Below are 144,179 nucleotides of genomic sequence, written 5' to 3' on the forward strand. Positions count from 1 at the left end.
GTTGCGAAAAATGGAAAACTCGAAAAAGCATGATGAGAGGTTGGGTGTAAACGAAATAAGGAAGAACAAAAGAAAGATTTATTTTCAAGAAACTATTGATGTTGGTAACAATAGTACAACTAGTCAGTCAAACTTTTACGAGGTTCACAAAGATGAATTCAAGAGTTTGATTAAGCATATTACAGGAAATGAATCAAATGCATCAAGGCCACCAGTTCCGGTTCAGATTTTGCCTCCAGTACCAAGACATCATGTGCATCCTGTTACTGGTCCTCTTCTTGTTGACAATTCACAAAGTAATCTTTCTAAATTTCCAGTATCTACTTCCATGAGAAACTTTCAAGACTCAATGTCATTGAACATTGGTAATTCAAGAGGTAACCAGTTCAAACCTTACCCTCCTCAATCACAAGTCTTCAACAATTCAAATGTTCAATATCATCCAATAATTCAATCTCAAGAACATTATTATCCTATGAATCATAGTAGCCAACTTGTGAATGGTATTCATTCCTCACAAACAAATTACAGTAACCAACTTGTGAATGGTTTCACTTCAACACAAACAAATGTGCCCAATCCTTCAACGTCTTTTCATGCTACCAATCCAACTTTTAATGTTAACACCAATAACCAACTTGTGAATTGTTTCCCTTCCTCAACAAAATATCAGGAAAATGTCACAAGGTTGCAAAAGATTCGGCCTCCACCATTGTCCATTGAGAGGACACCAATTCCGGTTAAGGTTCCAGCACCAGTACCTCCTTCACAAGCTCCATACAATGCACTGCTGGGACATCATGTGAAACCTATTACTTGTCCTTCTCTTGTTTACAATTCACAGAATAATCTTGTTGAGTCTCCAGTTTCTTCTTTCATGAGAAACTTTCAAGATCCAACATTGAACTTGGGTAATTCAAAAGGTAACCAGTTTCAACTCTACCCTCCTCAACCACAAGTATTCAACAATATAAATGTTCAATATCAGCCAATAATTCAATCTCAGGAACATTTTTATCCTATGAATGGTAGTAACCAAGTTGTTAATGGTTTCCATTCTTCACAAACAAATGGTAGTAACCAACTTGTGAATGATTTTCCTTCAACACAAACAAATGTGTCTAATCCTTCGGTGTTTCTGAATGCTACGAGTTCAACTTTGCCTATGAATATAAGCAACCAACTTGAGAATGGATATTCTTCCTCACAAACAAAGGAACCTCTATCACAAACTTCTGAATTTATGTTGACTTCACCAAAAAGTAACATGAATTTTATATCCCCTCAGTCACCTTATAGGCCTTTACTGTCACCAAGCCTTTTTTTTTCACCTTCATCACCTGAATACCCTTTCTATTCACATTTAATACCTGATCCTCCATCCCCACTTTCTTCAAACCTTTTTCCTTATACTACAAGTCCCAAGAGGCCGGATTATCCATAGCATTATCATGCTTCATTAAGGCTACTCCATTCTAGTCAAGTTTATCTTAATTCACAACATCATAAGAGATTTTTTTAATTTAGGGATACTCTTTTGTAATATAAATTACTATATACAAGGGGATTTCTGGTTAAAATTTCTTATTCTATTTTATATTGCTTTACTATGTATGGAATATATTTTTAAATATTGATCTTATTTGGCAAGTGATTTTGCAATAAAAGATATTATGGACTTGTTCAGCATTTATATTCCTTTTTCTTCGAAGGTTGTTTTAGATGATTTTATTTGTTAACATGAATTGAGGAAAATAAGAAGAAAAGTTACAACTTTTTTACCAAATTTGAGTGAATTGACTAGCCTTCATTTGGTCTATGTATTTTCAATAAATGGAATGAACATATTAGGAATTATTTATGTTTTCAGGATATATCAGACAAAAGAGTGTGTACGTATTAAAAGAGTGTGTACGCATTAAAATTTAATTTATGAAATCAGAAATAATACTCCTTTCAAAGGATTCCTTTATAAATATTGCACACTATTAGAAAGTCTTATATTAAATTAGACTAGATTGCAAAATGAATTTAATGACATATTTATAGATTTTGAAAATACATATGCATTGGTAGGGGTGTAACGGTTCGGTTTGGATTGGTTTTCAGTCAAAAAAATGTCCGAACCGATGAAATCTTCATCGGTTCGGATTGGTTCGGTTTTCACTGTTTTTCAAAAAAGAAACCGAACCAAACTAATCGGTTTGGTTCGGTTTGGATTGGTTCGGTTGATCGGTTTGTTTAATAATACAATTAAAAAAAATCATATTCTCACAAAAATACTTCATAGAACTTTGTATAATTGTATTTCATATTTTGTTTTTTCAGGTTCTCTATTTTTCAAACAACTTTTCATAACTAACCTTACTCAATATTTCATACATATGATCCAAAATTCATTCATCCATTATTCTTTAAAAACAACTTCATCAAACTTAAATATTTCAATCATCCATGATACATTCATCAACAAACACAAAAATTCCAAAAAGCACATCCTAAAATTAAAACATAGTCAAAATAACAAATCAATGGCATAAACATGATAAAACTAACCAAGTGATAAACGATCGCAGCGGTGGCCGGGGGTGATGAACAATTGGTTTGGTGTGGTTGATGGCTAGGGTTTATTTTTTAGTAGAAATGAAAGAGTCTGACTGATGAGATGAGATGAAGATAATGATGAGAGAAAGTGAATGGATTAAAAAGTATTTTATATATGTTAGACTTTAATTTTGGGATTAACCATAAGTTTGTGTGAGGTAGGATAATATTAGTGAAATAAGGAGTGGGGTTATCATCGGATTGGTTCATCGGTTTCACGGATCTCGAAATGAAAAACCATGAACCAAACCAAACTAGATCGGTTTTGATTGGTTTGGATCGGTTTCAAACCGAACCAAACAATGTCGGATATTTTTTCGGTTTGGTTCGGTTTGGATTTTCGGTTTCGTTGGTTTAGTCCGAACCGCTTACACCCCTATGCATTGGCCTCTAATATTATTGGTTCAACATCGAGATATCAATTAAATTTGCTTATTTTTTTATATCAATATTACATTTCTGAGTCTAGTTTTGGTTTCATTTATATTCTACGTTTGAAACCAGTAAAACATGACTTGTGATAATATAGCTCCCTGAACTCTCATCTCAATTTTATTTTTAATATGTCTCCCTCACTAAAGCATGTATTTATAATTCACTTTATCATCATTTTGATTTTGATTTATTAAAATGATAATCACACTCTTTTCATTTAAAAAATATTATAAATTCCTTTTTTATTTTCTTTTTTATGTATCTTACAATTTTATTTTGGTACTTAGAGGTATATTGACAAGGTTCTTTTAAAATGCACTTAAAAAAAATTGAAAGGTAGATCCATATGCTAAGAATTACGGAATGATGTGCCAAATATTCTTAGAGTGGAGTACATTAGAAATAGGTTGAGATAATGTTTCCACGCAGAAGAAAAGTTTTTTTTTTTTTTTTTTTTTAAAAAAAATGTTATATTCTTTGACCTTTAACAAACAAATAGTAAGCCTCCAAAGGCTCTTGTTTTTTACCTTTGCTTGACATTTTGACTATTTAGAAATAGGTTGAGATAATGTTTCCACGCAGAAGAAAAGTTTTTTTTTTTTTAAAAAAAATGTTATATTCTTTGACCTTTAACAAACAAATAGTAAGCCTCCAAAGGCTCTTGTTTTTTACCTTTGCTTGACATTTTGACTATATATGAAGATTAATTGGCGTGCAATAAAATTGACAAACTTCATCTAAATGCTATAAAGATCATTGAACTATATCATTTTTTTGACTATGTATGAAGATTAATTGCTTTACATTTTTAACTATATATGACGATACTATAAAGAATATTTCACCACTTTTTTTAGAGGAAAAAACTTATAGCATTTCATTACTTAAAATGTGTTCAATACAATTTGGTATGTTAACCAAATCTGAAAACTAGTTGATAATGTGGCCGCCTTAACTAACTCATGGGTAACCTCATTTGCTTGTTGCCTCCGAACAAACTCCACACTAAAGTTTTCATAATATAAACCGAAAAGAGTTCTACAATTATGGATAATGCTTCCAAATTCTGTAGCATCATGCTGAGTGGATAAGAAGTTTTCAATAACTCTTTTTGCATCAAGCTCAAAATCAATAGGTCCAAGCTGAAGCTCGTGAACCCATTCTAAGGCCGATAATAAATTGTGAGCTTCCCCCATGTGAACATCACAAAGAGGGTTCATCCATTCAGTTTTAACCAACACAAAAGAACTTGAGTCATCTCTTATACACATACCGATGTCAATCCTATTTAGATGTCTGGAGAAGGATGCATCAATGTTGCATTTGAATATCTCTTCTAAAGGTCATGCTTTGCCAAAGGTTTAGGAACGACCTGTCAAAGAACCATTATGCTTTTTCAAATGATGTTGTGTCGGTTTATGATTCCCATCTATTCGGAAAGCATGACCAAAATTGGGCTCTATCTAATTTTTAGGCCATAGAGAATTATTCCTCCACAGGTAGCAGGGAGAAGTGCTTTGTCATTTTTAGGGTTGTGTCTTAGGTAGAGCGAAGAGGGCGACCGTCCTAGGCTCCAAAAACTAAGTCTAAAATATAGGTCCCAAATTTTTTTTTTTTTTTAAAAAAGTGTAAGGTATAATATTACCCTTTGAAAAATATAGAAATAAAACCTAGTATGATTGTTGCCAAAAACCTTCCATTTGATATGAGTACGGAGCCGATACTTTCGACAAAGTGTTGTAACTTTAGAAAAAGACAATATGATGAGAATGATAATGATGAGCAAATACAATCATCCAAGGAGTCTTTTAGAGTCATTCATTTTTTTGTGGTTGTTGATATGACAATAACTTCGTTGAAAGTATTTGAAAGTACTGTTGAATTTTTATTTGATGCAAGAACCTTAAAATTATTGGATAATGATAAATTAAAAAAATCTTAAACAAATTTTTGAGGCTGCGTTTTCTCACAAGGATTTGTCGAATGTTGACGCATATGAACTTTTTTATGTATTGAAAGTATTACAAATATCTTTGTTAAATGTGTTGATGTCAACATTTGAAATTCATGAGTTTGTCAAATGTTTCAATTTCTTATCAAATTCTCTTAACTATGTCGATGATTGTTTCATGCGTGAAAAGAAGTTTTACGAAGTTAAAATTATTGAAAAATTTCACATCTAGAAAGATATGATAGAACATATTACTGCATACACAATTATTATTGTCTTTACATCTATAAATATTCATAGGGTCTAAATTGTGGATTCGCTCCAGGCCACCAACATCTTAGAAATAGGCCTGGTCATTTCTATTGATCTAATTTTTTTTCAATTTTGCAATTTCTTTTCTAGATATTTTATCAGATGCAAATATTGAATATCTTTCTGCTTGATGCTGGTGTTTTGCTACAGTTAAATTGGAATTATTGTTATTTATGCTTGAGGTGCATTGGATAAGTTGTTAGTCGAGAGGGATGTCATATTGGTTGTCCACGAGACGAGGCCCACTTATGCAAGGCTTAAACCTGTATGAAGATACTAGCAGATGAAAAGATAAACAGTAATGCGATAAGTAACAGATTATTCCCCTATTGTAGGACAGAGAATGAGAACCTCCTAAGAATTGAAGAAAAGAGGAATATACTTAATTTCATTGATAATTGTAATAGAGAAAATACAAGATATTATACAGACAAAGTTATTCTAGATCCTTCCTAAGAACTAGCGAGTCACCAATCTTCAAGAACCAATGAGTTATTACTAAACATCTAAAATAATCTTCAATCTCAGTTCATTGCAGCCCATATCCTTGCTCGTATCAATACCAACCCATCAAGACCAACCTTGTCCTCAAGGTTGTACAAGTTGCACGAGTGAGTAAATTTACCCGGATCCCATTACTTGAATTGAGAGGATCAACACATCCAAATGACCACCGGGGTCCCATTGCTCAAAGAGGGCATAAGTAACATCATGTTTGAACTTGTGCCACTAACATCATGTTCACTAGCTTGTTGTACACTCACAGTTGGAGTTAATATAGTAGCCAAAAGTTGAATAGACAAGGAGACACAATCCATGATTCTAACTTCAACAGTCTTGATATCTTGTATAGTTCCCTGATTATGAAACATCCATGCTAATAAGCTTTGGATCCAAACAAACAAGAATGATATCACTTAACGTCGCAAGTATGTTTATCGCGGAAAACTCACGAATGGCGTTTTTCAATCACTAGATACAACAAAGTCTAGACAAAAAGTGTCAAAATGGACTTGTAATTTTTCAAGCTTCTTGACTATGTGGATAGTGAACGTTACACAGGATTTGATAAAGTCTAAACAAAAAGTGTCAAAATTGGTTGTGTCTAAACATGGTTACTGTAAGCTGCATTTTCATGTTCCACTAATTTAATCTTGCAGACCTTTCGTTGGACTAATCGACCTTGCTTTGCACGTTTGGCCACACAATCACTGAAATTGCGATTTCACAGTTTTTTCTATATAGATTTTAACATATATTAAGGAAATCAATTTGTAATTTCAACAATACCAATTTTTTTTTTTTTTTTACATCTGGTTCATTTGATTGAACATGGGCTGTATTTAACCTGATATGTGATGAAAAAGGATGAAAACCTCATGTCAAAGATTGAGAAGAATTTTGGCACCAATATAATAGAGGTATATGTTACTTGATAATGTATTTGCCATTTGGATTATGACTATGATTATGATGATCCTTGCAGCATGATGCAAAACATTGAATCTTCATGTGGATGTGCAAAAAATTCTTTAAGACTTTAAGCATGTCTAAAGGGTTATGAACTGTTGAAATGTTCTTTAAAATCTCATGTGGATGTGCAAAAAATTTAGGCTTCGCTTCTGTTTTCTGCGTGAACACGGCTCGCTACACAACGCACATCATTTGAAGTTTCCAGATGGCGCAGGTTCTACCATCTGTGCGATGCGCAGATCTTGGCTGCGCGATGTGCATGTCTAAAGTACAGTCTGTTTTGTACTCCAGTCCATTTTTCTGTCCATTGTCAGCTATATAAAAGACCCGTCTTGTTCTTTTTGGTATTGCTTGCGGTTTTGCTATGCTTAGTTACTAAGTTTATTGTTGTCGTTGCTGCTTGAAGCTACTTTGATTTGGTTACTACCAACTCTTTTTCAACATATCTATGTTTATTTATTAGTGTGATTTGATTTCCGAATTCACAACATGAACATATGTACCTTACACAAATCATTTTGTCAATTTCATTGTGAATGTAGGTACGAGAAAAAGGTGTTGAATACTATAAAGATGCTCATTAAAAAGCTGGTTTACTTTACTGATGTGAATCTCCAAAAGTTGGAGATTGTTGATGTTGTGTTTGACTCCGGAGATTGACTATATTCATGGTTTTTTGGGGACGGAGAGTTCTTCTTCAGATCTACCAGAACCGCTTCCGCGAGAGAGACTGAATCATATCCACTAGAAGCTCAACCACAATTGGGTTACCCGCAAAAACAAGATCATTACAAGCCTTCCAGATGGTTCACACAATCGAATGCCAGATCTAAATAAAACTGAATCTAGTCCTAGCACTCTCACCTAAAGATACAAACACTTGAAACAAACCTAAGACAGTAACACACTGTCTGGTAAGATCCACCATGTGTAGTAATAATACTTTAGTAGACAAGTCCGACATAACATGTATGTGTTTTGGAAGAAGATGAAAGTTTGACATAACATTAAATAGATGAGAGCAGGAAATTGAATAATTTGAATATGCACTACTAGAAACTCTCATTTTCTCTGCGTAATTACCTGCGGATTTGAGTGAAACCTGTTTCCTGCGGATTTTGCCAATGACTTAGGTTCCTAGGTAATACCTTCATGGGTAATTATTTCCTTAGGATTTTAGGATCCGCAGGAAAAACCTGTCGTTAGCATAGACTTGTCAATAGCATATACTTTTAATTTCTGCGGATTTTCCTGCATCGTTGCTCCATGTCTTGACAAGTAGTATAAATTCATGAATAGTAACAAATGTTGCAATTAAAATTATATGCTATTTACGAAAGAGACACGGCTGTATAAGCAAAACTATCATAGAAGGTCAAAGCCGACAGGAAACCAAATCACATAACTTGGTAGTTTTCGGATAACAACTGTGTTCTCTGAGCATATTTGGGAGAACTCGACCCTTAAGTGGTATGATATTCGTAACCTGCAAATAGAAGCAGGGTATTTTTGGTTAAGATCCTGTTATATCATCAAACTTGGTGATTTTTCTCATCGACGTAGACGCAGACCTATCACAAAAATTGGAAAATTAACCATAAACTCGGATCTATCACAAAGTAAGAATGACAGTGATTAAATATATATACCTTCAACTCCTTCCCACTTAGCTTAACTTGATCTTAAGACACCTCTATTTTACTATAATGTTCTCTGTCAAAAAGTGACCAATTTGTTGTCAAAAAGTGACCAATTTGTTGTATTTGCTTACATAATTAGCCTGATTCAATTAGGTAGAAACAAAATTTCAGATTGCAATTCAACATCCACAATAAAATCTGGAAACTTACATAAAACATTAGCCTGATGATGAAGGCACCAATGTGTTATAAAAATGATGATGTGGAATTTAAAGATGATTTTTGAGTTGCGACATGATATAATTTGAGCTGCACGGTTGCACGAAATTAAGAATGCAATAATTCTAACATTGAAAATAAAAAACTGCTATAGAATTGAACAGAGCCTTGTGCTCTCTAAGCTTTACTATCCTTCTTGTGCCTAGTAGCAATAAATGCACAATCTTCTCGGTCTAAATTGTAAAAATACTTATAACCAAGCACATTCATAACATAACACAAATGAAATTTTAGCTAGAAAAGTAACACGAAAAGCTTAACTTAGAACTGAAGGACATAGAAATCAATTTGTGTCTTAAATTGGACTCAATACCTATGAGCTTCTTCTATGAGCAACTGATCAGACTTTGCTGTATATGAACATTGAAATGAAATAGAGAACAAACCTGACAATAACTCCGATGCCTTACATTTTCAGACAATGGTCAAAGAATCAAATGTAAAACCTAATGCATAAATTTTATCCTCAATTAGAATTATTTCTTGCAATGAATTAGCGTAAATATTTAGACTAAGAAACCATATCAGAAACATATAGCAAAATGAAACACTAATACCTGAAATTTATGATGGATATAGACAAAATAAGACCTAGATTGATCCAAATATGCTTTCGATTATGTAATTTTGCTCTAAATTTCAATCGATCTAGCATCTAAGAATGAAACGGAGTAATTTCGAAACCCTAATTAGGGAAATTAATCTCTAACAGAAATATAAGGTTTGTAACAAAATTTAAATCTGGTTTGTACAATCACACAATGTGGCACTACTTCTAACTTGTTTAATCAAATTTAGAGTTACCTGAACTAACTACTTCTAACTTGACCATGTATGTGATTAATGGCCAATAGTAGTTATTACCTTTTCATCAAGGTTGTCCATCTAATGCAGAAGTTTCATGCAACAATTTGGCAACGTGAAACCAACCTATTCACTTGGCCATCACAAGATCGACCAGTTCGACCAGTTCTTCCACTACGTTGTTTCGCCTACAAGATCATATCGAATGAAACTAAGGAAAAAGTCAGAACAAAACAAAATATGGAAATAAGATCATTTGTACATGAGGCTTTGAAACCCATCCTTTTTTCTGGGACTTTCCCCAATAGACTTATGGATCATGAGTGTTTCAAATGTTCATATGTTTGGAATCCAAAATAATTCTGAATGTGAAGTATAAATTTAAGACGAATCAATATTATACACTTAGGATTGTGCCACTATTTAATTAAAAAGAATAAAACTCTAAAAGTACATATGCATGTCTGGTCAACGTATGAAACACTTGTCCTTGTGAGTTTAGTTTAGTTGACATGGACAATGTATAAAATATGCAAGGTCCGGGATTCAAACCCAAGCCACCACAAAAAAAACATGAAACACTTAGTATAGTTTTATGAAAGATTGTATATTTTATTATTATTTTGTACTTCTCAAATAATAAAACTCTAAAAGTATATATGCATGTCTCGTCAACATATGAAACACTTAGTATAGTTTTCTCAAAGATTGTATATTTTATTATTATTTTGTACTTCTCAATTCATGAACCATATCCCAAGAATATTTTAAAATATTGACCAACATTTAATAGAATTTATTAAAAACTTTTCATTTATATGATACTTTTGTTCATTAAACTGAATTCAACCACTACTCCTGCCTTGGTCAAATAGTCGCTTACTAGAACTTAATTGAAGGAGTTTACCAATAAACAATAAGAATTTAATAGAAGTAAAAAGTTAAATAATTTGGTCAAAAATTGTTTGTTCACAAATACTAAAATTAATACAACAAATAGAACTATGGGCTTTGACCCTCTTTTTCTACCAAAAAAAACAAACAAACAAAACTGTAAAATTTAAATAAAATAAAAAAATAAAAAATGTAATATATATATATATATATATATATATATATATATATATATATATATATATATATATATATGTTTATTAAACAAAACCAAACAAAACGTGTGTGCGCGTGTGTTTTTACAAATAAAAAAATATATCAAATGTTTTTTTTTTTGAGGGAAAATATCAAATGTTTTTGACTCGTTTAATAGTTTTAGCAAGCTACACCTTAAGGTGTATTTAACTATTTTTTAGGTTATCATTTGTTAAAATACTCCTTCTAAACCACATTAAATATTTTTTGACTATATATGACAATATATTTTTAACATAGCATTTTAACAGAAAAAATATTTATCATATCAAAAAGAAAAAAAATTGTTTGTCAATCTTTTTTTATTTACAATGATTATTGACATTTTTCGTCTGAAAACCTTGGTAAAAATGAAACTCTTTTTACCTAAAATACGCTCTCAATTCATTTCCCATTGACATTGCTGACTCATCAAAAACATTCTATAAAGTGTTATCGGATTTTCTACATCTTCACTCATCTCACTTTTCTGAGTTTTTTCGTTCTATCCTTCAAAGTCTCATCAATAGAATCTTGTGTCAAGTTTCAATCTTTTTCTCATTTATCTTTTTTGTTTGTTTTTTCTTTGCTTTAAACAATACATAAACACATTTTATTTTTAATTTTAAGAGGTTCTTTGATTAGTGAGTTGGGTGAACATAATGCTCAAAAATGATATGTTTTTCTTCTCACTTTTTTTCTCTTTTTAGGCATGGTTAATGTTATCAACAACCACAATTTTAGAATTTGAATTTGGGGTTGAGTTTTTTAGTTGAGTTTATTTGTTAAATTGTTTGTGTTTTTGTGTTTTTCGAGTGTTATTATTAATTTGTTAAGTGGAGGATTTTGAATCTGTAACTTTTTTGGATTTACAAAAAATGGAAAATTCAAAAAACCATAATGATAATTTGGGTTTAAACAAAGTAGGGAAGAACATAAGAAAGAGTTCTTTTCAACAAACAATTAGTTTTTGCAATGATATCATAAGTAGCAGTAGACATCTTTATCCTGACTCAGATTTTTATGAGGTTCGCCAAGAAGATTTCAAGAGTTTTGTTCAGAATGTTACTGGAAAACAATCCAATCAACCAAAATCTCAGGCTAAGGTTACAAGGTTACAGAAGAATCGACCTCCACCATTGTCCATTGTGAGGCCGTCAATCTCAGTTCAGGTTTCAGTGCCTGCACCTCCTCCAATGGGTGCATACAATTCACTGTCGGGACATCCTGTGCAACCAATTACTGGTCCTCCGTTTGTTTACAATTCAGAAAATAATCTTGTCGAGTCTCCAATTTCCGCTTTCATGAGAAAATTTCAAGATTCAATGATGAACTATGAAAATTCAAGAGGTAACCAGTTTCAACCTTTCCCTCATCAACCACAAGTAGTCAACAATTTAGATGTCCAATATCAACCAATAATTCCATACCAGGAACATCATTATCCTATGAATGGTAGTAACCAACTTGCGAATGGTTTCCATGCCTCACAAACAAATGACAATAACCAAGTTGGGAATGGTTTCCCTTCAACACAAGAAAACGTGTCTAATCCTTCAATGTCTCTGATTGCTACCAATTCGAATTTCCTTATGAACAATAGTAACCAACTTATGAATGATTTCCTTTCCTCACAAACAAATGGCCCTCGATCACCAACTTCTGAATTTTTATTGTCTTCACCTAATGCTAACATGAATTTTCTATCTCCTTCGCCATCATCTCCTGAATACCCTTTTTATCCACATCTACAAAATGAGATTTTAAGCCCGGATCCTCCGTCTCCACTTTCTTCAAGCATGTTTCCTTCTTTTACAAGTCCTAAGAGGTCAGGTTTTCAATAGACTTCCTCATGCTTCATTGAGGGTGCTCCATTCCAACAAATTTTATCTTAATTCACAGTCTCAAGCTTTTTCTTTTATGTAGTGATACTATTTTGTAATATAAATAACTATACAGAGGATTGCTTGTTGAAATTCCTTATTTAGTGTTATATGTGTTTAATATTGTATGTAATATATTTTTAAGTAATAATCTTATTTGCCAAGTAATTTTGAAATTAATGATATTATGTACTTCTTCATCATTTAGATTCCTATTTCATTGATGGTTGTTTTGGAAGAATTTATTTACTTACAAGAATCAAGAAAAATAAGAAGAAAAATTACAACTTTTTTAGCAAATTTTAGTGAATTGACAAGCCTTGGTTTAGGTATTCTCAGTAAATGGAATGAACATATCAAGAAATATTAAAGTTTTCCTCATATATTAGACAAAAGAGTGATTACATATTAAAGTTCATTTTATGAAATCATGAATATTACTCTTTTCATAGGATTCCTTTATATATATTGCACTCTTAGAAAGTCTTAAATATTTAGACTAGATTTTTCAAATTAAATTTACTAACATATTTATAGATTTTCAAAGTATGTGTAGCGTCTCACATTATTTGTTCAATATCTTAATATCAATTAAATTTGCTTATTTTCTATACCAATATTACAATACTAAGTTTAGCAAGAAGTTTGTCAAATTTAGTATTGATTTGATTTTTATTCTCTGTGTCAAACAAGTAACATGATTTGTCATAATGTAATGCTTTGAACTCTCGTCTTACTTTTACTTTTAATACCTCGACCTCCCTAAAACATATATTTAAATTAGCTTTACCATTTGCATATTGATTAATTCAAATTATGATGAGACCATTTTCATTCATAAATTAAAGTATTATAAATTCTTTTTTTGTTTTCTTTTCAAGTATCTTACTATTTCTTGTTGTATTTTAGTTTGATATATTGACAAGGGTTCTTTTAACATGCACATAGACAAGTACAAGTTCCAAATGTAAATCCTTATTTTTCTTAGCAAAGTTGTATATTTTAACTCACTATTTTTAAAAAATATTGCACTCCTTCTCCTTTTTGGAGGTCAAATGAAAAGATTTCATATTAACAATGCTTCACATTTTTGTCAAAAATAAATGCATCTTTACAACAATCCAATTTGGATAACATGCAAGCAACAAATAATTTCTTTTAACACTTATTGACTTGTTTTTGCAAGTAATCAAGTATAGAAAACCCCCAATTATATGTAAATGTAGCTTACATTATAAATTATGCCAGGAATCTATTATGTTATATTTCCCTCACCGTTTTGTAGGTTTTTGACATGATTACATTAGAAAGGAACAATGTGATGCTAGTACACTCATTAGAAGTCCGGCCAGAGCATCTCAAAGGCATTAGGGCAAATCCTAATTCACTAGAAAACCTGCAACGAGGTGAAAATCATCGAAAACATAGAGTTCTATGGAGAATTGCTAATGCCCTTTCGCTAGGCGAGCAACAGCTCGCTAGGCGAACTAAGCCAATTTCAGAAAATATTAAAGGACAATTGATTTTTTCCTCCAAAGATGAAAGTTCGATTCGCTAGATGAGCACAACTACTCCTAGCGAATGGCCACTTGCAGAAACTCTATATATAGAAGTTTTAATTTTTGGGTTTTCACTTGTGCTATAATATTTTTGAGGGAGATATATAGAGAGAGGAAGGTTTGAGCAACACCATAGGAGGGTTAGGAGCTTGGATTCAAACTTGTTCATGATTCTCCAATGACATAAAGAACACCTCATATTTTTAGAAGTTATTGCTATAGATACTGAATTTTATTAGTGTTGCTTAACATAGTGATCAATGTTTGCATCATCAGAATTTCTACGATACACTTTAAAATTCGAGTGTAGCTGTACACTTTATCTTTAAATTAAAAGTTACATGTGTTGATTTTTGAAGAAATTTTTTTCTATCATTTATAATTACAATAATTAAATCTTATTTATCAAAAGTGTTGATGAAATAAAATTGAATTTTCATTATTCATAATAGTGAATATTGATTATTTTTTATGATAAATGTAAAAAACTTAGTATGGTTCTTATAAACAATAAAATGATATTTTTTTTTGTTATGAAATGATATTCCTAAAACGTAACAGTCGACAAATAGCTTTTTATTTTGTAAAAATGATCATTATTTATTAATTTAGGAAACATGTGTATTATTCATTTCAATTTGTGAGTGTACCGTAGAAGCTCTCATCATCATAAACTTTTAGGTAATTAGGTGTCTATACTTTTTCTTTACAACAATAAACGATATCCATTCTTTCAAATTGATAGAGTGCATTGATACAATACAAATTCAAAGTCTCAGAAAACAGAAAAGATGAATATGCGAACAAACTCACGACATCCATGTTAATTGCATAAAATGGCAGCGTGGATATGCCTATAAATATGACTATATATTCAAGTCTCTGTAATACTCATGTCTCCAAATATGATAGATTGACGACGCCGAAATCATTGATTGGATCTACATTTTATCAAAACTAATATTTCAACTTGAATCAAATAAGCACCGCAAAAAGACGATAAAAAACAAATAGAGTCGTGCTAAGACATATGACTCGACAATGCATATGTTCACACAACAAATCATCATCCTTAACATCGTCACTTTTCATACATGCATTCATCATCAATATCATCGTCACTTTGCATGTAAGAATTCATCATCATTAATAAATCATCATCATAATCATCATCAAACAAGTATCACCTCAAGGAAACAATAACACTTCACAATCAAGTTTTGCATAAAAGACAGACAATTAACCACTTCATGACATTCATCATAGTAAACACTCAATCATCATTGATTCATTCTTATTTAATCCTATTGTCATAAACACGGCCGATTGCAAGTTATCCAGTCATAAAACCTCATTTTAACAAAGTTCGTCTATTTTCTCAAAAACCATTATTTTCCAAATAATTCACCGAAAACAAGGCAACCATGTTTAAACACATCAACAAAGCATATCCACATATCACATATGATCACAGTAGATCATACATATCCACATCATAACTCAATTCTGATTATTTAGAAAAACTCCCTAAATTCGTCTCATTTTCCCCTTTTTCAAAAGAAAGACATTTTTCAAAGTAAGACCAAGTTTAAACTCATATACACCTCTCATAATCATTTTAAAATCATTGTTACAGAAAACAAACCTTAACCCTATCATTTCATTTGAGAAAAACGAGTTTCGAAAATTTTATGTTCTTGAACTTTTTTCAACTAAGTTTCAATTCGACTCACAAAATCAATCTTAATCCAATCCATTTGGTGTTCCAGTAGGTTTAGAAGTGAAAACAACAATCAAACACATCAACAATTAGGAAAGTCCGGAACGACCCCCAACTGCCCGGGAAGTCCAAAATCATGGGTTCAGTCCTGGGCAACTCGCCATAGCGTGCCGCAGGCTCGCCCAGCAAGTTGCACCCGACAGGTGCACCTAGATTTTGGGTTTCCTCTCGGGAACCCATCCAATTTTTCACCCAAAACCCTGATTTTGATCTCCTTTGACCCAAATTCGTCCCCCAAATTTGTTATTAGTTAACATACATCAAAATGCAATCAAAACACTTACAAACATGGAATCATAACCTCATTTCACATCAAAATCATTATCAAATTCATTTTTCACCAAAAAAAAATCATATTTTCTCATTTTCATTCAAACTTCATAAACAACAACAACAATTCAAACCCCAACAACATACAAACATATAATCGTTTATCAAGTGAATTTAGATATGTTTCAACAATAATCACTTACAAATTCATGGTTTACACTTAATTGAGCAAAAATCATCAAAACAACTTATCACAAACATCAATTATGAACTTGAACACATTAACACATCAATTCTATGAAATTTAACTACCTATCTTGGAGTTACTTCTAGGAAAAGATGATGACCTTAGAATAGGGTTCATCAGCTCTTCTAAACCTTAGTCAAAATTTGGACTTCCTCCTCAGTATGATCTCCTCCACCCTAGGAGGCTCTTAAGAAAACCGAATAAGCTGAACTAACCAAATAAATCTCTTTGGCATCAAGACCAAGCCCGAAAATCCTCTACAAATGAGAGAGTGGCCTTGTTGATAACCGTGACGAAGTTAGCCCCAGCCTAGCTTTTAAACAAAGTTAATTAGTTTTTATTTTTATTTCCATAAGTTTATTAAGTTTGATTCATTTTATTCATAAATCAACAAGTTCAATAAGAATATTTTGAACTAATTAGATTTAAATTAGTTCGATTCATTATGGGTCATTGTATATGGTTTGGACTGAGCCAAGAGTCATTTCTTCATGTACACATTTTTATACCCTAAAAATCTCGCATATTCAACTCATTCTTATTTGATCTTCGAATTGTTTAGAGGTACACTACCCCCTCTAAAGAAAAAGGAAGGTATTGGTCGAAGTTCGCCGACTCAAAGCCATCACCATCACCACAATGTCGTTGATCTCTGGTCTTGGATCAATATACGATAGATTGTGAATGTATTAAAATATCAATATTTATTATTCTCTTTTTATTTTGTACTTACTTTACATAAGCTAAATTCTATAGATTTGATAGTCACAATATTAAAAAGAAATTGTGACCAAGCAAACAACACTCTATTTTTTTTCTTTCCTCAAAAAAAAAAAAAACTCTATTTTTTTTCTTTAAATATTGCCTCACCACCGTATACACGTGCATACAAAAAATTTCTTATCACCTTAGCTAAGATCAATGGCCAACCCAAACTCTCTTCCACTCTATGAAAAATATTGGTACAAACACAATTACAAAAGGGTAATAGATAGCTTGATTTTAATCCTCCTTTTGTTGTTGCTTGGTTACCGTGTTATGTATGTGAACAACTACTCTATTCCTTGGTTTATTGCTTTGAGTTGCGAAACATGGTTCACCTTATCTTGGATTTTCACCATCTCCACTCAATGGAGTCCAGCCTTTATCAAAACCAACCCTGACCGTCTCCTCCAAAGGTATTTGACTATTGATTTCTCTTTACTAACTGCAAATATACCTTCATAACAATTAATTTATCATCATCAACCTAATTAATAATTTATTTTCTTAGAAGTTTTGGTACTTATTCCCTCCGATAACTATTATAACAGAAAAAATAAAAAATTTATGTTTATTGAAAAGCGGATGTATTTAGTCTATAATATTGATCAGATACATCGGTTATTCAACGAATCTAAAAAGTAATTTTTAATTTATATTAGTGATCGGATGGAGTAATTAATTACAAGTACATACATATATAATTTTTACATTATGTTTTCATTCAAAAATGTTTTCAAATATTTACTCAAATGGCATATATTTGTCTTCGTGAGCTTACCTCAGTTGGTAGGTACAATGCATAACATATGCAAGGTTCGGGATTCGAACCCCGAACACAGGCTTTAAGTGTTATAATATAAAAACTAGACTTGAATGTACTTTTGATCCTCCTATTTTAGATGAAATAAAAACTAGACTTGAATGTACTTTTGATCCTCCTATTTTAGATGAAACATAATTTTAGTCTCTATTTTTAAATTCGAGTTTATGGTCCCTCAATTTCTCATATTTTTCCTATATTTTGTTCCCTATTTGGTCTTTTCACCCAAAAAGTAATTATTTTTTATCCCAAAAGTGGTATTTTTGCTCTAATTTTGATATTGAAGATAAAACACACAGAATTATAACCGTTGGGACCAAAAATTCCCACTTTAGGGTTTAAAAATCACAATTTTTTGGGTCAAAACACAGGTTAGGATCACAATTACAATAATGTGTGATAAAAATATATTTAAACCTAAAAACTATTAAGAACCAAACTATTATGGAATTTGAATTTTTTTTTTTTTTGCAAGAAATTGAAGTCATTGGGATATACACAAACATAATTGATGAGTGTGGTGTGCGTATGTGTTTATTTTTTTTATTTGTGTGGTGTGCGTATGTGTTTATTTTTTTGAGGGAGCGTATGTGTTTATATATATTCATGAACTAGATATATTTACTCAAAAAATAAAATGTACAATCAAAATCATATACCTAAAAATAAAAAATAAATTTAAATTCTGATTTACTTATTGATGAAATAATTTATAAACGAAAGTTTTTCTTTAAACTCATAGATAACTTTTTTAATAGTGATAGAAATATGGTGTTTTTTTTTTTTTTTTGTCAATTCAAGCAGTGTGCAAGAACTTCCAGCAGTGGATATATTTGTGACAACAGCAGATGATGAGCTAGAACCACCAATCATCACAATAAACACTGTTTTATCACTATTAGCACTTGATTACCCATCTCACAAGCTAGCTTGTTACGTTTCTGATGATGGTTGTTCTCCTCTAATCTTCTATGCTCTTCACAAAGCTTCAAAATTTGCAAAACAGTGGGTACCATTTTGTAAAAAGTACAAGGTACAAATTAGGGCACCGTTTAGATACTTTTGTGATGACAACGAGTGCACGACCAATGACCAAGAATTCAGACAAGAATGGTTACAGATGAAGGTACGTAAGAAGTTTTATTTTTTTATATAAGAAAGGTAAGTAACATGTTGTTACCAGTGATACTAATAATAATGCAATATTGATTCTGTTGACAAATTAAAGATTTGTCTGACCACAAAATGTCAAACGGTTTTTGTTTCTCCCTTGTTGACAGGATATGTATGAAAATCTTAGCCGTAAAATAGATGTGGACCCAAAATCTATCCCAAGCTTACTTGAAGGAGAGTTTGCAGTTTTCTCAAATACTAACCGGACAAATCATCCAGCCATAATCAAGGTACTGTTTGTGGTCCGGCTGTTAGGAACCACACACATTCGCGCATTTGAATTATCCGTAGTCGTTCGATCAAAATTAAATGATTTAGATTCAAGTTTGATATTTTAAATTATTAAATGAAAATAAAATTATATTTTCTTTATCTATTTGATTTTGATCGAACTTTCGCCAACGTTCCGAATTCATGAATATTTGATTCTATTAACAAGAGTGAATCCAATTTTTCCTAAAAAAAAAAAAAAAAAAGAGTGAATCCAATTTTGTTCACCAATATTGAAACAAACCCTTCGTTTTAAAATATCTTTTAGCTTTATGTTGTTACATTCAAATTAGAAATGTAATGATTTATGAAATTAATCTTGTTAACAATCGATATCTTTCATACAGTCGTAAACGCAAAAAGAAATATAATGATTTAAAAGTAGCTTACATGATGCTAATTAGATGGCATGGCACAATATCAAGATCTAATTAATTCCACATTGAAAAGTGAAAATAACGCATTAACGTTTGAAACATAAATATTATTTGCTAAAGTAACATTCATCATCAAAGTCTCCGTGAGTTTAGCTCAATTGACAAAGAAATTGTATAATATATGCAGAGGTTGTGATTCGACCCTTGGACACCCAACTTATTCTCCTTAAAAAGGAGAATTTCGAGCCACTTGGCTATATAACCAAAAAAAACATTCATCATGAAATTACTTTTATCAAGCAATATTATGATTTAACATACAATCTGAAAATAAGATTACTTGCAAAAATAACACTGGCGCTACTTGCAAAAACTTTGCACAGGAAAAATATTATTTTTGTTTCAAAATAGTTTACCTTAATTACCTGTCAAAAGAAAACATGTCTAACAAAACATATTAATGCTCACTTCCTGAATTTATAAGGTTATATGGGAGAACAAAGAAATGGCTGAAGATGGATTACCACATTTGATTTACATATCTAGAGAGAAGAGGCCAAAGCAACCACATCATTTCAAAGCCGGTGCCATGAATGTGTTGGTAAATTCTTTGAACTATGCTCACAATTACCAAAAACCCTAACATATTTTCAATTTGTATTTGAACTATGCTCTCATTAATTATGTTATTCAGACAAGAGTCTCTGGGTTGATTACCAATGCACCCTTCATGTTGAACGTGGATTGTGACATGTTTGTAAATAATCCAAATATTGTTATGCATGCCTTGTGCATTTTGCTTGACTCCAAGGGGCAAAAAGAAGTAGCTTTTGCTCAATGTCCCCAACAATTCTATGCTACACTCAAAGACGATCCTTTTGGAAATCAAATGGCAATTTTGTATAAGGTAAGTGTAATTTAATAATACGATACGAAGTCATAAAATAGTATTTAAACTTTGTCAATTACTATCTTAATTTGCATGTTTTATGAATAAGTTAGATCATTCATTACTTCATTAATTTTATGAATTCAATTTTTAACTAATGTAAACTACAGTACCTTGGAGCAGGATTAGCAGGACTCCAAGGAATGTTCTACGGAGGAACAAACTGCTTTCATAGAAGAAAAGTTATTTATGGTCTCTCTCCGGATGACGTAGAAAAGGGTACGTACATATATGTTACTAATTTAATTAGGGTTTTTCTATCATAACATGACTCTTTTTTGGTTACCCTAAACTCTCAAACGAATGTTGCAGGAAACAACTTATCTAAAGTGGAGTTAAAACAAAAATTTGGAGCTTCAAAGGAACTTATGAAATCAGTTAGTCATGCTTTGGAAGATAGGACTTATTCAGCTAGTGATATTGATGTTAACAAAGCTGTTGAGGAAGCTATCGAAGTTGCTTCTTATGGATATGAATACGGCACTGGCTGGGGTAAACAGGTTTGTCATACAAACTTGTATGAACGTGATAAACGCCTGTGTTTTGTTTTGTTTTGTTTGCTTGCTCGGTGCGACTTGCAGATGTAGCGGTTAATAAATTTTGGTTGTTTAAAAAAAAAAAAAAAAAAACTATCACAGGAAATTGAATTGATCTTGTTGGAATTTTAGGTGGGTTGGATGTATGGAACAATGACAGAAGATATACTAACTGGGCTGACGATACACAAAAAAGGTTGGAGATCAGAATTATGTACACCAGAACCAATAGCCTTCACAGGTTGTGCTCCAATTGATGGCCCCACCTGTATGGCTCAACATAAGAGATGGGCCACAGGAATGCTTGAGATCTTCTTTAGCAAACATTGTCCTATTTTTGCCGCCGTTTTTGGTAAACTTTCTTTTAGGCAATTCTTAGCTTATATGTGGATCATGAACTGGGGATTTGGTCCAGTTGCTCAAGTATGCTATGCTTGTCTCCTTTCATATTGCATCATTACCAACTCCTATTTCCTGCCAAAGGTGAGCATTGAAAAACACACATATACCATTTTTCCTTCGCTAACAGCAATATTATTAAAAACATTGAAAAATCAGTACTTCTATGTAGCACCGACACTTCATATTAAAAGTGTGTTCGACGTCACTAACACCAACATCACATTTAAACATGTGATTACATTCGATCATGTTTGTTTATTAAAGTAATATTGATGTCTATGTGTTGTTTGCATCATTATTGTGTTTAGTGTTCATGTATGTATGTCGGTTGCTTATAGCATCATTTTGTTAGAAATATTACATTAGAGCTTCCTATTGAAGAATCAAACATAGTTTCTATAATTCATTCATGTAAGTGTTATTTACACAAAAATCCTATGAAAATAATAAATGCAATGGGCTATGTGTAACTTTAAGATGATTATGTATATCAGTATAATGTTTCCTTTTATTATTATTGAATTTGTGGAAAATGTAGGGCTATATATAGATTTATGTTGACATAATAACACATAATTATGTTTTTTACTTTTTATTAATTCCAACTCTGCAGATCAATTTTACGTTAACATGTATTCAAATATACAAACATAGATTAACTTTTGTAATTTGTTCAATACAGGATTGGGGCATATATATTCCTACTGCAATAGTTGGGATTTACAAAGTATATACTCTATATGAATATTTGGCCTCAGGACTGTCAATTAAAGCATGGTGGAACAATCAAAGGATGTCGAGAATAACATCTATGAATGCTGGATTCTGTGGATTTATTACTGTTCTACTCAAATTGTTAGGAATATCTAACACTGTTTTTGACATAACATAGAAAGATCTTCCTCCCTCTAGGGATGATCGACATGATAAGAATGCCGGTAGATACACTTTCAACGAGTCGATAGTTTTCTTGCCAGGAACTACCATCTTATTGTTGCAATTGACAGCAATATTTATCAAGTTGTTTGGATCTCAGCCACCAAGTTTAAGTGGAAATTATGAGTGTGGATTGGCTGAAATGTTCATCAGTGTGTATCTGATCATATGTTACTGGTCATTTTTGAGAGGACTATTTGAAACGGGTAAATTTGGGATTCCTTTGTCTACAATATGCAAAGGAGCAACTTTGACATGTATTTATGTATGTCTAAGTAGAAGGACAATTTCTGGTTGATATATCTTGTCTAGAATATAGATGTCGTGATCATATGTGTCATAATATTTGTTTAGACATTTCCTTACAAATTGTAAATTATTTCATGCTAGTAAATTATTCAACAAGTGTTTTCTTACCAAAGTGTAGCACTTGTCCAAGACTGCAAGCACTGCACTTGTGGATTCTTGTTTGGGATGGGTTTCATTAAAAAAAATGCAGGTTATTCTTTTTTCAATCATGTTTAAATAAAAGGCTTATTAGGTTTAAGTGTTTCCTACTTATGCTTGATCAAGTGGGATAAATCCATTCTAATAGATCGTAATTAATCATTGATATGGATTGAGACGAGATAGATTTTGTTAAGCTGAAATCATTGACTCTTCATAAACAGCATCTAGTAATTGAAAGAATTAATCGATTAGATTACTATTTAATCAATTAAATCAAATGCCTAGTCGGTTAGTTTGAAAAGAAAAAAAATTAATTTTAATATTGTTCAATCAGAAACAGAAATAAGTTATTTGATTGGATTTGTGAATTTGCTTAGAAGTAGAATTTATTTGCATAATGGGGTGATACATCTTCAACAATATTTTAAATCTTTTGATGATTGCTTGGAGACATATTGTGGTGATCCTAACCTGTGTTACCTGAATTCTCAATGGTTTAAAAGGTTCCCTCGTCTATTGAATCTTAGAAGTTCATCTTACATAATCTTCATCTCGGTAGTTCTACAAACGGGTAGCCCTATCTCGTCTATCTTACCAAAGATGAAAGAAGAATAAAGTTACTATGATGATTTAAGCCCCCAACTTTACTACAGTTTCCCTAATTACCGTAATCGTTATCTTAGTTACTTCCTGATTTGGGTAGGTTTTCACCAATATTAGGTATGTCACTTCCTCAAGGACCGTTATCTCAAGAGCGGTTCACATTCAGAAGAAATAATTCACATAATAAAAATAAATTAAATAATCCAACAAATAAAATAGAGGTTCATCTTAGTTACTCATGTAACTAAAGACAAATCACAAAAGAAATAAAACATAGGAGAGACTCCTCCCTTGAAGATCTTAGTGATTGCTTTCCTCTTGAATCGATTCATACTGAATGAAAAATTATGAATGAGAGTTGTATTTATAGGCTTAAGAGCAAAAACCCATGACCATGGTGCATGGTGAATGCTCTGGGCGCATCGGTGCTATTTTTCTGCGCGTAAACGCTCGTTTCTTCGTCTTTTGGGTGTTTCCTTCCTTATAGGATGTCTTGGGACTTGGGAAAAGAATTCCTCCCCTAGTAATGTCTTCCGAGGTCTCTTAAATCTTCATTCATGGTCGTCCCAAGATATTCACAAGTCTTCAAGATGTTTTGCTATCCCGATTTGCATGATTTCTTCTTGAATTACTCACAACACCCTAGAATTGCTATGTTTTGGAACAAAAAAAAACTAGAATTACATGACTCAAATGAAAAACATTACGAAAAGTCCAAAAAACCCATAGACAATTGTTCTAATACTCCTTTATTTTGGATTAAAACTAAATAAAAATGACTGAAAATATGCTAAGAATAACGTAAGAAGACCTATCATCAGATACTAAAGAAGAATTTATAATACTTTAATTTATGAATGAAAACGGTATGATCATCATTTGATATGATCAATTTGCAAATGATAAAGTGAATGAATTCTAAATATATGTTTTAAGGAGGTTGAGGTATTAAAAGTAAAACTAAGAGGGGAGTTCTAAGAATTACATTATCACAAGTCATGTTACTTGTTTGACACATAGAACAGAAATCAAATCAAAACTAAATTTGAGAAACTTCTAGCTAAACTCAGTATTGTAATATTGGTATAGAAAATAAGTAAATTTAATTGATATCAAGATATTGAATAAACTAGATTGTCTACCCGTGCTATCACACGGGTCATATACATTAAAAAAAATGTATTTATATGTAATATTATTATCTATCTATTATATACAGCTACAAACTTGGACAATAAGTAACAAAGATGATTTGATCTATTTCATATTGTAAACATATGGGGTGCAAAATTAAATACAAACAAAACGATAATATACATTAAAAAAGTGATTTGGATCAATTAGTGGCATTTCATGAATCTCGTGAAAATATTAATATTCATAAGCAGAAGAGTGTAACCTGAAAATTGAAATAATGAAGATATTAATTAGACAATGACCATTAAAAATATTCACAAAAATGTCCATTAAACATGCCTTACGGTTCGATAAAAAAACACAAAAGAGCACTTCCTCGAAGATTACAGACAAATTATCTAGTACTTAGAAACAACTCCAATGGAGCTACACCCGTATACTGAGGTCCACCAGTCACATTGACTTCACTTTATAATACATGACACATACACTCAAGAGAGGCTAAAAATCTATTTTGGCAAGAGCTTTTCTATACTAAAAGTAAAAGCTTCAATACATCAGAATCACACCATCAATCTCTTTAGGATATCAAGCATCTACATCAGTGATGAAATAAATAGTAGCTTGCTAGAGTTGAATAATTTTCTATTCCATGAACTCCAAGTTTCTTGCCTATCTTTTTCATGATGCTTAAGTAGTACAACTCCAAGATACAACTTCATTCAATCACCAACACATACATTTGTCCACAGCCAAGTCAATTCAAAATTCCTACATAGTTCTGAACTAATGCAATAAACAACAGAGTTGCATCTCATGAATACTGCAAAACACACTTTGTGCAGAAAAATTACAGCAGGAATCAATAGGGTCAACAACACTTTAAATCCTTAACACCAAAGATTAAAGAATAACCACCATCACCATATCACTCCAAGTTGCATCAAAATTAATTGACAACAACTCTAGTATATTTTTCGTAACATAAAACAAAATAATATGTGAACACAAATGGAATCAACTCCACATTAGTACAATAGATTAAACTCATATTCATTATGTCTTAGTCAACAAATGTGTTACTCGCGTATCAAATGTGCATCATGCTTTCTGTAGTAATTATTAAGCTTGCCTAAAAGAAGAAACATCAAATTCAAAGTACAATAACACACCAATATACAAGCTAGAATCAGGGAATAGATAGGGCTTTCAATTTCAAGTTGTTGATGCAATGTAAATAATAAATAATACCATGAATATGAATGAATAATAAGCATGTAAATGGTACCTCAAATAGAAGTTAATTTCTTGAATGCAAGATTGTTCTGCAACAAAGAAAGAAGTATCACATACAAACTTTTATTTGAATGCAAATAGTAGAGATACATGATGCTTACTTCATATAAGTTGAAAGTTAAACTTGTCGATGCTTGTAAACAAATGTTATAACTATGAGATTTGGAATGATTATCAATATTGAGCAACTGAATTTGGCCTTTTAAAACCAAATGATTCTCGTATAAATATTTAAAGCATATAAAGAGTTAGCAACATTATTCTCAATAGTGTAAAAGATTACCTTCTAATGTTTACCCCATCATTTAATGAGTTAGCAATATTATTCTCTATAGCATAAAAGACTTGCTATCAACACCAAGCTATGTAGCCACTTGTTAGATTTATCGTAAACAAAGGTTCATATATCAAAAAAGATCTAACTCTCATTTATTTAAAGTGCCCGTACTATAAATAAATGAAAGCAAGCATAAAGGACAAGAAACCCAATTCAATAAAATTATAGATAATCCATGAAGAGAATGAATATAAAAATTTGATGTAAATCATTCTAGTTGATATATTAACAATATCTCAAATACAAATTTAAAATACCAAATCATTCCTTTGAAGCAACTAACATAGAGTAATAATTTCTTCTCTTATACACTCAACACCAAGCAGCAACCAAAAGAAACCTACAAAACAAACACAACAAAAAAACCCTTACAATGTTAATAACATAAAGCAAAATTGTGTTAAAGTTGGAGGGTAATATAGAAGGTTGATTTAGAATATCTCAAAAGAAAAAATTTGTAGATAGTAAATATGTGTAAAAAGTTAAAGAGGGAAAGAGGAGTAATGTTATAATCTAGTCTAGTCATTTTTGCAATTAAAAAGTCAGGACCAATAACTTCAACTAATATAATATACATGAACAAATAAGTAGATAAAACTACACTAAAAGGTATAGTGATCAAGTGTCATCTGAGTTGATCAAGTTACCATCAATTTAGGATCCAACATCAATATCCTAACACATAGCAAGATCTCTTGAAATCCACACATCCAACATAGTCCACTCCTATTGCTGCAAGGATGGAAGGAAGTAAAGCAGAATTGTATGATTAGCAATAACCAATGCATAAGATAGGCTTAGAATATAGCTCATATAGACATAAAAATAGCCATTTCAACTACAAACACAATAGTAATATTATATATATATATATATATATATATATATATATATATATATTTAATTGGTCCTCCACCTTAATAAACTAATTAAGTGAAACGCGTCTATTCTCATTCGGTTGTTGCATCAAGAAAAAATCATCACATGTGGCAGCAACAAAATCAGTGCAAAAAAGTATATCAACTCCCACAATAATCATGTACTTGCTGCAAGGATGGAAGGAAATAAATAGATTATGAATAACAAAAATTGTAATTGTTTAATATTCTCCCAAGGCCGGTCCCAAGCCCGGGTAAAATGGAGAGGGTTGTGTTAGGCCTCGACAGCCAACGTAAAACTTTGTCGAATCTCTATGACATGGACCAAATACGAAATAGTGTGAATGCTAGGTCGTTGCCCGGAAGCAACGCGCTGTATGGCTCGAGTACAGTGTCAAATGAGCAAGGGCCGCTGCATCGCCGCCTGGATGTAGTGAAAAATAAGCAAGGGTTCCCACATCTTCGTGAACGGGTGCGGGTAAAGAAGCTAGTTCATGAGAGTATGATTCGTTTTGGAACTTGGAATATAGGTACTCTTACGGGTAAATCTATGGAAGTAGTAGACACTATGACTAGGAGGAGGATTAACTTTATGTGCCTACAAGAAACTAAGTGGGTGGGGAAAAAGGCGAGAGAATTAGATAGTTCAGGATTTAAGCTTTGGTACACGGGTGAAGTTAGATCGAGAAATGGGGTAGGCATCATTGTGGATAAGGAGTGGAAGAAAGATATTGTGGATGTTAAAAGGATAGGAGATCGGATTATAGCCTTAAAGTGTGTAGTGGAACAAGACACCTTTAACGTAATTAGCGCTTATGCACCTCAGGTAGGACTAGAAGAACACCTTAAAGTAAAGTTTTTGGAGGAGCTAGAAGGATTAATTCAGGATATTCCATTAGGAGAAAAGATTTTTCTAGGAGGGGATTTGAATGGGCATGTAGGGAGGGTTTCGAGAGGTTTCGAGGGCGTGCATGGGGGGTATGGTCTCGGGGAGGTAAATGCGGAGGGAAATTCCATCTTAGATTTTTCATCGGCTTTTGATCTTACAATAGCAAATACGTGTTTTAGGAAAAGAGAGGAGCATCTCATCACTTACAAGAGTGGGGCCTCTTGTTCTCAGACCGATTTCTTTCTCATTAGGAAAACAGACAGGAAGATCTGTTTAGACTGTAAAGTCATACCGGGAGAGGGCTTAACTACCCAACATAGAGTAATGGTGATGGATGTAAGGGTTAAGAGGAGGGCAAAGAGAAGAGCCCGTAGCGGGGCTCCGCGAATCAAGTGGTGGCATTTAAAGGGTGACAAACAAAGGATATTCCAACACAAGATATTAGAGGGAGGTTTCAGGCAACCACATGGAAGCGCTAATGATATGTGGGAGAGGATGGCTCATGAGATTAAGAAGGTGGCAAAAGAGACATTGGGAGAATCTAGAGGTTTTGGACCTAGGGGTAAAGAATCTTGGTGGTGGAATGACAGTGTTCAGAGTAAAGTTCGGATCAAGAGAGATTGTTTTAGAGATTGGTCTAAGTGTAAAAATGCCGAAACTTGGGATAAATATAAGATAGCTAGGAAAGAGGCTAAGAAGGCGGTGAGCGAAGCGAGAACTCAAGCATTTGAAGGATTATACCAATCTTTAGGTACCAAGGAGGGGGAGAAATCTATATACAAGCTTGCGAAGGGACGAGAACGAAAGACAAGAGACCTGGACCAAGTGAAGTGTATTAAGGATGAAGAGGGTATAGTTTTGGTGCAAGAGAGAGATATTAAGGATAGATGGAAGAAGTATTTCCACAACTTATTTAATGAAGGATATGAGATCTTACCAGACTCTAACAGGTTAGACATCAGAGAGGAGGACCGAAACTATAACTATTATCGCCGGATTCAGGAGCACGAGGTGAAAGAAGCGTTGAAAAGGATGAGTAATGGCAAGGCAGTTGGGCCGGACAACATACCTATTGAAGTGTGGAAAAGTCTTGGCGATAGAGGAATTGGGTGGCTCACAAAACTTTTCAACGAGATTATGAGGACGAAGAAAATGCCGGACGAGTGGAGAAGAAGTACCTTAATTCCAATCTATAAGAACAAGGGGGATATACAAGATTGCGCGAATTATAGGGGAATTAAGCTAATGAGTCATACCATGAAGTTATGGGAAAGGGTAATTGAGCGAAGACTAAGAAAAGAGACTCACGTTACGGATAACCAATTTGGTTTTATGCCTGGGAGGTCGACTATGGAAGCGATCTACTTACTTCGACGCGTGATGGAGCGATATCGGACGGATAAAAAAGACTTGCACTTAGTTTTCATTGATTTGGAGAAGGCGTATGATAGAGTACCTAGAGAGATTTTGTGGAAAGCCCTGGAGAAGAAAGGGGTGAGGATTGCCTATATTAGAGCTATCCAGGATATGTATGAGGGGGCTTCGACTAGTGTGAGGACGCAGGATGGGGATACCGGAGATTTTCCCATAACAATAGGACTGCACCAAGGGTCAACCCTAAGTCCTTATCTTTTTACTTTAGTTTTGGATGTACTGACGGAACACATCCAAGAGTTAGCACCGAGATGTATGCTTTTTGCAGATGATGTAGTCTTGCTTGGTGAGTTGAGGGAGGAGTTAAACGGGAGGCTAGAGACTTGGAGGCAAGCCTTAGAAGCGTACGGTTTCCGCCTGAGTAGAAACAAGACGGAATATATGGAATGTAACTTCAGTAAAAGGAGAAGTGGGTCTACCTTAGAGGTGAAAGTTGGAGATCATATCATACCCCAAGTTACACGGTTTAGATATCTTGGGTCCGTAGTACAAAATGACGGAGAAATAGAAGCTGATGTACATCATCGTATTCAAGCTGGGTGGTTGAAATGGAGAAGAGCCTCAGGTGTTTTGTGCGATAAGAAAGTACCACTTAAGCTGAAAGGAAAGTTCTATCGGACAGCAGTCAGACCGGCAATGTTGTATGGTACGGAGTGTTGGGCGATTAAGAGCCAACACGAGAGTAAAGTAAGCGTAGCGGAGATGAGGATGTTGCGTTGGATGAGTGGTAAGACTAGACATGATAGGATTAGGAATGACATCATTAGAGAGAGAGTGGGGGTAGCACCTATAGTAGAAAAGTTGGTAGAAAATAGGCTTAGATGGTTTGGACATGTAGAGAGAAGGCCCGTAGACGCCGTGGTAAGAAGAGTAGATCAAATGGCGGAGAGTCAGGTTAAAAGAGGTAGAGGAAAACCTAAGAAAACTATTAGAGAAACCATTAGAAAAGATTTAGAGGTCAATGAGTTGGATCCAAATATGGTCTTTGATAGAACATTATGGCGGCATTTGATCCATGTAGCCGACCCCACTTAGTGGGATAAGGCGTTGTTGTTGTTGTTGTTGTTGTTGTTTAATATTCTCCCTGATAGGGAAGGAATTCATGTTAGTGGCTCCAAAATCAAATTTCCTTCAGTGAGGTTACACTATCGAATTCTAGATACTACTAAAAAAAACACAGATGAGGTAGCAGTAGAGTGATAAAATGTACACTATCAAATTTCACTATGGATAAAATCGTGGAATGAAGTCACACATGTATAGCTCTGCACCCAATTATGACATTTTAGTTTGCAGCAACAAAGAGGAATCTATCAAGAATAGAAATAAATCTACAACCAAGATCAAATAAGTATAAATCAACAAAAAAAAATGACAAAATCTCCAAACAAAAAGGGAAGAATGAAGTCACGCACCGATGTGGAGAGAAGAAAGAGTTGAACAGAGAAATTGAAATTATGACCCAAAATTCATTAAATTTCTAAATTATGACCCATCACAGATTATCAAAATATAATAATCTAAATAAAAAAAAATCAATTTTGTCATTTCCAAGCTAAAACAATAAAACCCAATAGACAAAATAAGCCATAAATTAAAAGCCTAAATAGAGAAGAAAAGTGCAGAGAAAAGAACAATACCGGGAAAAGCTTAGGAGCCATGTGGCTAATACGGAATAGGAGGAGGAGTAGGGGGGAGGGGTCGAATGTAGGAGTTTGGTTCATGGAGGAGTTTGGTTCTTGAGAGGGAAATCAGGAGTGAGAGAGAAGAAGGACTGGAATTGGAATGATGTTAGAGAGAGAAAATATGGAATATGAGTATGAGAATAAGTCATGTACAGTTCATTGGAAATATAACAAAGTTAAATGTTACCCATCAAAAAGTCAACATTGAGCGGTGTGTTATTAATAAGGCTTTGGAAACCAACAACTCACTTTAGTTGAGAAATGTTCATAGGAAATGATAGCAATTAAATAAGTGTGAGTTGTTGTATGCCACAAATTGTGTGGGGATTAGTTTTGATCCATCTAACGTCCAGAATGAATTGGCGCCTAAAACATTAGGGTTATGAGTGGTAGTTGCAATGTTAACAAGGGTTAGAAATTAAAGATAATGTGAGAGGCCAATACATGTACTTTGAAAATCTATAAATATGTTAGTAAATTTAATTTGTAAAATCTAGTCTAATTTAATTTAAGACTTTCTAAGAGTGCAGCAGTTTGCAATATATATAAAGGAATCCTATGAAAAGAGTAATATTTGTGATTTCATAAAATAAACTTTCATATGTAATCACTCTTTGGTATAATATATGAGGAAAACATAAATATTTCTTGATATCCTCATTCCATTTACTGAGAATATATAAACCAAATGAAAACTAGTCAATTCACTAAAATTTGCTAAAAATGTTGTATAAACAAACTCTTCCAAAACAGCCATTGATGAAATAGGAATCTAAATGAAGAAGAAGTACATAATATCGTTTATTTAAAAACTACTTGCCAAAGAAGATTATTACTTAAAAATATATTACACAATGGTAAACACATATAACAATAAAATAAGGAATTTCAACAAGCAATCCTCTGTATAGTTATTTATATTACAAAAGAGTATCACTACATAAAATTAAAATAAAAACTAGCTTGAGACTGTGAATTAAGATAAAATTGGCTGGAATGGAGCACCCTCAATGAAGCATGAGGAAGTCTATTGAAAACCTGTCCTCTTAGGACTTGTAAAAGAAGGAAAAATGCCTGAAGAAAGTGGAGACGGAGGATCCGGGCTTAAAATCTCATTTTGTAGATGTTGATAAAAAGAGTATTCGGGAGATGATGGCGAAGGAGGTAGTAAATTCATGTTACTACTCGGTGAAGACAATAAAAATTCAGAAGTTGGTGATCGAGGGCCATTTGTTTGTGAGGAAGGGAAACCATTGACAAGTTGGTTACTATTGTTCACAAGGAAATTCGGATTGGTAGCAATCAAAGACATTGAAGGATTAGACACTTTTTCTTGTGTTGAAGGGAAACCATTCACAAGTTGGTTATTGTAATTTGTTTGTGAGGTATGGAAACCATTCACAAGTTGGTTACTACCATTCATATGATAATGATGTTCCTGGTATGGAATTATTGGCTGATATTGGACATCTAAATTGTTGAATACTTGTGGTTGATGAGGGTAAGGTTGAATCTGGTTACCTATTGAATTATCATAGTTCATCATTGAATCTTGAAATTTTCTCATGAAAGCAGAAATTGGAGACTCAACAAGATTATTTTCTGAATTGTAAACAAAAGGATGACCAGTAATAGGTTGCAGAGGATGTTCCGACATTGAATTGTATGTACCAATTGGAGGAGGTACAGGCTCCAAAACCTGAACAGGAATTGGTTGCCTCACAATTGACAAAGGTGGAGGTCGATTTTTCTGTAACCTTGTAATCTTGGCTTGAGATTTTTCTGAATTGTAAAGAAAATGAGGTCCAGTAATAGGTTGCAGAGGATGTTCCGACAGTGAATTGTATGCACCCATTGGAGGAGGTGCAGGCTCTGTAACCTGAACTGGAATTGGCGGCCTCACAATAGACAATGGTGGAGGTCGATTCTTCTGTAACCTTGTAACCTTAGCCTGAGATTTTAGTTGATTGGATTGATTTCCAGTAACATTCTGAATAAAACTCTTGAATTCTTCTTGTCGAACCACATAAAAATCTGAGTTCGGATAAAGATGTCTACTGCTACTTATGATATCATTGCCAAAACTAATGCTTTGTTGAAAAGAACTCTTTGTAATGTTCTTCCCTATTTTGTTTAAACCCAAATTATCAGTATGTTGTTTTGAATTTTCCATTTTTTTGTAAACCTAAAAAAGTTACAGATTCAAAATCCTCCACTTAACAAATTAATAATAACACCTGAAAAACACAAAAACACAAACAATTCAATAAATAAACTCAACTAAAAAACTCAACCCCAAATTCAAATTCTAAATTTGTTGTTGTTGATCACATTAACAATACCTCATAAGAGGAAGACAAAAAAAACATATCATTCTTGAGCATTACATTCACTCAACTCACTAATCAAAGAACCTCTAAAAAATGTGTTTATGTATGTTTAAAGCAAAGAAAAAACGAACCTGACAGAGAAATGAGAAAAAGATTGAAACATGACACAAGGGTCTATTGATGAGACTTTGAAGGATATAACGGAAAAACACAGAAAAGTGAGAGGAGTGAAGAAGTAGAAAACTCGATAACACTTTATAGAATATGATGAGACTTTGAAGGATATAACGGAAAAACACAGAAAAGTGAGAGGAGTGAAGAAGTAGAAAACTCGATAACACTTTATAGAATATTTTTGCTGAGTCAGCAATGTCAATGGAAAATGAATTGAAAGGGTATTTTAGGTCAAACTAATTTTGATTTTACCAAAGAACCTCTCAGTTGTAAAATGTTAATACTCATTGTAAATAAAAAATAGGTTGACAAACAATTTTTTTTCTTCTGATAATATGGTTGACAAATATTTTTCTGTTAAAATATTAGGTTAAAAATATTTTGTTATATATAGTCAAAAAATATTTAATGTGGTTTATAAAATTTCATGATTACTAATTTTTTATGAGAATATGATTAATATATATATATATATATATATATATATATATATATATATATATATTGACTACAACACGATTACTATATTAATAAATTATTAAACGAGTCAAAAAGGTCTATTTTTTATTTGTAAAAACACACGCGCACACACGTTTTGTTTCGTCTTTTTAATAAACATATGTATTACATTTTTTATTTTATTTAGAATTTACAATTTTGTTTGTTTGTTTTGGTAGAAAAAGAGGGTCAAATCCCATAGATTTATTTGTTGTATTAATTTTACTTGTGAACAAAAAATTTGACCAAATCATTTAACTTTTTACTTCTATTAAATTCTTATTGTTTATTGGCAAACTCCTTCAATTAAGTTCTAGTGAGTGACTATTTGACCAAGACAGAAGTAGTGGTTGAATTCAATGCAATGAACAAAAGTATGGAGTAAATAAAAAGTAATTAATAAATTCTATTAAATGTTGGTCAATATTTTAAAATATTTTTAGGATATGGTTCATGAATTGAGAAGTACAAAAATAATAATAAAATATAAAATCCTTCAAAAAAAAATATATACAATGTTTAATATAGTGATATTTTATGCATAAAAATTAATAATGATATGAAGAAAAAAAAACTACAACCGCGACCACCATTTTCCCTCTTCTCACCCCCAACATCCAAAGCTTTCACTCACGATGTAGACATACAAGCATTGGTGCTCAGTTTTGGAGATTTTCTCTCTACTGAAGCACCATTCTCAAACCTAGATGGGGTGGTTGCAAATCGCCGTCATCGTCGGTTTGAGTTTCGTGTGTCGTCGTCGTTCTGTTTGGTTCGCATAAACGACCTTTTCTCTTGCAGATTTTGAGATGTGGGTTGTTCTAGTTTGCTATCTTTGTCTGGGTTCTCACGAATCTGGCCAAAACTGTTTTTATCCCCTTGTTGTTGTTATCTGCATTAACTGGAGGGCTCGGTTCGCTTTTGAGATCGTTCTTGTCTTCTTCAGAGGTGGTAGCAGATTTAGGCTAAAGATGGATGTGTTTTCCTTTCTGTCTCGGTGGCGAAGGCGTGGTGGTGGGGTTATGCCGATGTGACTCTACGGTTCGACGTTCTTCTCTGCTTCTGAACACGTGAATTAGATCTTTTTCGGTCTTAGATTCGCGTCTGGATTCACGATGTTTTCCTCGCTTATGACTGGTGATGTGTTCATCTTGATTTTGATTCTTGATTCTTTTCAGATTTGTTGAGATCTGCAGGTTTCAAAGTCTATGATATGCATCCACTATGTTGGTGATATGGAGAAGGATATGAAGCTCCAAATTTCGAAGTGTGTTGATTCTGTTTGGATTGCGATGTCGTGTTCTTCTGGTTCTAGTTTGGCTCGAAAGGCCATTATGAATTGTCGCTTTTTTCCAGGGAGTAGATGGATCTTGAATCGCTTCTGTGTTGTCGGACGATTCATACACCAATTTAAATCTTTGCAAAGTTTGGTACTCTAAATTTGGGGAGGTTTCAAAATCCTCATCAATCTTCCTGTTTTGATGTTGGACTGATTGACTCGAAAAAGACGTCATGCTTGTTGCTGTTGCAAGGAGTTGTTGTGTAACGCCCATTTTGAAAGTGTCTAGAATATTCAAAAGTGCGCTATAACTGATATTGGATACATTAATTATACAATACTGAAACGACATCAACTTGAGAATTCAGATACAAAACATCCAAATTCTTATGTTACATAGTGATCACTAGATATCCAAGTGAAACTTGATTACAATAAATCAATACAACACGTCTTATAATTAAACATAGGCATCCATAAGTTCAACTCCAAATATATTTCCACGATCACACGGTCAATCCAAAGCTTTTTCCTTACCTTTTCCTCGAGTAACCTCTGAACCTGAACAAATAATGAGAGGGGTGAGACATAATGCCTCAGTGAGTTCTTTCTAACCCTAGGCTAGTGATAACCTTGGGGAAAACCTACGGTTATCAAGTGTCTAAAATACAACCTGCCGGTTGATTATACGTGTGTGGTCTTGCTTGACTAGACGGTAGTGCTTACTAAATCCGTCATAGGTTCTTCGTAACTTACTAAAGGTCTTGCTTTATCTATACGTGTCATGGTGGTTAAGGGGAAAGTCTAAAACCGCTTCTTCAAGATACGCTCTACGTATCGAGATCTATACATCATAATCATGACACGTTTCTAAGTCGGACGATTAGGAAAACCTAAGTCGTCATCGACATAACTTTCTTTACTTGCTCTACTTCTTAAACTTGAACGTATTTAACATCAATACATAATCAATTCATTATTAAGTTAGAAGTTAGCGTCGAACAAACAAATAATAAATCTGAGTTCATTTTACGGATTAATTATGGGTGGAGTAATCCCGAAAGTTAATCCCTTACTACCGGTAAAATACCTAGCTAAGGCGCACCGGACTCCCTCAGTGGCGTGCGAGTCCCTTACGGCTTATCATGTTCCCCTTGGAGAACCTCTTGTATCCGTCCTAGGAAGGAATACGAAAGACACGGCACCTACTCTTACTTAATGGTCTTGACCACATAAATTCTTGCTTTAACTTTAAGTGAATAGATTGTGCTAAGGTTCACACTTTATCATAAATAAGTTCATGCATCTCATTCTAGTTCTCGACTTTCTATGTCGAGGCTCTATGCTTCTCCCACACTTAGTGTGAATTCCTACCCGTATCAAGGGTCGTATCATAACCTCTCATGTGCCATTCTTCATTGAAATTACTTAATGTTGTTCATGCGTTTCATTACCAATATCTTTAGGTGTAATGCATAATGAATACTTAACTTTGAGGGGGTTTTTAAAAGTTATAAGAATCTGCAAGAAAAGGTCTCGTCGGCACCACTGCATCACAGAAAATTTTCAAAAAAAGTGTGATGTGCTGTGTATTTCGCTTGAGCAAAATTCCAAGCGAGATTTCTCGCTTGAGCGAGATTCCAAGCGAAATGCCAAGCGAGATTTTAATTTGATTCGGCATTGATTTCGATTGAGCGAGATTTTCTCGCTTAAGCGAAGTTCTTCGGTACCAGACCTGCAGAATTCGTATTTTTGTCCTCTAAACCTCAAAATTGAGTTTCCAATGCACACAAAACACCCAGAACACATAGAAAACAGTTTAGAACAGTTACATGGCAACAAACAACAAAATTTCAATGATTATATAAGTTCACAATTTCTAACTTAACATTTTCATCATCTCACATAACACACATAACCCATAGGTAGGAGGATCTATCTAAAGAACTCACCTTAAAAGAGTTTGAAGTTGTTCCCAAGCTTCTACACAACCAAAACCCTAACAAGAAAACTAGTTCGAGAATGTCGCGGCATTTTTCGGACGGTCGAATGCCATTTGATTGGCTTTCGACCCACTATTTTGGTTTCACGACTGAACATTTAATTCTTTTCAAGAGAAAGTGGAAAAAGGTTCAAATACCACATTTTTAGGGATTAAGGGTTCGGGGGTTGGTTATATTTAGGGAAGGTGTTAAGCACCCTAAATATTCGTAGTACTCTACGAGAACCTCTTGATTTTATTTAACTTTTGTGCTATAAACTTGCTTGCTTAAAAAATGGAATTTGAAATGATAAAAGAAAAGAAAGACCTAATTTATCTACATTTTTATTGATTTGGAAGGACACATGTCCTTTGCCTACGTACCCGTGAGGGATCAAAACCTCGTACTTCGGGGTTGAAATTGACGTTTGATTTGTTTTTGTGTTTTTTAATATGCATATGATAATAGTAGACAATAGAATTTAATGCAGAAAATAAAATAAAAATGCATGAAAGACGTGGAAAATAAAGAAGAAGGGGGTGCATGCAGCAGTATGGAGGGTGCAGAGAGTAAAAAGAAAGACAGTCTAGGCTTAAGGCTGAAGGAGCACGTGGGCTTAGCCTTATTCGATCTGGGCCGTCTGATTGATCAGACAAACCTGATCTGATCATCATGAGAGGCAACAGGGGTCATAGGATCTAGATCAGATGGTTAAGAAAGGTGAGGGTGCACGTTAGTGTGTATGTCAACGCGCATGGGATTAGGACAGCCTATAAATAGGCTTAACCTTCTATTTTCTCTCATTTCCTCTTTTTTCTTCTCTCTCTTCTTTCCCTCCTCACTCGGTTCTCTCTCTTCTCTCTCTATTTTCTTCTTCTTCTCCGACGAGGGAAGGAAGAGCACCAGCGGCCGTTTCAGTTTCGGCGCGGTGGTTGGCCGGCCCAAATGGGCGGCGCCACCGTGCTGGAATAAAAAATTCCTTTTTTAACCAAAAAACTCTTTTTTAAGGCCCGTTCTTCTTCCTTTTCTCGTTTCCTTACCTGAAATGCACAAATACGCACATGTGAGTCCAAGATCTAAAAAAACAAATTTCTACCTTTTTTTATTTTTTGAATCAAAAGTGTTAGGATTGGATTTTGGTTTGGAAACGTGCTGGATTTTTGAGGATTGAATCTGTACGGTTTTAGGTTTGGATCGGTTTGATGATATGGGTTACTGGTCTTTGTGAAGCTGTTATGTGTGTGTGTTGATTGCAGTTGGGATCGGTTTTATGTGAACCGATTTGGGGTTATAGGTTTGTGATGGCTGTGTTGGATTTGTAACAGGTTTTTTGTGTCTGTCTGTGTTGTTCTTTGCTGGAAATTTTGTGTTTGATTGCAGGTTTATGCCTCTGTTTGTGTTGTTCTTTGCTGGAAAAATCCTCCCTTTGAAACTGTGTTGCAAGTTGCATTTTATAGAGCTGGATTGAGACATTGGGTCTGTGACGGTAGCAACACAAACTGCCCTTGTGTGGATTAAGGGAACAAAGACAGGCTGTTTTGAGCTGTGCCTTGGATATTTTCGGACAACATTTTGGACTTTTGATATAAAAAAATAAATAATAATAATAATAATAATAATAATAATAATAATAATAAATAAAACTAAGTAATTAACTTATGGATATTAATTAACTAAAAAAAAAAGAAGATAAAAAAAACTAAAAGTAATAATAAATAAAAATTGAGAGAAGAGGGCCCGACTCGGAATCAAATATGAGGTATTTTAAAATACCTCTCTGCCGAATTTTTTACTGAAAAGGCTGGGATCGGTCGGGGTTAAAGGACACGTGTTTGTGCTATCTTAGGTCAAAAATTGGGGTATGACAAATGCCCCTATTTAAGTTTTCTTCGTCCGGAGGTTTTGAAGATGAAATCTTTGATTCGATCGGACTGAAGAGACTTAAATACCAAAAGTGCACCAATTTTGACCTATGATGTTATGAATGCAATGCTCATGAATATAATGGTATGCATGCAAGCAAATGTAATTATGAATGCAACGACGACAAATATAATTCGACTGAGACGAGAAACAACAACGGGATGTCCAAATTCGTTGAAGAAAGGGATCCGACCCCGTCTGGGGAATGTATTTTCACTGGGGAAGAAGATTGTATACTATGATAGTTTTAATGGGGACAAAATTTGATTAGTGACACTTACTTAAACAGCTAAGCTGGGGATGACACTATTGAAATTGATTGATTTGACTCGAGATGTCCTTTTGTCGGAACTAGCCACTTGAAATTGATAAAAGTTTTCCAGAATCCACTGGGCTTCATAAGAGTTTTGCGAGAATCCACTCGGCTTTTGATAAAGATTTGCGAGAATTCACTCGGCTTTTGATAAACATTTGCGAGAATCCACTAGGCTTTTGATAAACATTTGCGAGAATCCACTCGGCTTTCGATAAACATTTGCGAGAATCCACTCGGCTTTTGATAAACATTTGCGAGAATCCACTCGGCTTTGAATAAAAGTTGGCCAGAATCCACTGGGCTTCATAAGAGTTTTGCGAGAATCCACTAGGTTTTGCAAGGGTGTGCCGGAATCCACCGAGCTTTGTAAAAGATTTGCGAAAATCCACTCGGCTTTTGATAAACAATTGCAAGAATCCACTTGGCTTTTGATAAATGGTTTGCGAGAATCCACTCGGCTTTTGATAAATATTTGCAAGAATCCACTCGGCTTTTCATAAAATTTGGCCAGAATCCACTGGTCTTTGTAAAGGTTTGCCGGAATCCATCGGGCTTACATCGAGTGACATCTCTGGACCAGACACACTGGGGATGACACTTTTGATGATAAGAAGGTAAATGCCATTTGTAGGAACTTGCGACTTTTTGCTATGATAAGTAAAGACCGGACTGAAGAGACACGACCGAAACAAGATTCTGGGTGACTAATGCAATCATGTGTGGATGATGTCGTGTATATGTTGTGTATGCATGAGTGTATGAATATACGAAAGTATGAATGTATAAATGAATGCATGAATATATGAATGTATGAATGTAACTTGTACGACTGTATAAACTGTATGTGACAGAGGAACTCGATGAGACGAGACAAGACGTATAAGCTGGGGAGTGGCCCAACATCACAGTACCAACACTCGGCAATCTTCCTTGGAGATGATATCATTGTGAACAAATCGAGCCATTGACAGGATGAAGTCCATCACAAGGTAGCAACTGATGCCTCCTGGGGATAAAGCTCATTGTTAACCAAAAGTCTGGAAGAAGTCGCCATTTTGTAAACTGGCGCAGAGTGTTCCTTCATTGGCATGCTTCAACAGTCTTTTTTTTTGTATACATTTTGAAAATCCCTAATTTTTGCCTGGACCGCCCTTTCAGGTTTTCAGTCCACCGGGAATATATTCTTTTTTTGTGCCCCTAATTTTTGCCTAGACTGCCCTTTCGGGTTTTCAGTCCACCAGGACGCTCTCTATTGCCTAAGTTGCCTTTTCAGGTTTTAAATTTAGCGAGCTTTGATTTTATTTATTTATTTATGAATTATGACTGCATCTTGCTCGAAGCAGAGATCCCCTCCATAGTACTTAGCCATGTTTCTCTTTCGGAGTGTAACCGTTCTCAAGACGCATGCTGATGTACACTTCAACCAACTCACGAGTTCAAAGAGAGTGTGTTTGTTGTTCACACTTTTCAAAAGAGGTAAAAAAAAAGTTTTGTATTTTGAAAATTCTCGCCTCAAGTATTGCCATCAAGAATAGAAGAAATTTTGCAAATAGAATAAGTGAGAGTTCCAAATAAATGGGCACAGGTTCAAATTTGATTAATTGAGTGGTGACCTGCCAAAGGGGTGGCTCCACGGATCTTTGAAAAATTTGGAAAATGGTAAATATATGGGAAGGTACATTGAACACAATAACCGTTATACTCCCTAACAACTTTGAATGCCCCTGTTTTGAGTCTTTGAATGCCCCTGTTTCGAGTCTTTGAATTCCCCTGTTTCGAGTCTTCGATCTGCAGATGCTTCAAATCGGAGATCTTTTGATAGCTGGATGCCCCAAGTGGACTGTGCTGACTGATGCAGTTACTTGTTATGATCCTTAACTTTTGCATAGATCGCCCTTTCGGGTTTCGACCTATCAGGATAATCATTTTTGTTCATGTCTCTAATTTTTGCCTGGATCGCCCTTTATTCGTGGGAAGGGAAAAGATGAATTAAAACCCTTTTTCAAAGACTTTGGATCCGGGGGTTGGTTTCGATAGAGGAAGGTGTTAAGCACCTCTAAAGACCACGGTACTCCGCGGGAACCTCTTTCCTAACTTTATCTTGTGCTAGATTATTTTTTACTTGAAAATTCTTGCTTAAAAACTAAGTGAAAGAATGGAGGGAGAAGAAGGATGATTTTGTTGTTTTTTATTTGGTTTGGAAGGATAAATCCTTTGCCTACATACCCTTAAAGAAAAGGGATCAAAACCCAATGTAGTTCACTCTCAAAAATATTTTTGTGGGTTAGGTTGATTTTAATTTGTTTTGAAAATGATTTTGAGAAGGGTTGCAAGACCTCAAGGTATAGAAGAATAAAATGGTGTGAAGTTGGTCAATTTTAATTAAGAATTTAGTCTAAGTTCAATTAAGATTCATTAGAAATTTGATTAAGAAAAGAAAAAGAAAAAAACAGCTTGGATTTGGATCCAAGGTTTATTAAGAAAATATTTGACTTTTTGCTTATTTGATTTTTTTGAGATAAAAAGATTTTTCTAATCTAACGGTAAACTAGCGTAACGATGCGAAAAATAAAGCGAGCGTAAAGCAATAAATAAAGTGGTGTAATGTCGGTGCTCGTGTCGGTGTGTGCAATTACTACGCTATTACATACCCTCCTAGATACAATCTAAGGGAAATAAAAACACAAAATAAATTACATCAATGCCTAAGTACACACTAAGAATTTGGCGAGAATGAAATAAATTGCAAGGATAAAAAATGCATGAAACTATACTAGAATTGAAGCAAACAAAATATAACAAGATAAAATGAGACTTAGCATGAATGATGTCAAAATTTTAAAACAATGCACAAAATAGAAATTGAAAGATTTAAAGCATAATTGACAAGAGATATCATGGAGTGAAAAATTAGAATTGCATGGAACTAGAGTTGAATTTTAAAGCTAGGTTGTAAGAATGTTTGATATCAAAAATCAAAATGAAACAACAACCAGTAGATGCATAAAATGATTTTAAAGCCAACATATAAATGAACAATAATGCATGATGTTTGAAATGTCAAGGAAATGCATGAAGTAAATATTGAAATACTAAAGCAAAAATTAACAAAGAAAATTATGGAGTAAAATATTTAAAATGCATGAAGTCATTTTTTAAGAAGGAATGCCATGAGGATTAAAGTGTTTGAAAATGCGGGAATTGCAGTCCAAAAATGAGTATAAAAGTCCATGAGTTTTTTATAAGAGTTATTAAAAAAATGGGTAAAAACACATGTAGGAAGGGGGTGCAACATGCAAACAGGGGGTGCATGCAGTAGTAAATAAGCAAACATAACACAAAGCAGAGAGTTGGGCTGAGAGGGAGAGCAGGACTGGGCTTTGAATTGAACCAGTGGGTTGATTTGAATTAAAAGGGTTAGGGTCATGGATAAACCGGTTCGGTTTGGTATCATATAAAAACGGTTTGTTTGTTGGTTTTTTCATAAGAACATAAACAAATCACTCTCTCAAGTTAAAAAAACCAGTAGACCAGAGAAGAAAAGGGAGAGATGACCGGAGTTCCTCCGGTACGGTGGTTGGCCGGAGCGCCGCCGCACCGGAGTATTTTTTCAATTTTTTGAAATTTTTTTAACTCAAACGGCTCATCTTCTTCTCCTCTGTTCAAATACGAGAGTAATTTTAGAAAACAAAAAGCCAAGGATTCTAGATCTAAGAAACAGAGAAGAAAAGAAAATACCTCTTACTATCTTTGATGATTCAGTTCCGATGAGATGTTGTTGCTGCGACGTTGAAACTCCTTTTCATCTCAAACCAGTTCTGCTATGTTCTCCATGGCTTGGGCTTGCACTCGACCTTCTTCCTTTCCTTGCTGCTGTTCCGATTCGCTATTGTGTGTTGATCTGGATTCAGAATTTGCTGTTGTTTATGTGTGTAAGAAACGAACAAAACTGGTACGTGTTAGTGTTGGATTTCGGTGATGGCTTTGTGAGAGTGAACGGCTGATTTGGTTTAGATCGGTGCATGAACGTGTCGGATCCGAGTTCCCTTTCTTCTTCTTCTTTGATTCGTGTTTGAGTTTCCTACTTGATTTCGGTTTTGTGTGGATCGATCCGTTTTTGGCTTGGTGTATGTGATTCGGTTTAGTGATGCTACTATTTGTGAATGACTGAATTTTGTTGTGTATTTGCAAAAATGAAGGTTGAGGAACCGAAAATGGATTTGTGAGTGTTGGAAGTTTACGATTGTGATGTTTATGAGTTTGTATGTATGAAATCTGGAGATTTGTTTTTGAGATGTTCTTGAAAAAAAATTATAAGAAAAAGTGGTGTTTGATCTTGTTTTTGGGCACTGCCGCTTTTGGACTGTGTTAGTGTAAAATCCAGTGCCGCCCCCAAATGATTGGACCTGATGCTAGCTTAAATAGTGACACATTAATAAATAAAATACTAATAAATAAGATAAAAATGCAAGATATAATAAAAGTGATAATAAAATCTAAAATTGTCCCTCTCGGGACCAAATGAGGTATTTAAAATACCTCTCTGCTAAAATTTCGTCTGAGATGACGAAATGTCTCAGTGTTAAAAGTACGCATAAAAATGGGTAAAAACAGAAAAAGGTGGTCAAAATTTGGGGTATGACAGGCACAAAGTCTCCTTCTTGAATTTCACGGGGACGAACCTTCTTGTTGGAAGCTTGTTTCAAGCTCTTTTGATATAGTTGTACAAGGTCGTCATGCATTTAAAGTTCAAGCTGGGATTCCAGCAGTACTCCTATTGACGAGACTTCGACCTCCACGGGATGCATGGCCTCCATGTTGTATACTGAGGGAAGGAGGGGGGATTGCCCCTGTTGAAATTTGTACTGAAGCACGATACTCCTGTGAGGCAACGGTAACATCTCATGCTAGTCTTTGTAAGTGACTGCCATCTTCTGACAATCTTCTTGATATTTTGTTTTACAGCTTCGACGGTGAGATGCCCCAGTATGCAAGAGATCTCGTCGGGAATCTCTTCATTCCTCTTTTCTTCATCTTTAGACAAAGGAACTCAAAGTCGAGAGAGAGTATTGGGTTAATGTGTTCAACGGGTTTATTAATGCATGATTTGATTATTGATTTTGACAAGTAAGTATGCAGATATTTGAAGATGATCGGATTTTTTTTTTTTTGGTTTTTTTTTGTACTACCATTTTTTTTCCAGAAACAAGCAAAAAATAAAAAACAAAGTCAGGATCAAAACGACCTTTTTATTAACGATGAAAATACTTAAAAGCAAAAAGCCCTACACAAGTTCACTTTCGTCTCGGGCAGAACGAAAGGATATTTTTGAAAAGAGAAAAGCAATATGAAGGTGAGAAAAACACAAGAAGGGGGGGTTGAATTGTGTTTTGGAAAATTCTTCGTTTCTCCTAAAAACTGAACACACTGGTCAGAAGCTAAGTGAAATAGCTTCTGAAATGGTTATCAGAATCTAAATGCAGCGGAATAAAACAGAGAGAGAGAGAAGAAGAACGACACAAAGCAATTATACTGGTTCCTTCCACAAACCGGAAGTAGTCCAGTCCCCCTTGCACTTCCAAGGAGATTTCACTAAGAGTAATATCTGATTACAATTGCTCAAGCCCACAAGCAAGAGACTTCCTTTGCTCAAGCACACAAGCAAGAGACTTCCTGTGCTCAAGAACACAATCAAGAGACTTCCCTGTTCAAGCACAACTGCAAGAGACTTCTAGCTAAACAAAATTACACAAAAAATTGTTTAAGGTTGAACACTTGATATACAATCAGAGGTGCTCACAATACAAATCAGATACAGACTCAATGACTTAAGAATTTCTAAGATATGAATATGAGACACAGAAATTCTAAGTGAATGCAGAACAATTTCAGCAGAGGTTTGGCACTTGTAGAAATGTTGTGAGTCTTTCGTTCAGCATTACCAATTCTCTAAGTCTTCACTCCTTTATATAGAGGTGTGAAAGAGACGTTGTGAAATTGCCAGCACATCAAAGAGTCGTTGTTGAAGCTTGATCTTTCACCAATGATCTTTTGCCTGATTTGGTTATTTTCCTATGAAGAACCAATTTGAAATCCATTCCTTATCCAAAGGAACATCTATGCAGGCGAAGCCGTATTCTGGAGCTATTTTCTTGTCTTGTAGCGTGGACACAAAACAGAGTAGTGGAGAAGGTGGTTGTACAGTTCGTTGATAGAGCCAAACCGCAAGCGCACGGCCTATCGAAGTAATAGTAGTAAGTAGAGTATCGTTCCGCTAGGGAGTTGGTCAATTTAATTAACTTTTAATGAATGATTAGAGGAGAGAAAGTTGATTAGAAAGGGTTTGATTACTGAAGGTAAAAACAATAATAATAAAGGGGCCTTAGGATCATTGGTTCATCTTAATAACTAATCCTTCACTAGACAAAACCTAAACTTCTAATTTCATGGTTTACACACTAATTTCTAAAGACCGGTTTCCCTTAGCCCCTCACCTTTCCGATGAAAGTCCGGTGAGAGTTTACTTCTAGCAACCAAGCCTATTTCACTGACATGATTACTAGAAGATGCATAGAGGATTGAAACTACTCTTTGTCTCAATAGTTGCAAAGACTATTTCACTGTTTTGCAACTATTGTCTAGATTCACTTGTTCCAACATCAAGACTCCGCTCTCGCTTTATGAATTGATGTTTGGGATGATGGATTAACGATTATCAAACCCTCCGCTTTCGCTTCCACAGTTTGATAATTGTTAATCCACGTTAAGACGGTGAATCTAGATTAGAAATTAGGGTTACATAGAAATTAGGGTTTAGACATGTTTTGTTTAGGATTGAGTCATTAGACTCCCCAATAATCCTAAGACTAAGAAGTCTACTCACTCATGTTCATCGTAGACATGGAGGAAGAAGAGAGAAATACGGTAAAATAAATTGCAAGGAAAGTAAAAGGAAAATAAAGACTTTTATTAAAATAATACTTGAAATAAACAAAGTAAAGGATCATTGTTTATGGTGGAGAGCTACTCTATTTATAGCTTTACATTCGACTTAGAAACTAAGCAACTAAAAGGATAAAACGGTAAAGCTGCAACAGGGTAACTTGGCCTTGAAGAAAAAGCAGCAAAAGTGGTTCTGGGGACGGGCACGGCCGTGCCACATGTTGGCACGGGCCGTGCCAAGCTTCTGGTAAGGGGAAATGTATTTTTGCCCCGTATCTTCGTATTCTTGCGCTGTATTTTGCTCCAGTCCTCTTTCTTTTGCTCCAAGGCACCTTCCACCATATATTTATTCCTAAAATAAAATAAAACACAATTTGAAGTAAAATATTCTAAACTAAAATAAAATGCAATAAAATAAAATCAAATCTAAAATAAAACTAAACTAAATAAGGCAATAAATAATACTATCTATGACTCATCAAACTCCCCCACACTTGAATCTTTGCTTGTCCTCAAGCAAAAGGCAGCAAACATAGCAGCAACGAAGATTGATTTATGGCAATATTAAGAACATAAGTCTCAAAGAAAGGTTTTGCCTCAAGTACACTAATTTCAATTTCAAACACTTCTCATGAACCTATTCTACCCAACATCAAGTCTCAAGTGAGTGTGTGTGTGCAGTCCAACCCTTTTCTTGCTCCTGTATAAGACAGATATTATGAGGAATAGGTTCTATCCTTAGTGCTAAAGTAACCGAGAAAAGTCCTTTCTTCATTTCATATAAGAGTGATGGGAATTTGAGTTAAAATTAAATTAGATATAACAATTAAGCACAAAGGGGCTGCAGATGCTTAGGGGCTATCTATCCTCGTAGGAAGTCTTCTCGGATGTAATTGTCCTTTCCCCCTAGATTCAAAATCACCCTAAGCAGTGCTGCAAAATTATTTATTTGTTTCATCTCCGCGTAGGAAGTCTTTTTGGATGTAATTGTCCTTTCCCCCTAGCATTGATGAATTTGTTTCACTTTAAGTTCAAATTAAGGAGTCACCACCACAATTAGGAAGTCAGGATGTAATTGTCCTTTCCCCCATATGTTGGTGCCATTCTCCCGCCCCATTTAACATTAACAAATTAATAAGAATATAACAATTAAGAACAATTTGATTAATTTTCCCACACAAACTTATACTACTTTTACTCTTAAGACTTTAAAGGGTCTAAGTTAACACTAAAGATAGAACGTGTTCCTTAAAATACCTATTCATACATTTACTCAAGGATTGCAACCGGGTGCTTTTCTCATTGGAGATTTTCACAATAAAACATGATATGGGTATAGCAAGAACATAAGAAACACAAGAAACTATTTTCATGTACAAGAAGCAACCTTTAGAGAAGAGACAAAACAAAAATTTTCATGCCATATTTATATTAAAAACAAGCTACTTAGTCATGCCTCTTGCTATAAAAACAAAACAAAAGAATAAAGTTCAAGGGAGTTTGGACACTACGACTCTAGACACTTTATTAGCCCCCCCCCCCCCCCCCCCCCACACTTAGGGGAAGCATTGTCCTCAATGATTCAAAAGAAAAAGAAATTAAAAGAAGAAGAAGAAATAAGAAGAAGATGGAGTAGAAGAGGATGAAAGAAGGAGATGAGTAGAATAATGAGAGATATAGGGAGAAGAAGAAGGGAAGAGAGGAAGAGGAAAGCTCACATTTGTTTATTGAGGTCCGTAAGGAGGACCTTGAAGTTGGAGGTGTTGCATCATCCGACGGAGCATCTCATTATTTTCATCATTGACACGGTTGCCCCTTTGAACTTCATTGCGAAGGCCGGAGATCTCAACACCTTGCCTTTGTTGCTCGGTGCTCATCCTCTCGATTTCATTGTGAATCCATGTCCATCTTTGATTTTCATTAAGCTCATCGGCTTCATGGCCATGGTGCCCCTCTTGGTGCAAGTTAGCACCTTCTCCTTCATCATGGTGCAAGCTAGCACCCTCTCCTTCATCATCTTGTTGTTCTAGAACCTGCACATCATCAACATACAACCAATTTTCTTCCACCTCGGTGGTAGTCCGAGATGGGTTAGGCAATAAAAACACGATTGGCACATTTAGCTTAAGTTGGTAATGTAGTGGTGGACGATGTTTAATGAAATTCATAGCAATGAGGGTTTCCCGGTTAAGCTTATTGTTTCCCTCAATTGGTTTGATCCCCTCATCCTCACTCACACCAAAACATCGAGCTATGTATGTAATGATGCCACCCACCACTATGTCTCCCCTACCGGCTGGTCTAGTAGCTACAAAGTCTAGGTAATCAATCAAATAAAAGCCAGTGTTGACGGGGTGGTTATAGAGCATTGCCCATAACATGAACAACTCATCGGTTCTAGTGTTTCCTAGCTCGGTTCTACCCCAAATAGTGCAAGCCATGACCCTCTGAAGGTACCTAAGTACGGGGTTGTGAATGTTGCTAGCTTTGTTGGCTCTAGGGACATAGTTATCAAGGCCGGTGATACGGTTCCAAAAGGCAGCTGGGTCATAGTTATCCGGTTTCAGACTATCATCCCAATGATCATGAATATACCCCTCATTGACAAAACCTAAGGCTTCACAAAAGTGCTGAAGAGACATATTATAATCAATGTTCATTAACCGGAAAACAACTCTATGGTTAGGGTTATCAAAATTCAACTTATCTTTAGTGAAAACAAGTGAGCTTAAAAATTCATAAGTAAAATTCTCATAACCCCTCAAAGGTGTTAGCATATCAGTCCAACCTAGCCTACCTATCAACCTAAAAACATCATCTCTAAGCCCTAGCACTTGCAAATCATAGGAATCAGGATATCTAGAGGGATGTAAGGTTTTAGAAGTAAGAATTTTGTACCTGTCCCTTTGTTTGTTGTCTTTGAACTGAATTCCATGATTCTTGACTTGTGTTTGCTTCTTTGGGGGAGGACCGGAAGAACTTGCTGGTTCCTTTCCACTTCTTCTTCTTGAAGCCATTTGACCTTGGTTATGGTTGGTATGAAAGTTTGGGGTTTGGGAAGATTTTTGGTGGAAAGGATTGGTTTAGGGTTGGGGTGGATGTTTAAGTAAGGTTTATGGGTTTAGTTATGGAGATTGGTTGAGGTTTTGTGGTGATTGGGTTAGGTTTTGAAGGATTAGGGTTTTGGTGAATTATGGGTTTGGGTGGATGAAAGTTGTTTTTGATTGGTGATTTTTGTTTTGGATGAAGTTTGTGATTGATTGGTGAAAGAATGGAGTAGATTGATGAAGATTTGAGTGAGATATGGAGGTTTGAAGGTTTGAAGGTTATGGAGGTTTAGAGAGAAGTTTGAAGGTAGAGAGAGGTTTGTGGTTTGAGAATGAATGGAGAAGAAGAAGAAAAATTTGGTTTAAAAAGGCCAGAACACGGGCACGGCCGTGCCAACCTTGGCACGGGCCGTGCCAACTTTCTGTGGCTCCCAACCTTCTTTTCTTCAAAAACACTGGCACGGCCGTGCCAGATCCAGCACGGGCCGTGCCAACACTCTGGTCAGAGGGACTTCAAAATTTTTCATTTTCTTGATTTTTCTCGAATCATACTTGGACAATTACCTACAAAACAAATTAAAACAAAGAAAAACAAAACAAAAACAATTAAATGCGTGGGTTGCCTCCCACGAAGCGCTCTTTTAATGTCATTAGCTTGACGGTTAGAAAGAGTCCTTAGAATGGATCAAAGATATCATGTTGTGTAGATGGCGCTATAAAACGTTCTTTCACAACATGATCGTTAAGCATGCAACAAGAGTAAAGAGCGGGACCTTTCATAACGTTTTCCAACTCAAATCCTACCATTTTATCACTCACTTGAAAGACTATCCTACCAAGTTTAACATCAATGAGGGCTCCTGCAGTTGCGAGGAACGGTCTACCTAGGATTATAGGGACGTCATCGTCTTCTTCAATGTCAACGACTACAAAGTCAGTGGGGATGTATATCCCCTCTATCTTAACAGGTATGTCCTCGACAAATCCTACAAGTTTCATGGTAGAACGATCAGCTATTTTTAATTCCATCTCGGTAGGTTTCAACTCTCCTATCCCTATCCTTTTAAGCAGAGACAAAGGCAGCAAACTAACACTAGCTCCTAAGTCACATAAGGCTTTGTTTATGGATTCATTCCCAATTTCACATGGTATGGCAAAGCTACCTGGATCTCTAAGCTTAGGGGGTGCTTCTTGGATGATTGCACTAGTTTCCTTAGCCAAGGCTATTGTCTCATTATGCTCTATAGCCCTTTTCCTTGAAAAAATTTCCTTTAAAAACTTGGCATATAGTGGCATCCTAGACAAAGCTTCAGCAAAGGGAAGTTTAATGCAAATCTTCCTAAGTATGTTAACAAATTTTTCAAACTTACCCTCTAAATTAAGCTTTTCGGGATTTAAGGGGGATGGAGTTTTGTTTTCTTCAAGTGGTTTAGCTTCTTCTATCACAACTTTATCACCTAAGGGCTTGACATTCTCTTTCCCAATGTTTTTAACCTTAGCAAAAGTTTCACCTAACTTACTACCCCTAGAAGATATGACATTAACTTGGGCTTTGGGGTTGGCTTCGGTTTGACCAGGAAAGACTCCCGGTGTTTGGGAAGATGTAGCCACTTGTTGGGCTATTTGGGCGATTTGTGTTTCAAGCATTTTAGAGTGAGTAGCAATAGAATCAACCTTGGTATTGAGCTTGGAAAGAGAATCATTCAGAAATCCAGTTTGGTTTTTGAGTTCTTGAAGTTGTTTGTTTTGGTTGGCAATAGAGTTTTCTAACAAAATTTCCAAATTGGATTTTTGAGTGAATCTTTGGTTGTTTGCATAACCGGGTGGTGCTACTTGTTGTCCATAGGGATTTTGATTTTTATAAAAATTTTGATTTTGTCTCATCCCTTGGTTGTATTGAGCATAATTCATTTGCTCAACACCATTAGTAGCACTACCTAGTTGGCAATCAACACCAGCATGACCAGCTATACCACATATTTCACAAGAAGGAGTAGATGCAGAATTGATAGCACTAACATTGAATTTTTCAAGTTTTTCAGTTAGTGTATCAATTTTAGAGGCAAGGTGATCATAGTTAGAGACTTCGTGTATACCTGCCTCCTTTTTGGAGGATGAAGAACTAGAGATGGCTCTCTCGTCGGTCCATTTGTAATGATTTTGAGCCATGTCTTCAATTAGGGCATACGCCTCCGTGTAGTTTTTGTTCATAAGTGCTCCACCTGCAGCTGCATCAACAGACATCTTAGTGGTATAAGACAAGCCATTATAAAAAGTGTGGACTATAAGCCACTTCTCTAGGCCATGGTGGGGACAAAGTCTTAGCATTTCTTTGAAACGCTCCCACGCCTCATAGAGAGATTCCCCATCTTTTTGATTGAACCGTGTGATTTGGTCTCTAAGTTTAGCGGTTTTAGATGGTGGAAAGAAACGGGCAAGGAATGCTTGCCTCATCTGATCCCATGAAGTAATGGAACCGACTTCGAGGGAATGGAACCAAGCGCTAGCTCTATCCCTTAAGGAAAAGGGAAAGAGATGAAGTCTTACGGCCTCTTGGTTCTCCTTCATGGTTCCACTAATTCGTAGGAAAACAGAGATGTGAAGATTGGGATCCTCTGTGGGGGATCCCGAGAATTGGTTTTGCTGCACCAAGTTAAGTAGGGCAGGCTTGATTTCAAAGTTGTCATCCTCAACCGTTGGGTACACAATAACAGCTTGTGGCTCAGCCGTAGACGGCGTTGCATACTCTTTGAGAGTGCGATTGGCCATGGCGGTGTTATTTTGTGCTGCTCTCCTCCTTCTATGTAAGAACCTTTCGATCTCGGGTATGAATACCGCTTGATTTCTAGTTCTTCGCATACAAGGTTGAGAACCCAAGAAGTTAACGATAACAGAAAAATAAAAAGGTAAAAATAAAAATAAAAAGAAAAGAGAAAGAAGAAGAGAGAATTCTAATCACTAAGAAAAAGCTAATCAAATTAGTTAACTCCCCGGCAACGGCGCCAAAAACTTGATAGAGCCAAACCGCAAGCGCACGGCCTATCGAAGTAATAGTAGTAAGTAGAGTATCGTTCCGCTAGGGAGTTGGTCAATTTAATTAACTTTTAATGAATGATTAGAGGAGAGAAAGTTGATTAGAAAGGGTTTGATTACTGAAGGTAAAAACAATAATAATAAAGGGGCCTTAGGATCATTGGTTCATCTTAATAACTAATCCTTCACTAGACAAAACCTAAACTTCTAATTTCATGGTTTACACACTAATTTCTAAAGACCGGTTTCCCTTAGCCCCTCACCTTTCCGATGAAAGTCCGGTGAGAGTTTACTTCTAGCAACCAAGCCTATTTCACTGACATGATTACTAGAAGATGCATAGAGGATTGAAACTACTCTTTGTCTCAATAGTTGCAAAGACTATTTCACTGTTTTGCAACTATTGTCTAGATTCACTTGTTCCAACATCAAGACTCCGCTCTCGCTTTATGAATTGATGTTTGGGATGATGGATTAACGATTATCAAACCCTCCGCTTTCGCTTCCACAGTTTGATAATTGTTAATCCACGTTAAGACGGTGAATCTAGATTAGAAATTAGGGTTACATAGAAATTAGGGTTTAGACATGTTTTGTTTAGGATTGAGTCATTAGACTCCCCAATAATCCTAAGACTAAGAAGTCTACTCACTCATGTTCATCGTAGACATGGAGGAAGAAGAGAGAAATACGGTAAAATAAATTGCAAGGAAAGTAAAAGGAAAATAAAGACTTTTATTAAAATAATACTTGAAATAAACAAAGTAAAGGATCATTGTTTATGGTGGAGAGCTACTCTATTTATAGCTTTACATTCGACTTAGAAACTAAGCAACTAAAAGGATAAAACGGTAAAGCTGCAACAGGGTAACTTGGCCTTGAAGAAAAAGCAGCAAAAGTGGTTCTGGGGACGGGCACGGCCGTGCCACATGTTGGCACGGGCCGTGCCAAGCTTCTGGTAAGGGGAAATGTATTTTTGCCCCGTATCTTCGTATTCTTGCGCTGTATTTTGCTCCAGTCCTCTTTCTTTTGCTCCAAGGCACCTTCCACCATATATTTATTCCTAAAATAAAATAAAACACAATTTGAAGTAAAATATTCTAAACTAAAATAAAATGCAATAAAATAAAATCAAATCTAAAATAAAACTAAACTAAATAAGGCAATAAATAATACTATCTATGACTCATCATTCGTACAAAGTACAATGTCAACGCTTTCGTCCAAATTGCAAGCACATGCCTTCAAACACCTTTGAAATGACCGTTGCAAAATTCCACTAATCTTTTGTTGTGTTATCGAATCCAATAGACAGCTTTTGCAGTGATGATTCTTCAATCCTTGAATCTTTTGCAAATCCAGTTGATCTTCAGCTTCTGGTGAAATGACTTCTGATGAGGCAGCTTCTGATGATGCAACTTCTGATGATGCAGCTTCTGATTGATACAGCTTCTGATAACGCAGCTTCTGATGATGTGGCTTCTGGACCTCTTGTCTTCAGAAGCACTATTCTTCAGGAGCACTATTCTTCAGAAGTACTTTACTAACTTCAGGAGCGGCTTTACTTCAGGAGCGCTTTTTCTCTTCAGGAGCGAGTTGCCTTCAGAATCACTAAGCTTCAATTTTGTTGCTTCCTTTTGCTCTTTAGTTGCTCACTCAGAACCAATAAATGATGTAACTTTTTAATTAAGGTCATGTACACTTGAACAAATATTAGCTAGTCCAATTTACAATTTTTGATACCTTGTTATCATCAAAACTCTTTAAGGTTCATTGTTAAACGCATTTTGTTCCAACACAACAAACAAACATCATTTGAACAAAAAACAGCGAAAGGAACGTCAACAGCGACCCAATTACAGCTACCCACTCCATGCGTTAAGTCTTAGAAGGTCAGGCGGTTGGTCCGGATCAAATTCGGAACTGCATTCTTCATTGCATTACAATGTTCAATATCATGGCCTGGTGCCCCTTGATGGAAGGTACAGAAAAGGTCAGGTCTATACCATGCTGGCAATCTTGCTGGTACCGGAGGAGGCGCCATGGTCTGGACTAGATTCCTTTTGAACAACTGGGGAAGCAAATCCTCATATTTCACGGGAATTGGGGTAAATTGTGCCCTCGAGGCCTGTTGTCGAAGCTGCTGTTGCTGATACGGTTGCTGAGGATATTGTGATTGATAATCCGGTTGTTGAATGGCAGTGGTAGCGGGTGTGATGGCAGCAACTTGTTGACGGGCTGGATAACGTTGCTGGGCTCTTTCGTTGGTTACCATACCGACTTCATGTTCCTTCCTCCGTGGAATGTTGTTACCATACTTTTTCGTACCACTAGTAGATGCATCGTCTTTCACTATTCGTCCTTCTCGGACACCTTTCTCTCCACTTACACCCACGCCGACCATCTCTGCGAAGCTCCTGGACGCGCTCCATACCATTTTTTCATAGTATAATGGACTGAGAGTTCTCAAGAACAACTTGGTCATCTCCTTTCCTTCCACCCGTGGGCTAACCTGGGCAGCAATATTTCTCCACCGATGAGCATACTCCTTAAATGTTTCTCTGTCCCTTTGAGTTTCAGCCTGCAGGTCTCCCCGGTCTGGAGCCATGTCTACATTGTAGTCATATTGTTGTACAAAGGCATCACACAAATCCTGGAAATTTCGGATGCTTGTTTTGTCCAAATTCATGTACCACTTCGAAGCGGGGTTAGCCAAGCTTTCTTGAAAAAAGTAGATGAGGACCTTATCATCTTTAGCATATGCACACATTTTCCTCACATACATTGTCAGGTGGTCTTCAGGGCATGAGCTTCCTTTATATTTTTCAAAGTCTGGGACTTTGAATTTATGGGGTATCTGGACGTCTGGTACCAAGCAGAGGTCGTAAGCAGACTTCCCAAAAACTTCTTTTCCCTGCAGAGCTTTCATCTCCTGTTGCATCTCTTCATACTTTTCTTGTAAGTCGTCAACCCTGTCATGGGCCCCCACACTCCCAAAATGGAAGATGGGTTCTTCTTCTTGCGGTATAGTATGAACAGCAGGTGTGAAGTAAGTCACAACAGTTGGAGGAAACATCGTAACTTGCTGAGGAATAGGAGTTGTATGTTGAAAAGTAGGCATTTGCGCTTCATAGGCAATGGGACGGAGTATCTCGCCAGCAGTCAGAGGAGGAAACCATGGTGTGGAACGTTGTGGAGCAGAGTATGTCGGAGTTTCGGCACATACCATCCAATCTGGGATAGCAGAGGTAGTAGCTTCGGCTTGGACTCTGATAGGAGGAGGAGGTGGTGGAGTCTGTGCAACTGCCAATAACCTTACCAGATTGGTTAGTTCTTCCATCTTCGCTTTCATCTCGGCCAGCTCATCCAATTTGGTGTTCATGGCTGTCACCTCTTCACGAAGTGCCAAATTATCTTGCTCGATACGTTCCATTTTCTTCTTAAAGTTTGCTTGAGTGCCGTACAAAATAGTTAACCGGTAGTGAGTGCGTCGGGCCACAGTTGAGATAGCTTAACCTTTTATGGAGAAGAAGATTTTAGTGAGACTTGAGTTTGGAAATTATGAAATGCAGGATGATGCATGATATGTTTATGCAAAAATGGACACATTTTTTTTTATGAAGGGCTTATCGAAGTGAATTGTAAGCATTGCAGAGGAACATGGTTTTATTTGTGATGATATTGCAATTTGTTCCTTTTTCAATAGTAAGAACGAAACCAAGGAAAGAGTTCTTAAGGAAAGCTAAAGCTTAGTTAAGATTTTTTTTTGAAGTTGTATTTCTTGGTGTTCTTTCTTACAAGGTCCGTTCATCTGTGATGTTTGCAAAAAACTTGTTTAAATCCTTCGAAATTTGATGGAGAAAAAAAAGTTGTTTATGAATGAATGCATGTATGCATGATTATGCTAACACAAACGGTGAAAACATGGTGAGGTTAGGTCCACAATGTTGGAGTTAAGGGTAACATCGCCATTTGGTAAGGACTATGGTTTTCAAATGTACCTGTATCACGGGTTCTACCAAGTTCCCAGAGTTATCAACCACTTCCGAACACTATCGGGTTGTGGAAATACTTCCGGTCCAATAACGTTCGTAAGAAAGTCTCGTCTGAGTGTAGTATCGTGTATCAACTAAACCAAGATTACTCATGATTAGCCATCGCACTACGTCCTAAAAGGCCAAGAGGGGTTAAAGGTAACTAAAGGTTCTCAACTTTTGGCGGTCACTTGAAAATAATATGTCAAACACGAATACTCATGCCAACATAGTATGTTTCCAAGATCCCTGAGTTGAGTGGGGTTATCACATGTGCTATAACCAAAATTCACTCTTGGCAAAGCACTATGATTATACCACCGTCCTATCTTATTGTTTCTCTCAAGTCTGGGTAATGGACTTATCTCCCCACTCACGTTAGAAAGAAAAATGAAAAACAAACATACACGTAATTTCCATCTTAAAAAAAAAATTTAGCAAGTTTATAGCACAAATTTTAAGTAAAGTCCAGTTAGGCTTAACCCTCTTACTTTTTATCCCCAGTGAAGTCGCCATTTCTGCCGCGTCATTTTTCGGACGGTCGAATGCCATTTGATTGGCTTTCGACCCACTATTTTGGTTTCACGACTGAACATTTAATTCTTTTCAAGAGAAAGTGGAAAAAGGTTCAAATACCACATTTTTAGGGATTAAGGGTTCGGGGGTTGGTTATATTTAGGGAAGGTGTTAAGCACCCTAAATATCCGTAGTACTCTACGAGAACCTCTTGATTTTATTTAACTTTTGTGCTATAAACTTGCTTGCTTAAAAAATGGAATTTGAAATGATAAAAGAAAAGAAAGACCTAATTTATCTACATTTTTATTGATTTGGAAGGACGCATGTCCTTTGCCTACGTACCCGTGAGGGATCAAAACCTCGTAGTTCGGGGTTGAAATTGACGTTTGATTTGTTTTTGTATTTTTTAATAGTTTTTGAAAAAGGTTTGAAATAACAAGCCAAGTGGCAAATGAATATTTGTTTGTGTTTTTTATATTAAAGAAAAATCACTTAAAGTAGAATTAAAATTGATTCGAAATTTGATTAAGAAAGAAATTAAAAAGAACGATCACTTGATTTAGGATCAAGGTTTATTTAAGATATTTTTTGTGATTTTTGTTATTTGAATGTTTTTTTTGAATAATGACATGAAAATTATATAAGCAGAAAGAGAAAAATAATGTTAAGCTGAAATAGGAGGTTATTTTAACACAGACCAGAATACTCTAGAGAATGATTATACAAGCAGAAATATAATATTAACAGTTGATTTAGGACCAGAGCACTCTGGATTAATTTAATTAACAAGGACCAAATTGTTCTGGATAATAATATAATATTAACAGTTAATTTAGGACCAGAGTACTCTGGATTGAGGTGTGCATTTAATGACAAAATTTAAATATGCATATGATAATAGTAGACAATAGAATTTAATGCAGAAAATAAAATACAAAATGCATGAAAGACGTGGAAAATAAAATAGAATAGAAAATAAAGAAGAAGGGGGTGCATGCAGTAGTATGGGGGGTGAAGAGAGTAAAGAGAATGACAATCTGGGCATAAGGCTGAAGGAGCACGTGGGCTTAGCCTTATTCAATCTGGGTCGTCTGATTGATCAGACAAACCTGATCTGATCATCATGAGAGGCAACAGGGGCCATAGGATCTAGATCAGATGGTTAAGAAAGGCGAGGGTGCACGTTAGTGTGTATGTCAACGCGCATGGGATTAGGACAACCTATAAATAGGCTTAACCTTCTATTTTCTCTCATTTCCTCTTTTTTCTTCTCTCTCTTCTTTCCCTCCTCACTCGGTTCTCTCTCTTCTCTCTCTATTTTCTTCTTCTTCTCTGACGAGGGAAGGAAGAGCACCGGCGGCCGTTTCAGTTCCGGTGCGGTGGTTGGCCGGCCCAAATGGGCGGCGCCACCGTGCCAGAATAAAAAATTCCTTTTTTAACCAAAAAACTCTTTTTTTAAGGCCGGTGCTTCTTCCTTTTCTCGTTTCCTTACCTGAAATGCACAAATACGCACGTGTGAGTCCAAGATCTAAAAAAACAAATTTCTACCTTTTTTATTTTTTGAATCAAAAGTGTTAGGATTGGATTTTGGTTTGGAAACGTGCTGGATTTTTGAGGATTGAATTTGTACGGTTTTAGGTTTGGATCGGTTTGATGATATGGGTTACTGGTCTTTGTGAAGCTGTTATGCGTGTGTGTTGATTGCAGTTGGGATCGGTTTTATGTGAACCGATTTGGGGTTATAGGTTTGTGATGGCTGTGTTGGATTTGTAACAGGTTTTTTGTGTCTGTCTGTGTTGTTCTTTGCTGGAAATTTTGCGTTTGATTGCAGGTTTATGCTTCTGTTTGTGTTGTTCTTTGCTGGAAAAATCCTCCCTTTGAAACTGTGTTGCAAGTTGCATTTTATAATGCTGGATTGAGACATTGGGTCTGTGACGGTAGCAACACAAACTGCCCTTGTGTGGATTAAGGGAACAAAGACAGGCTGTTTTGAGCTGTGCCTTGGATATTTTCGGACAAGATTTTGGACTTTTGATATAAAAATAATAATAATAATAATAATAATAATAATAATAATAATAAATAAAACTAAAAGTAATTAACTAAAAAATTTAAAAGTAATTAACTTATGGATATTAATTAACTAAAAAAAAGAAGATAAAAAAAACTAAAAGTAATAATAAATAAAAATTGAGAGAAGAGGGCCCGACTTGGAATCAAATATGAGGTATTTTAAAATACCTCTCTGCCGAATTTTTTACTGAAAAGGCTGGGATCGGTCGGGGTTAAAGGACACGTGTTTGTGCTATCTTAGGTCAAAAATTGGGGTATGACAGAGAAGTTGCTTCAAGTTCCTATGTTTCTTCCTCCAAAAGCTTCTTACCCTTACTTAATTGCTTGCTTGAAGGAGGTAAAACAAATAGAAGATGGATTGGTTGGATTGAGTGCACCGATTTTCTAGTGAGGGAAGAGAGAAAAATTCTTCCAAACCTAGAAAGAAAGGTTGAAGAATAATGAACAATTTGGGTCCTAAATCCCTTAAGTACTCTTCTTGAACAAATACCCAAATTGCCCTTAACCTAAACGTACGCAAACTATCGTTAACAGGTATTATCTCATAACTTATGTAAGCGGGATATTACATCCTACCCCCCTTAAAAAAATCGTCCTCGAAATTTAGAATATACCTGAAAACAAATGCGAGTACTGACTTAACATCTCCGATTCAAGTTCCCACGTAGCTTCACCATCCGATGAACCTTTCCATATAACCTTTACTATGGGAATCTCCTTTTTTCTGAGAGACTTGACATCATGGTCAACTATCATTACTGGTTCCGGTTGAAACGTTAAATCCGATCTTAACTCTATGGAATCTAACTCAACTGGCCGGAAAGGATCCGGAACATACTTCTTCAATTGTGATACATGGAACACATCATGCAAACCTGACATAGTTGGAGGCAAAGCTAACTGATACGCCACCGGACCAATACGCTTGAGTATAAAAAACGGTCCTACATACCTTGGACATAGTTTCTTGGTTCTGAAAACACCTCTTAAACCCAATTTAGGAGTAACCTTTAGGAACACATGATCACCTTCATTAAACTCCAAAGGTCTCCGTCTCTTGTCCACATAACTCTTCTGACGACTCTGGGCTGTTCTAATCTTTTCCTGAATTGATTTAATTTTCAGAGTTGTTTCTTGAATGATCTCTGGCCCAATAATGCTCTTATCTCCAACTTCGGCCCAACATAAAGGAGTTCTACACTTCCTACCATACAACGCTTCATAAGGTGCCATTCCGATACTCGAGTCATAGCTGTTGTTGTAGGAAAATTCTATCAAAGGAAAATGATGGTTCCAACTTCCGCCATCTTCTAGAATACATACACGCAACATGTCTTCCAAGGTCTGAATGGTTCTCTCTGACTGACCATCAGTTTGCGGATGGTGAGATGTGCTTAACTTCAAACGAGTCCCTAAAGCTCTCTGAAAAGCTTTCCAAAAGTGTGAAGTAAAAATTGGATCTCTATCTGACACTATAATCACTGGAACACCGTGTAACTTAACTATCACGGCGATGAACAATTCTGCATACTACGGTGCTCTGTAAGTAGATTTCACTGGTAAAAAGTGAGCTGATTTGGTTAATCTATCTACGATCACCCAAATTGAATCATGACCTTTCTGAGTTTGGGGTAATCCTCCTACAAAGTCCATAGTAATGTGTTCCCACTTCCACTGAGGAATCTCCAACGGTTGAAGCAAACCCGCTGGTCTTTGATGTTCAATTTTGACTTGTTGACATACAATGCATCTTGCTACAAACTCAGCAATATCTGTTTTCATGTCAGGCCACCAGTATTCCCTTTTTAAATCTTGGTACATCTTGGTAGCACCAGGATGAATTGAGAAACTACTCTTGTGAGCTTCTTCCAAAATCAATCTTTTAAGCTCTTGATCACTTGGGACACATATTCTTCCTTCAAACAAGATTGCCCCATCCGAAGCCATAGAAAATTCTGGGTAACCACTCTTTTTCTGAAGTTCTGAATCGGCTCTTTGGGCTTGTACGATCCTTGACCGCAAATCATATGAGACCTCCAATTTGTGTAACCAAATACCATCATCGTCTTCAGTAGCCTCGAGATTAAGGTCTCTAACCCTCTCATACAACTTGCAAGTATGCATCATGACTTCAGCTTGAGCTAAAGCCTTACGGCTCAAAGCATTTGCTACGACATTAGCCTTTCTTGGATGGTATTTCAAGTCGAAGTCAAAATCTTTAAGGTACTCCATCCAGCGTCTTTGTCTCATATTCAAATCCCTTTGATCAAACAAGTATTTCAAACTTTTATGATCGCTGAAAAGTTCAAATTGGGCTCCATATAAGTGATGCCTCCATATCTTCAAAACAAAAACTATGGCCGCCAATTCTAAATCATGAGTGGGATAGTTTTCTTCATGCGTCTTGAGTTGTCTAGAGGCATAAGCTATCACATTGTTTTCTTGCATAAGTACTCCACCAAGTCCTTTAGACGATGCATCACAAAACACAATATATCTCTTTTTCGGGTCTGGAATAGTTAAGACTGGTGCTTGAGTTAACTTCTTCTTTAGAGTCCTGAAACTCTTCTCACATTCTTCATCCCACACAAATGGTACATCTTTTCTTGTGAGTCGGGTTAAAGGCAAAGCGATTTGGGAAAACTTCATAATAAACTGGCGGTAATAACCAGCTAATCCCAAAAAGCTTCGAACTTCTGAAACATTCTTCGGTCGTGTCCAATTCTGAACAGCCTCCACTTTTGACTGATCAACCGCTACATATCCTTGAGAAATAACATGACCCAGAAACTTGACTTCTGGCAACCAAAACTCACACTTACTGAACTTTGCATACAAATGTTTCTCCCGAAGAATATTCAACACTATCCTCAAATGTTGAGCATGCTCCTGTGGATTCTTAGAATAAACCAATATATCATCAATGAAGATAATGACGAATTGATCTAGATATGGCTGGAAAATCCGGTTCATATAATCCATGAAAACTGCTGGAGCATTAGTTACACCAAATGGCATGACTAAGAATTCATAGTGTCCGTAACGCGTCCTGAAAGCCGTTTTAGACACATCTGAGGATTTGATACGGATTTGATGATAACCCGATCTAAGATCAATCTTCGAGAAAACTGACGCTCCCTTAAGTTGATCAAGTAAATCATCAATTCTTGGCAGAGGATACTTGTTCTTGATAGTTAACTTATTCAATTGGCGGTAATCAATACACAGTCTCATACTACCATCTTTCTTCTTGACTAACAAAATTGGTGCACCCCAAGGAGACACACTGGGCCTTATGAAATGCTTCTGGATAAGCTCTTCAAGTTGAGATTTCAATTCCTTGAGTTCTAAAGGAGACATTCTATAAGGTGCTACTGATACTGGTTCTGCTCCCGGAATCAAATCAATTGAAAACTCAATTTCTCTTTCTGGTGGTAGATTTGTGATATCGGCCGGAAAAACATCCAGATACTCACTAACAATAGGAATATCACTTGGACTCAAATCTGATTCTAAAGTCACTGTAAGCATGACATAGAAACCCTTATCTTGAGCACAAATAAACTGAACCATCTGGTATGTGTGCTTGAGTAGTTCTGACAAGGCCACACCTTCCACCGTATTACTTGTAGGCATGTAAATACTCTTCTCTGCACACCCTATATATACATGATTTGCTGAAAGCCAATCCATGCCTAATATTACATCAAGTTGCTTCATCGGAAGACATACTAAGTCTATATAATATGTCTTGCTAGATATGGTGATAGGACAATTTTCACAAATATAGATCGCTACAATTCCTCCATTTATGGCCGTAGTTACCATCATAGGGGGATTTAATAACGAAACAGATAACTGGAGAGCTTCAACACATTGAAAGGAAATGAAAGAACATGATGCACCACAATCAAATAAAACATTAATAGGATTCTGACCAAGAAAACACGTACCACCAATCAAGTCTTCATTAGCCTGTGCCTTCTTCCCATCCAATGAGTACACCCTACCCTTGCTCATCGTGGTACTTACACCTTTGCCCTTGTTCCCTCTAGTTGGACAATCTACCATAAAGTGTCCTTTCTGGCCACAAGCATAACATGAATTGTCACCTGCTCTGCATTCCCCGGGATGGGTCCTTCCACACTTCTTGCAAGTTACAAAAGATCTGGGTGAACTTGTCTGCTTCCTTTTCTGAGGGGACCCCTTTAGCTTCAACTTTTCATGATGCTATCAACAAAATTTCCCCTCCTTCTATTAAAAGACGTGGTACCCTCCTTAACAGCTTTGTCAAAACCTCTTTCAGCTTCCAGACTATTATGCACCATCTCATCAAAGTTTGTTAATCTCTGCTGACTGACCACCGCATAAAGTTCACCCCTCAAAGCATGCTTATACTGATTCATCTTCCACATCTCATTACCTGCATACTCATTGTGAGTAGAGTAATGAGACAACTCTTCAAACTTCTTGGTGAAATCTGTCACCGACATACTGGCCTGCTTCAAATGAAGAAATTCCTGCTCCTTACGGACTTTGTATGTCACTGAGAGATACTTCTCTAACATTACTTGTTTGAAGTTATCCCAGTTTATCTCCATGCCACTAGTTACCATGCGGCGTCGAGCAGTCTCCCACCAATCTTCTACCGGACCACGGAATTGATTAGTTGCGAAAATCAATTTATCTTGTTCAGAACAATCAGCCATATGGAAAATCTTTTCCATATGCTTAATCCATCTCCTTGCATCCTGTGGTTCACCACGACCATCAAATTCCGGAGGATGATTCCGATTATACTCTCGGAAAGCTAGATTTCCAACAACTAGAGGTGGTGGTGGATGCTGTTGATGCACTTCAGGGCCTTGTTGCATAGCTGCAGCTCATTGTTGCTGGGACTGAGCATTCTGCTGAATCTGTTGTTGCATTAAGTGCATCATATGTGCCCACATCTGAGCATCAGGGTTCGCATTCTCCTCAACATTCTGATTGACTCTTGGTCGGCCTCGTCCTTTTCGTGCTCCGGACATTTTTCACTCTAACTGTCATATTTAAGTCAAAGTGATCAATTTCAACCAAATATAACAAATGAGGACAAATATCCTAAACTCAAAAAGAACAACTACTTGGTTTGTAATATTAATGACCCAAGGCACGATCTGGAACGACCTGCTCTGATACCAAATTGTAACGCCCATTTTGAAAGTGTCTAGTGTTGAGACAAAATCCTTATTTGATGTTTTAAAGATTACAAACATATTATATTTATTTAATCTTGTTATCTACTAATTCATTTTGTGAGAATTTGTTTCATGAGAACAATCTGAGAACGTTCTGGCAAATACGATGAAAATGAAACAGTACATCAAAAGTGAACAAGTCTGCACAGCAAGAAAGCATGGCAAAATAGAATTTAATAAATGTCTCTTGGGATTTAGGAAAAGAGTTCGACCCATTTGGATTCAAGAAGACCATTAAGAATAAATGCACATGGCTTAAAGCATGACATCACTAAAACAAAGGACAATGACATCGTCTGCATTGGGCAACAAGTTATACAGCTCATAACAGCTGGTTATCTCATGCGCAAGTAAGCAACAGTGATGTAAAAGCCAGGCAGTTCATACAGAACATTCTGAGAACGTTCTGGTTATTTTAAAGAAGAAAAGAGAAATTAATTGAGACTTTGGACAACTATCAAAAACGTGTCCAACAACTCTATTTTCTCCCTTGATCACCAAGACACTCCTCACCTATAAATACAAGGGCCTTTGAAGGTTATAAGCAAGAGTTTTGAAAGCAAATATCTCTCTAAGTGAAAATCATCACTACAAACAAAGCTCTTCCCAAACAAAGCAAATTCCAAGCTCTCTCACTATATCACTTGGATCTTCTCTTTTGAATTTGCTATTGTAAAACTCAAACAACGAGTTGAGTATTTATTTGATCCACACAAATCTCATTATACAAAGTGTGTTGTATTCTTCTCAAGTCTATTGGGCTTAATAGTTTGAGGTAGAAAATTCCAACCTTTCTTTTGCTAGTGTGCAAAGAATTGTAGAAGCCTGCTGAGGTTGATAATACATGTGTAACGGACTGATCTGGTGTGATCAAGATCTTATAGTGCTAGTCAGAAGTTTCTGTTAGCAAGAAAACTATAGTGGATAATCTCACACGAGGTGTGGGGACTGGAAGTAGCCGGGTTTGGTGAACCAGGATAACTCTCCTGTGTTATTCTTCTCTCTCTCTCTCTCTCTCTCTCTCTCTCTCTCTCTCTCTCTCTCTCTTTATTTAAAGTTACACTACACACACATTTTATCACATCTATATTGATCTCCAGAACATTCTGGTCCAAGATAAAACAATTGCTTAAATATTTAACTAAAGATTAAAATTAGCATATAACATTGTTTTATCATTCTGTCATCATTCTTCAGAATATTTTGGTCCTTGTTAAAATAAGTTTATATTTCAACTAAACATCATTTTTCTCATTCTGCTTATAATCATCCTTCAGAACATTCTGTTTTGATTAACTAATTGTTATATACTCTAATCTTGTTGAACTAACGTACACCAAGAACATTCTTGAGTATATAAATCTAAACTTAACTTTCAGGAATAATTTTTAAAAGGGTCACAATTCAAACCCCCCCTTTCTTGTGACGTTTATTGCTACTTCATCTAGAATATTCAAAAGTGCGCTATAACTGATATTGGATACATACAAAACATCCAAAGTCTTATGTTACATAGTGATCACTAGATATCCAAGTGAAACTTGATTACAATAAATCAATACAACACGTCTTATAATTAAACATATGCATCCATAAGTCCAACTCCAAATATATTTCCATGATCATACGGTCAATCCAAAGCTTTTTCCTTACCTTTTCCTCGAGTAACCTGTGAACCTGAACAAATAATGAGAGGGATGAGACATAATGCCTCAGTGAGTTCTTTATAACCCTAGGCTAGTGATAACCTAGGGGGAAAACCTACGGTTATCACGTATCTAAAATACAACATGCCGGTTGATTATACGTGTGTGGTCTTGCTTGACTAGACGGTAGTGCTTACTAAATCCGTCATAGGTTCTTCGTAACTTACTAAAGGTCTTGCTTTATCTATACGTGTCATGGCGGTTAAGGGGAAGTCTAAAACCGCTACTTCAAGATATGCTCTACGTATCGAGATCTATACATCATAATCATGACACGTTTCTAAGTCGGACGATTAGGAAAACCTAAGTCGTCATCGACATAACTTTCTTTACTTGCTCTACTTCTTAAACTTGAACGTATTTAACATCAATACATAATCAATTCATAATTAAGTTAGAAGTTAGCGTCGAACAAACAAATAATAAATCTGAGTTCATTTTACGGATTAATTCCGGGTGGAGTAATCCCGAAAGTTAATCCCTTACCACCGGTGAAATACCTAGCTAAGGCGCACCGGACTCCCTCAGTGGCGTGCGGGTCCCTTACGGCTTATCACGTTCCCCTTAGAGAACCTCTTGTATTCGTCCTAGGAAGGAATACGAAAGACACGACACCTACTCTTACTTAATGGTCTTGACCACATAAATTCTTGCTTTAACTTTAAGTGAATAGATTGTGCTAAGGTTCACACTTTAACATAAATAAGTTCATGCATCTCATTCTAGTTCTCGACTTTCTATGCCGAGGCTCTATGCTTCTCCCACACTTAGTGTGAATTCCTACCCGTATCAAGGGTCGTATCATAACCTCTCATGTGCCATTCTTCATTGAAATTACTTAATGTTGTTCATGCGTTTCATTACCTATATCTTTAGGTGTAATGCATAATGAATACTTAACTTTGAGGGGTTTTTAAAAGTTATAAGAATATGCAAGAAAAGGTCCGTCGGCACCACTGTATCACAGAAAATTTTCAAAAAAAGTGTGTTGTGTTGTGTATTTCGCTTGAGCGAAATTCCAAGCGAGATTTCTCGCTTGAGCGAGATTCCAAGCGAAATGCCAAGCGAGATTTTAATTTGATTCGGTGAGCGAGATTTTCTCTCTTAAGCGAAGTTCTTCGGTACCAGACCTGCAGAATTCGTATTTTGTCCTCTAAACCTCAAAATTGAGTTTCCAATGCACACAAAACACCCAGTACACATAGAAAACAGTTTAGAACAGTTACATGGCAACAAACAACATAATTTCAATGATTAGTGGCAAAAAGGGGTACCAAACTATAAGTTCACAATTTCTAACTTAACATTTTCATCATCTCACATAACACACATAACCCATAGGTAGGAGGATCTATCTAAAGAACTCACCTTAAGAGAGTTTGAAGTTGTTCCCAAGCTTCTACACAACCAAAACCCTAACAAGAAAACTAGTTGGAGAAGTTGCTTCAAGTTCCTATGTTTCTTCCTCCAAAAGCTTCTTAGCCTTACTTAATTGCTTGCTTGAAGGAGGTAAAACAAATAGAAGATGGATTGGTGAGATTGAGTGGACCGATTTTCTAGTGAGGGAAGAGAGCAAAAGTCTTTGCCAAACCTAGAGAGAGAAAGGTTGAAGAATAATGAACAATTTGGGTCCTAAATCCCTTAAGTACTCTTCTTGAACAAATACCCAAACTGCCCTTAACTTAAACGTACGCAAACTATCGTTAACAGGTATTATCTCATAACTTAAGTAAGCGGGATATTACATGTTGGTTCTTGGAATCCTTCCGTGTTGACGATTGGTCCATACACCGCACTATAGACATCCACTAGTGTTGTTTTTATTTTTTCGTATCACCTGATTGGGTTGACATACACTTGTGTGAATTTACTGGGTTAGGCTTATGTCCCCCTAGTTTTTTTTTTTTTTGTATTCCTTTTTTCCTTTTCTCAATAATATATATGAGCATCTGGTAAGGACTGGAATTTGCAAGACATCCCAATTTAGTTGGAATGTCTTGTGTTCCTTTTTATGTCGTTGTGCTCTTGATTTATCAAACAAAAATATGAAGAAAAAAACACCTACCTTTGTACAGATTATTCTCCATTTTTTAATTCCCTAATTATATATGATTCATGAATTGCGAAGTACAAAATAAAAATTAAATATATATTTAAAAAAATTCTTATATTTTAATTAGTTACTATTTTAATAAATAGTTTATTTATTTTTTATTCCTTATAAACATTTGTAGAATAAATCTATCATTTAAATAATTAAAAACTGAAGTAAGTAAGATAAAAGATGTAGTTGAATAAAAAATAAATAAAAAAATTGACTTAAATAAGTCTTTAGTCTCTGAAAATAAATAAATTTTTTATTTTAGTTCATAAAAAATAAAACGGGGTATTTTTGTTCTCACAAAATTTTCTTTTTCATTTTTGGTCCATAATTAACATATTTTTGCATGTCCTTGACATTAATTGAACATAATATGTCCATTAAAAGGTTAGACGTAATAGATTTTCATATTTTTGACACATCTTAAACATTTTTTTTTGAAAGAAAAATAAATTGACACATCTTAAACATAAAAGGGCCATAATTGTGACATTAATATGAATATAATTTGGAATTGAAGGACTAAAAACAAAAGGGACAAATTTGGAAGGACATAAACATCTCATTTTATTTTTAGGGTCTAAAATAAAATAAAAAATCAACTATATTTTTAGGCCAAAAAACTTATTTAACTCATACAAATATTTTTTGTTGTTAGATTTTCTTATTTTTACTTGAATTTTTTATTTTATTTCATATCATAAACTAGATAGGAAATGTATATTACTATAATATAAAACAATAATTTAAATTGCATACATTGATAATGTAAAATCTCTGAACATGTTCTGGACTGCCCAAAGGGCTCTGCTCAGCAGTCCATACTACAAACCTAGGCCCATTGCCAGCTTGGCCCCTTTTGTACACTTTTGGCATGTTCGCTAGCTATCGAACATGGATCCAAATTAAAGCCCGTATCTTAAAGGTCAAAATGTTATATGAACCTTTATGCAAAACTAGTCAAGAGGCTTGATGACAAATTTGGCAAGTGCTTCAAACCGTAACAAGTAATAATATGATTTCTGCTCTCCCCCCAGCACAAAACACTCGCACTCAACTGAATTGACGCATTTACCCCTACGCTACTTAAGTAACGCTGTGTTACTTAACTCACGCATCGTGAGTTAAGTCACGCAGAGTTACTGTTTTCGTACAAAACCCATCAGTCCATACTCCAAGCATCATTTTCTTTCCCTCCACCTTCAAAAACCCAAAAAGTGCGAATTTTTGGGTCAAAATCCTCATCCCAAATCATTGCAAATCATCAGGAAGCAAGTTTCTCCGCTCATCAAGCACCAAATATCAGGTATTGTATCATCAAAACTCATCTCATTTTGCTGGTTTTTGTGCTTGGTTCGTTTGTTTTTCGTAGGCAGTAGGGCTTGGCGCGCAAGTTAACTTGCGCAAGGGTTAAAAGATGCGTGACTTAAGTCACACATGAGTTAAAGTGTTGCGTGACTTAAGTCACACCACTGTGCAGTCCTGTGTTTTGAATTTTTGGCGCCACTTTTGTTCTTGGTTAGCTTGTTCCACAAGTAATTTATTTATTCTTCCTTTGTTATTTTTTTTATTCAATAGAAATATAGTGAGATGGTTGACAATGTCGCGGGTGATGACGTTGAGCCGAAACCGGCCAAAAATGAAGCTTCCGGCGATGCTTCCGGCGAAGGTTCCGGCGATGTCAAACCAACCGTTAATGTGAAACTGTTGAAAGTCAAAATTCCATTTCAAGCTGGCATTGGTAAAATTGAAGAACCTTGTAAGACCCTCAATTTTTAATTAAGTTGTTAGAACCCTTAGTTGTATTTAATTTAAATTAGGTAAATTAATTTAATTTTTTTTTTTTGGTCTAGAAATTAATTTAATTTTTAGTAGGAGTAACAGAGTTTGTGTAGTATTTTGATTGTAGAATAATAATAGAAAAGAAAAATAAAAACAAATTTTTAGCAATGCTAAGGAGATGTACCAAAAAAAAAAAAAAAAAAAAAAAGCAATGCTAAGGAGTTGGAAAACGAAAAAAAAATAAGTGAAGTTAGTGGCCATTAAGTCAAAATAATCTCCAGATTTTTAGCTTAATTTGTTGAGTCCACACAAGTCTGCTGCCAACGTGCATAATCTCCCTCTCTATGTGCCACTTCGTGGCTTCAATTGTGGGACAACCAAAATTCTTAGTATTAAATTTCCTCACTCATTATCAGTTAATTTGGTTCAACAAAATAAGTCACTACCTATCCAATTCCCTCACAGATAGTTCCTTCCCATTATTCTAAAACACACGAGCCAACTCCTCCAATTCCTGGCATCAATTTTACTTTCCCTTGAACAAAAAACAATTTGTTCACTATTGTTTCTCTCATTTCTATAGTTTGCTGATTTTGGTACTAAGAAGTATTTTCCTATTTTCTTTACTTAACTCGTACCATTCCTTAACAGAGTCTTTCCCACATTTACATTTACTAGGTTTCAGATTTCTTTTCAACTAGTATGTCATATACCTTTGTCACAATAGCTATCCCATCCTATTCCAGAAAATAGCGTGTGAACTATTCTTATATTTGCCTCCCATCATTTTACACTCTTGAAGAAAACAAAAGATAGAAATTGTGGTTGTGTTGCGGCTGTCAAATGGTAGAATGAAATTAGCGGAGCAAAGGATCGATGTATATGATGAATTAAGAGTTTTGCTAGGAAGTAAAGTGGCCAAGGTAAGGGCTCTAGCCTTGACCATGATTTAAATGAAAATGATAGATAGGTTATGATAGGTTATGATGTTGAATTTGATATGCCTCTAGATTTCAATGGGTAAGTGTGAAAATATTTATTAGGTTTATTTTAGTTGTCATGATTGAAAAATATAAGAATTGATGATTTGCAATTTTTGTAAAAGTATGTGATTTGATGAATGTGTAAATGTTGATGATTGCTTATTTGTGAAGTGGAAAATGATGTTGAGTTAAAACGATTCTTTGTTGTGTATGTGATTTAGAGGCTGTGTGCGAGTTTATTAATTTTATGTTGTTTGGGTGTCAAATTGTTGTGTATGTGATTTAGAGGTTGTGTGCAAGTTTATTATTTTATGTGGTTTAAGTGTCAAAAAAAAAAGGACGAGTGCATAGCACGCATATCATTGCATTTGATGGATTATTAAGTGCCAAATGGGGCGATTCAATGGATTTTTAAGTGCCAAATGGGGCGATTATCATTATATGTCAAATGAGACGATTCAATGGATTTTAAGTGCCAAATGGGGCGATTATTATTATATGCCAAATGGGGCGATTCAATGGATTTTTAAGTGTCAAATGGGGCGATATTTATTATATGCCAAATGGGCGATTCAATGGATTTTTAAGTGTCAAATGGGGCGATTATTATTATTATTATATGCCAAATGAGGCGATTAGTATTATATGCCAAATGGGGCGATTCACTATTATATGTCAAATGTGGTGATTAAAACTATTATGTCAATTGAGGCGATATCCGGATCATGATCTATTTGCATTTCATGCATCTGCATCAACATTGAGTCTTGAAACTAGTGTTTGTTCTTATAGTATCTTTTAGAAAGATGAATATTTTAAACTAAACAAAGAAATGTTTTAGCAGGATTCGTTGATGCTGGTTGTATATTCTTATTTGATGTTGTAATTTATTATTGATTTTATTTCATGAGTGTTGATGACTAACCCTTACAACCAACATTTTAGGTACCAAAGGAAACATGATGTGTGCTTGATGTGTTGCTTGAAGCGTCTTCGCGGGAAAACAAATTTGGGTTTTCTGAATTGTAATTTAATTAGTTTAACTATTTTTGTTAATTTCTAGTTGGGAATTTACTATGCTTTACTATTATTAAAAAAAAAAAAGTTGGTCCTATTCTTCTAAAATGAAAGAATTAGACGTAATGTCTTGGATAAAAAAATTTAAAAAAAAAAAGTCCATGACGTTACAAACCTAAATCGGTACCTATCGGTGTTGTTTGCGAAGTTCGCGTCACCGCCTCATTTTTTGCAACAAATGCAAGATGGAGAGAGCGAGAAGAGTTACTTGGTTGGGTTCGTCGACAAGGGCTAAGGGCCATATTTAGTGTTTGTAGAGATAAATCCATTTTAAAAAGGCCGTACTTGACGATGCAATGTGAAAGGAGTGGGGTATACAAGCCACCTAAGACGAGGAAGAAACCGAACCTTAAAGGCATCGGCTTAAGGAAATGTAATTGTCCGTTTAGGTTGAAAGGTTTCTTTGATAAGGATACAAATGATTGGTGGCTTGCAATGCTTTGTGGAATGCACAACCATGACTTGGATGAAAAGTTATCAGGACACCTTATTGGGGGTAGATTTACTGCAGAGGAGAAGAAAAAAGTTATCGACATGACAAAGAGCTTGACGGTGCCTCGGAATATTCTCACCAATTTGAAGCAAAATAACAAAGAAAGTGTGACAACTATCAAGCAAGTATACAATGTGCGAACAAGATGGCGCAAGGGGGAAGGAGGTAACATGACGGAGTTGCAATACTTGATTTCGAAGTTGGTGGAGCATCAATACGTCTATTACACAAGATGCAATAGTGAGGAAACCATTCTTGAAGACATATTTTTTTCTCATCCGGAGTCAATTAAATTGCTCAACACTTTTCCGACCGTTTTGGTCATGGACTCCACTTACATAACCAACAACCACCGATTGCCGTTGTTTGAGATAGTTGGTTGCACCTCTACAAAAATGACATATTCTGTTGGTGTCGCCTTTCTTCACTTTGAACTAGAGGATAACTTTACTTAGGCACTTACGATGGTGAAAGGTCTTTTGTCCTCAAAAGACAACATGTCTAAGGTGATTGTCACCGACAGGGATGGTGCTTTAATGAATGTCGTTGGCACCGTTTTCCCTGAAACATACACTATGCTTTGTTTTTTTCACATTGGGAAAAATGTAAGGGCTAAGTGCATCGCAGATTGTAAAGTTAACCCAAAGCCTCCTAAGGGTGCAAAAGTTGACAAGAAAGAATTGAAGAAGAACAAGGTGAAGAATAGAGAAGTTGTCGAGAAAGTCGTGAGCGCTTGGAGAGAGTTGGTCGAATCTCCTACGGAGGAATCATATGCAAGTAATTTATTGAAATTCAAAGAGGTATGCATGCCATTTCCGGAATTCATAACATATTTTGAAACCACGGTTTTGAACCTTAAGGAAAAATTTGTGAGAGCATGGACGAATAAAGTCTTGCATCTAGGGTGTAGAACCACCAACATTGTTGAATCGGCTCATGGAGTGTTGAAAAAATATTTGAGGAGTAGCGTGGGTGATTTGGCATCATGTTGGGATGAAATAGACAAGATGTTGGCGGTGCAATTTGGTGAGATACAAGGAAGTTTTGGGAGGAACAAAACGGTCTTGGAACACAAATACAAAAAAATCAAGATGATGAGAGAGTTAGAGGGTTATGGATCTAGACGCGCATTGAAATTTATCTATGATGAATTGAAACGCTCCAAGACATTCGACTTTGATAAGGAAGATTGTGGTTGTGTACAAAAGACATCGTACGGGTTACCTTGTGCGTGTATTATTGCCATGAAGAGCAAGCAAAAATTGCCTCTTGTCTTGGATGATATATACCCTCATTGGAAAAGGTTAAGTGTACAAGGAGAAGAGATTGATGATTATTTTTCCGTGATGGAAGAGTGGAATGGCATTCAAGAACGTTTCAAGAGAAGCCCTTACAATATGAAACTCTACATCAAAGAAATGATTCGTCAAATAGCATTTCCGGAATCCACAAATTTGTGTCCACCTTCAAAAAAGGCGGTAACCAAGGGAGCACCTAAAAGGAAGAGGAGTACGCTCAAAGTGTCATCAACGGGTCGAATCCCCTCTAGGTGGGAGACTATTGATTCTCAAAATCCGGATAGTCAACTTCACAACCCAAGAGGTCACTTCCAAAGAGGAAAGATGCACGCCTTGACACTCACTCCCGCTCACAAGCTTCATCCTCTACTTCAAAACCGTTTCAGAATATCCCATACATTTCACAAATCCCTTTTATCATGAGACCTTTTGTTGAAGAAATTGTGAATGTTAAAGGGGATGGTCATTGTGGATTCCGGGTCATAGCTAGGCACTTGGGGATGGATGAGGAAGATCATGTATTGGTTCGTCAAGCACTTATTCAAGAGTTGAGAAATCATAAGAGTGACTACATGCTGATATATGACATAGAGGAGCATTATAACAAAATCTTGAATGGTTTATACCCTCCAAAATGTACAAGTGGTATTGCGCCGGTAGATAAGTGGTTGGCCACTCCGGATATGGGTCACATTATTGCTTCTTGCTACAAAAGAGTCGTTGTTCTATTGACTTTGCCTGAAATGGGTGGTGTATGTGAGACATATTTCCCAATCCGAAGTGCTCCACCACTTAATCCACATTCCAATATCATGTGTCTTTTCTTAATTCCCGACCACTATCTTCATGTTATTTTGAAGGAAGGTTGTTCGTTACCACCGAGTTGTAAGGAGTGAAGGAACAACAAGATTGGTGACGCGGAGAATTGGCATTTTACGTTTTTGGATAAACAGGACGCCTTCAATGAGCTCATGTCTAAGGAGCCGAAGCCGCCAAAGAAACCAACATTTGAGCACAATCCAATTGTTTGTGATAATACTCGCACTCCGAAAAAAAAAAGGAACAAGAATTTGAAGTCATGGAATACATGGAAGAAGATGAAAATTTAGGAATGTCACTAGACTTCTTAGATAGGTTATAGGTTATGACATTTTTTGGTCGGTCGGTATTCGTCCTATTTTTTGGTGGTATTACACCCCGACGTATTTTTTGGTGGTCGGTTATGTAATTTGGATATTTGTGGCCAATATGTAACTAATATTATATATTATATAAATATATGAAATGAAATATTTTTTTGGTGGCCGGTTATGTCACGCCAATTATTGCTCACATTACTTTGTCTCTAATTATTCAACTATTTATTTTATCGCATTTATCTCGTATTTGTTTTTCATTATATTTTTTTGAAGTGAAACATGTCTGAAGATGCAGAAGATCCGGTTAAACTTGAAGTTCGTTATGTAGATGTGAAAAAGAGGGTTTGGTTCACTGTAAACCCCACCGACAAGTTGGACGAGTTGAAGGCAAAACTTGACAACTTCTTTATCCAAATTGGTTCAAATCATAAAACACGTGATGTGATAGTAAATGTGTCATGCGTGGACTTGGGGGAGGATAAGGAAGAAGACTTCTGGAAGACCGTGTATTATCCACAACTTCTCAAAGATGATAGCGACGTTGATTACATGTTTAGGTTAATGGTTGAGAATAACACTTTGTATCTTTTTGCCCGATCCGCTGAAGTGTAATATTTATTTAAGTGTAATAGTGTAATGTTTTCCGAATTTGTGTTCGTATTGTTGATTTTTACTGAATTTGTGTTTATGTAATTTAACGATGAATTTGGGTAATTTTGACCGTTTATGTGAGATTATGTAATTTTAGAAATTTATGGACAAATTTGTGTAATTTGGATCGTTTACGTGTCATTAAGTGTGTTTAAGTGATTTCGGGTCATTGCCGGCGAATTTGTGTAATTTGGACCGTTTGGATCATTATGTGTGATTATGTGCTTGTGAGAAAAACGATGTTTTTGTGTAATTTTGATCGAGTATGTCGTATTATCCGATAATCTTGTTAAACTGGCGTAATTCGGGTCAATTATGACCGTGTAAAGATTACGGGTCATTAGTGACACACTTTGCATTGAATGCATATCAGTACAGCATTTAATGTTGTACTGATATATCAGTAGAGCGTGAGTTAACTCACGCAGTGTTTTACACATGCGCATCTTAAGTGATGCAGCGTTAGTTACCTAACGCATAGTTTTACAGTTGCGTTAGTTAACTAACGCAGGGGTATTTTGGTCAGTTTGGCTGGGTGCAAGCGAAAAGTGTGGGGGAAGAGCAGAAATCTAATAATATAGTAAGTTATTGTCTTCATAGGAATTGTCGTTTCGACTAAGCAATTTTCTACTTGTTAATAAAACTAGTAAAATGGGGGGAGTTTTCAAGTTTTGTTTGATTGCACAAAATGAGTTGATTTGATTGCAGAAATAGTAAAATGGATTTAATTCAGATGAATAACGGTGATTAGGATTCTTCGAATCTCCTCTACCTCTTTGTTGGACTTAATGAAAATATGTTCAACAATTATGAAATAAGGTTTATATAAAAGTGATTAGTTTGCGGGATATAATCCCCTCCATATGTCATGTTGCTCCTATCACCCTAAAAGACATACATGCAATGCAGTAAAGGGTCGTCACTTCTCTAGGTTTATGTACACATTGGTATTGTTATTATGTGGAGACTTACACTCTCACGTGTAATTAAAATGATACAAATGTTGAAATTCCTAAATTGTCATCTAAGGAAACCACACTACATATGAATCTTAGAATTTAACCACACACCCTTATGATCCCTAATTAATAAAATATGTTAGAATAAAGTTTGTGTGCAATGATTTTGATCAAGGAAAATCTTAAGCTTTCAACCCTAATCTAAGTTCAGTCATGTTGGCAAGGTATGTCATAGTCCCTAGTGCAAGAAGGCATTAAGCAAGAAAATATGAAAATGAAATATAACTCATATCATAACTGAATAAATGACTTGCATTAATATAATCCAAAAACTAAATAGAGGTTCATCTTAGAAACCTAATCAAAAGTTGTTTAGTTACTCATGGTAACAAAATAATGCTCTAGATGTGTGACTCATGATAACAAAATAATACTCATGGCAACAAAATAGAGGTTCATCTTGGAGATGTGAGACTCCTCATTGATGCTCTAGATGTTAGCCTTCCTCTTGAACCGCCAAGTTATGAATGAATATTTGTGTGTGGAATTAACTCTATTTATAGACATATTTCAAATTGGGATTGGGTTGAAACTTTGGGCTTTTTTCTCCAACCTGAAGAGAATAATCAACAAAAAGCTGTTTTTTCACGCAACAGCAGAGAGCTTTTGCTCTCCGTGCCATGGGCCTAGGGCGCAAAGGGCATGTGCGAGGCACACAACATTGTACGTAGGTGCAAAAAATGCAGTTTTTCACTATTTTTTTAGTGTTTTCCTTTGTTGACTTGTTCTTCCATGTCAACAAGGTCCCACAACTCCATGAGTTATCTTCCTTGCCGAATTATACGATTTATCTATACAAGACTCAAAACACCTTTGAAATTGTCTGGGTTAGGGAAGAATTTGAATTACATAACTGATGGTCAAATTACGCAAGTGTATCAAATCGTTTACCTAGTAATAAAGTGATAAGTAGAGTATCGTATCCACAGGGATTGTCGTTTCGTCTAAACAGCTCCCGTTATATATATATATATATATATATATATATATATATATATATATATATATATATATATATATATATATATATATATATATATATATATATATATATATATCACACGTGCGACTCAACTCGGTAATCTGTTCGATGGTGATTTTTCCTTTTTAAGGTACTTATTCTAATTCCGAAAACAACATAAACTATTTGACTTTTTCACAAAATACAAATATATATATATATATATCATGTTATCGTACGAAGATTATACCGTCATTTTAGTGGTGACTAATCTTTGAAAATAGATTTTCTGCAATCATATTCTCTCCAGTTTTCTCAAGTGTAAGAATTTACATCATTAATTATTTTATCTCTCATATTTTCAACAATTTAATTCCATGCATTTGTTTTTTCAAAGGTTGAGATTTTATTGGACCTTGCGGTCACTGCAGAGGGTCCCACTAATCTCCATAAAAATTTGTGGGCACACAAGATGACATCTATTTGAAGGGCTTAAGTCTCTTACCATTTAGATCAATTATCTTTACTTACTTAATTAAGTAATTAAGTTGATTAAATACTTGATCTGATGCCTCTAAGTAGTGCTTAGTGATTGTTTGGATATGCGGCAAAAGTAATATTCTTGCGTCCCTAGGCAAGTTTGCCGTGAAAATAACAAAACTACACAATGCAGCATCAGTAAACGTTCGTTTTTTGCACGTCCACCGCTACAACAAACACAACATTCGATGTCATAATTTATGACTTTCATTAGTTTATTTTTGGGTTAATAGTCATTTCAGTCCTTGAATGTGTAATAAGTAGGCACAATAGTCCTTCAAAGTATCAAAAATCTAAAATAGTCATTGATTATGCAATTCGTTAGTCAAAATGATCTCTAACTTTAAAATAGTTATTCCATGTTCACAATAATTCTTTTATTGCATCAATTGATATGACAATAAACTAGTATTTATAAGGACTGATATAATCGTAAATAAGTATATTGAAGGACTGATAAGATATTATTAACACAATGTTTTAACGTAAAAGACTATTTTAACTATAAAATGCACAATCAAGATTATTTTAAAATTTTAACATAGATAAAAAATATTATCACTACTCGTCACACATTTCAGAATCAAAATGATTATAAGCGGTTTATTTTATTAGGAAAAAAAGTCAGACACATTTGACGGTGCCCACATTTAAGTCATAAATTAGGAGAAGATCAACAAGAAAAAAGTAGATAGATCGATCGAAAGAGGAGGAACAAGTAGCATAGCACTAGCAGCAGCAAACTGTTCTCACTCTTTCAACTTGACAATACACCGACGCGTTCGCCGACACAAACATAAACACAATCTCAACTTCATTTCTCTCTCTAGATTTCACTTCGAGAACAAAGCATGGCAATGAACAAATCAAGTGTTACGCTATTACGAGCAACTTTGATAATAGTAGCTGTATGCATAGCTGGTTACATATTAGGTCCACCACTCTATTGGCATTTCAGAGAAGGTTTAGCTGCTGTCAAACATTCTTCTTCTTCTTCTACTTGTTCCCCTTGTCTCTGTGATTGTTCTTCTCAACCCACTTTCTCAATTCCACAAGGTGTGTTTGTTTTTTACTTCCTTTATGATTTTTGTGTTTTTATTGATTTTCCTTAATTGCCCTTGTTAAGATCTAGTTAAAAATTTGATCTTTTCTTAATTGGGTTGTTTAAGTTAGGTTTGGATCAGAAGAAAAAAATTGTAACTTTTTTAGATCTAAGTTCTATGAGAGAATTTGAATTCATCCTTAAACTAATGAATTTGATTTGATCCTTGAATTAATGAATCATATGCTCCCATATGAGTAATGATTTGATGAAGATATACTTTGATCTTAACCTTTCAAACTATGAAGCACGGATACGGACACATACACCGGACACGACAACACTGACACGCCGACACCGGGACACGGCTAATCCGAGGAGTGTCCGTGCTTCATAGCTTTCAAATTATGGTGCATATTATTTTGCTTCTTTAACATTATTATGATAGGGTTCTCTTTGTAAGCAATCAGTAGACCAGTTTGAATGTGAAACTTACAACCGACAATTTTTCTTTTTTTTTTTTTATCAACTTACAACTCTGTTTATGTTATATACTTTATCGAAGTTTTCGATTTGAAAGTAAGAAGAAGACCTAATTAACTAATGGCCGATAGTTAATCTTACTGATGCTGTCATAAATTGCAACAACGTTAATCTGCGATACATTCACCGCCAAAATTAGACAAGGGTTTTAAATAGATGTTGCGGTAGAGATTGTGGTTGTGTTGCGATTTATGATATTGCAGATAGCTGTTGTCAAATACTGCCGATGCGGCAACATCAAAGCTAGTTATGACGCAACTCAGATTGAGATTGCAAACCTCTATTTTAAACCCTATTGATGAGTTATAACCACATAGTTGTCTCCACTTAACCTATTTTTGGATTTTGTTGTGACACTTGTGAAGTTACAACCGACCAACTTTTTATCAACAAAAAACTTGATGTCTCACCAACAAATTCCCTCTCTGTTAATGTTATACTTCATCAATGCTTTTGATTTGATATTAAGAATAAGACCTAATTAACAAACTAATGGCCAGTTGTTCATCTTACTGAACTAGTCTTAAATTGCAACAACAGTAATCGGCAGTACATTCACTGCCAAATTGATGGTCAGAGTTTTAAATAGCAGTCACTGTAACGATTGCGGTTGCGAATCGTGGTATTGCAGAGAATCGTGGTCAACAGTTGCATCACAGATTTGACAACATTAAAAACTGTTATGTCACGGCCCAAATCATGACCATAATTAAAACCCTATTGTTGAAGCATAGCCCCATAGTTTTAGTCATATGATTATATATGTTATCAATTTAAACAAAGGTGAAGTGGGCACCATAACAGTAAAGGCAAATTGAGCACATACTTATTTATGTTATCAATTTATCATAATTTACTGCTCTTTTCTATTCGTTTAAAGGCAAATTGAGCACATACTTATTTCAGTTTCTCACTGTGTTTCTGCAGGGCTGAGCAACATTTCATTTGGAGGTTAGTTTCTGTATCCTAGATGTACTACACTGAAATCCATAGAAACATTCGTTTTGTTGTTATACCTTCGTTCACGCTTTTATGATGGTAGGAATGTAGGAGTTGAAGTACCACTGTTGGAAGTGACTTTGAGCACTATGATAACTAGTTATTTCTACTTTGCCAGAATCATCTTTTACAATAACAAAATAATCTCATGTTGCTGCTGTTTGTTTTCCCGTTCGGTTTTTTTCATAAGATTCATTCTTGGTTTGCATTTTGCTGTTTAAAAAATCTATTAAATAAAGATTATATCTAGTGTAGTTTTTTGTCAAAACATGAATAAGGAATTACAGTCTTTGTATTGGATAGAACTCTGCTATAAATGACATGAAAGCTCGAGCAGAAAATTCATCTTGCGCACAGCGGTGTTGTTATATAACATTTTTTTACCTGTGTTTTATGGCTCAGCTTCCTTCACTAACCAATTCTCTTTTTCTTTTCTTGATTGGAATTGCTATTTAGATTGTGCTAAGCCTGATCCAGAAGTTAATGGAGACACCGAAAAGAATTTTGCAGAGCTATTGTCGGAAGAACTAAAGCTACGTGAAAGTCAAGCTTTGGAAAATCAGCGACGAGCTGACATGGCCCTGCTTGAAGCAAAGAAGGTCGCATCTCAGTATCAAAAGGAAGCAGACAAGTGTAATTCTGGTATGGAAACGTGTGAGCAGGCAAGGGAGAAAGCCGAGTTGGCATTAGTAGCTCAGAAGAAGGTAACTTCTTTGTGGGAACTCCGAGCTCGCCAGAAAGGATGGAAAGAAGGGGCTGCGAAATCTAATACTCAGTCTCAAGGAAAAGTACAAACTTCTTAGAAACATAGCATGGCCTCCTCAATGGAGTGTTTCTTGCATATTACTTTTCAAAGTGTTTTTAAATGCTGGTAATAGTAAATCATGTAGTTCTCATATGTGAACATGAAAGGTTAAGTGTAAAATACAAATGTTTTATTTCTACCATCCAGTTTTGGCCATTGATTCCACATGTACCACTATTAAAATACAAATGTTTTCCAACTGGCTTGTTTTTGGAGGCTCAGACTTGAATCTGTGTTCAGATTTTTGCTTCTTTGATTTTGGAGGTTCAAATTTGAACCTATAACTTAATGTACACTAATCAAACTTCACCACTAGACCAATCCATGTGGTTTAGGTTGTTTCTTTGGTTTTACTCGATTAATTTAATGTTAATTGAGAGGGATCGAAAGGGAATTGCGTGGGATTATTAACTAAAGATGATTGAATAAGTTCTAAGTTTCTTTTTTTTTTTTTTTTTTGTGTGTGTAAATTGTGTATTGTGTATGTGCAGTGCGTCACTGCATAGGTTAATTTATTGGGTTCAATAGGATTACAAATATTGGAAATCTCTTTCAAAAGATTTAACATTGTTGCATTTTTATGGTTGAATTCGAACATAGGACGTTGAATTAAATTGAAAGAGACTCTTGTAATCTTATTCAAGTGTTTTTGCTTAATATAGTTCAAAGGTTTATACGACCTTGAGTTAAACTGAGAGAGACTCTTGTAATCTTATTCAAGTATTTTTGTTGAATCTAGTTCAAAGTTTTATAGAATGCTTTTAGGTAGTTTCCCAAATACGACGTATAGGATCTATTCAAATCTTTAATAGTGTTGTTAATAGACACGTTTGTCCATGAAAAATCTGAGGGTTAGTTTGGGTATTAAATTTTTTAGACCGACTTTGACTGGAAGAAAATTGTGAGACTAAATTAAGTCTATAATTTTATCTTTTCATGGTAAACTTAAAAAGAAAATAGTGAAGACCACATATAAGAGATAGTTTGATTCAATTATCAAAATATTGCGGAGATGACTAATGCTGTGTTTGGAACGCAAGAGATACGAGAGAGAGAGAGAGAGATTGCCGAGAGAGAGAGTGGGAAGAGAGATGGTTTTTCTCGTGTTTGGAGCATCCGAGAGATAGCAGAGAGAGATCATATTTCATGGGGCCCACCTACTTTTTATTTCTCCTCACTTCTGCGAAGAAAGTGGAATAACACGGTTAATTCCAAAACTGTCCTCCCCTTTTATTACTTTTCAAGGCTGGTGCTTTAATTTTTTTTGAACGCAGGCAAATACATATACTGTAAGTACTATCATCAAGTGGTACTAGCATGTTTGTCAAAAAAAAAAAAAAAGTGGTACTAGTATGTTTTAATTAATCACTTACTAAAATAATAATTAAATTAATTATGTAAATTAATAACTAAAATAATAACTAAAAAGAAAACATCAATCAATTTTAAATAAATGTAAGGATATTTTTGTCTTTTTAAAAACTAAACATACTTCTCTCTCTTCTGTTTCTTTTTTCTTTCTCTTATACCAAACAACTCATCAAATCTACTCTATTTCTCATCTATTTCTCTCTTCTCATACTCTCTCTTACCTATTTCTCTCTTCTCACTTTCTTCTCACAACCAAACACACCCTAAAGGTTGTGTTAATTGAGTTTAATGTCACTATAAAGTCAAGGTAAAAAGTACACTGTCAATAAATTACAAGTATTCATATATTTGATTGTAAAAGTAGTTGATTAATCGAGTAATGTATATTAATCTAGTAATGTATATAAATTAAATTCTGTGAACTAAATCAAAAAAGTATATGTGAGGTTTTTTTTAAGAAACCAAAAAACAAAATACCTAACCATTACAAGGAACGCTAGGATAGGAGTCTAAAAGCATCTCTAATGGGGGTCCTTACTTAACAAGGACCACTCCCCGTTAAGGACCCTCCATTGGAGGAAGAAAAATTGAGTCCCCGTTAAGGAACGGGCAACTATATAAGGACCCTCTCTCTCCTGGGTAACTAACGGGTCCCACGTTTAAAAAGTAATAAAATGTGTACTACTTGGTCCCACTTGCATAAAGAAGTAATAAAATATGTACTACTTGGTCCCACTTGCATAAATTAGTAATAAAATGTGTACTACTTGGTCCCATTTGTAAAAATGAGTAATAGATAAATTATTTTTGTTTAATATGTAAAGATAGTGAGACATATTTAAGTACTTTTCATTGGAGTCCTTATTAGTGTATTGTCATTGGAGTCATTGAGTCCTTAATAGGTACTTTTATTAAAAAACTATAAATAAGTGATGTGTCACGTGGGGTCCATTTAAGGAGTCCTTGTTAGAGAACTACAATTGTGGATGCTTAGTGGCAACATACAAAGAACTGAATCAATACAGCAACAGAGAAAATCAACCAGAATGGTTTATCCACAATTCTGAGTAGTGATTTCTTCCAGCCATGATTGGTTTCATTACATCCCAATTCCCAAGTGCGTCACAACCCCAATCAAGGATACACGGGCTGTGGTGTATACCCTGTTAACCATTGAATCAGTGGTCCATAACTATTAATTTTTTATTGTAACATAAGAATCATAAAGTGAAACACAGCATACAAATCTGCAACAAGAAAATAAGGAAAATTCCATCATGCACCCAAATGATCAGTATATTATTAACTAATTTATGATTACTTGTGAGAAATATGATTAATTTAGTTTGATATTTGGTTAATACTTAACAGAAAATGTAGGGTGGGGTAGTGATATAACAGTCAGTCAGTCATTCATCCATTCATCAACTTTGAGTATTATTTGACACAATAATCAATCCAAACTATAGGATACAAATGGGAGCACAACATGAGTTAACTCTGTCATGAAGAAGAGCTAATGTACGTCTCAATAGATCAGACAATTACTTGATGAGACTTGAACAACCATAACCAAAAGCCACTTGTTACAATCTCCATCTGAAAACTGAAGCATAAGCTTACGTCAGTTGTATGATATGAGGGAATGGATCAAGGAAAAAATATCAATTGACAATTGAGATTTAAATTTTTTTTTTTTTTTTTGAAGAATTTACGATTAAATTTGTAATGGACAAATTGGACTCATAACGGTGGACTAATTTTTAATGTAAGATGAAGCACGGACACTCCTGGGATAAGGCATGTCCCCGTGTCAGACACCGACACGACACCGACACATATAATTACACTGAATTATGTGATTTTCTAAAAAAATTATATGTGTCGGCGTGTCAGTGTCCTTGTCGTGTCCGGTGTCCGTATCCGTGCTTCATAGAATTTCTATCAATGTTTTTCAACCAGATATGTTATCTATGATCCTCTATTAATCTATTGACCCAAAAATAATGGACAAAGTTCATCATAACTAGTTAAATTCTATGATCAAAAGTATGGGTGAAAACCTTGAAAGCATTGATTGAACTAGATTATTTTAAGTTAAAAAAATTAATATAAAATTCCAAAAAAGTTACTTTCCTATAACAATTTAAACTGATCAAAGCAAGCAAGAAAAATTGATGATAGCACATCGATCGATCCCAATTTGACAGAAACTGGAGCAAAAGAAATCATAAAAAGCACTTACCGAACTATTTTCTAATTCCTGAACTGCAGAATTAATGAGTATCACCAACAGGTGGAAGGCATATTGAAAGATCGTCCAAGTTGGGGAAGCTTTGGATACTCAATCCTTTCTCATTTGCCAAATGCAGTAGACATATGAAGCACAAATGAGGAGAAATGTCACTGATGTTTGCAGCGGCATTGCATTCACCAGGAAAATTAGCCAATAAATTCTTGAAAGATACTATTTCTTCTTGACCCTGTAGAATAGAGAGTCAACAGAAATAAACAATGCAAGAATTAGAACTTATCATTCAGTGGCAAGGAAAAAATAAACAGCTTTTGTAATGCTCTAGAATCCTATGGAGAGTTAAAATAGCACTGTGTCTTAACAAAACTAACTGTAGCAAATTTCATTTCAATCAGAGAAACCAGAGAGGGAAGGATAACTGTACCCTGGGTTTCTTAAGAAATGGAGGAATTTTGGTATACCTGAACAGGAGGAAGCTTAACAGATGCTTGAACGTGGTCCCAAAGAGTAACTTTTAACACTTGAACATCAACCTGTTTGGACGTTTTGTCATACTGGACTTCTATTTTACTGACCTGTTATTTGGAAATAAGCATATATTATTATACTTGAATTCCTGCTGCAATATTTTGACTGAAAACTAATGACTAGTATATGCACTAATGAAAGACGTCATTCTTTCATCAGTGTGTATAATACCTAGAGGAATTTATTAAGAGCAAATGCGTATGTTCAATAAAACCTACCTGACGTGGCTGTGTGATAAGAGTGCCTGGATCCTCTATGTCACTGTGATGATCACCTTCATAATCACCAGCCTCATCACCACCGCAAGCACTTCCATTGTCCCAAGAGGGGAATGGATCGTTCTCGTTGAATTGATCTCTAGATCCATCTGCATCTGCAAATGCACCTAAGCTTGAAATACAATCTAATGACAGCTGAAGACATTTTAAATGATCTCTATATGCACAAGCATGGTAATTAGTCTACATTTTTAAAAAGGAGAATTTTAAACATTTTACCTGAGAATCTTTTTGCTCTCCTCCCAAGACACTAAAGAAAGAACATGAATCATCAGAGATAAATATAAATTAATATCACTCCATACAAGAAAGTACCTTGAAACTGATTTCTACGTCTTACAGAAACTAATTTCTTTTGATCAAAAAAGAAAAAAACTACCTTCACATCCGGAAGCTGAAATAGCTTGACAAGTTCCTCTGGCTGGTAGTGGCAGTCCTCTGGAAGTTTTGTGTTGCAAGGCGGTCTGCTTTCAGGGAGAAGTAATGTTTTGGGATTCTTCGGAGGAGCAAATATATCAGACAAGTCTTTCTCCAGAGAATTTGTGAAATCTAAATCAACTTCGGCTTGTTTCTTACTCTTTGTCTGCCTAGGTTTCAGGGTTGACCCATCTTCGGAAGTAGGTTGAACCTCAGAGACTACAACAAAGTAACTAGAATAAATAAATAAAATGTTCAATTCTAAGAAACATAAAACATTAAAATCTCTTTATCTGGCCTCCAAATCCCACCTTTGGATTTTTTATACTTCCAATGATCAGGGCCTGCCCATGCATTATGTTTTGAATTAAAACCCAGACTCAAGAATAAGAACCCATCAACATTTTCAAATCTGTCATCCATATCAGAGTCTGTGGAGGGAAACTGCTCATTTTCCTACAAAATTTAGAATTTTACTTTAGCCGCTGAACCACTCACTTGTTAGAATATCAAAAGAGGCTATTTAAAAATCTCATCCTAAACAGACATAGAGGTTTATATGGTTAAAACATGACAAACCTGAGGATAACTAGGGAAACTTGGGTCTACATCATTAGAGCCTAGATTAGCAATGACTGGTTGGTCATCATGATCGTCACTCCAGGTCGCGCCATTGTCATATTCTTCTCCGTCAGCGCCATTTTCACAATTAAAATCGGCATCAAGCTCTTCCGCTGAATTCTGGCCAGGAAGTTGAAAACCAGTAGGCCTTTTATTATTTTCATCGAACTGGTTTACTATAGTCCTCAGAGTTGGAGAAATTTCATCTTTCACACGCATCTCTAATACTATCTCCTCAACACAATCTACAAAGAAAATTAAATCACCACATTGAATGTGTTTCGGTTTGCATATGTAACAAGAAGTTTCACCGGATATTTCACAAAGCAACACACCTCTGGCAAAAGAAAGATCAATGGTATCTGAAATATCAGGTTCATTTTGGCTTTCCATACACTTTGCAGGTACTTCTAGTGAATCAAACAGCAGCCTACATCCACCATATACACCGAGATTATTCATTAAAAGACCTTTGGCTCCTCCTTCGTCAAATTTCGCAGTTGTCTGGCGATAGAGGGGATCAACAACAAATGCAGCTGAAAAAAATATATAATAGCATATATGCTTTCAGCACAACCTCAAACATGCTGCTTATAACTAATAACGGAAATAGAATAAGGATTTGTGATCACCATCAAACTTCTTTACATTGAGAACCTCAAAAGATGATTCCAGTGTTGACAAAGGTGACAACTGCATGAACAAACAACTCTTCAAACTAAGCAAAAACTATCATTAACCAGTCATGATCAAAAAAATCCAGACTATTGACCTTTTTATCTGTCTCTTTCCTGCTTCCTTCTTGTCCATTTTCAACATTAACACCCTCCAGTGTAGTGTCTGACATTATGACTAAGCATTAGATTTGAACTAATATAAAACAGAATATTTCAAAACCAAAAGTAAATGTACTGCAGTATGAAACCGTTTGAATTTGTACATTCATAAGATATCAAACATTAGGAAATATAACATACGATATACACTATACTATACAATACAGAAGAAAAACAATCCCTGTAACTCTCATCCACAAAGCAATCATCGAGAAACAAATGCAACTTGTGCAGATAATGAAGAAAAAAAAAAGAGAATCAGAATATGCTAGGCTTAATAAGAGGGTAATAAGTGTAACCTTGCTCAGCTTCTTGGCCTGCTCTATTCATCCCACCAAGGACTTTATATGCCTCAGAATGAACCGAATCCACCCTGAGTGAATAAATTTTGACACCGGCCTCAAGAGTGCAGCTTGCCTGCCCAAAATAAAATTTTAATGAAACTACCTAAAGTATACACGTATATAACTTTGTCTGTTCACCTTCACCCCTAAGTTGTTAATCCCAAATAGCACCCAAAAATGCTATAGTGGGATGACCGCTATTGTGAAGACTAAAAAAAACAGTTTAGTTTATAGTGAGATGACCGCTATTGCGAAGACTAAAAAACAGTTTACTTTATAGTGAGATGACCGCTATTGTGAAGACTAAAAAACAATATACAAACTAAATATAAATTCCAACAAGATACATAAATACTCAAAAATACAAAAATTAAAGGGAAAATCGTACATAATAATTCTAATCAACTTTGTCATCTCTGATCAAAATAAGTTCTGAATGTAATTAAAATGGCATAGAATTGAAAATGACAAAATCCAGTTCTAAAATTAAACAAAATGACAAGCCATCAAAATCAAGTTTTAAAAGTAATCAAAATCATGTTTCCGCGTCTGCGTCGGCCTCATCTTCACTTCTAAGTTCCACCACATCAATATTATCTTGTTAATCACTTGATTCAAACTCTTGTTTTTCCATCTCCAACTCCTCATCTCCATCTCCATTAAGCACAGCTGTAGTGGGTCTAAATTTCTATAGCGGATAGTGGGATGGCCGCAATTCACGGCCACGAAAACCACCACTGTTGAGGCAGCTTGCAGGGAGATAGCGCTGCGTCGAACCCTACCTCTGCTACGCTATTCCACTATAGCAGCACTATTGACAGCATAGGCTTACCCTAAAAAGCTATATAGCACCAAAACTTCAGATTGAAGTTCTGTTGGTGTCTAACACGACACCGATACATGTTCAATCACTTACATTTTCTTAAATTGTTATCAACATGTCAGTTTCCAGTGTTCGTATCTATGTCAGTGCTTCATAGCTTGTCGGTTCATAAATGCAACCCATAATCTAATATTCAATTGCCTCTAATCTAGTAGATTTGGAATGATTGCACATGACCTCCCACATTATAAGAAAATTTTACAGCAAACATCTAATCTCTTAAATTATAAAACCAAAAATCATATCCAAACACTTGAACCAAGAAATTAGAACAACGCGAATTTTAAGCATACATACCTTCTGAAAATTAGTCTCAGTATCATTCTCTTCTTCAGCCTTAATAATATCAGTAAGATGATCAATCAAGTTCAACTCCCAAGTATTTTTCTGATTAATTTTCTGCACAAAAATTTTCCCAAAATCAAAAAATTAAATAATAAAATTAAAAATTAAAACAGAAATTTCAATTTCAAATTTTGTTTACATTTTCGCTGGCGAGCTTTATACAATTCTGGAACAAATCGAAGATCTGCTGTTTGTTAAGACACGGATCGGAGTCGGCGTCGAGAGATTGAGAAACCGGGAGATTCTTGCGGCGGATTGCAGCGGCGCGTGCTGCACGTGCTTGAGCGCGTTCGAGCTGGTCATCGTTGGAACCTAAGATGAAGGGGCTGGTGGGAGACTGGATGCGTGCGGCAACAGGGAGACGGAGTTTGGTAGGGCTAAGGGTTTCCGCCATTGGTAGGGTTTGGAATCGAGAGAGTGACGAGGAAGATGAAGTTAGAGAGATTTGTTTGTTCCCTCCAGTTTTGCAATTTGAATTGGTAGTTTTTTTTTTTTTTTTTTTAATGATAATGAGAAAGATGTTCAAAAGGAAAAAAATATATAAATGATGTAATGTGACATAATGAACACTAAAGTGCAAAAAATAATTTTGGTCTTCGGACCATCCCAATGGTGAGATCTTCACCATTTAAGATCAGATATCTAATAGGTACCTTTATTAGAGAATTTTTTTTTGAGGAATTTTCTAAGATCCAGGGCCTCACTTCCTCATTATTAAGTGGATCCACACTACTTTTCATTAAAATAATCATTGAATTGTGCAATGTAAATGATGAAGGCAATTCTTCGCGGGGGGCTGATTCAAGAGAATTTTGAATCAGAGTTCTAGATTTTTGTTCACCCTTCGCTGTAATAATATCTTGAGGTTTAAAACGATAACTTGGTATATCTACTATACAACCATTAACTAAAACATGTCTGTGGTTAACTAATTGACGGGCTTGAGTGGTGGGACAGATTTAAACCTTTTGTCAGAAGGTCTTCGCTAGAGTGATGAGTGTTTATTAGATATTGTTATTAAAAAAATTATAAAAGAATTATGTGTACACGTAAGACCCGTTTAAGAACTCTAAATTAAAGGTCTCTATTATGGATGCTCTAATATTGTAAATGTTTGATGGTTTGAGACCACAAACTAAGGAAATATTAAATTTGAGTAAGTTAGTCAAAGTGTTTCTTTTGTAAAATAGTTGTGTTAGAAAGAGGAATGCTAGCAACACTCTCTTTTGTGCACTCTCTCTAGCACTCACTCTTTTATTGGGTGAAATCAATGTATGTCCCACCACTTTATGTGGGTTCCATTTCCAAAGTGTAGGTCCTACAATGATTTTACCCAATAAAAGAGTGAGTGCTAAAGAGAGTGCTCAAAAGAGAGTGTTGTTAGCATTTCTCGTGTTAGAAATATTGATAACTCATATTAAATGATATCGTGGTTTGTTCAAGTTGATGTTGTGTCACACACTGCTAGTTAAAAACTTTAATTTGTATTTAAAAAAAATCAATTTGTATGCTTGATACTCTTTAGCAATGATAATTTATTTTAGGGTTACAAATGTAATACACAAAAAATATCTAGTATAAAATTTGCTTTTAGGATTCCATGTGATGTGCATCAACATGGACTAGTGACTCTGCTATTTAACTTGACACATCATCAACTTTAACGTAAGTACTTGATAGGAAGAATATTTTGACTGACGTTAATTGAAGAAGCAATTTGATATTTTGTATAATTGGGTTCTCAATTTGTCAAACAATCACACTTTTAGACCCAAAATGGTGGTTACACTTTACACTATATAAATTGACAAGATTTTTTTGTTATATGTGGCAGGAGGGAGTAATAACTTTGAAATTCAATTCTAATCACTTATTTAAGGTGTCTAAATCTATTACACACAGATCAACCATTTTTATTTTTATTTTTGTTGTTTTTCTTAATTTGAAATTATGAGAATTTTTTTATTAAATTAGTATGTTTCCATAAAAATATTAAAACAATAAGTACAAACAACTACTATATTTCTTACTCGTAAAACTAATAGTTATGGGCACCCCTCAAAACAAAATTATAAAAAAACAGCAAAACCATCATATATTTTATTTATTTTCAATCTAAAAAAATAAATAAAATGACAATCAAATACTTCAAAATCAGTCTTTTCAATATTCATTTTTTTCTCAAACAATGAAATTCACAATATCATCCATCAAACCCTCAACTCCTCTGTTTCATTTCAATCTTCACAGCACTAAGATGCATCTTTGCATTTTGGCGATGAAGCAACCCAAATAGAAGCCAAACCTAAATTCCAAAATAAGGCGACACGCTCCAAGTTTCACGAAAACATAGCAAAAAGAGAGTTCTATTCTAAATAAGGTTTTGACTTTTCTGGTGGATTCCTCTATGGTTTTATAACCCTTTCTTGTGGAGATTTTTTTATTCACTCAGTGTGTTGAGTTGAGATTTTATATTTGGTGATGTAGTATGATTATGTGACATGGCTACCTGAAAATGTTTTATTTGTGTATTGATGAGATATTATTATTATTCCATTGTGATGTTTTGAGAAAAAATAATATGCATGTTGCGCTTATAGAAGAAGTAGGATCTAAATCCTTGTATGATTTATATTATTTGCGTAATTTATCGCTTTAAGAGTTTAGGATGTTACAGGAAACGACAGTTCATCTATTTTCACATTGTGAGGTGGTTTCCAAAGTCTGGTCGAAAGTCTTAAGGGGGTTAGAACTTAATTTCATTACGCTGTCAAACATATTTGTGCATCTTAATTGTTTGGTTAATGAGGTGAGGGCAAAAAAACTAAAACAAGGTTTTTGGGTTATTTCACATGTTGTTATTTGGATGACTTGGAATACGAGGAATGACAATGTTTTTAACAATGGGGTTGTTGAGGTTGATGATATAGTGGACACAATAAAGATTCAATTTTGATTTTGGGTTTTATCCCAGTTGAAGATTGATGTGTGCTTGTTTTACGAGTGGAGTTGGAATCCACATGAATGTTTAATTTGATAGCTTTGGTTTAGCTGGGGGGTGAATTCTATTGGTCGGCCTGTTGTGTGTTGTTCTTCTTGTTTTGTGTTGCTGACAGGGTCCCTTGTTCTAGGCTACTGTTTTGGCATTATTTTAGCTGTCTACAAGTTTTGGAGTTTGTTTTGCATTAGCCTGTCAGAGTTGCTTTTGGTGCTCTTGATTTTCAGGCTTTTGCGTTTTGGTGTTGTGGTTGTTGCCATTGTATTTTCGTTCCCTTTTGCTCGTCTTGAGTGGTATGAGCTTTCTAATAATATTAGTTGTTCAAAAAAATTGTGGATTCAAATAATTACTAGTATGGCATTTTATCGTGGAAGTAAGCATGCAAATCAAATAATTAAAACACAAAAGTTAAATAATAATAATAATAATAATAATAATAATAATAATAATAATAATAATAATAATAATAATAATAATAATAATGATAATAATAATAATAATGCATCATAATACTTGTTTATCAATATAAATGAGAAAAAGTATAGTAAACTTTTTGCACGGAAAATCAAGTATAAAAATAGAATATGCATAAAATTGTAGTCACAGGGACAATGTTTGTTGAGCAATTAGAAAGAGATATAGTTATGTTATTTAATTATGTTTAAGTCCTTCTTTTTCCGTTGTTGTCTTGCTTTCTTGTTTTTTCTTAGCATTGTAACCAAAAAAAAAAGAGCAATATAATGAATGATGAATTTTTAATTTATGTTATTTAATTCTGTACCTCTTGATACAATTTTGACCGAGATATAATGAAATAATAAATTTTATTATCTTATCCACTTAATTATTTAAATAATAAACAAATAAAACATAACTAGTTAAGTTTCTTCCTCTTTCCTTACCAAATAAATAAATAAAATAAAACATAACAACTTACCAATGCGGGTTTGGTATAATAGATTTGGAAGGGCTAGCTATTTCAAGGTTTTTAGAAGATAAAGATAAGAAAATTGTTTTTCTGACATAGAAAAGTTCACAATGACACAAGTAAATTATGTTATTGCCCCCAGCGGCAGTTAACAACTGCTCAATAAAACGGCGGTAATTAACTGCTGTTCACACCAGTTAAAAAAACCAGTGCAGTCTGCACTATGATTTCCAGCCATTTTGACCTGTTTTACCTATAATTTCAAACGGCAATTCCGCATGAAATCAAACCGAAACAACAACATCCAGCAATCACAAACATCAACATTTCATAGTTTATCAATTATTCGGTAACATTACACAAAACCGATAATGCGTTAACGTTTCACAATTGTTTAAAATTCATCAAATTTTCCACATTATGCAACACATTACACGTAATGTACATTAATTTATAATAAATGCGAAACTCAAATATGTTGATATATATATATATAATTAGTTAAAGGTTAGTTACATATCACCCAAAAAAATTGGTCATTACATTATATATCTCAAAAAATACATCGGCGCGTATCGACCGAAAAACGGATTAACACAGACAAAAAAGTGTCATATTTCATCTAATAAAAGCAAATCATCTAAATGTTCCAGAACATCTTCAAATTCGGTGTTTGCTTTAACCGGAGTGTCATCAAACATAATTGGATTGTCTTGATTTGTTGGTTTTTTTGGTGGAACCGGTCTCTCTTTGTCCTCAATCTCCATGAGTGTTCGGAAACAATCGTGTTGATCCAAGAATTCATAACCCCATGTTTTTGCCTCATCGCTCCTATGATTTCTCCACTCCGTGGATGATGGAGGTAGTGGACAACCATCTTTCAACGAAAGAAGGACAAAATGATTTGGGATTAAACCAAGGCAAATCATGTTGCTTTTCGGATTAACCGGAGGCATACCTCTAAGTGGGAAAAAAGTCTCGGAGACTCCAATATCAAGGGTAGTCATATCCACCACCGGCCTATTGTAACAAGATGCAACGATGTGTCCCATATCCGGCAATGTCAACCATTTGTCGAGAGGTGCAAAGCTACTAGGTTTTTGGGGGGATGCAATCCATCCAAAATGTACTTGTAACGGTCCTCGCTCGCATATATCTCGATGTATTCGTTCTTATGCTCTTTCAACTCTTTAATAAGTGCTCTCCGCACCATAACATGACTTTCTTCCGTCAAACCCACGCATTCGGCTATAGCCCTAAACCCACAATGTCTGTCACCAATAACATCCACAATTCTCTCAATGTATGGTCTCATGAATTTTGGCATGTAATACATAGGATTCGATGGATCATAATTTCTTGAAACCAAGGTAGGCTTAGGAACCGGAACATGAGAAATGCCAATGCGAGCACCTTTTCTTTTAGGTTGTGAAGATTTTTTTCGTGGTGAAGATTGACTTTCCGGCTGTTGAGAATCAATAGTCTCCCACGAAGATGGGATCCTACGTGTAGTTTTGATTTTTTTGGGAGCTCATTTGGTTGGCACCTTTCTTGGAGGTGGTGACAATGTTGTGGTCTCCAGAAACGCTAACAACCGCAAATCCTCTTTGATTTCTAGTTTCATTTGGAACGGAACTCTTTCGAGACGTTCTTGGATACCATGCCACTCCTCCGCGACCGAAAACAAATCTTCATTACTTTCTTCTTCACCCATATACAACTTATGCCAATGTGGGTGTATCTCATCCAATCGAATGGGTTTGTTGTGACGAATTTTCATAGCAATGAAGCATGAACAAGGTAGGTCATACGACATCCTTTGAACACAACCGCAAGTTTTCTTCTCGATGCATAAGGTTTTACTAGCACGCTCTTCTTCCACAAAAATAAAGTTCATGGCTTGTCTAGACATGTGACCCCCCAACCCGGAGTACAAAGTGACATCTTTGTACCTATGTTCCAAGACCGTAACGCTTCTACCAAACGATGATTGTATCTCCCCAAATTGGTTTGCCAACATCTCATCTATTTTTTGCCAACAAGTACCAAAATCACCCTTGGAGGTGGACAAATATTCCTTCACCACGCCATGAGCTCCTTCAACTTTATTCGTGGTCCTACACCCAAGATGTAACACAAGGTCCGTCCACGCCCTCACTAGTTTGTCCTTAAAAGGCTTCAAAATTGTAGTTTCAACATAGTGAAGAAACTTTGGATAATCCTTACAAGCATCTTGGAATTCCACTAGATTACCCGCATATAACTCTTGACAAAAGATTTTTGAAATGGGGATTTTTTGTGGAATGGTATGGTGAGGTAAGGTGATAAGTGAATCGGAGGTAGGGCTTTTCTGGTTTTAGGGGGAAAAAAAGGAACGACAGTTAACTCCCGCTGACACCAGCGGCAGTTAACTGTCGGCGGTTCTCCCAACGGTAGTTAACTACCGCTGGGAGCATTTACGTATTTTACTTGTGTCAATAGGAAGTATTCATTATCGAAAAAGCAATTTTCTAAAGATAATGGTGATACTAATAGTAGGGTACATAACGGAAAGGAAGAAAATTTGAAAACAATTATATAATTTCATAATTGTTCTATTACGATTAAAAGACCCCTTTTTAGAAGTGATATATGAATGATGAATTTTTAATTTATGTTATTTAATTATGTTTAAGTCCTTTACCATATGCCACAAATTTGACTAAGATAAATTTCGATGATAAAGTTGATCATCTTATTCACGTACTCCCTCCGGTCTCAAATGTAAAAAACAAAAAAAAAACACACCAATTAAGAAAATGAATTGACTACATTTAAGTCATGTTAAAAAATGTACAACTTTCCAATTTTGCCCTTGTCTTGTAATGATGGAGTGAGTTTAAGTAATTAATTGTTGCATAGAATGATGGAGTAACCATTGAACTTCTCATTGTGAATATCTAAAAGAAAGTGACTTTTGAACTCATGTAGTTATGGGAACGTGAACGAAAAAAAATTTCTTCTGCCCTCCATGTCAAAAAATTTGATGGGACTGCCCCTTGTTGAAAAATAATGATACAAGTGCCCTTGTCCTTCATATCATTTGGCGAGCATTATTTTTAAATTTTTTTTCCTTATGTTTGATGTTTGATTTGGCGAACATGGCCATACTTTTTTTCATGTTTCCTGTTGCTTATGCCTAAAAGCCTTTTTCCTTTTTATTTTTTGATTTTTTTCGTTGTTTATTTGTTTTTTTATAACTTTTTTTATATTTTGGTTGATAGAGAAAAATGACAAGAGCTATTAAAACTCACATACACATGTAGAGGAGTTAGGCTTCGAGAGAACAGTTTCTGCGTATATTTTGATATTTTTATAAGGATTATAAATATTTTTTGATATCAAAATATGTTTTAATTAAAATATGAATTAAAATGTTTTAATTAAAATGTATATATAAGTTACTTATTCTTCTTCCAATTATATCTTTAAGCAAATTTGACAATAAAAATGTTATTTCATTGGGTCAAAAAAAAAAAGTTACAATTAATTAACTTAAACGACTTAAATGTTACTAAAAATACATAAAGGATTTACTTATTACAATTAGTAAATAACTTAAAAGACTTTTGTGTAATTAAAAAAAAACAGGAAGTTACATGTTCGCCAAACAAAAGAACAAACATGGCAAAGCCTGCAATTTTCCTGCACACCTACATGTTCACCAAACACACAGTATAACATGTATAAAAAAATTGAAAAAAATCTATGTTCGCCAATTCATTTGGCTAACAAGGGTATTTTTATCAATATTTTTCAACAAAGGGTAGATGTATCATTTTGTTTGGACTGAGGGTCAGAAGAAAAAAAAATTCTGAAACAACATGGGAACATGTAGCTTTGAGTTAATGGGAATGTGACTTTTAATGAGGGTAAAATTGAAATAGTAGCATTTATTAGGTTAATTTTACTATACTTTTTCTTACATTTGATACCATAATTTTTTTTGTTTCTTGCATTTGAGACCGGAGGGAGTATTTATTTAAATGATTAACAAATAAAAACATACCAACGTGGGTTGGATTCATTGGATTTGAAAGGGACTAGTATCCTCTACAACATGGTGAACCTAGGTTCGAATCTTGCTTTAGAGGGTGTATGATAGTTCTACAAGTAAGATTGCTTATGGTAACCTCTGAACCCACTTGGGTTGCTACGGTGGTGTTGGCCTGAGACTTTGGAATGTGCTCCTCTCAAGGTCTCGGATTCGATTCTCACCAATGAAACTTAAAGAGGAATAATAACTTATCGTATAAAGTCTAAAAAATAGTATGAAACTTAAAAAGGAATAATAACTTATCGTATAAAGTCTATCATATCCTAACCACAAAATACATAAAAAAAAACTCTAAGGGCCCGTTTGATTGTTATGATAGGGTGACAAAATATGATATATTAATCACATTCTTCTTAAATCTCATGTTTGATGCACCAAAGAGATAAGATAAAATAAACGGTTTTCTTATTTTATCTTGTCTTTCCTTTGTAATTTTTATCCTGAGTATAAACTGAGTTAGAAACTATCCTGATAGAATTAGAAGATAATTTCTTATTTATTATCATGATATCATGTATTTGTTATTATAACTAGCGAAAAGATGAGTACCCACGTGCCCGTCTTTCCGCTCTTTTTATTGCGCTAACGTTTGAAAATTATTAACCGTGCTTTTTCTATGAAATTTTGATTTAGATTAAAACTAAAAATATAAATATTTGTTGCTTTCAAGTTATAACAAACCAAATTAATCATGGTTCTCATGAGCTTAGCTCAGTTGGTAAGGACAACGCATAATATATGCAAAGGTCCAGCGTTCAAACCCTGACCGCCACAAAAAACCAACAAACTAATCATGATTATTTATTACAATGACACCTACAATATAACAAAAAAAATATAATCTAAATTTTTTTTAATGACACCAACAATGATCTTTATTGTAGAAAAAATTGTTTAAGGGTATAATTGAGATAATGAAAAAGTAAGTATAAATATGCTTATATAGTTTGTTACACTTTTTAAATGATAAAGAAAAAAACCATATATATATATATATATATATATATATATTCATATAATGTTTGTTACATTTTTTTCTAATATTTAAATTTATACTTATCTATTTGTTACATGTGTTATTTGTATTCAAAATTGAGGGCATTTTTGGAAAGAAAAATTCAACCCAAAAGAGCTGAAATGGGGTGTTTTCTTCATATATAGTATAGATTAATTACATGCCATTTTTACAATATTTAATTAATTATTAGATTAATTTTTTAATTTAAATATAATGATATCATGTTTATTATCATGTGCGCATCAAACACATGATAGGATTTATGCTTATCACGTCCATGTCATATTATGCCTTTATTCAACATCATATCATATTTGTCTCTATCTTATCCTGACCATCTAACGGATCCTAATAGTTTCTGAATATTATGTTAAAGTAAATACTTTTTTTAATTAGATTCAATTTTCTTTATATTATTAAAAGTAATTTAATTCTTTACAAAGATGTTCATGGAAAGTTAATTGTGCTTTCACACAGGTCACTTCCAAATTTGAATCTATACTATATATCCTTATTTATTAATTTTGTTACGTCTGCAGCAATTTAACCTAATTTTTTCCCGCTCATTTGCTTTATTAGGTTTTCAATTATTTAACCTAACCAATTCCATCTAAAAAAATGCATCGCACCAATTTCATTCTATCCTCTTGTCTTTTTTTTTTCCTACACTTATCCTTATTTATTAATTTTGTTACGTCTGCAGCAATTTAACCTAATTTTCCCTTATTTATTAATTTTGTTAGGTCTGCAGCTATTTAACCTAATTTTTTCCCGCTCATTTGTTTTATTAGGTTTGCAATTATTTAACCTAACAAATTCCCTCTAAAAAAATGCATCCTTATTTATTAATTTTGTTACGTCTGCATCAACTTAACCTAATTTTTTCCCGCTCATTTGCTTTATTAGGTTTGCAATTATTTAACCTAACAAATTCCATCTAAAAATCCTTATTTATTAATTTTGTTACGTCTGCAGCAATTTAACCTAATTTTTTCCCGCTCATTTGCTTTATTAGGTTTGCAATTATTTAACCTATCAAATTCCATCTAAAAAAATGCATCGCACCAATTTCATTCTATCATCTTGCCTTTTTTTCTACACTTATCTTTATTTATTAATTTTGTTACGTCTGCAGCAATTTAACCTAATTTTTCCTTATTTATTAATTTTGTTAAGTCTGCAACAATTTAACCTAATTTTCCCGCTCATTTGCTTTATTAGGTTTGCAATTATTTAACCTATCAAATTCCATCTAAAAAAATGCATCGCACCAATTTCATTCTATCCTCTTGCCTTTTTTTCTACACTTATCTTTATTTATTAATTTTGTTACGTCTGCAACAATTTAACTTAATTTTTCCTTATTTATTAATTTTGTTACGTCTGCAGCAATTAACCTAATTTTTCCTTATTTATTAATTTTGTTAGGTCTGCAACAATTTAACCTAATTTTTTCCCGCTCATTTTCTTTATTAGGTTTGCAATTATTTAACCTATCAAATTCCATCTAAAAAAATGCATCGCACCAATTTCATTCATATCCTCTTGCCTTTTTATTTTATTTTATCAGGTCTGCAGCAACTTAACCTAATAATTTCCCTCTAAAATGTTGTATTAGGTTAGCAGCAATTTAACCTAACAAATTCCATCTAAAATGCAGTGCATCAATTTAACCTAACAAATTCCCTCTAAAATGCAGTAATCCATAATATTTCTGCTCACTTTTCATTCCTATCATGTTTTGTCACCGTTTGTATATATCTGTTGTTTCTGTAGACTTTTTTTTTACAATAATTAATGTTAATATTCCTGAAATCCAATAACTTTAAACCAAATATTCTCATACTTCTTTATTTTCACACGTCTTTAAAATTTTATTTTATGGCAAAGTATTATACCTTTTAACATATTATTTTATTTATGATGCAGACTATGAATATTATTTTCTACCACTATAAGCCAAGTATTGATAGCTTATTTAGGTGCGAAACTAAAGTCAATGTTTGTTGGTTAAAGGATTTTAGCCATTAATATGTTATGTTGTTTAATGAATTTTATTTATGAATTTAAATTATTTCAACCTAATATATTTATGTTTGCCCGAACACAAAAATTTGCTTATAATAATTAACCCGGGCAACGCCGGGTATTTAGACTAGTTAAGAAAATAACCTCTTTCAGCTCTTTTGCGCTGACTTTTTTTCTTTCCAAAAATGTCATCGCATTACAAATAGCACATGTAACAAATAGATAAGAATAAACTTAAATATTAAAAAAAAGTAACAAACATGATATGAATATATATATATATATATATATATATATATGTTTGATTTTATTTTCTTTATTATTTAAAAAGTGTAACAAACTAGATGAATATATTTATACCTACTTTTTCATTATCCCAATTATACCCTTAAATATCTTTTTCTATAATAAAGATTGTTTTTCTATAATAAAGATTGTTGTTGGTGTCAATAAAAAAAAAAGATTATGTTTTTTTTTGTTATATTGTGGATGTCATTGAAATAGATATAATCATGGTTTTGAAAGCAACAAATATTTATATTTTTAGTTTTAATCAAAATCTAAATTTCATTAAAAAAATCTTCCGTTCATAATTTTCAAATGTCAGCGCAATAAAAAGAGCAGAAAGACGGGCACGTGAGTGCCCATCTTTTAGCTAGTATCTATAAAATAAATATGCAAAAATAAAAAAATATTTGTGTTTTGTCAATTTTAAGATATTTCAAAATTTTTAAAATATGTACATTAGATTAAAGTAAAAAGTAAATAATCAAAACAAAAAGTAAAATATATTGCGTTTGAAATATTATTAATAAAATAATAAACTATAATTGCATAGAGATGATACCCGGTTCACCCACAAAAAATGTTTCAAATACAATATTCTTAGTAGATGGATAATAAATTTTTGAAATAGTATTTCGTGCATTAAATTAAAGTGAATGTTGTGTTCTTATCTCCACAATGAAATACTGATTTGAAATAAATCTTCAAACCTTAAAAGTAAAATAATATTATTTTTCACCGACATAAATTTTAAATAGGAGCAGAGCCCTTAATAATATGGAGTATCTGAGAGGTAAATAAAGCATGACAAATAATTGTTTCATCCTGAAATCGAAATTTGGTTCTCCGGATTATTTTATTTGATTAAGCATCAATAGAAAAAATCATGTTAATTAAGAATAGTACTTAATAATATTTAATTTTCTTTATACAATTAACTATTTCGTGACAAAATATAAGAGAATGAGATGAAAAAATTCAAATGTATTTGGTCTAAAATTTAGACAAAGTACATTTGGTAATTAAATTATTTAAAATGATATAAGATAAATTCCTTTTTTAATAATAGAATAATTTTTTGAAAAGTATTTTTAAATAAAATAAATTAATTAATGTTTACTTATATTTTATTTTGTTTTATTTGTCATTTTTGCTTGTAAATACCCAAATTTCTTGTGACAAAAATCTATACAGAGGAAAACAAAAATTCTTTTTCTTTAAAAGCAATAGGTTTGACAACAAATTCTATCTCATTTTAATTCTTTTCTTCTCTCTGTCTCATTCACTTTAGCTCCCTTCTTCAACCCAATTCTCAAATTTCCCAAATTTGTCTCAATCCCTAATTCTTCTTTCTTCAATCTTTTATTACATTATCTCATTAGGAGCGTGCTTCGGTGTTTCTGCACTGCTCTATTTTTTGTATTAATTATTTTTCATTTAATTGAACTATTACTATACTATAAATGACGAATGTTAGTGATGCTGAACAATTCGCGATAAAGTCTAAAGTACGTACAGAGCACAAGAGAGAGTTTGCCTTTGCACTTAACTCTCACTCTGAGATCGGGACCTCATTGAGTAAAACCCGACCTCGTAAGAACCAAAATATGGTTCCTACTCCTAAACCTAAGAAGACACGAATGTCCAGTTCACAGGAAGAACTAAACGACAATGTTGTTGAAGAAACCTTAACAAAAAATGGTGATGATGGTAAGAAGAAATTGAAGAATAAGAAGGAGAACAAAAAGAATAAGAAGGCGCCAACTCGAGGGAAAAATCCAAAGTTTAATGTGAATTGCAGAGGTTTGTAAATCATATGTTTAGTGTCCCACTCTTTTCTTGATGTGTTTGCATGCTTATTGCATAAATCAAAGAAGCGATCTTGAAATATTTTTTTCATTTTGAAGATGCCAATGTTGTGTCAGGACTAGTCTGTAGTTCATGTGAGGAATCAAAGAATAGTCAACCTAGTCCAAGACATACAACTCAGACCAGTAATAGTCGTGTCTCATCAACAACCGCCGATTACAGGTATTTTGTTTGTTTCATAATCATAATTTGATCTACTATATAATGGTACATTATAAAATATCTTTGTTGTGATGGTGATATAAAATCCACTATCTAATTATTTCAGATCTCGCGAACCGGTTGTGCCTCAAAGTTCATCATACAAAGGAATGAAGTGCAGCACATATTGTGATAAGAGTCCGCAGAGACTAACTAGGAAGTACGTTTAATTTTGTTTCTCTAATATAAAACATTTACATCAATTTTTATGGATGTATTAATCTCCTATGTTATAATATTATCCTTTATTACGTTTTTTAAATTTTAAAGGGATCAAAGCTTGCATAAGTTGGTGTTTCAAGAAAGTGTGTTGAAAGATGGAGCTGCAGTAGGATATTTTGTTGATGGAGAGGTTGCTTTGATGATGACTCGTTCTTACATACATTTTCTTCCACTTTAACTTTCCTGAATATGTTTTTCATGTATTGGCAGAAACTATTACATGGAGAAATAAACATAAAAAAATCTGGTATTTTGTGTGGTTGTTGCAACGAAGTGGTAATTTTTTTCTTATCATGTAGTATATGTTGTCTCATCCATCAGCTTCGAGTAGACATTGACATTTTTTTTTGAAAAATAAAAAATCAAATGAGCAGGTAAGCGCTTCTAAGTTTGAAGCACATGCTGGTTGGGCATCGCGACGGAAACCGTGAGTTTTTCTTTAAACTTTATTACTAGATGTTGGAATGTTGGATACATGGTATATATATTCCCTTGGATTTGAGTGCATATGAACTTGTTTCCCTAACTTTTATTAGGTCAGTCAAGCAAGCCCGCTCGTTCATAGACAATTTTTTTTATATTTTTTAGTTTTATTTGTATATATATTTGATTTTTATCTTGTAGAGTCGTTGAAACATGGGGAAAATCACACCCTCCTCAACATGTCTAAGGTCGTAACTACATGCAAAACGTTGCAATCAAAGACTCGTTATATTTATACATTGAATTTTATCTTCATCGATTATATTGTTTCTTCTTTTTTCCCTTAATTTCCATATTTTAGCTCTTATTTATTAATGCCACGAAGAATTCTAGTATGGTGTTTTGGGAATCAACAAGTGTTTTCTTTATTGTAGTTACTCGCGCATACGCACCTCTAATGGAGTCTCACTACATGAGTTGGCCATTAACCGGAGAAATTCTATGTCTGAAAGTGATGAACATTGCAGTAGTTGTCAACAAAGAATGAATCTTTTATGTTGTGATGGATGCCAAAGAGCTTTTTACTTAGGTGAAGTATTGATTACTTTATTTATGTTTTTGCATTAGTGCAACTTAAGTTTTCTATTGCATCTTTCATCATAATGTTTGCATCTATTATGTGTTTATACTTTATTTCATCAAGAGTTAGAATAACGAGTTTGGACTTTTTCATTTGCAGACTGTATTGATCTTAAATCCCAACCAAATAGCAAGTGGTACTGTAAATATTGTCGTAATAAATTTGAAAAGGACAAAAATGTAGAGCATAAAGGAAATGATGTGGCAACTGGAAGGATTGCAGAGGATGGTCCTTCAGAACAAATAGCAGAGATAAGCACCCTTTCAGTAAAACAGAAAGTGGTTGAGGATAGTTCATGTGCATTATGCAGGTAATTCCTGTTTTATTTTATGAGTTATGTCATGATCATTTTTCATTGTTTTTTTCAATTTGTTGTTTTGTTCTTGATCAACATTAAAAAAAATTATAGTGGCTTAACATAAATTTGTTCAATGTTTTAGCAAACAAGATTTCAACAATAATGAGTTTGGTCCATGGACAGTAATGATTTGTGACCAGGTATTGGTTCATGTGAATCATTGTTTGTCTTGCCTTATTCATAAATGTGTTTCAATTCTCATATCAATAAATGTTTGATTAAATTACTTTTTTTATATGTTCTTGCAGTGTGAGAAGGGATATCATGTTGAGTGTTTGAAGGATCATAAAATGGCTAACCTAGAGGTACCAAATGTTCCCTTTTTGCCATGATTTTTGTTTTTTTATTCAATATTATATACAATTGTTGATAACCATTTTTCTTCACCAGAAAGTACCTGAAGGTGATTGGTTCTGCAACGTAGATTGTGATGATATTCACATGAAACTAAAAAATTTAATGGCTTGTGGGGATTCAATTCTTCCAGATTACCTCCTAAATTTGATTAAAAAGAAGCAAGAAAAAAAAGGTTTTGAAACTGAATTAGGTCTTGATATAAAATGGAAGATTTTCAACAGGACGTTGATTGATTCTGGAATTATTACTAGTTCGTTGCTTTTCAATGTTGTTGCTATTTTTCATGTGAGTATATTCTTCTTTCTGTGTTTTACTTTAGTTATAGATATTTGACAGATTTGGTTCAATTGAATGCGCAATTTTATTAAGGATTGGAATCTATGTTGTCTAGGAACAATTTGACTCCATAGTTGATACTGGAACATACATTGATTTAATTCAAGCAATGCTTCGTGGGTAAGAAGCATTTACTTCTTTTTCTAAAGTTGATTTTCTTTTTGGACATTGTCGATAGTGAATGGAATTTTCTTCTTTGTTTGGTTGGATTTCTATAGGACAGATATCGATGATAAATATTATTTTGGTGGAATGTATTGTGCAGTGCTCATTGTCAAGTAAGGCTGAGTGTGAAGTATATATGTTTTTTTGTTAACTGCATATTTCTTTTAAAACAATGCTTGATTTTTGTGTGAATTTCATGGTTTTATAGCCAAGTGGTTGTATCAGCTGGGATATTTCGCGTGTTCGGAAAAGATGTGGCGGAGCTTCCCTTAGTTGCAACTAAGGCTGAATACAAAGAACAGGTTGAGTTATTTATTTTAGAAATGAATTTGACCTTTCTCCTTAGGGTTTATTAATTTGAGTAATTATTTGAATTTAAATAGGATTATGTGAAATTTTTATTTACTGAAAATGTTATTGTTTTCTTTTAGGGTTTCTTCCGTTCCCTATTTTCCTGCATAGAGAATTTACTTATACAATTAAAGGTAAAAATGTTAGTTTTACCAGCAGCTCATGAAGCTAAGTCAATGTGGAAAAAAAAATTCGGGTTCACAACGCCCAAACAAGAGTTGGTGAGTAACTTTTTTAAGTTTTTTTTTATGGAGTTTCATTTGTTATTACTTATTAAAATTGACTATCACTATCATGGCAGATGAACGATTTTAGGAAATTCTACCATAATTTGATGATATTTGAAGGGACGTCGTTACTACAGAAGAAGTTAGTTCTTCCATCTCAATAAGGGTGTTGAGCAGAATACCCATTTGAAGTATGTACATGATTTATATTTGATGTATAGAAAAGCAATTGATTCTTGTTGCAGCCATAAAAAAATTGCAATACAAATATGAGAAAGAAAAAAAAAGGGGGATTAAATTTCAAGATAAAGGAAACTTGGACACATGATTTTTAGAAACTTGCAAACTTTGGTGCTAAAATCATTTACTTGTTATAAAACCTTATTATTTTCATTTATTGAGTTTATGAATATTCATTTTTGTTGTTGATATGAATCCTAGGGCTTTCAAAACTATGTTGTTGTGGGAAACTTCAATCATGTCAGAAGTGTGCATTATCGAATATTGTTTGCTTCAAAGAAGGCTAGCAACATGTGTGGATTTATGGCAAAGAGGAGTAATAATAGATATCCATCAACAATTGTTTCTGCAAAAGGAGTTTGGGATACCATTTTTAATTGCTTGTGTGGAATTCGACGTTGTGGGGGGATTAGGAAGGGGAAATTTTTGCAGCATTCAACTCTCTTGTAAAAGAGAAAAAGAAGTATATTGTATCTCAATTTTATTGTTAACTACTTGTTGGTGTTCATTTGGTTGGAAAAGAATGACATTCTTTTCAATGTGAAAATGACAAATTAAGAGGAGGTGATTGATAGCATTAAGATATTATTTTGTGTGTGGTTCATTAGTTAGGAGGGTAGACACAAAAATTATGTATTTTTGGATTGGTGGAATATTCATTTATCTTATCTTTAAAGTGTGCAATACAATTATTTTATAATGAGTTTTGAGTAACTCTTATACTTTCATCAATAATCTTTTGCGTATAAAAAATCTGAAAATATTTGTTTTCCCTATAATAAACTGGAAAGTTTAACGGGAACTCATCCCATTGATAAGAAAAGAAGAAAAAAAAATGTTCATCCTTAATTCACACGTTTAAAGCACCTCCAATGGTGAACTTCTCTAAAAGTTACTTTGTAGGTTCTATTAAGTCACACCATCTTGAAACAACTCACTTATTTTTTTTATTTTAATGAAATGGTATTAGGTCACACAACTTTACATCACATATTAATACTCTCTTCGTCCCTGATTATGAACACTCTTTGACAAATGTTTTTGTCGATAAATATAAACTCTTATACAAATTACTAAATGCATTTTTTATTTTATTCCTAAACATAGTTTTAATTATACTACTAACTTTACTTGAAATATAAAAATTCAAATTTAATACGCATGCAATCAAATGAGAATTTGGTAATATTCACACACAAAATTGACACATTAATTGTTTTAACGACTCTTCTTAAGAATTGGGAAAAGACAAAGGAGTCTTGTATATTATTCAAAGTTAAAAAAGATATGTAAAAAATAGGTTATGGTCTACCAACTTTTCATAAAGTGACTTTATTCGTTGAATACACAGTTACACTATGTTGTAGTACCCATATTACTTTGAAATATAGGCACCCATAGAATTCACTATTAGACTGCTTATATTAGATGACTTTGATGTGTATTCAACAATGTTTTCTTTTAGCATCTGCATCTTGGAGTAGCACCACCTCTAAAATTGTAAGACACTCTTTCATCTCATCAATAACCAATAAATACATGCATACAAATCACCCCTAATTATATTCAAAAGAAGAAAGAAACCACCCCTATGTAACAAAATAACTTATGTCAACCAAGTAACTAACATTTACCAAATTAAAGTTCATAGGGTTTAATATTATGAAAATAAAAATCACATAAACAAAACAAAAAATTAAAAGTGGTTGTATAAGCAATTTTAATGGTAGCTAGATGAACGTGTAATTATAATTATATATTCGTGGTAGAAGTAATTTCAGAGTAATAGGGATTTTGATTGAGGCTTTGTAGGCATTCTCACTATATCAAGTTTTTTTTTATTAAGTTGTTTGAGAAACTATTATTTACTACTTCAAACATGGTTTGTTAGAAGTGTGGGAATTGAGGAACAAAACAACCATGTTGTGCATATTGTTGTCTGGAGACAATAACAAAGACAAAAACAAAAACTAAAATCAAATTGAGGAATTTTCGGATTCAATAAAGGATTTGGATTTAGAGAGATAGTGGGAGGTACTGATGGAACGGTTGATGCATTTCGAATATGGCAAATGTACCAAATCGTTTACCAAGTAATAAAGTGATAAGTAAAGTATCGTATCCACATGGATTGTCGTTTCATCCAAACAATTCTTGTTACTTAGTTTTATAAGTTGACGATATAAAAGATAAGGGTTAAAAAGACTTGCAATTTTTATCTGTTTGCAACAGAGCAAGTTTACCTGTTTTTGGTTGCAGAAAAGTAAACAGCGGTTATGATTCTTCGAATCCCCTTTGTATATATGTTGTTTGATAATAAGTAATATAAATGTCGTGTTTATTTATCTTAGGCAGACTATACAAGTGATGAGGTCGTTGGGGCATTACTAACCTACTTTGGTCTATCCCTCTGATGACTAACTGCACCTGCTAATCGCATGGTGATCCTTACGTGCAGGGTCTTGTTAATTCAAAGGTAATTGAAACATAAACTTAAATTGGCTTTCCACTGTTTCCCAAGGAAATGAAGGCCAAGGTTCCCTTAGTTCTGCCCATCTATGAATCTTAGGACAATCATAGCACACTCTCTTTACGCTTTCTTAGTAGTTCTACAAACAGATAACCCTAATCTACGTCTACCTTACTAAGGGTTTCAAGATAATGGTTTTATTAGGTTATAGCTTAAATCAGATATCTAGGTGCTTGTTTCCCTAATTACTAACCAGTTAATTCCTAGGTTCGGTAAGGCACCACCCGACTCAATGGGCATCATCCACTAAGTACCTACGTCTAGGGTTACCAATTCTTACATTATCCTTGGCTAGTTAATGATCACTTACTTCCTAGAGAGATAGTTATCAGTAAAGGTATCAAGATATAAGAATCCAGCTAGTGATAGCAATATTAGGCCCTGTCATAACCTAAGTATCTAATCTAGGATTGCACCTCTCACAGAAATAAACTACTTCCTAATAAAACTTAATAGCGAACAAAAGAACAAATAAAATAAACGACATATTATATTAAATAAATATCCAACAAAAAATAAATAGAGGTTCATCTTAGAACTCCAACATAAAAAGATTTAGTTACACATGGTAACTAAAAACAAATTACTAAAGATAAAAACATACCCTAGAAAATCAAGGAGAAGATAGAAACTCTTCTGATGCTCCAAAGTTTCCTTCCTATTGAACTGCCACAGTTTTGAACGAAAATTTATGAATGAGGAAGGCTGGTATTTATAGTGAGAGTTTCTACCTGGGTTTGGGCTAAAAGTGCGGGCATTACCCAAAACAGAATCAGGAAAAGACAGTTGCGCCCGACTTTTTGCATGCACGAGGCGTATGGATAATGTGCCTAACACATGTGTATGGCCAAAACCATGCCCTAGGCACATGGCATGCCAATCCATGTGTTAGGCACATGATTCATGTGCTAGGCGCATGCGGTCTTCTCCTGGGCCCAAATTCTCCGATTTTCCATCGTTTTAGGTCTTCGTCTTCAAATAACTTGCTTAGGAACATGGGAGCAGAATTCCTCCCTGTTGTAAGTCTCCTGAGGCCTCTTGAATCTTCATTCTTTGTCTTCCTGAATCTTCACAATTCTTTAGATGTTCTTGATTTGCCATTTGCATGATTTCTTCATGAATTACTTCAAAAAACCCCTAAAATTGCTATGTTTTGGGATAACTAGAATTACAGACTCAAATATAGAAAACATTATGAAAGTCCCAAAATCATAGGCAATCGTTCTAATACTCCTTATTTTTGCTGCTAAAACCTACTGAAAATAACTGAAAAACATGCTAAGAATAACGTAAGATGATTTGTCATCACTTGGTGAGAATCTGATATCCTAGACTAGCAAAAGATAATCAACTATTGCATTGTCAACAGCAGAAGCATAATACATCTCAGCTGCAGGTTGTTACACACTGTAACAGTCCGATTTTTCGCTAGATTTATTTTATTATTTATTTAATTCTTTTATGTGTGTTAATATGTGCTCTTATGTGATTATTTGCCTCTGTGTGTATTTTTGGTTGGGAATCGTAGAATTCGGTGTTAGAAGGGTATTTTAGTCATTTTGGACTTAGGGGCATTTTGGTCATTTTGAGAGTAGGGGTAATTTTGTAATTTTGCTGATGATTACTTTTAGTGCTTAGTGAGAGTGGGTATTTTATTAAGTTACTAGAGAGAGTGTGGTAATTATTTGGTTACCGGAAGTTGACCGTTTTTTTTGACAAATACCGGAAGTTGACCGTTGTTATTACATTTTACCGTTAAGTGAGTAGTAACATTTTGGGTTAGAATAGAAATGGGTTAGGCCCATTAAGGATTGTGAGTTGAGCCCAATTAAGTAAAGCCTATTTAAACACTAGTGTTAGTAGAGGAATAGGATTTTTACCAACATTTTTCACATTTGGGAAGAGATAGAGACAAGATAAGAGAAAGAGTTTGAAGGAGGAGAGCTAGAGATAGAGCTAGAGATTCAAGCTTTGGGAGCTAAAGTGAAGCCTTAGCTTGAGTTTGTGGAGAATTAAGGTAAGGGGGTTAGTCTTTACTCATAATCATTTAGTTGTAACTTCTACCCTAATTTCCTACATAAGTGCTTATTTGAATAATTGATTATTTATGAAATTAATTGTGAAATTCGTGCTTATGTTGTGAGGCAATGTTTGGGTATGTAAATTGAATGTTAATTGAGTGGTTGTTGATGAAATTGCAAGCTTAAATCATGTACATATGTATGCTTTGTGTTTTACCCAAAAATTGATGATATGAGATGTTGTTGTTGATGAATTGTGATGAATTCATGATTGGTTGTTGTTGTTGATATTGTGAGGTGATGTTGTTGATGTTAGAAACGTTGGGTAATCATAATCATTAAGTTTGCTATGATTTATGTTGTTATTTTTGAAGTTTATGAAAATGGGTCAAAATGGTGAATTTGTTAGGAGAATGTTTTGGGTCAAATTTCATATCAAATTGAGTGTCTTTTTATGTTTGGAAATGTTTAGACAAGCCTTGGGATCAAATTTGGGCATTGGGAAGTCAAAATTGGGGTTTTGGGGTGAAAATGGAGTTTTTCCCGAGAGCTTACTGTCATAACTCGCCACCGCACTCGCGAGGCGAGTTGGACGCGAGCGGCAGGGGCTCCCTGGAGCTTGCTCGCCTCGCGAGTAAAGTTACTCGCAATGGCGAGTTACACTGGGCAGCACCCCCTGTTTCGCGTTCTTGCTTCTTTTTCCCTCGTTTCTGTTTTGATTTGATTTTTGGTGTGAACATGGAAGTTTTAGATAATCTTGTTATCTTTCCAAAGGCTTTGCTTTGGCATGGAAATGATATTTGGTTTTTAAGTTATGAGGAAAATACTCTTAGTAAATTTTACGAAACTTCCGCGTAACTATTCCTAAGCCGACCCAAACCTTGTGGATTGTTTCCTAACTTCAAATTATTGTTTTATGAGTTCATTTAAGGTGTCTAATAGTTCCTAAACTGTGATTGTAGTAGACCTAACTTGTTTTGATTTGAAAATGTAAAATTCCTTAAAGTGTGACGAACTTTGTGATTTTTATGATTTCGTCGTGTTTGGCCGGTGAAACGCCCAAGTATTCTCTACTGCACTTAAATGTGACCTAGAGATATACTTAGTTGAGGCATTGGATCTTAATTGCTTGGTTTTGAATTATTTGTCTCAAATATTTTTATGTAGAACATGACAGACGAACTTGTCGAAAATGGTTCTTTAAATCCAATTACCTTATAATTCTTTCATGAATGATTTTATATGATTAATTGAGGATATGTGGACTATTGTTGAAGGTTTAATATGGTATTTATTATGAAATGATGTGTTGTACACTGTTGTTGGTGATATAATTGTTGAGTTTTGCATTATTGGGTCTTTACTTGTATGTCCATGCATCATAATCATATTGAGTCATATGTTGAAATGTAAAGGAGATGGACTTTACATAGGTTAATTGTAAGAGGAGATGGACTCTTACATATGATGTTTTTGTTGCATCATGGGTGACGACCTTGAGGAGATCCGGTACCACATGCATATATGTGTCGAGTATAGGCGCATTGCATATTGTCATGGTGTCTTGTTGTGGTATGCGAATGTTGTTTGTCGGTGATGAACATGTTTGATGAGTGCTAGTTGTGATGTTGAGTTTGTTGTATGAATGTAATTATTGATGTTAACCATTCATGCAAACTATCTGGGATTTAATTAGATTATTTATATCAAATTGTGATTTGTTGATTATGATAAATGTAATGCTTACCCCCAGTGGTTTTTGCCGCCTACCTATCTGTATGGTTGGGTAGACGTTGTGCAGGATTAGTTGCTTGGTGAGTCTGCTTGGTGGATGTTTGGATGGCGGGAGCTTTCTCCGCTGTCGAGTCTTAGTCTAGGACAGGCTCTGATTAGGCTAGTGTCTTGTGTCTGTTGTTGATTTGACTTTATTGTCCCTGTGTTTAGGACTTTGAGGATTTATATGTTGGTGTATTTTTTACTATGGTCTGTATTTGAGGAGTTATATGTTTTGTTCCGCTGAGACTGCTGAGATAATTTATATATATATATATATATATATATATGCATGTTGGGCTTTGGATTTGTGTTAGATGTAGCGTCTATTTCTTGAATATTTGTTATATTCGCGTGCTTTATCGCTTTAATAGAAATTGGGAATTACAAGTTGGTATCAGAGTCGTGGTCAGTCCTTGTCCGGACTAGCATTCGTTGAATTTTCCTGTTAGTATGCGAATGGTAATGAGTTACCTTCAGTACTTGTTTGTTGTGCTGTTGTTCTTATCTGTTGGTTGGTTTTGTGTAGTCTTGAGATGGCTGGTGGTAGAGATGATGCAGCGATTGCACAGGCTTTGGCTTTGATGGCCCAGGTGTTGGCTCAGCCCAATGAGCAGGCTGCGGTTGGTCATCGTGATCCTGGAGAGGCTGAGGAGTGGAGGCTTGATTGTTTCTTGAGAAACAGTCTGCCGACGTTCAAGGGTAGGTATGACCCGGATGGAGCTCAGACATGGATGCAGGCCATGGAGAGAATCTTTCGTGCTATGGTGACTAGTGAGGATCAGAAGGTCAGATTGGCTACTCATATGCTTGCTGAGGAGGCTGAGTATTGGTGGACCAATGCTAAGGGAAGGCTTGAGGCCGGTGGTGGAGCTGTGACTTGGGCTAGGTTCAAGACTGAGTTTTTGGGGAAGTACTTTCTTGAGGATTTGAGGACCAAGAAGGAAGTGGAGTTCTTGAACTTGAAGCAAGAGAACCGTTCAGTGGCTGAGTATGCGGCAATGTTTGAAGAGCTTTCGAGGTTTTGTTCGTACATCAATGCGGAGGATGCTATGGATTCCAAGTGTGTGAAGTTTGAAAGCAGTTTGAGGCCCGATATCTACCAGTACATGTGTATTCAAGAGATCCGAGATTTTGACACTTTGGTGCACAAGTGTCGTATGTTTGATGAAGGTGGGAAGGTCAAGGTGAATCATTATAAGGCGATGAATGAGAAGAAGGGAAAGAGTCATGGATTTGGGAAACCGTATAACAAGGACAAGGGAAGGAAGAAAGAAAGTGGTGGAGGCTTCAAGTTGAATGTTGCTGAGGTCAAGTGCTTCAAGTGTGGCACAATCATGGGCGGACTTGGCCAAGGCCTAGTGTGGCAAGTGCCACACCAGCCCAGGCCCAATTCTCACAACTACCTTTATTCTATTGCCACCTCGTCCTTTCTTCTCATGCTGCTTTCTGTTGGTGTAACAGCTTGTATAATTGAGCACACATCTTCTATGGCTGATTTTGCACACATCTTCCAAGGATATATTTAGAATAAATTTCTCAAGTACTGTTGTAACTCCTATTTTCTTTACAATATCACATGGAATTTTTTTTTATATAAAGGAAATGACAAAATCATATGAAACTAATGCATATTTGCAAAGTCTAAATTTGAATCACGACGAATGTGTTTAATCAAACAATATCGGTATTGTTAATTGAGCTAGTTTTATGGATGACACATCGAATGAAATTTTTTAGGCACAATTTTTGTGGCTTTTGGGATACACGTAGAACAATTTTTTAATCTAACAATATCGGTATTATTATAACTTCTTATTATATTTAGTATTATTTAATTATTTGATAAAAAAATTTGTGCCCCAGTGATATTGAGAGTCCAGGTCCGCCCCTGGGCACAATGGGACATTTTGCTAGTGATTGCAAGAATGGTGATAGATTGCTACAAGTGTGGGAAAGCGGGTCACAAGGCAATTGAGTGTACTTATGTGGAGAAGGAGATCACTTGCTACAATTGTGGTGAGAAGGGGCACATCAGTACTAAGTGTACCAAGCCGAAGAAGGCGGCGGGGAAGGTGTTTGCACTGAATGCGGAAGAGGTGGAGCATCCGGATAATCTCATCCAAGGTATGTGTTTTATCAATAGTACTCCTTTGATTGCAATTATTGATACTGGTGCTACTCATTCTTTTATCGCAGTTAGTTGTGTTGAGCGTTTGGGTTTGGTTGTGACTCTGTTGTCTCGTGGGATGGTTATCGATACCCCAGCTAGTGGTTCAGTGACTACTTCTTTAGTGTGTGCTAAGTGTCCTGTTAGTTTTGGCAATGTTGATTTTGAGTTGGATCTTGTGTGTCTTCCGTTGAAGCATATGGACGTTATTTTTGGTATGGATTGGATGTTGACTTTTGGTGTTAACATTAATTGTTTGACCAAGAGTGTAACGTTTTCTAAGCCGGTAGTTGAGGAAGGTGGGAGGTTCTTGACCGCGGAGCAAGTGAAGAAGTCCTTGGATGGCGAAGCTAGTGTGTTCATGATGTTTGCTTCCTTGAAGGAGAGTAGTGAGAAAGGATTTGGTGATTTGCCGGTAGTGCAAGAGTTTCCAGAAGTTTTTCCGAACGACATTACCGAGTTACTGCCGGAGAGGGAAGTTGAGTTTGCAATTGATTTGGTGCCAGGAACGAGTCCTATTTCGATTGCACCGTATCGGATGTCTGCATCAGAGTTGGGTGAGTTGAAGAAGCAGTTGGAAGAGTTGCTCGAGAAGCAGTTTATCAGGCCGAGTGTTCTCCGTGGGGTGCTCCAGTGTTGTTGGTTAAGAAGAAGGATGGAAGCATGAGGTTGTGTGTGGATTATCGACAGTTGAATAAGGTGACGATTAAGAATCGGTATCCGCTTCTGAGGATTGATGATTTGATGGATCGGTTGGTTGGTGCAGAAGTGTTCAGCAAGATTGATTTGAGATCAGGATATCATCAGATTAGAGTGAAGGCGGAAGATATATCCAAAACTGTGTTCCGAACGAGGTATGGACACTATGAGTATTCTGTGATGCCATTTGGAGTATCTAATGCGCCAGGTGTCTTCATGGAATATATGAATAGGATATTTCATCCTTTTCTGGACTGTTTTGTGGTGGTGTTTATAGATGATATTTTGGTGTATTTGAAGTCGGAAGAGGAGCATGCCGAGCATTTGAGGATTGTATTGGGAGTCTTGAAGGAGAAGAAGCTGTTTGCTAAGTTGTCGAAGTGTGAGTTTTGGTTGCGGGAAGTGAGTTTCCTTGGTCATGTGATTTCTAAAGGTGGTATTGTCGTGGATCCATCGAAGATTGATGCAGTGTTGCAATGGGAATCACCTAAGTCTGTTTTTGAAGTGAGAAGCTTTCTTGGATTGGCAGGTTATTATCGGAGGTTCATTGAGGGATTCTCTAAGTTGGCGTTGCCATTGACGCAGTTGACTCGGAAAGGACAAGCTTATGTTTGGGATGCTAAGTGTGAGAAGAGTTTCCAAGAGTTGAAGAAGAGGTTGACTTTAGCTCCAATATTGATTTTGCCGAATCCGAAGGAATCATTTGTTGTGTATTGTGATGCTTCTAAGATGGGTCTTGGTGGTGTGCTTATGCAGAATCGTCAGGTTGTGGCTTATGCTTCGAGGCAGTTGAAAGTGCATGAGAAGAATTATCCGACTCACGATTTGAAATTAGCGGTCGTTGTGTATGTGTTGAAGATTTGGAGGCATTATCTGTATGGTTCTAAATTTGAAGTGTTCAGTGATCATAAGAGTTTGAAGTATTTGTTTGATCAAAATGAGTTGGATATGAGGCAAAGAAGATGGTTGGAGTATCTTAAGGATTTCGATTTTCAGTTGAGTTATCACCCTGGAAAGGCGAATGTTGTTGCTGATGCTTTGAGTAGGAAGTCGTTGCATATGTCTGCTTTGATAGTTAAGGAATTGGAGTTGATTGAGCAATTCCGAGATTTGAGTTTGGTTAGTGAGTTGACACCGAAGGGTGTGAGATTGGGAATGTTGAAGTTGACAAGTAATATCTTGGAAGAGATTAAGAATGGTCAGAGGGAAGATTTGGAACTTGTAGATCGTGTGGTGTTGGTTAATCAAGGTAAAGGCGGAGACTTCATGTTGGGTGAGAACGGTGTCTTGATGTTTCGTGATCGTGTTTGTGTACCAGATGTTCTAGACCTTAAGAGAAGGATTTTGGAAGAAGGTCACAGAAGTAGTTTGAGTATTCATCCAGGAGCGACTAAGATGTATCAAGATTTGAAGAGGTTGTTTTAGTGGCCTGGAATGAAGAAGGAGATCGCAGAGTTTGTGTATGCTTGTTTGGTTTATCAGAAGTCTAAGATTGAACATCAGAATCCGTCGGGTTTGATGCAACCGTTGTTTGTGCCGGAATGGAAGTGGGATAGTATCTCTATGGATTTTGTTGGAGCATTGCCGAAGACTGTGAAGGGTTTTGATTCGATTTGGGTGATTGTTGATCGGTTGACGAAGTCGGCACATTTTGTTCCTATTAAGACCGGTATGTCTATGGCGAAGTTGGCTGAGATCTACATTGAGAAGATTGTTAGAATGCATGGTATTCCTTCTAGTATTGTGTCGGATCGGGATCCGAGGTTTACTTCTAAGTTTTGGGAGAGTCTGCAGGCAGCTTTGGGAACTAAGTTGGGGTTGAGTTTTGCTTATCATCCCCAGACTGATGGTCAGACGGAAAGGACTATTCAGAGTTTAGAAGATTTGTTGAGAGCTTGTGTGTTGGAGCAAGGTGTCAGTTGGGTCGAATGTTTACCGTTGATTGAGTTTACTTACAACAACAGTTTTCATTCTAGTATCGGAATGGCACCGTTTGAGGCTTTAAATGGTCGGAGGTGTAGGACGTCGTTGTGTTGGTATGAGTCAGGTGAAAGTGCTTTGTTAGGATCGAAAGTTGTGCAAGAGACTACGGAAAAGGTTAAGATGATTCAAGAGAAGATGAGAGCATCTCAGAGTAGACAGAAGAGTTATCATGATAAGAGGAGGAAGGACATTGAGTTTCAGGTTGGTGATCATGTGTTTTTGAGGGTGAATCATGTTGGAACAAAATGTGTTTAACAATAAACCTTAAAGAGTTTTGATGATAACAAGGTATTAAAAATTGTAAATTGGATTAGCTAATATTTGTTCAAGTGTACAGGACCATAATTATAAAGTTACATCATCATTGGTTCTGAATGAGCAAATAAAGAGCTATGGAAACAACAAAAATTTGAAGCTTGGACGCTCCTGAAGGCAACTTGCTCCTGAAGAAAAAGCGCTCCTGAAGTCAAGCTGCTCCTGAAGAAATAGCGCTCCTGAAGAATAGTGCTCCTGAAGACAAGAGGTCCAGAAGTCACATCATCAGAAGCTGCATCATCAGAAAGCTGCAGAAGTCATCTCATCAGAAGCTGCATCATCAGAAGCTGCCTCATCAGAAGCCATTTCACCAGAAGCTGAATATCAACTGGATTTGCAAAGAATCAAGTATTGAAGAATCATCAATGCAAAAGCTGTCTATTGGATTCGAAAACACAAACAAAGGATTAGTGGAGCTTGCAACGGTCATTTCAAAGGTGTTTGAAGGTGCGTGTTTGCAATTTGGACGAAAGCGTTGACATTGTACTTTGTACGAATTGTACAACCACGTTCTCCACTACTCTGTTTTGTGTCTGCACTTCAAGACAAGAAAACAGCTCCAGAATACGGTCTCGCCTGCATAGATGTTCCTTTGGATAAGGAATGGATTTCAAATTTGTTCTTCATAGGACAACAACCAAATCAGGCAAAAGATCATTGGTGAAAGATCAAGCTTCAACAACGACTCTTTGGTGTGCTGGCAATTTCACAACGTCTCTTTCACACCTCTATATAAAGGAGTGAAGACCTAGAGAATTGGTAATGCAAGAACGCTGAACGAAAGACTCACAAGATTTTCACAAGTACCAAACCTCTGCTGAAATTGTTCTGCATTCACTTAGAATTTCTGTGTCTCAAAGTCATATCTTAGAAATTCTTAAGTCCATTGAGTCTGTATCTGATTTGTATTGTGAGCACCTCTGATTGTATATCAAGTGTTCAACCTTAAACAATTTTCTGTGTAATTTTGTTTAGTTAGGAAGCCTCTTGCAGTTGTGCTTGAGCAGGAAGTCTCTTGATTGTGTTCTTGAGCAAAGGAAGTCTCTTGCTTGTGTGCTTGAGCATTGGAAGTCTCTTGCTTGTGTGCTTGAGCATTGGAAGTCTCTTGCTTGTGTGCTTGAGCATTTGTAATCAGATATTACTCATAGTGAAATCTCCTTGGAAGTGCAAGGGGGACTGGACTACTTCCGGATTGTGGAAGGAACCAGTATAATTGCTTTGTGTCGTTCTTCTTCTCTCTCTCTGTTTTATTCCGCTGCATTTAGATTCTGATCATCACTTCAGAAGCTGTCTCACTTAGCTTCTGATCAGTGTATTCAGTTATTTAGAGAAACGAAGAATTTTTCAAAACACAATTCAACCCCCCTTCTTGTGTTTTTCTCACCTTCAATTGGTATCTAGAGCCTTGGTCTGTTGTGTATCACTTAACCGTGCAACAGTCAAAGATCTGAGAAAAACATGACTACTCCTCCTCCTGATGGTGATACTAGCTATAAAAATGTCTCACATGATTATAGTGATAGTAAGAAAACCAGTGTTGGAAAAGTTCCAAAGTTCAATGGAGATGCTGAAGAGTTCTCTTGGTGGAAGACCAATTTTTACAGTTACATCATGAGCCTAGATGAAGAATTGTGGGATATTCTGGAAGACGGCGTTGGTGGTTTAGTCCTTGATGAAGAAGGAGCTGCTGTGGATAGAAAGAAACATACTCCAGAACTGAGGAAACTTTACAAGAAGCATCATATTATCAGAGGAGCTCTTGTCACTGCCATACCCAAAGCAGAATACATGAAGATGAGTGACAAATCCACTGCTAAAGCTATGTTTGCTTCTCTCTGTTCAATTTATGAAGGGAGCAAGAAGGTCAAAGAAGCAAAGGCTCTCCTGCTTGTACATCAGTATGAGTTATTCAAAATGAAGGATGATGAAACTATTGAGGAGATGTACTCAAGGTTTCAAACCTTAGTTTCTGGTCTACAGATTCTAAAGAAGAGCTATGTTGCTTCTGATCATGTAAGCAAGATACTCAGAAGCTTACCTGCCAGATGGAGACCAAAAGTGACTGCCATTGAGGAAGCTAAAGATTTAAACACTTTAAGTGTCGAAGATCTTGTTAGTTCTCTCAAAGTTCATGAGTTAAGTCTTAATGAACATGAGTCTACTAAGAAGAGTAAATCAATAGCTCTTCCATCCAAAGGCAAGTCATCAAAAGCTCTCAAAGTGGTTGAATCTGAAGAGGAAGAACAGTCAAGTTCAGACTCTGAACCAGATGCTGCTGAAATGGCCATGCTCTCAAACAGACTTCAATATCTGGCCAAGAAGAACAGAAAGTTTCTCTCCAGAAGGGGTAACTCCAGAAGCTCAAGGAAAGAAGATCAGAAGGGATGCTTCAACTGTAAGAAGCCAGGTCACTTCATTGCTGAATGCCCTGATCTTCAAAGAGAAAAGTCAAAGGACAAGTCAAAAAGGTCTACCTTCAAACCAAGCAAACTCAAGAAGCAGATTAAGCAGAGTTTAATGGCAACCTGGGATGATTTGGGTAGTGAATCTGGATCTGATAAAGAGGAAGCTGATGAAGATGCAAAGGTAGCTGTTGGGTTGGTAGCAACAGCAACTTCAGAAGCTGGATCAGATTCAGACTCAGAAGATGAAAATGAGGTATATTCCAAAATTCCCAGAGATGAACTTGTTGAGTCACTTAAAGAACTTCTTACACATTTTGAAGTAAGAACCAATGAGTTGAAGGATTTAAAAGAAAAATATGCTGATTTGGTACAACAGCAAAAATCAACTCTATTGGATCTGAAAGCTTCTGAACAGGGACTTAGGGGCTTTGACTTCATGTGTAAAACATATGAAGACCAGCTCAGGTTCTTATGTCAGAAGCTACAAGAAAAGTGTAATGAAAAACCTTTAAGTAATCATGAAATTGCTCTTGAAGACTTCATTATATCTGGCATTGACAGAAGCAGAGTGGCTTCTATGATTTATAGCATTTACAAGAACAATGGCAGAGGAATTGGCTTTCCAGAAGTGAAACTGGAGAAAACCAATCTAAAGTCTTGTTGTGAATGCATCAAGGAAGGTCTGAAAACATTCTTTGTACCAGAAGGGGCTGAGTTGGAAACTGTTGTTCAATCAGAACCTGAAGCTTCTAGTTCTAAGGCTAAGATTACTTCAAAGCCAAAGAACTCTAAGTCAAAGGCTATGATCAAATCTGATTCCAAAACTTCAAAGGTTAGGATCCTGAAAAGATCAGAACCTATTCCTCAGAGTCTGGTGAAACCAAAATCTGGGGTTCTGAAGTCTAAGTTTCAGAAGAAGACAGTTACTGCTTCTGAAGTACCAAAACCTAAGGTGATGGCTAATCAGAAGCAACCCAACTCACAGCACAAGGTACAAGAAGTGAAGAGTAAAGCCTTAAGTACTAACCTTCCAGGACCCATAGAACAATGGGTACCTAAATCTAAAAATGTCAATAATGCAGGTATGTCTAAGAGCAGTGCCAAAGCAAAGATCATGGTACCTAGACAGCGGTTGCTCAAGACACATGACAGGAGACAAGTCCATGTTCCTCAGCCTAACAATGAAAGAGGGAGGAAATGTGAAATTTGGAGGCAACCAGTCAGGCAGGATCATAGGTACAGGAACTATTGGTAATTCCTCTACCTCAATTAATAATGTATGGTTGGTAGATGGTCTTGAACATAACCTTTTGAGCATAAGTCAATTTTGTGATAATGGTTATGATGTGCTTTTTGAAAAACCCAACTGTACAGTAATCAACAAGAAAGACAAATCCATTGTGTTCAAGGGAAAGAGAGTTGACAATGTCTATAAAATCAATTTTTCTGAACTGGCTGATCAGAAGGTGATCTGCCTACTATCAGTGAATGACAAGAAATGGATGTGGCACAGAAGGTTGGGACATGCTAACTGGAGGTTAATCTCTAAGCTTAGTAAGTTACAACTTGTGAAAGGGCTACCAGACATTGACTATCATTCAGATGCACTTTGTGGTGCATGTCAGAGAGGGAAAATTGTGAAATCATCTTTTAAAACCAAAGACATTGTCTCAACCTCAAGACCTTTAGAATTACTCCATATTGATTTATTTGGACCAGTGAGTACTGCATCCTTATATGGAAGTAGATATGGATTAGTCATTGTTGATGATTACAGCAGATGGACTTGGGTGAAATTCATAAAGAGTAAAGATGTTGCGTGTGAGGTATTCAGTAGCTTCTGCACTCAAATTCAATCTGAAAAAGAATCAAAAAATTTTGAAAGTCAGAAGTGATCATGGTGGAGAATTTGAAAATGAGCCATTTGAAGCTTTTTGTGAAAAACATGGAATTTTCCATGAATTCTCTTCTCCTAGAACACCACAACAAAATGGAGTTGTAGAGAGAAAGAATAGAACTTTACAAGAAATGGCCAGAACCATGATTCATGAAAACCATTTACCAAAACATTTTTGGGCAGAAGCAGTGAATACAGCATGCTATGTTCAAAACAGGATCTATATTAGACCTATTTTGGAGAAAACAGCATATGAACTCTTTAAAGGAAGAAAACCCAGTATCTCTTACTTTCATCAATTTGGATGTACTTGTTACATTCTGAACAACAAGCTCTACCTAAAGAAATTTGATGCCAAGGCCCAAAGAGGAATCTTTTTAGGTTACTCTGAAAGGTCAAAGGCATACAGAGTGTATAATTCAGAAACACTCTGTGTTGAAGAATCTATGCACGTTAAATTTGATGACAAGGAGCTTGAAGATAAAACTTCAAAGCAGGGTGAAAGTTTTGCAGAGATACAGGTTCCTGAAGCTACTCCAGAACCTGATCAGATAGCTGAGTCTGAAGATAGTCCAGAAGCTGAACCCACATCAGAAGCGCAAGATGAAACTGCTTCTGATGAAGCACAAGATGGCTCACATCAAGAAGATCCTCCCAGAAACACATTCAAACACAAGTCTTCACATCCTGAGGAGCTAATCATTGGAAACAAAGATAGTCCAAGAAGAACAAGATCACATTTCAGACAAGAAGAGTCAATGATTGGACTAATCTCAATGATTGAACCTACAACAGTTGATGAAGCACTTTCAGATGATGGATGGATCCTAGCTATGCAAGAAGAGTTGAATCAATTTCAAAGAAATGATGTGTGGGATCTGGTACCCAAACCTCAGCACAAGAACATTATTGGAACAAAATGGGTATTCAGAAACAAGCTGAATGAGCAAGGTGAAGTAACAAGAAACAAAGCCAGACTTGTTGCACAAGGGTATAGTCAACAAGAAGGCATTGATTACACTGAAACGTTTGCTCCAGTTGCAAGATTGGAAGCAATCAGGTTACTTCTTTCCTATGCAGTTAATCATGGCATAATATTATATCAGATGGATGTCAAGAGTGCATTTCTCAATGGTGTCATAGAAGAAGAAGTGTATGTTAAGCAACCTCCTGGATTTGAGGATATTAAATATCCTGACCATGTTTTTAAATTGAAGAAATCACTATATGGCTTGAAACAAGCTCCCAGAGCTTGGTATGATAGACTAAGTAATTTCTTAATCAAAAATGATTTTAAGAGAGGACAGGTTGACACTACACTCTTCAGAAGGACCCTTGGGAAAGATATTCTTGTTGTGCAAATATATGTTGATGATATAATATTTGGTTCTACTAATGCATCTCTTTGCAAGGAATTTTCTGAGTTAATGCAGGATGAATTTGAAATGAGCATGATGGGAGAGCTGAAGTTCTTCCTTGGCATTCAAATCAATCAATGCAAAGATGGAGTCTATGTTCATCAATCAAAGTACACAAAGGAGCTTCTGAAGAAGTTCAAACTTGAAGATTGTAAAGTGATGAACACTCCAATGCATCCTACGTGCAACCTGAGCAAAGAAGATGAAGGAGCTAAAGTAGATCAGAAGCTGTATAGAGGTATGATTGGTTCTTTGTTATACCTCACTGCATCTAGGCCAGATATTTTATTCAGTGTATGCTTGTGTGCAAGATTCCAATCAGATCCTAGAGAATCTCATATGACTGCTGTCAAGAGAATCTTCAGGTATTTGAAGGGAACAACTAATCTTGGACTCCTTTATAGGAAATCCTTAGATTATAAGCTAATTGGATTCTGTGATGCTGATTATGCTGGTGATAGGATTGAAAGAAAATCAACCAGTGGCAATTGTCAATTTCTGGGTGATAATCTTATATCCTGGGCTAGCAAAAGACAAACAACTATTGCTATGTCTACAGCAGAAGCAGAATACATTTCAGCTGCAAGTTGTTGTACACAACTACTTTGGATGAAACATCAGTTGGAAGATTATCAGATAACTGCTAACAGTATTCCCATTTATTGTGATAATACTGCTGCTATTTGTTTGTCTAAAAATCCAATTTTGCATTCAAGAGCTAAGCACATTGAAATCAAACACCATTTTATCAGAGATTATGTTCAAAAAGGAATTTTAGATATACAATTCATTGATACTGAAAATCAATGGGCTGATATATTTACTAAGCCTTTAACTGTTGAAAGATTTGATTTTATAAAGAAAAATTTGAACATGCACTTCGTGTCTGATTAAATGTTTGCTTGCTCCTGAATAGGATTTTAGGTTCTGAAGTTAGTTCAGAAGCAGTAGTCCATCAGAAGCTCTTTATTGAGGTTCTGAGGAAAACTCGCTTCTGATGATGACATCAGCATCTGAAGTCCAGAAGCTGGATTTGTTGCTTCTGAATAGTTGAATAAGTGGAAACGTTGGGAGTTACTTGTTAAAGTAACTTCTGGCCCACTAACTTGGTAGTTACTCTGTGAACTTCTTACGTGGCCTGTATGTGTTGGTGTATAACTAAAAGGGCAATGATGATTTAAAAGCTTTGAAAGTACTTTTCACGCGCCCCCAATTTTGTCATTAATGTTATGTTTGTTTGTCTCTTTTGAATTGCAATCGTTTTACTTTTAACACTTTGTCAATTCACACACTACTCACTCACAACAAACACATTTGCTCTCAAACCGTTTGCGAAGTAAGCGCATTCTCTCAACCTTAGAACCCTAAAATCTTCATCTTCTTCAAATCTTCGTCAATCATCAAATGGCATCATCAAGCTCAAAAGTTTCAGAATCTACTTCAAACAAGCAAAGCGTATCAGAATCTGGGTCCATCTACAAAGAAAAGACTATGGATATTCCATGGGAATCCTTGATAGTCCAAATAGAGTCACCAGTGGATTTTACTTCACTCAAGAAGTACGAAGTAAACATGGAAGGCTTAATAGAAACACAGGAGCTGTCTGAGTATTTCAGAATGCTAAATGGGCCAACATATGTGAATTTGGTCAAGGACTTTTGGTTAAAAGCTGAAGTGTACAATGAAAAGCCTGCAAAAGTTGTAAGCAAACAAGCTGGGTCAAAGAAAGGGAAAATGGTCATGGATATGAATCCTACATCATTTGACAGCTTAGAAATAAGGTCTGAAGTGATGGGCATTCCTATAACCATCACTGAGGAAGTTATAGCTAAAGCTTGTAGAAGGCATGCAGAGGGAAGATTCCAAGAAATAGTCAGGAAGGAAGATGTCCTGCTACAAGGTTACTACAACACTCTTTTGGGTGGGAAGAAGGATGCAAAGCCTTCTGAAATGGAGATTCACAACAGGATGTTGGTGAAATTCAGTAATGATTGCTTCTTTCAAAGAGCAGGAGGATCTGACCAACCCAACAATCAACAGAAGCTAGCAATCTACTTCATGGCTATTTTGGAAAAGATAAACTTCCCAAGATATGTAATGGATCATCTCTGCTGGGCCATAAACGAAAGCATTACAAGAGAAAGAAAACAAGTACCCTATGGAAGATTGCTGTCTGAAATCTTTCATCAAGGAAGGGTGCTGGAGTTCTTAAAAAGGACAAGGAGTGCTTCTGATAAATGTTTCAAAGTCTCTACTGCTGAAAGGACTATCAGTAGCAGGAGCTTACACTCTATGAAGTTCTTCAAAGAAGCTCCTAAAGATGAGAAATGGTTGGAGTTGACCACAGAAGAATCTGAGATTATCAGAGACTTTCCTTCCATAGTTAAGGAAAGTAATCCTGAACACTTAGCTAGATTAGTAGCTGAGTACGTCTTGGAGGAAGATGCGAGGTCTCAGGAGGAAGCTGCTCTTGCTAAAGGAAAAGGCAAGAAGGCCAAAGCAGTTGCTGTGTCAGAAGCTGCTGTTTCTGATGCACCTAAAGGGAAAAGGGCCAAAACTAGTTCTGAATCTGATGCTGCTCCTACTAAAGGAAAGAAGGCCAGAACCAGTACTGAGTCAGAAGCTGCTATTGCTAAAGCTGCTAAGTCTGAAGCTAAACCTGTTTCTATCAAGGATAAAGGAAAGATGCAGAAGATTGGTGCTGCTTCTATTCCTCAGAAGAGAAGAAAAGGTAAGGCAGACTTGGTAATCACTCAAGAGCAGCTGGAGGAAGCTCTTGAAGAAATGGAAAAAGAAGAGGCTGATCCCAAGCTGAAGAAGAAGAAGGCTCCCCTTCAACTTGTGAGTCCTATGGTTGAGATGACTCCAATAAGGAAAAGGATGGCAGATGAACGTGCTTCTGAACTTATTGCAGACAAAAAGGATCTAAAAGCACAATACACTCATCAAAGAGATGAAAAGCTCAAGGCCTTGGGATTGGAAGATTGTGATAGGTTCTACAAAGATAAATTGGCTGAAGTAAGAGCCATTGCTGGTAAGCCCACTGAAGACAATGAGGAAGACGATATGATGCTCATGTTTGAAAATGCTCCAGAAGAGGGAACTTCAGAAGTAGTTCCTCAAGCTGCTGATCCACAAGAGATCACTTCTGAAGCTGGCCCTGCAGATCAGGTAATTCAGATTCCAGTCACCTCTATCCCCATTTCACCTTCTTCAACATCTGTACCTGAACCAATAGAAGACACTTGTGTCTTAGACAATCTTGCTCTCCACTACTCAGGTGAGTTACCCATAGACAAAGCCTCAGAAAAAGCCTCTGAAGCAACTCCAGAAGCAGCTGCTTCTGAAAATGTTGTTTCAGAAAACCCTCATCAACAAACACCTGAACCACAAAAACCCACAACACCCCCACAATCACCAATAGCCATCACTGACCCCCAACTCAACACTCAAACATCAACTTCACCACAACAACCACCATCTGAAACTGAATTTCAACCTTTACCTGAACACTCTCCTGAACCAACTCCCATGGATGTTGACATCTCCCTAGTCAATGTTCAAGCCTCAACCTCCACCACACACATTGATTCTGACCAGCCCTCATCTTCTAACACACAAACACACCTTACCATTCCAGTTCCTAACCCTATTCAAGACTTAGAAATCAGTGATTCTGATCTTGAAATCCTTGAACATCCACCCACAAACATCCTGGAATCTGGATATATCAATTCTGAGCTTCTGACAATCCTTAGTCAATTGCTTAATCTTGTGGATCAACGAAGGACAATTGATCTCACAAGTGCATATGAAGACTCCTGGGCATCACTTCAGAACCGGGCAACTGAGCTAATTGAAAGCTTAAGGGCTAAGTGCATCAGAAGCAAGGAAGCTTCTGTCAGGAAGTTAATGGAGCATCTGAATCAGAGTCTCAGAGTAAGAAGTTCTACACTGCTCCTGGCAAACCAGCCTTTCTTCTTAGAAACGGATTACTTGACCAGAGAAGCAAGGTTGTGTAAGCTTCTGAAGAAACAGATGGCACAGCAGCAGCAAGAAGCTAAGGAAAGGGAACAGGCTCTTCTCCAGAGGCAACAACAGCTTGAAGAACTGTTGCAGAAGAAGATTGAAGAAATGGAGGAGATGAAGAAACAACATCAAACCAACACTTAGTTGCACACCCTTGTGTTTTTCTTTTTGTTTGTTGTTTGTTTTGAATTCCTAGTCCTTGCTTCTGAAACCATTCTGTTTTAATTCTCTTTGCTTCTGAATGCTTACTGATTCTGACTGTTTAGCTGCTTCTGACAATTGAATATACATGATTTTTGCTCTGATTTATTTAGTTCATTGCTTAGTATACTCTCTCACGTTTGAGTTTTTTCTCATATCTTTTTGTCTTTTGTGCTTAGATTTATTTTAATTTTTTTTGATAATGACAAAAGGGGGAGTATATGTGACAAGTATTTAAAGGCTCTGAGCCCCATTAATGGCATTTGAAATTTTTGAAAAACTTCTATCTTTTTACCTTATTGGTATAAGCTATGAATGAACGAAGGAGTATCAAAATTCAAGTAAAGTTAATTGAACCATTCTTCTTATCTATAAGTAAATTCTTTCAATGATTCAATTTTGCTTTTAAGCTCTGATAATAATTATTGCGCGCAAAATGAATTTAATTAACCTGGATAGAACTTAGGGGGAGCTTACAAACCTCACCTTAAAGACTATCAGACTCAGGGGGAGTTTGAGCTTACAAACCTCAGAACCCCAAAGTCAACTTGTTAATTAGATTAACAACAATTGATCAATTTTAAATACTTTTGTTTGTCATCATCAAAAAGGGGGAGATTGTTGGAACAAAATGTGTTTAACAATAAACCTTAAAGAGTTTTGATGATAACAAGGTATTAAAAATTGTAAATTGGATTAGCTAATATTTGTTCAAGTGTACAGGACCATAATTATAAAGTTACATCATCATTGGTTCTGAATGAGCAAATAAAGAGCTATGGAAACAACAAAAATTTGAAGCTTGGACGCTCCTGAAGGCAACTTGCTCCTGAAGAAAAAGCGCTCCTGAAGTCAAGCTGCTCCTGAAGAAATAGCGCTCCTGAAGAATAGTGCTCCTGAAGACAAGAGGTCCAGAAGTCACATCATCAGAAGCTGCATCATCAGAAAGCTGCAGAAGTCATCTCATCAGAAGCTGCATCATCAGAAGCTGCCTCATCAGAAGCCATTTCACCAGAAGCTGAATATCAACTGGATTTGCAAAGAATCAAGTATTGAAGAATCATCAATGCAAAAGCTGTCTATTGGATTCGAAAACACAAACAAAGGATTAGTGGAGCTTGCAACGGTCATTTCAAAGGTGTTTGAAGGTGCGTGTTTGCAATTTGGACGAAAGCGTTGACATTGTACTTTGTACGAATTGTACAACCACGTTCTCCACTACTCTGTTTTGTGTCTGCACTTCAAGACAAGAAAACAGCTCCAGAATACGGTCTCGCCTGCATAGATGTTCCTTTGGATAAGGAATGGATTTCAAATTTGTTCTTCATAGGACAACAACCAAATCAGGCAAAAGATCATTGGTGAAAGATCAAGCTTCAACAACGACTCTTTGGTGTGCTGGCAATTTCACAACGTCTCTTTCACACCTCTATATAAAGGAGTGAAGACCTAGAGAATTGGTAATGCAAGAACGCTGAACGAAAGACTCACAAGATTTTCACAAGTACCAAACCTCTGCTGAAATTGTTCTGCATTCACTTAGAATTTCTGTGTCTCAAAGTCATATCTTAGAAATTCTTAAGTCCATTGAGTCTGTATCTGATTTGTATTGTGAGCACCTCTGATTGTATATCAAGTGTTCAACCTTAAACAATTTTCTGTGTAATTTTGTTTAGTTAGGAAGCCTCTTGCAGTTGTGCTTGAGCAGGAAGTCTCTTGATTGTGTTCTTGAGCAAAGGAAGTCTCTTGCTTGTGTGCTTGAGCATTGGAAGTCTCTTGCTTGTGTGCTTGAGCATTGGAAGTCTCTTGCTTGTGTGCTTGAGCATTTGTAATCAGATATTACTCATAGTGAAATCTCCTTGGAAGTGCAAGGGGGACTGGACTACTTCCGGATTGTGGAAGGAACCAGTATAATTGCTTTGTGTCGTTCTTCTTCTCTCTCTCTGTTTTATTCCGCTGCATTTAGATTCTGATCATCACTTCAGAAGCTGTCTCACTTAGCTTCTGATCAGTGTATTCAGTTATTTAGAGAAACGAAGAATTTTTCAAAACACAATTCAACCCCCCTTCTTGTGTTTTTCTCACCTTCAAATCATATAACCGGTGTTGGTCGTGCTTTGAAGTGTCGGAAGTTGACTCCTCGTTTTGTTGGACCGTTTGAGATTATTGAGAAAGTTGGGGTTGCAGCGTATCGGATTGCGTTACCGCCATCTTTGTCGAATCTTCATGATGTGTTTCATGTGTCTCAGTTGCAGAAGTATATGTATGATACGTCTCATGTGATTCAAGTGGATGATTTGGAAGTAAGGGATAATTTAACCGTTGAGACTTGGCCAGTTAGGATTGAGGATCAGGAGGTGAAGCGTTTGTGTGGCAAGAAGGTCGTTTTGGTTAAAGTGATTTGGGTTGGACCGACTGGTGAGAGTGCCACTTGGGAATCGGAGAGTATGATGAGGGTTTCGTATCCAGAGTTGTTTCCTTCAGGTAATTTTCGAGGGCGAAAATTCTTTTAGTGGGGGAGAGTTGTAACAGTCCGATTTTTTGCTAGATTTATTTTATTATTTATATAATTCTTTTATGTGTGTTAATATGTGCTCTTATGTGATTATTTGCCTCTGTGTGTATTTTTGGTTGGGAATCGTAGAATTCGGTGTTAGAAGGGTATTTTAGTCATTTTGGACTTAGGGGCATTTTGGTCATTTTGAGAGTAGGGGTAATTTTGTAATTTTGCTGAGGATTACTTTTAGTGCTTAGTGAGAGTGGGTATTTTAATAAGTTACTAAGAGAGAGTGTGGTAATTATTTGGTTACCGGAAGTTGATCGTTGTTATTACATTTTACCGTTAAGTGAGTAGTAACTCTTTGGGTTAGAATAGAAATTGGTTAGGCCCATTAAGGATTGTGAGTTGTGCCCAATTAAGTAAAGCCTATTTAAACACTAGTGTTAGTAGAGGAATAGGGTTTTTACCAACATTTTTCACATTTGGGAAGAGATAGAGACAAGATAAGAGAAAGGGTTTGAAGGAGGAGAGCTAGAGATCCAAGCTTTGGGAGCTAAAGTGAAGCCTTAGCTTGAGTTTGTGGAGAATTAATTAAGGTAAGGGGTTTAGTCTTTACTCATAATCACTTAGTTGTAACTTTTACCCTAATTTCCTACATAAGTGCTTATTTGAATAATTGATTATTTGTGAAATTAATTGTGAAATTCGTGCTTATGTTGTGAGGCAATGTTTGGGTATGTAAATTTAATGTTAATTGAGTGGTTGTTGATGAAATTGCAAGCTCAAATCATGTACATATGTATGCTTTGTGTTTTACCCAAAAATTGATGATATGAGATGTTGTTGTTGTTGATGAATTGTGATGAATTCATGATTGGTTGTTGTTGTTGATGTTGTGTGGTGATGTTGTTGATGTTAGAAACCTTGGGTAATCATAATCATTGAGTTTGCTATGATTTGTGTTGTTATTTTTGAAGTTTATGAAAATGGGTCAAAATGGTGAATTTGTTAGGAAAATGTTTTGGGTCAAATTTCATATCAAATTGAGTGTCTTTTTATGTTTGGAAATGTTTAGACAAGCCTTGGGATCAAATTTGGGCATTGGGAAGTCAAAATTGGGGTTTTGGGGTGAAAATGAAGTTTTTCCCGAAAGCTTACTGTCATAACTCGCCACCGCACTCGCGAGGCGAGTTTGACGCGAGCAGCAGGGGCTCCCTGGAGCTTGCTCGCCTCGCGAGTAAAGTTACTCGCAATGGCGAGTTACACAGGGCAGCACCCCCTATTTCGCGTTCTTACTTCTTTTTCACTCGTTTATGCTTTTATTTGATTTTTGGTGTGAACATGGAAGTTTTAGATAATCTTGTTATCTTTCCAAAGGCTTTGGTTTGGCATGGAAATGATTTTTCGTTTTTAAGTTATGAGGAAAATACTCGTAGTAAATTTTATGAAACTTCCGCGTAACTATTCCTAAGCCGACCCAAACCTTGTGGATTGTTTCCTAACTTCAAATTATTATTTTATGAGTTCATTTAAGGTGTCTAATAGTTCCTAAAATGTGATTGTAGTAGACCTAACTTGTTTTGATTTGAAAATGTAAAATTCCTTAAAGTGAGACGAACTTTGTGATTTTTATGATTTCATCGTGTTTGGCTGGTGAAACGCCCAAGTATTCTCTACTGCACTTATATGTGACCTAGAGATATACTTAGTTGAGGCATTGGATCTTAATTGCTTGGTTTTGAATTATTTGTCTCAAATATTTTTATGTAGAACATGAGAAACGAACTTGTCGAAAATGGTTCTTTAAATCCAATTACCTTATAATTCTTTCATGAATGATTTTATATGATTAATTGAGGATATGTGGATGATTGTTGAAGGTTGAATATGGTATTTATCATGAAATGATGTGTTGTGCCATTTTACTTGATTATGAAGTATATGGAATGTGGAGGTATATTGTGAATTGATGTAGATGTATGTTGATGATAATGGATGATGACTCTTAGTCGAGATATGATTTGATTGATTGTGTGGACGTGAATACTTGATAATGCAATTGTTGTTGAGTTGGTTAATGTAAAAGGAGATGGACTTTTACATTGTTGTTGGTGATATAATTGTTGAGTTTTGCATTATTGTGTCTTTACTTGTATGTCCATGCATCATAATCATATTGAGTCATATGTTGAAATGTAAAGGAGATGGACTTTACATAGGTGAATTGTAAGAGGAGATGGACTCTTACATATGATGTTTTTGTTGCATCATGGGTGACGACCTTGAGGAGATCCGGTACCACATGCATATATGTGTCGAGTATAGGCGCATTGCATATTGTCATGGTGTCTTGTTGTGGTATGCGAATGTTGTTTGTCGGTGATGAACATGTTTGATGAGTGCTAGTTGTGATGTTGAGTTTGTTGTATGAATGTAATTATTGATGTTAACCATTCATGCAAACTATCTGGGATTTAATTGGATTATTTATATCAAATTGTGATTTGTTGATTATGATTAATGTAATGCTTACCCCCAATGGTTTTTGCCGCCTACCTATCTGTATGGATGGGTAGACGCTGTGCAGGATTAGTTTCTTGGTAAGTTTGCTTGGTGGATGTCGAGTCTTAGTCTAGGACAGACTCTGATTAGGCAAGTGTCTTGTGTCTGTTGTTGATTTGACTTTATTGTCCCTGTGTTTAGGACTTGGAGGATTTATATGTTAGTGTATTGTTGACTATGGTCTGTATTTGAGGAGTTATATGTTTTGTTCCGCTGAGACTGCTGAGATAATTTATATATATGCATGTTGAGCTTTGGATTTGTGTTAGACGTAGCGTCTATTTCTTGAATATTTGTTATATTCGCGTGTTTTATCGCTTTAATAGAAATAGGGCGTTACACACACAACTACTCTGGATTAAACATTGAAGGTGAGAAAAACACAAGAAGGGGGGTTGAATTGTGTTTTAGAAAAATTCTTCGTTTCTCCTAAAAACTGAACACACTGATCAGAAGCTAAGCGAGACAGCTTCTGAAGTGATAATCAGAATCTAAATGCAGCGGAATAAAACAGAGAGAGAGAGAAGAAGAACGACACAAAGCAATTATACTGGTTCCTTCCACAATCCGGAAGTAGTCCAGTCCCCCTTGCACTTCCAAGGAGATTTCACTATGAGTAATATCTGATTACAAATGCTCAAGCACACAAGCAAGAGACTTCCAATGCTCAAGCACACAAGCAAGAGACTTCCTTTGCTCAAGAACACAATCAAGAGACTTCCTGCTCAAGCACAACTGCAAGAGACTTCCTAACTAAACAAAATTACACAGAAAATTGTTTAAGGTTGAACACTTGATATACAATCAGAGGTGCTCACAATACAAATCAGATACAGACTCAATGGACTTAAGAATTTCTAAGATATGACTTTGAGACACAGAAATTCTAAGTGAATGCAGAACAATTTCAGCAGAGGTTTGGTACTTGTGAAAATCTTGTGAGTCTATCGTTCAGCGTTCTTGCATTACCAATTCTCTAGGTCTTCACTCCTTTATATAGAGGTGTGAGAGAGACGTTGTGAAATTGCCAGCACACCAAAGAGTCGTTGTTGAAGCTTGATCTTTCACCAATAATCTTTTGCCTGATTTGGCTGTTGTCCTATGAAGAACAAATTTGAAATCCATTCCTTATCCAAAGGAACATCTATGCAGGTGAAACCGTATTCTGGAGCTGTTTTCTTGTCCTGTAGCGCGGACACAAAACAGAGTAGTGGAGAACGTGGTTGTACACTTCGTACAAAGTACAATGTCAACGCTTTCGTCCAAATTGCAAACACACGCCTTCAAACACCTTTGAAATGACCGTTGCAAACTCCACTAATCCTTTGTTTGTGTTTTCGAATCCAATAGACAGCTTTTGCATTGATAATTCTTCAATTCTTGATTCTTTGCAAATCCAGTTGATATTCAGCTTCTGGTGAAATGGCTTCTGATGAGGCAGCTTCTGATGATGCAGCTTCTGATGATATGACTTCTGCAGCTTCTGATGACGCAGCTTCTGATGATGTGGCTTCTGGACCTCTTGTCTTCAGAAGCACTATTCTTCAGGAGCAGCTTACTTCAGGAGCGCTATTTCTTCAGGAGCAGCTTGACTTCAGGAGCGCTTTTTCTCTTCAGTAGCAAGTTGCCTTCAGGAGCGTCCAAGCTTCAAATTTTTGTTGTTTCCATAGCTCTTTATTTGCTCATTCAGAACCAATGATGATGTAACTTTATAATTATGGTCCTGTACACTTGAACAAATATTAGCTAGTCCAATTTACAATTTTTAATACCTTGTTATCATCAAAACCCTTTAAGGTTCATTGTTAAACACATTTTGTTCCAACAATCTCCCCCTTTTTGATGATGACAAACAAAAGTATTTAAAATTGATCAATTGTTGTTAATCTAATTAACAAGTTGACTTTGGGGTTCTGAGGTTTGTAAGCTCAGAATCTGAGGTTTGTAAGCTCAAACTCCCCCTGAGTCTGATAGTCTTTAAGGTGAGGTTTGTAAGCTCCCCCTAAGTTCTATCCAGGTTAATTAAATTCATTTTTCGCGCAATAATATTATAAGAGCTTAAAAACAAAATTGAATCATTGAAAGAATTAACTTATAGATAAGAAGAATGGTTCAATTAATTTTACTTGAATTTTGATACTCCTTCGTTCGTTCATAGCTTATACCAATAAGGTAAAAAATGATAGAAGGTTTTCAAAAATTTCAAATGCCATTAATGGGGCTCAGAGCCTTTAAATACTTGTCACATATACTCCCCCTTTTGTCATTATCAAAAAAAATTAAAATAAGTTTAAGCATAAAAGACAAAAAGATATGAGAAAAACTCAAACAGGAGAGAGTATAAAAGAAAGTGAGCTAAATAAGTCAGAGCAAAATATATGAACATGTATATCAATTGTCAGAAGCAGCTAAACAGTCAGAATCAGTAAGCATTCAGAAGCAAGAGAAATAAGACAAGATGGTTTCAGAAGCAAGGACTAAGAAATTTTAAAACAGACAACAAACAAAGAAAAACACAAGGGTGTGTAACTAAGGGTTGGTTTGTTGTTGTTTCTTCATCTCTTCCATTTCTTCAATCTTCTTCTTCAACAGTTCTTCAAGTTGTTGTTGCCTCTGAAGAAGAGCTTGTTCCCTTTCTCTAGCTTCTTGCTGCTGCTGTGCCATCTGTTTCTTCAGAAGCTTACACAGCCTTGCTTCTCTGGTCAAGTAATCCGTTTCAAAGAAGAAAGGCTGGTTTGCCAGGAGCAGTGTAGAACTTCTTACTCTAAGACTCTGATTCACTTGCTCCATTAGCCTTCTGACTGAAGCTTGCTTGACTCTGATGCATTTGGCCTTGATTTCTTCAATAACCCCAGCTGCCCGGTTTTGAAGAGATGCCCAGGAGTCTTCATATGCACCTGTGAGATCAATTGTCCTTCTTTGATCCACCAGATTATGCATCTGACTCAAGATTGTGAGAAGCTCAGAATTAATATATCCAGATTCCAGGATGTTTGTGGGTGGATGATCAAGGGTTTCAAGATCAGAATCACTGATTTCTAAATCTTGAATGGGGTTAGGAATTGGAAAGGTAAGGTGTGTTTGTGTGTTTGAAGACGAAGGCTGGTCAGAATCAATGTGTGTGGTGGAGGTTGAGTCTTGAACATTGACTTGAGAGATGTCAACATCCATGGGAGTTGGTTCTGGAGAGTGTTCAGGTAAAGGTTGAAATTCAGTTTCAGTTGGTGGTTGTTGTAGTGAAGTTGTTGTTTGATTGTTGAGTTGGTGGTCAATGATGGCTATTGGTGATTGTGGGGGTGTTGTGGGTTTATGTGGTTCAGGTGTTTGTTGATGGGGGTTTTCTGAAACAACGTTTTCAGAAGCAGCTGCTTCTGGAGTTGCTTCAGAGGCCTTTTCTGTTGTAGACTCAACATTTTCTGGAGGAATCATGTTGAGAGGTTGAATGTTAAGAGGTTGAGGGTGAAGGCGAAAAATAGTATCAATGACTCTTTCTCTCTGCTCAGCCAGTTCAGCCAACTTCTCATTAATTATGTGACCAACTGGTTCATAAGTAGTTGACTGAGAGGGCTTATCGTTGGTTTTGGTTGATGTTGATTGGCTTTTTACTGGTTTTCGAAACAGTTGAGCTAAGGGTATATCATCATCAGAATCATCAGAGTCTGATAATGATTTGGATGCGGAATCTGATGATATATTAATTACCTTCTCTGGTTCAGGATCAGAATCCTCTTGAGCAAACTCACTGGTCATCTGCAACATTTTCTTGGCTTCTGAGACTACAGACTCTTGTAGCTTAGCAGCAATTTCCAAGACTTTTTCAGCTGCTGCCTTCTTCTCTTGTAACTCCTTTAACTCCAAATCAGAAGCATCTTGAGCTGTAGAGGTGATATGAGGAAAATCCTTGGTCCTCCTCAAGGCTGGCTTCCTCTTCCTCTTTGGTATAGCAGGTTGATCAAGAGAAATGCCAACATCCATGATCAACCTGGAATCCATGTCTTCAATGGCTTCTTCAATAGAAGGTACTGATGAACTACCAATTTTGAGCTTGTCAGTAGCAACTTTTGCCTTTTTAGCAGGTTGTTCAACCTCTAGATATTGCTCTGCAGTTATCTTCCTTTTTGACTTTCTGCCTCTGGCTCGTGGCAGAGCACCACCATACATTTCCTCTGGAATATCTTCCAATCTGATTCTCTCATTGGTTGCCTCAAAATGTTCCTTGATATAGTACATCTGCACTTCAATGGGATCCTTCTTGCAGATGGGTGGAAAGTCCTTCATAAGATCAGACTTAACAAATGATTCACTTAAATCAGTTTGAAGTTTGGTGACTTCACTGATTAGCTTCATATTCAAGAGAGTATGAGCATTAATGAATTTTCCAGTTTTTGTGTCAAGTAGCTGATCTGTGAAGCCTTGAGATTGACTGAGACTGTCCAAGATACCTCCTTGATAGAATATCTCTGAGAGGAGTCTTCCATAAGGAACCAAGGGTTTATCCAGTAGCTGACTCTGTTTCAAACACTCTACCAAGTACTTGAACATGTATTTGGGCACATTCACCTTTTCCTTCTTGATGAAGTGCTGGAGAAGGACCTTCTGAGCTAGATTTGGTTTCACACAGTCACCACTTGGAAACAGGTTCTCATTCTGAATCTTCAGAAGCATCTTAGTTTCCATGCTCAATTCAGCATATTTCTTCTCCTTCTCAGAATTGTATATCACCAAGTTGGCTTGCTTTTTCCAAATGCGTTTTTCAGCAGCATCTGAAAGATCAATTCCAGAGTAGTATCCAGAGGCTGCAGCCTTGAGAACATACTCTATGTGCCATTGTGCAAGTCTTACTGGAATACCACAGATGCTGGACCTGATTTCATCTTCAACAAATGGCGCAAGACCCATTTCTTCTCTTGTTTTCCCTTCTAATTCAGGATACATTAGCACCATCTGACTTTCCTCAGCTAAGGATGCCGCTTTGTTGTAGAATTTTGCTCTTACCCAGAAGTGTCTAACCAGAGCTTCATATGTTGGTCCATTCAACATTTTGAAATAATCCATGAGTCCTTGCTCTTCATAGTAGCTTCTGATTGAACACCTATGAAAATTCAGAGAATCAAAGTCCACTGGATTCTCTATCTGAACCTGCAAATCCCATTCTTCCAATTTCATGCTTCTTCCTCTGTAGTCATATTCAGGGACCATTTGTGAAGTAGATACTGAATCTTCTCGTTGCGAGCTTGATGATGCCATTTGATGATTGACGAAGACTTGAAGAAGATGAAGATTTTAGGGTTCTAAGGTTGAGAGAATGCGCTTACTTCGCAAGAGGTTTGAGAGCAAATGTGTTTGTTGTGAGTGAGTAGTGTGTGAATTGACAAAGTGTTAAAAGTAAAACGATTGCAATTCAAAAGAGACAAACAAACATAACATTAATGACAAAATTGGGGGCGCGTGAAAAGTACTTTCAAAGCTTTTAAATCATCATTGCCCTTTTAGTTATACACCAACACATACAGGCCACGTAAGAAGTTCACAGAGTAACTACCAAGTTAGTGGGCCAAAAGTTACTTTTTAAAAGGTAACTTCCAACGTTTCCACTAATTCAACTATTCAGAAGCAATAAATCCAGCTTCTGGACTTCAGATGCTGACGTCATCATCAGAAGCGAGTTTTCCTCAGAACCTCAATAAAGAGCTTCTGATGGACTACTGCTTCTGAACTAACTTCAGAACCTAAAATCCTATTCAGGAGCAAGCAAGCATTTAATCAGATACAAAGTGCATGTTCAAATTTTTCTTTATAAAATCAAATCTTTCAACAGTTAAAGGCTTAGTAAATATATCAGCCCATTGATTTTCAGTATCAATGAATTGTATATCTAAAATTCCTTTTTGAACATAATCTCTGATAAAATGGTGTTTGATTTCAATGTGCTTCGCTCTTGAATGCAAAATTGGATTTTTAGACAAACAAATAGCAGCAGTATTATCACAATAAATGGGAATACTGTTAGCAGTTATCTGATAATCTTCCAACTGATGTTTCATCCAAAGTAGTTGTGTACAACAACTTGCAGCTGAAATGTATTCTGCTTCTGCTGTAGACATAGCAATAGTTGTTTGTCTTTTGCTAGCCCAGGATATAAGATTATCACCCAGAAATTGACAATTGCCACTGGTTGACTTTCTTTCAATCCTATCACCAGCATAATCAGCATCACAGAATCCAATTAGCTTATAATCTAAGGATTTCCTATAAAGGAGTCCAAGATTGGTTGTTCCTTTCAAATACCTGAAGATTCTCTTGACAGCAGTCATATGAGATTCTCTAGGATCTGATTGGAATCTTGCACACAAGCATACACTGAATAAAATATCTGGCCTAGATGCAGTGAGGTATAACAAAGAACCAATCATACCTCTATACAGCTTCTGATCTACTTTAGCTCCTTCATCTTCTTTGCTCAGGTTGCACGTAGGATGCATTGGAGTGTTCATCACTTTACAATCTTCAAGTTTGAACTTCTTCAGAAGCTCCTTTGTGTACTTTGATTGATGAACATAGACTCCATCTTTGCATTGATTGATTTGAATGCCAAGGAAGAACTTCAGCTCTCCCATCATGCTCATTTCAAATTCATCCTGCATTAACTCAGAAAATTCCTTGCAAAGAGATGCATTAGTAGAACCAAATATTATATCATCAACATATATTTGAACAACAAGAATATCTTTCCCAAGGGTCCTTCTGAAGAGTGTAGTGTCAACCTGTCCTCTCTTAAAATCATTTTTGATTAAGAAATTACTTAGTCTATCATACCAAGCTCTGGGAGCTTGTTTCAAGCCATATAGTGATTTCTTCAATTTAAAAACATGGTCAGGATATTTAATATCCTCAAATCCAGGAGGTTGCTTAACATACACTTCTTCTTCTATGACACCATTGAGAAATGCACTCTTGACATCCATCTGATATAATATTATGCCATGATTAACTGCATAGGAAAGAAGTAACCTGATTGCTTCCAATCTTGCAACTGGAGCAAACGTTTCAGTGTAATCAATGCCTTCTTGTTGACTATACCCTTGTGCAACAAGTCTGGCTTTGTTTCTTGTTACTTCACCTTGCTCATTCAGCTTGTTTCTGAATACCCATTTTGTTCCAATAATGTTCTTGTGCTGAGGTTTGGGTACCAGATCCCACACATCATTTCTTTGAAATTGATTCAACTCTTCTTGCATAGCTAGGATCCATCCATCATCTGAAAGTGCTTCATCAACTGTTGTAGGTTCAATCATTGAGATTAGTCCAATCATTGACTCTTCTTGTCTGAAATGTGATCTTGTTCTTCTTGGACTATCTTTGTTTCCAATGATTAGCTCTTCAGGATGTGAAGACTTGTGTTTGAATGTGTTTCTGGGAGGATCTTCTTGATGTGAGTCATCTTGTGCTTCATCAGAAGCAGCTTCATCTTGTGCTTCTGATGTGGGTTCAGCTTCTGGACTATCTTCAGACTCAGCTATCTGATCAGGTTCTGGAGTAGCTTCAGGAACCTGTATCTCTGCAAAACTTTCACCTTGCTTTGAAGTTTTATCTTCAAGCTCTTTGTCATCAAATTTAACGTGCATAGATTCTTCAACACAGAGTGTTTCTGAATTATACACCCTGTATGCCTTTGACCTTTCAGAGTAACCTAAAAAGATTCCTCTTTGGGCCTTGGCATCAAATTTCTTTAGGTAGAGCTTGTTGTTCAGAATGTAACATGTACATCCAAATTGATGAAAGTAAGAGATATTGGGTTTTCTTCCTTTAAAGAGTTCATATGCTGTTTTCTCCAAAATAGGTCTAATATAGATCCTGTTTTGAACATAGCATGCTGTATTCACTGCTTCTGCCCAAAAATGTTTTGGTAAATTGTTTTCATGAATCATGGTTCTGGCCATTTCTTGTAAAGTTCTATTCTTTCTCTCTACAACCCCATTTTGTTGTGGTGTTCTAGGAGAAGAGAATTCATGGAAAATTCCATGTTTTTCACAAAAAGCTTCAAATGGCTCATTTTCAAATTCTCCACCATGATCACTTCTGACTTTCAAAATTTTTGATTCTTTTTCAGATTGAATTTGAGTGCAGAAGCTACTGAATACATCACACGCAACATCTTTACTCTTTATGAATTTCACCCAAGTCCATCTGCTGTAATCATCAACAATGACTAATCCATATCTACTTCCATATAAGGATGCAGTACTTACTGGTCCAAATAAATCAATATGGAGTAATTCTAAAGGTCTTGAGGTTGAAACAATATCTTTTGTTTTAAAAGATGATTTCACAATTTTCCCTCCCTGGCATGCACCACAGAGTGCATCTGAATAATAGTCAATGTCTGGTAGCCCTTTCACAAGTTGTAACTTACTAAGCTTAGAGATTAACCTCCAGTTAGCATGTCCCAACCTTCTGTGCCACATCCATTTCTTATCATTCACTGATAGTAGGCACATCACCTTCTGATCAGCCAGTTCAGAAAAATTGATTTTATAGACATTGTCAACTCTCTTTCCTTTGAACACAATGGATTTGTCTTCCTTGTTGATTACTGTACAGTTGGGTTTTTCAAAAAGCACATCATAACCATTATCACAAAATTGACTAATGCTCAAAAGGTTATGTTCAAGACCATCTACCAACCATACATTATTAATTGAGGTAGAGGAGTTACCAATAGTTCCTGTACCTATGATCTTGCCTGACTGGTTGCCTCCAAATTTCACATTTCCTCCCTCTTTCATTGTTAGGCTGAGGAACATGGACTTGTCTCCTGTCATGTGTCTTGAGCAACCACTGTCTAGATACCATGATCTTTGCTTTGGCACTGCTCTTAGACATACCTCGTTTTCATCTTCTGAGTCTGAATCTGACCCAGCTTCTGAAGTTGCTGTTGCTACCAACCCAACAGCTACCTTTGCATCTTCATCAGCTTCCTCTTTATCAGATCCAGATTCACTACCCAAATCATCCCAGGTTGCCATTAAACTCTGCTTAATCTGCTTCTTGAATTTGCTTGGTTTGAATGTAGACCTCTTTGACTTGTCCTTTGACTTTTCTCTTTGAAGATCAGGGCATTCAGCAATGAAGTGACCTGGCTTCTTACAGTTGAAGCATCCCTTCTGATCTTCTTTCCTTGAGCTTCTGGAGTTACCCCTTCTGGAGAGAAACTTTCTGTTCTTCTTGGCCAGATATTGAAGTCTGTTTGAGAGCATGGCCATTTCTGCAGCATCTGGTTCAGAGTCTGAACTTGACTGTTCTTCCTCTTCAGATTCAACCACTTTGAGAGCTTTTGATGACTTGCCTTTGGATGGAAGAGCTATTGATTTACTCTTCTTAGTAGACTCATGTTCATTAAGACTTAACTCATGAACTTTGAGAGAACTAACAAGATCTTCGACACTTAAAGTGTTTAAATCTTTAGCTTCCTCAATGGCAGTCACTTTTGGTCTCCATCTGGCAGGTAAGCTTCTGAGTATCTTGCTTACATGATCAGAAGCAACATAGCTCTTCTTTAGAATCTGTAGACCAGAAACTAAGGTTTGAAACCTTGAGTACATCTCCTCAATAGTTTCATCATCCTTCATTTTGAATAACTCATACTGATGTACAAGCAGGAGAGCCTTTGCTTCTTTGACCTTCTTGCTCCCTTCATAATTTGAACAGAGAGAAGCAAACATAGCTTTAGCAGTGGATTTGTCACTCATCTTCATGTATTCTGCTTTGGGTATGGCAGTGACAAGAGCTCCTCTGATAATATGATGCTTCTTGTAAAGTTTCCTCAGTTCTGGAGTATGTTTCTTTCTATCCACAGCAGCTCCTTCTTCATCAAGGACTAAATCACCAACACCATCTTCCAGAATATCCCATAATTCTTCATCTAGGCTCATGATGTAACTGTAAAAGTTGGTCTTCCACCAAGAGAACTCTTCAGCATCTCCATTGAACTTTGGAACTTTTCCAATACTGGTTTTCTTACTATCACTATAATCATGTGAGACATGTTTATAGCTAGTATCACCAGGACCAGTAGGAGTAGGAGTAGACATGTTTTTCTCAGATCTTTGACTGTTGCACGGTTAAGTGTTACACAACAAACCAGGCTCTGATACCAATTGAAGGTGAGAAAAACACAAGAAGGGGGGTTGAATTGTGTTTTAGAAAAATTCTTCGTTTCTCCTAAAAACTGAACACACTGATCAGAAGCTAAGCGAGACAGCTTCTGAAGTGATAATCAGAATCTAAATGCAGCGGAATAAAACAGAGAGAGAGAGAAGAAGAACGACACAAAGCAATTATACTGGTTCCTTCCACAATCCGGAAGTAGTCCAGTCCCCCTTGCACTTCCAAGGAGATTTCACTATGAGTAATATCTGATTACAAATGCTCAAGCACACAAGCAAGAGACTTCCAATGCTCAAGCACACAAGCAAGAGACTTCCTTTGCTCAAGAACACAATCAAGAGACTTCCTGCTCAAGCACAACTGCAAGAGACTTCCTAACTAAACAAAATTACACAGAAAATTGTTTAAGGTTGAACACTTGATATACAATCAGAGGTGCTCACAATACAAATCAGATACAGACTCAATGGACTTAAGAATTTCTAAGATATGACTTTGAGACACAGAAATTCTAAGTGAATGCAGAACAATTTCAGCAGAGGTTTGGTACTTGTGAAAATCTTGTGAGTCTATCGTTCAGCGTTCTTGCATTACCAATTCTCTAGGTCTTCACTCCTTTATATAGAGGTGTGAGAGAGACGTTGTGAAATTGCCAGCACACCAAAGAGTCGTTGTTGAAGCTTGATCTTTCACCAATAATCTTTTGCCTGATTTGGCTGTTGTCCTATGAAGAACAAATTTGAAATCCATTCCTTATCCAAAGGAACATCTATGCAGGCGAAACCGTATTCTGGAGCTGTTTTCTTGTCCTGTAGCGCGGACACACAACAGAGTAGTGGAGAACGTGGTTGTACACTTCGTACAAAGTACAATGTCAACGCTTTCGTCCAAATTGCAAACACACGCCTTCAAACACCTTTGAAATGACCGTTGCAAACTCCACTAATCCTTTGTTTGTGTTTTCGAATCCAATAGACAGCTTTTGCATTGATAATTCTTCAATTCTTGATTCTTTGCAAATCCAGTTGATATTCAGCTTCTGGTGAAATGGCTTCTGAT

The 144,179-nt window shown here is 35.5% G+C and overlaps 10 protein-coding genes, 1 long non-coding RNA gene, 1 other non-coding gene and 3 pseudogenes across 13 annotated transcripts; 9 read left to right on the forward strand and 6 right to left on the reverse strand.

Moving 5' to 3' along the window:
- Positions 1-17,251: 17,251 nt before the first annotated feature.
- Positions 17,252-23,014, forward strand: LOC146929824 (cellulose synthase-like protein H1). The gene is made up of 9 exons (XM_085701552.1): positions 17,252-17,543; positions 18,755-19,076; positions 19,231-19,353; positions 20,255-20,371; positions 20,465-20,677; positions 20,830-20,938; positions 21,032-21,219; positions 21,388-21,738; positions 22,340-23,014. The coding sequence occupies exons 1-9, from the start codon at positions 17,287-17,289 to the stop codon at positions 22,547-22,549; spliced, it is 1,890 nt and encodes a 629-aa protein (XP_085557678.1). The 5' UTR covers positions 17,252-17,286; the 3' UTR covers positions 22,550-23,014.
- Positions 23,015-25,052: 2,038 nt separating this feature from the next.
- On the reverse strand, positions 25,053-31,491 carry LOC146929825 (uncharacterized). 2 transcript variants are annotated; one of them, XR_015006167.1, is made up of 5 exons: positions 31,258-31,483; positions 30,828-31,137; positions 27,333-27,462; positions 27,064-27,148; positions 25,053-26,756 (listed from the first exon to the last, which is right to left on the reverse strand). It is a non-coding gene; the product is annotated as an uncharacterized LOC146929825 (long non-coding RNA). The 2 variants fall into 2 exon arrangements; XR_015006166.1 differs by lacking the exons at positions 27,333-27,462; positions 30,828-31,137 and having other exon boundaries at positions 31,258-31,491.
- A 16,833-nt stretch (positions 31,492-48,324) lies between these two features.
- On the reverse strand, positions 48,325-49,964 carry LOC146929826 (uncharacterized). The gene is made up of 2 exons (XM_085708257.1): positions 48,749-49,964; positions 48,325-48,718 (listed from the first exon to the last, which is right to left on the reverse strand). The coding sequence occupies exons 1-2, from the start codon at positions 49,761-49,763 to the stop codon at positions 48,471-48,473; spliced, it is 1,263 nt and encodes a 420-aa protein (XP_085564383.1). The 5' UTR covers positions 49,764-49,964; the 3' UTR covers positions 48,325-48,470.
- Positions 49,965-52,092: 2,128 nt separating this feature from the next.
- LOC146929827 (small nucleolar RNA R71) lies at positions 52,093-52,199 on the forward strand. Its single transcript, XR_015009063.1, has one exon. It is a non-coding gene; the product is annotated as a small nucleolar RNA R71 (small nucleolar RNA).
- Positions 52,200-54,711: 2,512 nt separating this feature from the next.
- LOC146929828 (uncharacterized) lies at positions 54,712-56,259 on the reverse strand. Its single transcript, XM_085707414.1, has one exon. The coding sequence runs from the start codon at positions 56,257-56,259 to the stop codon at positions 54,712-54,714; it is 1,548 nt and encodes a 515-aa protein (XP_085563540.1).
- Positions 56,260-63,666: 7,407 nt separating this feature from the next.
- On the reverse strand, positions 63,667-64,326 carry LOC146929829 (uncharacterized). Its single transcript, XM_085707415.1, has one exon. The coding sequence runs from the start codon at positions 64,324-64,326 to the stop codon at positions 63,667-63,669; it is 660 nt and encodes a 219-aa protein (XP_085563541.1).
- A 5,763-nt stretch (positions 64,327-70,089) lies between these two features.
- LOC146929830 (uncharacterized) lies at positions 70,090-73,289 on the forward strand (annotated as a pseudogene).
- A 9-nt stretch (positions 73,290-73,298) lies between these two features.
- On the forward strand, positions 73,299-74,555 carry LOC146929831 (uncharacterized). Its single transcript, XM_085707417.1, has one exon. It carries the CDS (start codon positions 73,299-73,301, stop codon positions 74,553-74,555), a length of 1,257 nt encoding a protein of 418 aa, XP_085563543.1.
- LOC146929832 (uncharacterized) lies at positions 74,552-75,028 on the forward strand. The gene has a single exon (XM_085707418.1). It carries the CDS (start codon positions 74,552-74,554, stop codon positions 75,026-75,028), a length of 477 nt encoding a protein of 158 aa, XP_085563544.1.
- Positions 75,029-75,550: 522 nt separating this feature from the next.
- Positions 75,551-75,883, forward strand: LOC146929833 (uncharacterized). The gene has a single exon (XM_085707419.1). The coding sequence runs from the start codon at positions 75,551-75,553 to the stop codon at positions 75,881-75,883; it is 333 nt and encodes a 110-aa protein (XP_085563545.1).
- Positions 75,884-79,120: 3,237 nt separating this feature from the next.
- LOC146929834 (uncharacterized) lies at positions 79,121-81,973 on the forward strand. Its single transcript, XM_085701554.1, has 3 exons — positions 79,121-79,498; positions 80,955-80,978; positions 81,483-81,973. The coding sequence occupies exons 1-3, from the start codon at positions 79,294-79,296 to the stop codon at positions 81,827-81,829; spliced, it is 576 nt and encodes a 191-aa protein (XP_085557680.1). The 5' UTR covers positions 79,121-79,293; the 3' UTR covers positions 81,830-81,973.
- A 2,507-nt stretch (positions 81,974-84,480) lies between these two features.
- EMB2795 (condensin complex subunit) lies at positions 84,481-90,219 on the reverse strand. Its single transcript, XM_085701556.1, has 14 exons — positions 89,848-90,219; positions 89,661-89,762; positions 88,436-88,553; positions 88,073-88,140; positions 87,933-87,993; positions 87,636-87,836; positions 87,259-87,545; positions 86,991-87,135; positions 86,642-86,898; positions 86,482-86,512; positions 86,203-86,357; positions 85,918-86,031; positions 85,448-85,685; positions 84,481-84,808 (listed from the first exon to the last, which is right to left on the reverse strand). The coding sequence occupies exons 1-13, from the start codon at positions 90,100-90,102 to the stop codon at positions 85,479-85,481; spliced, it is 2,001 nt and encodes a 666-aa protein (XP_085557682.1). The 5' UTR covers positions 90,103-90,219; the 3' UTR covers positions 84,481-84,808; positions 85,448-85,478.
- Positions 90,220-94,245: 4,026 nt separating this feature from the next.
- LOC146929836 (uncharacterized) lies at positions 94,246-96,564 on the reverse strand (annotated as a pseudogene).
- A 5,960-nt stretch (positions 96,565-102,524) lies between these two features.
- LOC146929837 (increased DNA methylation 1-like) lies at positions 102,525-106,622 on the forward strand. The gene is made up of 16 exons (XM_085708258.1): positions 102,525-102,864; positions 102,969-103,092; positions 103,199-103,291; positions 103,402-103,483; positions 103,564-103,629; positions 103,728-103,780; positions 104,211-104,365; positions 104,516-104,726; positions 104,857-104,914; positions 105,023-105,079; positions 105,165-105,416; positions 105,523-105,587; positions 105,686-105,745; positions 105,841-105,934; positions 106,064-106,204; positions 106,285-106,622. Exons 1-16 carry the CDS (start codon positions 102,525-102,527, stop codon positions 106,372-106,374), a joined length of 1,941 nt encoding a protein of 646 aa, XP_085564384.1. The 3' UTR covers positions 106,375-106,622.
- A 7,312-nt stretch (positions 106,623-113,934) lies between these two features.
- On the forward strand, positions 113,935-115,611 carry LOC146929838 (uncharacterized; annotated as a pseudogene).
- The last annotated feature ends 28,568 nt before the right edge of the window (positions 115,612-144,179 follow it).

Source organism: Medicago sativa, chromosome 4, assembly GCF_051527215.1.
Source record: "Medicago sativa cultivar Bolivia chromosome 4, Bolivia_mono, whole genome shotgun sequence".
NCBI lineage: Eukaryota > Viridiplantae > Streptophyta > Magnoliopsida > Fabales > Fabaceae > Medicago > Medicago sativa.

Excerpts from the sequence above, each read along its gene's own strand:
- LOC146929824 (XM_085701552.1), top strand. The coding sequence starts at position 17,287 with ATGGCCAACCCAAACTCTCTTCCACTCTATGAAAAATATTGGTACAAA. Across the intron at positions 19,077-19,230 it reads AAGAATGGTTACAGATGAAG|GATATGTATGAAAATCTTAG; the intron begins GTACGTAAGAAG and ends CCTTGTTGACAG. Across the intron at positions 19,354-20,254 it reads ATCATCCAGCCATAATCAAG|GTTATATGGGAGAACAAAGA; the intron begins GTACTGTTTGTG and ends TGAATTTATAAG.
- LOC146929826 (XM_085708257.1), bottom strand. The coding sequence starts at position 49,763 with ATGGCTTCAAGAAGAAGAAGTGGAAAGGAACCAGCAAGTTCTTCCGGT. Across the intron at positions 48,719-48,748 it reads ACAAGATGATGAAGGAGAGG|GTGCTAACTTGCACCAAGAG; the intron begins GTGCTAGCTTGC and ends ATGAAGGAGAAG.
- LOC146929828 (XM_085707414.1), bottom strand. The coding sequence starts at position 56,259 with ATGGAACGTATCGAGCAAGATAATTTGGCACTTCGTGAAGAGGTGACA.
- LOC146929829 (XM_085707415.1), bottom strand. The coding sequence starts at position 64,326 with ATGCAACAAGGCCCTGAAGTGCATCAACAGCATCCACCACCACCTCTA.
- LOC146929831 (XM_085707417.1), top strand. The coding sequence starts at position 73,299 with ATGGTGAAAGGTCTTTTGTCCTCAAAAGACAACATGTCTAAGGTGATT.
- LOC146929832 (XM_085707418.1), top strand. The coding sequence starts at position 74,552 with ATGAGACCTTTTGTTGAAGAAATTGTGAATGTTAAAGGGGATGGTCAT.
- LOC146929833 (XM_085707419.1), top strand. The coding sequence starts at position 75,551 with ATGTCTGAAGATGCAGAAGATCCGGTTAAACTTGAAGTTCGTTATGTA.
- LOC146929834 (XM_085701554.1), top strand. The coding sequence starts at position 79,294 with ATGGCAATGAACAAATCAAGTGTTACGCTATTACGAGCAACTTTGATA. Across the intron at positions 79,499-80,954 it reads CACTTTCTCAATTCCACAAG|GGCTGAGCAACATTTCATTT; the intron begins GTGTGTTTGTTT and ends GTGTTTCTGCAG. Across the intron at positions 80,979-81,482 it reads GAGCAACATTTCATTTGGAG|ATTGTGCTAAGCCTGATCCA; the intron begins GTTAGTTTCTGT and ends ATTGCTATTTAG.
- EMB2795 (XM_085701556.1), bottom strand. The coding sequence starts at position 90,102 with ATGGCGGAAACCCTTAGCCCTACCAAACTCCGTCTCCCTGTTGCCGCA. Across the intron at positions 87,546-87,635 it reads TGATCTTTCTTTTGCCAGAG|ATTGTGTTGAGGAGATAGTA; the intron begins GTGTGTTGCTTT and ends TTTTCTTTGTAG. Across the intron at positions 86,032-86,202 it reads TTATCACACAGCCACGTCAG|GTCAGTAAAATAGAAGTCCA; the intron begins GTAGGTTTTATT and ends TCCAAATAACAG.
- LOC146929837 (XM_085708258.1), top strand. The coding sequence starts at position 102,525 with ATGACGAATGTTAGTGATGCTGAACAATTCGCGATAAAGTCTAAAGTA. Across the intron at positions 104,366-104,515 it reads CCAAAGAGCTTTTTACTTAG|ACTGTATTGATCTTAAATCC; the intron begins GTGAAGTATTGA and ends TTTCATTTGCAG. Across the intron at positions 105,417-105,522 it reads ATGTTGTTGCTATTTTTCAT|GAACAATTTGACTCCATAGT; the intron begins GTGAGTATATTC and ends TATGTTGTCTAG.